We start from the raw sequence: 144179 nt of genomic DNA, 5'->3' as shown, positions 1-144179 counted from the left end.
TATCATAATTAGAAGGGCTAAAGTGTTCCCTCTGGCTGTAGAGATTTCTAATTCATCTTCATATCCCTTGAGCCAAGTCAACAAATATCAACCATAGTATAGTCACATAAATGATATAAACAACTAAGGCTGGAGCCTCAGGTGAGGACCACATAACAGAGCCCTATCTTTTCATGGAAGCATTATGTCATTACCTTCTACCATCAAGTATGGCTGATGAGCAATTTGTTATCCATTTGAGTATTTTTGTAAGAAAACTTTTACTTAGTTATTTTTTTCTTACAGGCTATTGGAATCTTCTTTTTATCCTTACAGACCTGAAACTGCCCCTCAATATTCCTAAGAATAGACTTTATTTTTAATTCTGTTTAGCAGCCTTTTAATCTGAAGACATTTGACTTATTTCTTTGGTCCTCTCTTTAAAATTCCATTTTCATTCAACTTTCCCTCTCAACAATCACATTTATGTTTTCAGTCTGAATTTTTGTGTGTAGGACCTGGGAGATAGTTTCATTTATAGTTCTGATCACCACTATATCATTTGAATGCCAGGCAGTCAGATTTTTAATTTCCAAGAGTGTTTTCTTGTTCTATGAATATTTTTTTGTAAAAGCCACTTCTTGTTTTATTGCTACAAAGCCTTCAACTCTTTGTATACACAGCTGACTGTGCCAACTGCTTATTTTATGGTTAGCATATGACAGCATCAGGCACACCTCCAATCAGAGCAAGAAGGGCTCCAGTCTGGCATGTTCCATCATTTATTAAGTCACACTAGAATTCTAGCTATAGCTAGTCAGATTAGTTCATGTCTTCTAGAGGTGATCCTTCCATTTTATTCTCATGGAGGGATTTCAAGCCCACAGTCATGCCTTAGGTTGCACTGATAAACCTCATGAATGTCACCAAATGATGACACCATTTTTTGGTCTCACTGGGTAGTGTGCCTTGTGCCTTGTAAGTACCCGCAGACTCCATTTGGAGCCTCCTCAAGAAACCCCCAGTAAAATAGCCCTGGATATGGTTTTTTAAACTGATTCTCTGTTTGTTCTGGCTTGTGTTATTTCTGCTTTGTTTCACCTGTCACCACACATGTCTGTTCTTTGTCTTCCAGAATTGCATTAATAACTTTAGTCCACTGTTGGTCTTCACTCCTATTTTCTTGCTGTTGTGTGTTTATTCACTTTTGCACACCTTTATTTTCATTTCATTGTAAGGGTCGGGGGCAGATGAATGCTCTCAGGCCATCATCTTGAACCAAGAGGTATGAAAACCAAGAAAAACATTAAGTGGTATTTCTATAAATAACCTGAATAGTAAAGTCATATCTAGAAGAGAAGTGATATAATTAAGTGGACTATACTGCCTGGAAGAGATATATTTTTATAAATTTGACAAAACATGTGAAGAGTAGGGTTTAGTTAGAATCATAACTATAACAAAGCAAGATAAAGCCATGGGTAACACTGGAACATATAGGAAAGAAAAGCCTATCCAGGACAAGGGTTAAGGAAGGGCCCTCATGACATAGGGCTTAGAGTGCACGTTTTTGATATCATAGATAACAATGAGGCTCTGTATATTCTTGAAAAGGAGGATGACAGGAAGAATGCAATGTTTGGAGAACATTATCATACCAGTTGTATAAGCAATAGTCTGGATCAAAGACAGACTCGAGTAGGGAGATCACATGAGAGTCTGTTGATGTAGTCCAGGAGCAAGGGTCTAAGGAACTAGCAGAAGATGCGGCAGTGGAGACAGAAGGCAAGAGGTGAGCTAGTCCTCTCCTTGCTTGATTCAGCTCCATTTATTATATAATGGAGGGAAGCAATACAATAACAATTACAAAAAAAGAAACAAATCAACAGGATCTAAAACCAAATGTCATTATCTGTGAAATCAGAGGAGGTGACAAAATCCACGACTTTATATTATTTTTCTATTTTTCAACATTTAAAAAAAATGAAGAGAAAGAAATAAAGCATAATGGGAAAGCCTAAGAATTTGAATTTCTAGGTATTGTGCCTGCAATGATGCAGCGTGAATTTTAACTCCAGCCCTAAAATAGGATGTTGTATGTAAAACCAAGGTTGCCTATTATAAGACTTGCAAACTTTTTAAAAGACATGAATCTTATAGGTAAATGAGGCATATCTCAAACTATACTATTACTTAAAAATCTGCACTGTTTTGCCACAATAATTTGTATTAATAGAAAATATCACTAAGAAAAATATATTAAAACAGTTCTGATTGTAAAAATTACTCACTGAATCTTGATTCTTATGGCAATTTAAAAAGTCATGACTTTAGCCATGACTAAGTTTCCTTATTAACTCAACAAATATACTTTAATTAGAAGATGCATTATAATATTATATTTTATATACCTCCAAGGGATCTAAAATTATTTTTTCTAAATCACCAGCATATGATATCTCTAATGGCTAATTCTGTTCTAATATCAAATGGATATGAGACCTTATTGTATTACATACTAGTTTTGAAGACAAAATTTCCTTCTGGAGTCGAAAAATTCAGGCAAAACCAAGATTATTAAAGTTATTTAAATGTAGGAGGAAACTAACTTAACATAAATAGTACTGTATTTTTATGTTTGTTTCCACAATACTATTCAAATCAATTGTGTTTTATGTCTAAGAAATGCAGTATCACCAGAATATAACATTTCACTTCTGTTCATTTTTTTTGTTCATTCTTTATTCATGTGAATAACTACTTAAAATAATTGCCAATAGCTGCCTAATTTTCATGTCCAAGTGTAATGGCTAAGGAAGGCCAAGCAGTTGTTATTGTTTACTACAGTAAGTAAGAGGGAAGAAATGAATGAGTTAGAAAATTAGCATGCATTTTCTCTTTTTACTTAGACAACATAGTATTCTCCTGAGAAGTTACCAAACCAGAATCATATGGAGTATCAATTTTCAAAGCATTTTAATTGAAAGAAGTCAGGATTTTTTCCCTGGTTGATTCAAAATCATCAAGATTTTACAGAGACTCACCATTATAACCAAAATCACCAACTATTATATCCCTGTTAATTCAGTGATAAAGGAGAGTTCTGGCTTAAAAAAAATAATCATGGAACATGATTGCAATTGCCATAGTTGTCTTTAAAACTTCTGAATTGAAGGAATAAAGCAATCAGGGCCACGTCTCTTTAATCAGAGGTTTTTTGTTTTAAAGATTTTTATTTATTTATTTATGTGAGATAGAAAGAGAGAGAGAGAGCATGAGCAGAAATCAGAGGGGGAGGGAGAAGCAGTCTTCCCACTGAGCAGGGAGCCCAACCTAAGGCTTGATCCCAGGATACTGAGATCATGACCTGAGCCAAAGACAGACACTTAACCACTGAGCCACCCAGAAGCCCCATAATCAGAGGTTAACAAATTAAATCTTTCAAAAGAAGAAGAACTTTTGCAGAGAAATTACAGGAAATAAGTACCCAGCATATCTAGATTTTGTATTTTGTGTCCAACAACACATATATATGGATAGCAAAGAAGGCTAGTTGATAACAGCATTTCTTCTACAAAATAAATGTGCTGGGTATTTGTGTGAAGGCATGATTTGAACATTTGTTAACGAACCCTACTGGCAACATATAGACTGATTTGGGGCAGGATCTTGATGGATAACTAAGGCTGCCTTGTGTTCTTTGTGTCAGGTAGCAGGGAAGCAGGACTTCATGTGAGGTGCCAGATCTCAGTTTGTATAGTTATCTTTTGCTTATCACATTCTGTTGTGAAGTGTTCTGCAATTTATTTTGATTTGGCGCCTTTTTGCCATTTCATTTCAATTTTCTACTCCATTATGAAAATGGGTGGTGGGGATCCCTGGGTGGCTCAGCGGTTTAGCACCTGCCTTTGGCCCAGGGCGCGATCCTGGAGACCCGGGATCGAGTCCCACGTTGGGCTCCCTGCATGGAGCCTGCTTCTCCCTCTGCCTGTGTCTCTGCCTCTCTCTCTCTCTCTCTCTCTCTCTCTCTGTGACTATCATAAATAAATAAAATTAAAAAAAAAAAAGAAAATGGGTGGTAAACATATAATGAATTTATATAAGAATCACTAGGCTTATCCTTGCACTGGTGGTGATAAGCCACAACTTTAACAAACACTTGGAATTACTAATCAAGTGGTGGATTATCTCAGTGATATTTAGGTTTTATAGCTGTACACATATATAACTTTTTAATAAAAACTATTATTAATAAGCATTCCTGGAGGAAAAATACATTTATGATTTTAAGTTTGCTGCTTTCTAATTTAAATTCGTTTCTTTAAAAATTAAAATTGGTTTTGTGGCTCAAGTATTTAATAACCCAGTATTTATCCAATGTGATTGGGAAGTTATGCCAGAACCAGCAATCCAGCCATAGTACACAGCATGTGAATCAGCTCTAGTAACTATTCATTCCAAGAACATGCTTTGAAATAAACATGGCACCTACACCAATCTATGTGATTCCACAACAGCTTAAATGATTGTGTTTCTAAATAAAGGGGAATTTTAAAAAGAAAATCTTTAGAAAAATGGCTTAATATAAAATCTGTAGAGCTGATGATGAAGAGGTGTTCCTCAATATTTCTCAAATAAAAGGCAGTGGTATGATTTTGGAGTGAATGCCAAAGGGGCTGTAAAATGGTTTCCAATTGTCACTAATTTTACCCTGGCTCAGTGCAAAGAACTGCTAATCCTGTGGAACTTACAGGAACTTTTAGTATCCTGATTCATAATTTAAAGTAAATAGTAATTCATCTTTGAGGATGAAATGTTGAGACTTAGTGCTACCTGTAATTCTCTTTCTGGTCATTTTCTGATCATGTAATTCTTTTATCAATAGGCAGGTGAGAATAACAGTAACACAAATAGAGTATTATTTTACTTCTTTACGTTTTTTCTTTGATTCAAACTTCAGGAAGTATCTTTGGTTATCTCTATTGTATAATTAAGCATGCCACAGCTTTCACAGAGGTTAGGTGATTTCATGAGGAAGACTGTAGTAGGGCCCAATTTTCATCTCATTACCATATGCAAAAATCCATATATTTCCCATTTATCACAGCAAAAGTTCAAATTTAATTTTTCACGCTGTAAATATTTTTAGAGTATATTATAAATGTCCAATATGATAGCAACATTCAGAATATTAATCTTGATGAACACAAGGCTGTTTTATAAGAGTCCCAGATGCTGCATTTGTAAAGGATGGCATGAGTGATGTTGGAGCCACATAAATGCAGGGATGCAGACTTGGCCAACTCTTAATGCTTTTTCTTTTGTTTCTTCTTTCCATGTCAACTTCCTCCATATTGCCTTTAACATCTGGAACCATGGGATAATTACATTTCATCACTGGATTTTCGTGGCAAAGGAAACAGACAAGGCTTTATACATTTGCAAGTGTCCTCAGAAATAGTACAATGATGATATTTTAAAAGAACTATCTTCCTTGTAATACAAAATTTTTAATAATCTATTAAAGATATACTTTTTCTATCATTGTTTAAAATAGAAAGCTTCACATATATTATTTCTTTCACCAAAATTCAAGTGTAATAATAACATGAAAATTCTAAATCCTTTAGTTTATTTTCAGATAGATGCTTAGAATTGTTTTTCTAATATCTTTAGGCACTCTAGATCACGTGGAAGGGAAAGAGAAAGAGAAAGGAAATTATTCCTGAGTGGATATACCAGACACTATGTTACTTACTTAACACCTAATATTTTACTTCATCCTGAAAACTATCCTTCAGGAAAGATGTTTAATATCCCCATTTTAATGGATGCAGAGCCTCCAGTCTCTGTCAGCTAAGTTACTGGTCCAATTTAGCTGAGAGATGAGATATGATTTGAACAGGACTACCCATGCTTTCTGGTATGATACTGTATTATTGGGTTGTAACAGTTAAGGAACTAAGGCTTTATTTTCTTTTTTTCCATTACACTAGCTTTGAAAATACCTTTTCCTTTGAATATAGTCATTTTCAATACTTGGTAAATGTATAGAGAGGATCTCAGTGACTTTGACAAAATTTAAACTAATACCAGGGTTGATACTTGTCAGATAACAAAACTTTTTTTCCCCACTTAACATTAAATTCATTAATAACAATACCACAAAATTACTTCTGCCTAAAACCTCATAAAACAGGAACTAATCAAAGCAAACACACTTAACAGCTAATGATGATTTTAATTTAGCTGTAAATGCCTCAAAGGCTAGTAATTAGAGAGCAGTTATACGCTTTTTGTTTTGCAAAATAAATTATTGCTGCATGTTTTGCCACAATTTTCTCTGCTTAATTTTGCTAAAATAGTCTTATCTGTGCAAAATTTTAAAATAGATCCTGTGGCTAGATAATTTGGATAACCATATTACAATCAATTTTCTGTTTAAAATAATGTCTTGTGAAGATGTTTTGAACAATAAAACTGGCCACAAATGTGCTATTAAACAACAAAAAGAGCCAAGTAAATAAACTCTATGCAGCTCTTGATTGCATGGTACTACTCACTTTAGATTTAATGAAGGGTTATTTGTTTAGCAATAGGGATGTGAGTCATATATCCCGACAATATTATGGCTCTAAACAATGAAGGTTAACATAAATCACATATTTTCCCCAAACAGACATGATCATTGGTATTTTCTCCTTAGCATTTAGATCAGTAGCTCTGCCACTCCAGAACTAAATTAGAGATCAATGATATTAAGTTACCCTCTCATATTTATACTTGGCTGGTTGGAGGTTTCAACGGGATGGGTGTGGGCAGGGAGTTTGTTCTAGGACATGTGAAGAACACCAAATAGAACATTGCAAATACTGCCAACAACCATTCATGAAGACAGAGTTTTTCTTAGGAAAGAGACTATTTAAAAAGTGAGGTATAGGCGCCATGATTTTGAACCTCAGAATGAGAAAACCAAAACATTCTTAAGTGAGATTGAGAGTAAATAGTTACAAAAGGAAAGGGCTAAATTTGGGATATTTAAGTACAGTAGCTGCTCTTTCTTCCCCACTCATCAATAAAAATTAGTTGTTTTTGTTTGTTTAAGATACAGATAATAGAGGGGATCCCTGGGTGGCTCGGCGGTTTAGCTCCTGCCTTTGGCCCGGGCCGCGATCCTGGAGTCCAGGGATCGAGTCCCACATCGGGCTCCCGGTGCATGGAGCCTGCTTCTCCCTCTGCCTGTGTCTCTGCCTCTCTCTCTCTCTCTCTCTCTCTCTCTCTATGTCTATAATAAATAAATAAATAAATAAATAAATAAATAAATAAATAAATCTTAAAAAAAGATACAAATAATAGATATGCATTTAAAAAGAATAAAATAATATATATTAAATAAGGGGGAAAGGGCCATTTGGAGTCTCCAACCCTGGGATAAAGATAACAAACATTAACTTTCTGATAACTATCTATTTATGTTTGCATCATATACACTAAAAGAAATGGATTTTTACAGAACTAAGAAGGCTACTTCCATTGTTTTCTATGGGAATAGTGTGTCCCTGGAGGTACGCAATATGCAGACACCATAAATGAGTCATAATGAATGTGCTGTTATTGTTATTTTGGGTATTTTGGTGGAGGAGAGATGGAAGGCCTTCTCTTCCATCTCCTCCTCAGGACATCAGGACAAGAAATTGAATCGTATCTATAATATAGGTACTTGGGCATATCTATAACTTGGGGTCCAGTTTTAGAAAAACCAGATTATATCACATAATCATTTCTTCTTCTTGCTTTTCTCACTTTTTAAATAAAGGCTGTTTGATACTCCATATTGTGTATGTATCCCAATTTTTTCAGTGTTCCCTATTGATAGTTCCAAATGTTGGCCAGTATATCCAATGCTGAAATAAAGATCCTTTTATATGTCCTTCCAACTTAGCATATAACTTTCTATGGAATACATCTATACGAGAGAAATTTCTGAATTAAAGTCTAGATTGCATAAATTCTACATTACATTTCTTGTTGCACTATATAAGAATAACCTTTTCCTGACATCAGCACCAGTTATAGATCTTATGGTACTTTATAATTGTTTCTAATCTGATCATTGATGAATTTTGAGCATCAGTTCACATGCTGGTATTTGCTCTTCAGGTCTTTGTCTATTGTTCCGCTTGTTTTTTTTTTTTCTTGCCAATCAGTAAGGATATGATAATAATAATAATAATAATAATATCAAAATTAACCCTTCGCATCTATAGAATATTAATATTTTTGCCCACATCCACATGCCTGTTAATATTTCTGTCATGTCATTTTCTATATTCAGTACATAAATATATATCATTTTTTCCTTTTATAATTTCTGGAGTATGGAGTCTTATCTAGGGAGATCTCTGGTACCCCTTAACTAGTATGTGTGGGGATTTAGATTTTCTGAAAGGAAATTTCTTCTTACTATATTACTTTTTATGTTTAAATTTTCCATCTATTTCATCTATTTGATCAAGTGGGATTTTTCCTGGGTTTCAAGGGTGGTTCAATATTCACAAAACCATCAGTGTGATACATCACATCAATAAGAAAGGATAGGGACTCCTGGGTGGCTCAGTGGTTGAGTGTCTGCCTTTGGCTTAGGTCATGATCCCAGAGTCCTGGGATCGAGTCTTGCATCAGGCTCCCTGCAGGGAGCCTGCTTCTCCCTCTGTCTATGTCTTTACCTTTCTCTGAGTGTGTCTCTCATGAATAAATAAATAAAATCTTCAAAAATGTTTAAAAACTGTATGATCATTTCAATAGATGCAGAAAAAGCATTTGATAAAGTACAATATCCATTTTTGATAGGAACCCTCTCAAAGTAGGTTTAGAGGTAACATACTTCAGCATAATAAGGCCTTGTATGAAAAACTCACACAGCCAATATCATACTCAATGGTGAAAAACTGAGAGCTTTTCCCCTAAGATCAGGGACAAGACAATGTCTACTCTCATCACTCTTATTCAATATGGTACTGGAAGTCCTAGCTACAGCAATTAGACAACATAAAGAAATAAAAGGATATCTAAAATGATAAGAAATAAGTAAAACTCTAGCTATTTGCAGATGACATAATATTTATAGACAATCCTAAGGACTCCACCAAAAACCTACTAGAACTGAGAAATGAATTCAGTCAAGTTGCAGGATACAAAATCAATGCACAGAAATCTGTCGTATTCCTATACACTAGTAATGAAACAGCAGAAAACTAAGTTAAGAAAACCATCTCATTTACAATTGCACCAAAAACAATGAAATATCTAGGACTAAACTTAATAAAAGAAGTGAAAGACCTGTGGTCTGAAAACTATAATAAACACTAATGAAAGAAATAAAAAATATCCTTAAAGAGAGTATAGGCAATAATGTCTCTGGCATTGGCCATAGTAGCATTTTTCTAGATAAGTCTCCTGAGGTAAAGGAAATCAAAGCAAAAATAAACTATTGGGACTACATCAAATTAAAAATTTTCTGCATAAGGAAAGAAACAATCGACAAAACTAAAAGACAATCTATGGAAAGAAGATATTTGCAAATTACATATCTGATAAAGGGTTAGTATCCACATTATAAAACACATCTCCAGCAGACACACGAAAAAATGCTCAACATCATTCATCATTAGGAAATGCAAATCAAAACTACAACGATATATCACTTCACATTTGTCAGAATGGCTAAAATCAAAAGCACAAGGAGCAATGGGTGTTGGCAAATATGTGGAGAAAGGGAACCCTCTGGTACTCTTGGTGGAAATGCAAACTGGTGCAGCCACTGTGGAATACAGTATGGAGATTCGTTGAAAAGTTAGAACTGCCCTATGATGCATCAATCACACTACTGGATATTTACCCCCAAAATACAAAAACACTAATTTGGTGAGATACAGGACCCTTTATGTTTATTGCAGCATTATTTACAATAATCAAACTATGGAAGAAGACCAAGTGTCCATTGATAGATGAAAAGATAAAGAAGTTGTGGCATTTATATACAATCTTGCCATTTGCAATGACAGGGATAGAGCTAGAGAATATAATGCTAAGTAAGTCAGTCAAAGAGATATAAATATCATATGATCTCACTCATATTTGGAATTTAAGAAACAAAACAAATGAGCAAAGAAAATGAGAGAGAGAGAGAGAGACAGAATGAGAGGGAGAGAGAAATCTAGAAACAGATTAACTCTAGAGAACAAATTAATGGTTACCAGAGGAAAGGTGGGCTGGAGGGGATGGAGTAAACAGGGAATGGAGATTAAAGATGATACTTACTATGATGAAAAAAAAAGTGAAGTGAAAATAAATACATACAGTAAAATTAAAAATTTTTAAATCTATTTTGAATCATTTTTATATGTGATGTGAGATGGAATGCATTTACCATTTCTTCATGAAACAAGTTGTGGCAGTTTATCCTTCTTATAAAAAATATTTTATTTATTTGAGAGAGAGAGAAATAGCTAGAGAGAGCACAAACATGAGGTGGCAGTGAGTTGGTACAGAGGGAGAGAAAGAAGCTGAGCAGGGAGCCTAACTCGGGACTCGATCCTGGGACAGTGGGATCATGACGTGAACTGCAGGCAGATAGATACTTAACTGATGGAGCTACCCAGACTCCCCAGTTCATCCTTTTCTTCCAAATGTTTTTAATTTGTGCATTTTTTATGTCAGGGATCTAATTCTGAATTCTGTATTTGCCTAATTATCTGTTCCTATATTAATTCCACATTGACTTGACGGTTATACAGTATGTTCTAATATCTGGTAAACAAGTATCCTCTTAATTTCTTATCTTCATAAACTTATTATTTTTTCTCAGTTACTGTGCACTATAAACTTTAACCATTTTATGCACTTTCAAAGGAGTTTCTTGAATTGGACCTGCATTGAACTTATATATAACTGTGGGAATATGATACTTTTAAGATATTAGATTTTTCCCATTCAAGAACATATGGTTTTTGATTTATTCAGATTCACGTTGTTTTTCATCCAGCATAGTTTTTCCATGTAGGTAGCTATTTTCTTGTGAGGTATATTTCTTAATATTTTAGAGGATTTTTGGTCCCCATTGTAAATAACGTATCATTTTTAATTTTCACTTTTAGGTGTTTATTATTAGAGAAAATAATTTTTCTTTTTTACTAATTTTAACATTTATCTTTATTAATCATGATGATATCCTGATTTCAGAGATATCAAAATATTTAAAAATATGTATTAACAGAAAAGCTGTTAACTTTGAATATTTATCTTGTATTTGTTCCCATTATGAAACTACCTTAAGAATTGCAATATTTTCTAGACAATTTTTTTTATTTCCTAGGTATGCAGAAAGAAATAAAACTTTTTAAACATGCCACTTATTATTATTATTATTATTATTATTTTGGTTATACTGCAGTTCCTAAGTCCTCAAAGGCAATAATAATTAGTATTATCTTAGTAAGAATTCCAGTATATTTGCTAATTTTAATTAAAATGATTTTGGTAAAAAAAAAAAAAAGATTTTGGTGATCACCATTTTAGATATTTGTCTTTGATTTTTGATTGGTGTCTTTATTTTACATAAGTGTTCTCTTTATTTTTTTATTAACGTTTTCATTAGCAGTAGTGGCAAGATTTAATACATGTATTTTTGTGAAATACATCTCTTGATATGTCTTATTTCTTCTCTTTTAATTTATTAATACAGTTGATAATATGGATATGTTTCCTGATCAAACCACCCTTGCACTTTTTAAAATAAACTTTACTTGCTCAGAGTACATTATTCTTATAATACATTGTGAGATTCCATTTGCTAAGTCTTAACTTAGAATTTTTATAGCTTTGTTAATAAATTAGATTGGTATATAGTATCATATTTGTTTTTCCTTTCCAGATCTTTTCTTAACTTTCAAATATGTGCTATTATTATTATTTTAATTGAAGTATAGTTGATATATCTAGGTTTGGTTTTAATGCTGGTTTTAACAACCATAGGGCCTTCCATCTGCAATAATTTGAATAATCTTAGAATCAGTTGTTCTTTAAAAGTTAGATAAAACTCAACTCTGAAACCATCTGTTTTATGGCCTTTTAAAAATGATAACTTTAACCACTTTTCCAACTTCTAGCATGGTAACTAGCCTGCTCAAATTTTCCATTTGTTCTAACATCATTTTTGACACCTTTACAATATGTTGATAGGCAAACATACAATTTCTCTTAAATTTTCATTTTATTCAATGAGATATGTTAGTTGTCTCTAATGGCTCTTTATCTCCTTTCTCATTTCTAGTCTTCTATTTTTGCTATTTTTCCTGTTCTCAAGATTGCAAAGATGTAATGTATTTTATTAGTCTTCTCTTTTCTCTATGAATACAGGTTTTTGAATTATAATCTTCCTGATACACTACTCTCATCTGTTCCATAAGTTTTTTTGTTTTTTCCTTATTTTACTCAGCATTCTCCCCAACAGTTATTAGATAATAAGTAATTGTTGCATTTATTGTTTGATTGGAAAATGTTTAATTTCTATGTATTTAATATATTTCAGTCACCTTTGGTATTCATTTAAAATTTTTAAAATTATATTTTATTATATTATGACAGAGAAATTTTTTTAAACTTCTACTTTACAAAAACATACTAGTTTTCATGATCAAGTACAGATTTTTCTTTTTTATTATATTTTAACATTTATCTTTATTAATCATGATGATATTCTGATTTCAGATATCAAAATATTTTAAAATATTTCTATTTTTAATATTTTATATTTAAAAATCCCTCCATCTATGTGGATTATTATTAAAATTATTTTTCTTTATCTTTTTTTAACTGATTTGATCATAGTTGCTCTTCATTTCCTTTTCACCCCTGAAAACTTGTTTTTAAAGATTTTATTTATTTATTTGAGAGAGATAGCATGCACATGAGCAGATGAACAGGAGGAGGGGCAAAAGGAGAAGCAGACTCTTCTCTGATCAGGGAAGCCCATGGGGCTGGATCACAGGACTCTGGGCTCATGACCTGACCGAAGGCAGCCACTTCACTGACTGAGACACCCAGGTGCCAGCCCTTGAAAACTTTTGAAATGATTTTTTTTAGTAGCTACCACATAGGATGTGTTATAATGAACTTCTTTCCTATTCTTTTAATAACATAGACTTATTTTTTCTTTTATTATCCTTCTCCCCTACTTTCTCCTTCTTTTTATTGAGAAATTTGCCAAGATCTCACCTGGTTTTCTCCCTTATTGCAATTCCTATGTTTTGCTAGGACAATATGCACTTAATAAAACTTATCTTGATCTATGTCTCTTCCATTTCAAAAGTTTTTCTTAAACTTATATATTTCTAGAAAGTCTATTTTTATTAAGTCATATGTAGTCTTTGCTCACAACTTCTTTCCTCTTCTGAGGATTTGCACCCATCTCAAGGTCTGTGACATGTGGCCTCATTTGCTGTTTGATTAAAGTCAATTGTCCTCAAATGGGTAATTTACCAGTCAAAGTTCTTGAATATTTTTAAAAATAGATAGATAATAGGTAGAAAGAGTCAATTACTTGACCTTAAATAAGTACTTGGTAGTATGCCCTCTAAGTTCTTGAATGATTTTAAATAGATCAGAGATAGAGGCATGAATAATGATAGCAACATTAATATCTATCTATCTATCTATCTATCTATCTATCTATCTATCATCTGTATCTTTCTATCAATCAAAATTTACCATTCATCAAAGATCTACCTTTATCTTAATTTATACGTTAAAATTTTTAATTAAAATGTCAAAGTTCAGGGGCACCTTGGTGACTCAGATGGTTGATCATCTGCCTTCAGCTCAGGTCATGATCTCTAGGTCCTGAGATTGAGCTCCATGTTGGGCTCTGAACTGAGTAGGGAGTCTGCTTCTGCCTCTGCCTCTCTTTCCTGCTTGCACTCTTTCCCTCTCTCAAATAAATAAATAAATAAATAAATAAATAAATAAATAAAACTTTAAAAAGTCCGAAGTTTTTAGCTTTAAGAGGTCTTTTCAGTGCTTTTTAAAATCCCCTTGAGTGCTTTTCCTTTGTTTATTTGTACCTATATTCTTGCTCTAGTTCAGTAACTATGACTTCACCTCCAACCACAGCACAGCTCTATCCACAAGAATGTGGTCTAGCTCCATGTTCAGTAAGATAGCCACATAATGGTTTGATATCTCTTCATTTTCTAAAGTCTTGGGTTTTTCACCATCAGACAACATCATATGTAAGACAACATCCCAGGACATACTGTGCTGCCCATGTTTTAATCCACTTTCTTTTTAGTCAACTATCATCAAGTGTTCAAAAAAACACTGAAGGTTCTAGTTCCAACAGGGTTGCCATGCTCTATGAGGGCTAGCTGGGACATTTGAGATGGTATTTGTGGTTTCATCACCATGCCTGGCACAGAAATGTGTGAAGCCAATGTTATCTCTTTCCTAACATTCCTCTGAAAAAAAGATTGATTTTATTAGTAGTTCATAAAATGTTTTAATCTGTGGAATGACTAGTTCAAATTTATTTTTTTTAAAGGTTGCTCAAGTAGAAGTGTGAAGGACAAGACTATGCCTAGGGGACCACTCACTTAAGACAAAAGAGAGAGTGGTAGAGGAGGATGAAGCTGTAGACATAGAGGCCAAAATGTAAGTTACAAGTAAATATTAAGTGTTTTTGAAAATGATTATATAGATAATAAAGAGGTACTGAAGTTCCTTGAGTTTGGAGGAAAATGATCAAAACTATGTTTTAGGAGCATACTGCTAAATTAATATAAGGAAGATACCAAAGAATTGGAACTAAAGAAGTGACGTGTTAAAATTTAACTGTTTAGGTGATAAATGCCTTAAAGCCTGATTTATAGTGATGAAATTGGTAGTGATAATAATGGTGTTTGTTGAACGCTTGCTTTGTGTTACAATCCCAGGCACTGCTCTAAAAATTCATTTAATCTGCAAAACAGTACTGACTACTTTTGGTACTACTATTATCCTCATTTGGCTGAAGTTAAATAACTGAGTTAAATGTCTAAGTTGACAAGTAACAGAGCAGCCAGGCTGGATTCAAATTCAGGGCTAGCTCCAAAACCTGTGCTTAGTAACTCTACACCTGGTAAATCAATGCAAAGAGAATGATTGACTGGGTGACAGTGGTTAAAGACCAGGGACATGTGACCCAGAGATTTGTAGTCTGGAGGAAAGAAGCCCTTAGGATTTTGATTCTTAGAATTATGATACATTCTTCTTCTCCTCTTAGCTTGAGCTTATACTTCTCACAGTATGGACCCTCTAACTTTTCTCTGTACTGTAATAGCACTTCCTGTAAAAGATATATATTTCTTTTAAAAAATTCTGAGTTAGTTCAATTTGGCTGAGTCCTTGCACTTGCTGGGGTTTGTAAGAACTCCCATGCCGGTCATTTTTAGAATTCACTCTCCTCCACTGCATCATGCAAGTCCCAGAAAAATGAAGAAGGAACATTTTTTCTAGTCCACAGTGGGCTTCTTCGGCCAATCTCTGTTGCTTCCAGCCTTCACCATTAATCAGACACTATTTGATGCTTACAGCCAGCATTGGTATTTAAGGCCACCAATGTCCACAAAGCAAAAGCATGTAAGGATAACATGTTTCTATGTGTCCATAGAAGTGTCCATACTATTCCCATACAAGTTTCTTCTGGGTCCCTGAATTTGAAGGAGGCCTACCATTCTTCCACCTGGGGAATCTCCAAGTACCCTGTTCTCTCTTCCAGGGAAACTACTTTTCTTTTCTTTAGTTCTCAGGCCACGGCCTCCCCATCAGCTTCCTTTCTCTGAGCATATGGCTTAGTCTTCATACAGGCCTTGGGCCAAGAATCAAACATAGTCAACAGAGCAGATCTAGCTCACTGTTGTGCTTCATTGGTCAATAGAGTGCCGACCTCCTCATTATTGTAAATTGCCAACGATTACGAGTTTGGACATTTCATATAAAAATCTAGAGCCCATGTTCACAACTAGAAACACAGATAGGTGATTTCGTGATCAACACCCTTGCATGTGGAGTTTGCACAGCCTATACAACCCTCCTTACTGCCCTGACATGAGGAGCAGTTAGTTCTCTTTCTCATTTAACCCCTGAAGATATTCAGTGTATCTTCAGGCCTAAAGGAACTCCAGGTAAGCAAAACTCAGACTGTTAGGATATAAAGCCCCTCTGTAGTCTCTTGAGGAAATGTCCCTTATTCTTTCCTAATAAGACTACAACTAAGAAAATATAAACACATTTATTTTCTCCTTCAGCTTATTCTGTCCTATTAACTTCTTGGTAGAATCCTTCCGTGACAGTCATGTTCTGTTATCTCAACCACTGATGCTTTTACAAAGAGCTAGAGCAATGACCGTGTTACTTACAATGCCCAGCGAGCAAGCACTACATCCCACAGGTCGCAAGAGCTGTCCACCAAGGTGGTTGTGAATTGTCATCAGAAGACTGACGGGACAGGCATGTGCTCGTAGAGGTAAGATGCTAATGTGATTAATTGGATTCAAAGAGAATCATTGTTACTCAGGCAAAGCTGAAATGTCTATATTATTGAGGGGATGTTTTTCATACAGTACTCTTCCTAACAGTTTCTAAATTCATCACACTATTTCCAGTAGATCATGGAAACACACTTGAAATGTGTTTTCAGATAGAGAACTTATATTTCTAATTCAGTAATTGGCAAGAAGCAAAATTATTGAGAGGAATGAAGCAAGGCTAAAAAAGCTATGGTGGGGAGAGCTCTCTGGTATGATGCTCATGTCCTCTGCAAGGGCCATGTGGCCTGGTTCCTAGAGTAGAGTAACTGATACTTTGTTATATGAACCCTGGTTTCTCATGTTCTCCAGCTAATTATATTGAGCTCTTCCTGTTTTTGTCAAGTAGTGCTTAGAAAGTGGAATCTTCTAAATTTCAATATAGATGTTTCAAAAGATAGTAAGTATACCAAACTAGCATTGACTTTATTCAAGAAGTTGAGTTTCTCAACTCATTATGTTACAAAACAGCAACAAATTGAACTAAGACAATTATGCCTGCTATGATTAATGATGTCTACATTGGTTGTTCTGAATTTATGTGAGTATGACAAACTCCTTGCAAATCAAAGAATTTCCTTCACCCTTGCGATAACACAATTATAACTTTAGTATTCATTGATAAAGAAAATATATAAAAATAAGGAACTATTGTGAATTAATTTGCACCTTAAGATTTCTGTAATTTGTAATTACGTGTTACATCATTGGTCAAATAATGTTTGAAAATAAGTCATCAGACACTGTTTGTTGTTGTACATATATACTTCTAGAACGCTTGCAGTAATTTTGTGACATCCTGGAACACCTGAGTGGCTCAGTGGTTGAGTGTCTGCCTTCGGCTCAGGACATGATCTCAGAGTCCTGGGATCAAGTCCCACATCTTCCTCCTCACGGGAAGCCTACTTCTCCCTCTGCCCATGTCTCTGCCTCTCTTTGTGTGTCTCTAATGAATAAATAAATAAAACCTTTAAAAAAATTTTGTGACATCCTCCCCTTCACCAGCAGTCCATAAATCATAAATTGGTAGCCAACAATTTACACAAAGCATATTTTAGGAGTGGAACTGCATAAATGAGTCTTATTAGCCAAATCAGAGTATATATGTCTGTAGGTGTAAACCTATTACACTATACACAACTCTAGGAGAACCCTTCAAGAAGCTAGCCATTACTTGTGAGTTTTGAATAAATAAGGCAAATTGTCAGCAACCTACCAAGGTTCTCTTCTTGACACATTTCCAATCTGAACAGATTGTGAGTAGAGTTGCTTTAAGTCAGCCTGTCACAGGGCTTGCTACTGTAAATCAAAGAGATGCACAGCCTGAGATCACATGTGGGGAAAAATGACGTAGTTTGTAAAGGCATGCTGGCTAAAAATCTATCATATCATCTGTTTTACAGACCTACCACTACCATTGCAATCCATAGGTACTAAAAGCAGGAAACAAACACAAATAAAATGTCACTGTTTCTATTAGTGTCAAAAGGGCATCTATAAAGTCTCTTGTCATATCAAGGATAAGCAGTGGCTGTTTTTTGTTGCTGTTATTTTTTTTTGTTTTTGTCTTTATTTTGTTTTTTTTTTTTTAGATATTCCTGCCAAACAAACTAATTAACACCAAAAATATCTCTGTACGTAATTTACTCTGATTTTTAGCTGAGGTATTTTTTCTCCTTTTTGAAAAAACTGACATAGAGTTGACGTACAGCGTTACATCCGTTTTGGGTGTACAACATAGGGATTCGACAAGTCTATGTTATACTATGCCCACAACAAGTGTAGCTACCATCTGTCACCGTACAGAACTATGATACTACCATTGACTATATTCTCTGTGCTGTATACCATGACTTACTCATTTCATAATTGGAAACCTGTTATCTCCCACTGGCCTTCACCCATTTTGCCCATCCCTCCACCCTCCTCCCCTCTAGCAACCACGAGTTCATTTTCTGTAGTTATGGATCTGTTTCTGCTTTTTTGTTTGCTTGTTCATTTGTTTTGTTATCTGACATATTTTAATTTTAGGATTTCAAAAATAATTTTATTCTCTTTGTTGCATATTTATAACTTTTCCTCTAAGCTTGGAATTATTAGATTGTGGATCTAGACCTGGGGTAGAAATTTTTAGTAACACACAGAAAGTATCTGGGTTTTTAAAAAATTGCTAAGAATACTATTTTGGGGCAGCCCGGGTGGCTCAGCGGTTTAGCGCTGCCTTCAACCCAGGGCCTGATCCTGGAGACCCAGGATTGAGTCCCACGTCAGGCTTCCTGCATGGGGCCTGCTTCTCCCTCTGCCTGTGTCTCTGCCTCTCTCTTTCTCTCTCTCTGTGTCTCTCATGAATAAATAAAATCTTAAAAAAAAAGAATACTACTTTGTTGTGCACAGCTATTTGATTAATTAGATTTTCATTAACAGTAAAAATCAGTAGTTAGGTATAGAGTTCTATGATTTTTCAGTATACACGTGGTGATATAACAACCACCACAAATCTCATTGGAACATAAAATTTCAATGTGCTTTCCTCTTATGGTCAATGCACCCCTAATCCCGGCAACTACTGATCAATTTTCAATTTCTAAGCTTTAACATCTCCAGGGTGTATATAAATGGAATCCTACAGGAAGCAAAATTTCAAGACTGGATTTTTTTCACCTGGCTTATGCATTTAATATCCATTCATGTTCTTGCATGTATCAATAGGTCATTATTTTTCATTACTAAGCAGTATTTCCTTGCATTGATGTACCACAATTTATCCATTCACCCACTGAAGTATGGTTTGGCTGTTTCTATTTCCAGTGAATATGAATAAGATACTATAAATATTCACACACAAGATTTAGTGTGAGGATTAATTTTTATTTCTCTATAGTAATTACCAAGGAATGAGATTGCTACATGCTACAGTAGCATGTTTAACATCCTTTGAAACTGCCAAACTGTTTTGCAGACTGATGACAGCATTTTGCAAACTACCTAGTGAAGAATGATAGTTTTTGCTGTTCTGCATCCTTGCCATCCTGTGGTATCGTCACGTTTTATTTTTCCTTCCCATTTTAGTACGTGTAGAGTGGTATCTCCTTGTGGTTCTGATTTGCTTTTCCATAATTGCTAATGATGGGGAACATCTTTTATGTTTTTATTTTCCCTTCTGAATAATTTCTCTGCTGAAGAGTCTGTTCTGACTTTTGTCCATTTTTAAAGTGGGCTCTTTGCTTCCTTATTGTTGGGTTTTCAGAGCATTTTTAATATATTATGGATATAAGTACTTTGTAAAATATATAATTTTTAAAAATTATTTATTTATTGAGAGAGAGTGAGCAAGAGGAGGGCCAGAGGCAGAGGGAGAGAAGAAGACTCCCTGCTGAGCAAGGAGCCTGATGTTGGGCTAAATCTTAAGACCCCAAGATCATGACCTGAGCCAAAACTGAGAGTCCAGACACATAACCAACTGAGCCCTCCAGATGCCCATCAAATATATAATTTTTGTAAATGATTTCTCCCAGTTGGTGGGAGGGTTGGCTTTTGGTTTTCATAATGGTGCCTTTAGCAAAGAAAAATTATTTTAATTTTAATGAAGTTTAATTTATCCTTTATTTTCTTTTATGGAATTAGGTATTATTTTTATGAATTTTTACCTATCCTGAGTTTCCAAAGATTTTTCTCCCACCTATTCTATGAATTTTGTATATCTTTTACATTTAAGTCAATCACCAGTTGTGATTACATTTTTATAAACACTGTGAAGTATAAGTCTATGTTCATTTTTTTGCATCTGAATATCCAACTGTGACTACACCATTTGTTGAAAAAACTTTCATATCTCCACAGATTTGCCTTTGAAGCTTTGCTAACAAATTAGTTGATCATATTTATATAGATCTATTTTAAAAATTTCTAGTCTATTCTATTGATCTATGTGACTTTTTTTTAATCAACATCATATCCTTGCTTAAGAGAACTTTACAGTAACTCTTAAATTTTGGTTGTCCCATTTTTTTTTCCTGTTTCCATTTGTTTTGAGTATTCTAGGTTTTTTTTTTTTTCTTTTTCAAGTAAGTCATGGAGTCAGCTTGTCTACATCTCTAAAAGTCCTCCCAGAATTTTGATTTGATAACACAGAATTTTCTCCATTTATTTAGATCTGCTTTGACTTTTTTCATCAATGTTTTGAACTATATAAATCCCATACATATTTTTTTTTGGATTTATGTGTAATTCTTCTGTGTGTATTTCAAAGGAGGGACTATTGTAAAAGGTGCTTTTTCAAGGTTAGGTTTACAATTGTTTGTTATTATTTTATAGAAATACAATTGATTTTTACAATTTGACTTTGTACCTTACAACTTTTCTCCCTTAATGTAAACTTAATATAAAGAATATAAATATAAATTCCCTTAGTAGTTCAAAGAGCCTTTCTTTTTGTAGATTTGATAAAGTTATTGCCTAGATAGTCATGTTACTTGCAAATAGCAACAGCTTCATTTTTTCATTTCTAATTTGTATGGCAGTTAATTATTTTCCTTACTTTATTTCATTTGCTAAAACTTCTAGTAAAATGTTAAAGAGGGGTTTTGAAAATGGGCAGTTTTGATGTTTTCCTGATGCTGAGGGGAAAAAATTCAGTTTTTCAAAAGGAAGACTAATGCTACCTATAGATTTTTTTGTAGATTCAGACTGAGAATATCTTCTCATTCAGACTGAGAATGTCTCCTGCCATTCCTATTTTGCTAACAGTTTGTATCATGAACTGATATTGACTTTTGCCTGATATGTTTTTTTACATCTATTGATATGTTCTTGAATTTTCTGTTAGGTTTTAAGCAGATTTATAGAAAATGCAAAGAATCTCTTAAATGCACTTTGCAAACGTCATCATAAAATCTGATGGTTGAAAGCCAAAAGCAATTCAACAAACATATTTCTATGTAGTTAAGATAATAAGGTTCATATGTGTTAGTCCTCTCATTACAAATTTAATAGATATTTGGCATAGACTATCTATGATGGTTCTAATTTTCTCGGCTATTGGCCAGCTCTTGTCCAAAATGTTTTTGTCTTGGTCGGTAAAAGATTTTTAAAAAGTTGTTGGAGAGTCTGATATTTAAACTTCAGGAGGTTACATTTCCTTTTCTGGAGTTCTAGTTCCCATTGGAAGCTCTCACAAAACTAGACCTCATTGTTGTATGGCACCATCAGTTGGAGTTGACTAGCAGCTATCACTATGTTACAGTGGCAAAAAGTTCTCTATTTTACTACAGTATCCAGAATTCCCTGAACTATTTTGCTCATTTATGTTATTTGTCTCACAGCTATAGGTTGTGGAACTGGCAATTATGACCTAGAAAACTGGGTAGATTCCATGTTAATTAGTATCTTTTTAGTGAAAAATGAGTAAATCTACATAGCAAGAGACTATTTTGTGTAATAGAATACCTATTTAAAAAATGAATATATGCTATTGAATTTAGCAACTCTAAATATTTTGGAAGAAAATAGAAGTTGACATAGATAATTGGTGTTATTATGGCCATATGTATCAAAAAACTTAAAAATAGTCATCATTTTGGAACAATTCATTTTATTTCTTGGAATTTACCATAGGGAGATGATTATAGCCATGTATACAATTTTAATAGTGATTAAATTAATGATTGTCATTGGCACTTAGAAAAAAATGGGAAAATGATGAATTCTCAGGCTGGCAAAACACCAATGACATAAGATCTTCCTACAAATTACAGCCATATTCAAATGCCCAGAAAATGACCTTTATAGTATTGCCAAAGTCTTGATATAAAACAAAAAATCAACCTCCTGAGCATGCATATTCCTTGAGTAACACCAAACAACAAGCATGGTGAACACAAAGAAGGTGCAAAAACTCCTTCCCACCAGTCACTCTCTGCCTATGAATCAGGTTGTAATGTCTGCGCTATCTAGAAAACTCAACAATCTGCCCTCTTTTGAATGGGATCTATCTAGGGAACTAGCAAGAACTGAGCCCCTTTCATTTCTACCTGCAAATCTATTCAGAGACCATAAATATGGAAGAAAACATGGTTGAATGCATATTTTCAAAAGAAAAAGCATAATATGCATAATTGGAGATAGGACAGGCCTGGTGAGGAGTGCAGGCCTGTGGTTGTACATGAATTATGCGCACTATTTCTGTAGTGGAGATCTCTATATCCCACCTCTTGAGAATAATGGAAGAACCATAACACCAAAGCCAAAGAATCCAATAAAGTCCAACATACCCAATCTGGATAAATGACAGCTACATACAAGAAATTGAGTAGGGGGTTATAGTCATCAACTTCTATTCTGTGTCCAGTGAAGGCTAATTGGAACAATCCCTAAGTCTTGTCTTTCAGAAAACCTCAGGGCTTCGTTTTTGCCAAAGAAAACTAATTCAAACAGAAAAAGGTAACAGCATGGGGACTATAAAAAATTCTGAACCAGAAAATAACAGAAAAGCATAGCCTTGAATATTCAAAAGAACATAATTTTAGAAGTAATTTGCATGACATTTATGTTCAATAATTTTTTTTTAATTAACTAAACTGTTTAGGCCTTTGGAGGTTGTTTTCAAGTTTTTCATGTTAGAGATCATTTCTAAATGTTGACATTTCAATCTTGGTTTACTCTTTGACCCAAGAATTGAATAAAGAAAAATTCCTTGTTGTTAGATTTTTATGGCCTTTATTTATTTGGTATTAAGTGTTTTTGCTTTCACTGCATTGTGGTCAGACTTGGAGTCTCTAGAATATATATTTTCCTGAGTCATTTAAACTTTATTTATGTACTACTACTGGATTCTTTTTCTAAATAGTATACAATTATTTGAAAATAACATGCCTTTTTTGCTTAAAAGAGACCAAGTGATACTGCATTATTTAATCCTCCATATACACTTTAATGTTTTTACTTAGGTCAGTAGCAATTTGTCACTACAAATATATAAAAATTTCTTCCTTTTATTTAATATTCAATCTTTCTTTTTTTTTAAAGATTTTGTTTATTTATTCATGAGAGACACAGAGAGAGAGGCAGCGACATAGGCAGAAGGAGAAGCAGGCTCCCCGTGTGGAGCCTGATGCAGGACTCGGTCCCAGGACATGGAGATCACAACTTGAGCCAAAGACAGACACTCAACCACTGAGCCACCCAGGTGCTCCCATATTCAATCTTTCCACATCATTTTAATAGTATGTTTCACGAAATTCAATTTCAGCAAATGTATCTGTTGACCACTGAAACACTTGTCTTTAATGCCTTGTGTTTATTGTACTTTCTTATATTCACCTTCATTTACTTTTCTTATTTTATAACATTGATCAATGTTTTGCTCATTTTTCATTTTAGTGACATTACCAGTAATTGTTTTCAATTTCATAACACATTTTTATCTGAAGTCATAGGTAAACATTATGTACATTATTTCTCAAATAAAACAAGACCTGTGCTTGTGCTTTTGTTCTTTGAAACATTTAGGTACTTGCCATATTTCTTCTCTCTTATCCTTTGTTTTCCCGTCGAAAACTCCTACTATATTTGTCTTAGATATATCTTCTTTTCTTATTGTTAGATTTTATCACATAATAGTCATCTCTGTATTTGCCTATGTTTTATGAGGGAATTAATTGCTTTCTGTTTTATCTAATTACAAATGCAATTTCTATCCTGTTTTTTAAAAATTTCTACAATCATGGTTTTTTTTTAGTTCTAAGAGAATACTCTTTCTTTTTAGTGTATTCAGAGCAGCTTAATATATATATATTTTTACTTAACAATTTTTTCTTATCAGGTTATTAAGGTTTAATTTACATATGATTTACCCTTTCAAAGTACATAGTTTGATCAATAATAGTACTACCATCAAGATACTGAATATTTCCATCACACGAAAAATTTCCTTCATATCTATTTGCTGTCAATCTTTTCCCTCACCCCTTATCCTGGACAACCACTGATCTGATTTCTCTCCTCACAAACTGGGGTTCCCCAAATGTCACATAAGTTGAGTCAGCCACTATAAAGACTTTTGTGACAGGCTTCTTTCACCTCATATAATACTTTGAAGAATTATCCATGTTGTTGCATATGTCAGAAGTTTAGGCTATTTATTGCTGAGTGGTATTCCATTATATGGAGATAGTACAATTTTTTTAATCCAGTCACAGGTTATAGGACACCATTTAAATTTTGCCTAGACTTTGACTATTACATATAAGCCTGCTAGTCATGTACTGGTAAACATAGGTGTAAACATAGGTGTTCATTTATCTTGACTAAATTCCTAGGGGAGAATTGCTGGGATCTATAGTAAGTGTATGATTAACTTTATAAGGAACATGGCTATAATATTTTGCATTCTTACCAGGAATGTAACTGATTTCAGGTTGCTCTGCATATTCATTAGCACTTGGATTGTCAGGGTTTTGTTTTGTTTTGTTTTCACTTTTAGCCATTATAGTGGATGGTTAGTAATATGCAATTGTGTTTATAATTCATGTTTTTAAAAAAGATTTTATTTATTTATTTGAGAGAGAGAGCATGAATGAGGAGGCAGAGAGAGATGGAGAAGCAGACCCCCATGAGCAGGGAGCACAATGCAGGGCTTGACCTCAGGACCCTGAGATCATGACCTGAGCCAAAAGCAGTCGCTTAACCAACTGAGCCACCCAGGCAATATTAATGTTTTAACAATAACTAATAAACAATGTTGAGCATCTTTTTATGTGTATGTGGATTCTCCATGAAATTACTTTGGTGATGTGTCCTCACGAAAGTCTAGCATAAAATGAGTCCAATAGTTCAATCCCATTTGTTGAAAACACTATGTTTTTAATATTGAATAGCCATTGCACCTTTGTAAATTTTCTTTGGGCCATGATTTACAGCTTCTTTGTATGCCTTATGATTTTTCATTGAAAAATAGATGTTTAAATATTATAAAGTGGTAACTTTGGAAATCAGGTTCTCTCCATTCCCGGGGTTTGCCATTATTGGCATACTATTGTTTGGTTACTATTCTGAACCATTTTTACAGACTTTTTTCCTGCTGTGTATGGTCACTATATTCATTTTCCCTTTAGCTTGTTTCCAGCTAATGTTTTGACAGAGATTTCATCGAATGCTAGGAGCTACAACATACATACACACACACACACACACACACACACACACACAAAACATGCATACAAAGAAACAATCAAATAAAAACAAAAAAGTCTCCCAGTCTTTGTAGATTGATTTTGAGCTAGAACACTGTTTTAACACTTAGCCCAGACATTTACAATACCAACTCACTCTTTACTTCCTTTTTGTACTAACCCAAGAGATAACCAAGAAGTGAAAGTTTATGGTCTTCCCAGATCCTTTCTGATCATGTATCTTGCCCTGTACAAGTGTCTGGCATACACAGGGAATGAATGCCTTCATTTCCCAAAGAAACTCTTTCCCCAGCTTACCTTTCTCTCTTTGGCTCATCTACTGTATTTTTAAAAATTTAATGTCTTTTTTTTTAATTTTTTATTTATTTATGACAGTCACAGAGAGAGAGAGAGAGAGAGAGAGAGGCAGAGTCACAGGCAGAGGGAGAAGCAGGCTCCATGCAGGAAGCCCGATGTGGGATTCGATCCCAAGTCTCCAGGATCGCACCCTGGGCCAAAGGCAGGCGCCAAACCACTGCACCACCCAGGGATCCCTAAAAATTTAATGTTTACATTTTATTCAAACTCTTTGAAATTTCTGAATCTGTGGTTTGTTGTCTTTCTTAATTTTGAAAATTCCTTAGTTTTTCTCTTCAAATATCTTCTCCTTTTTTTCTGGGATTTCAATTACACCTATGTTAGACCACTTTATATTTTCCCACGGCTGTCCTAGTTTTTCACTCTTTTTTTTTTTTTTTGTATTTTAGTAAAAATAATTTATATTAAAATTATATTATTTCCAAGGAATATGACTCTAGGAGCCCATTAAAGTAGAAACCATGGAGGGGCACCTAGGTGGTTCAGTCAGTGAAGTGTCTGCCTTTGGCTCAAGTCATGATCCCAAAGTCCTGGGATAGAGCCCCACGCTGGACTCCCTACTCAATAGGAAGTCTGCTTCTCCTTCTGCCTCTCCCCTTGCTTGTGCTCTCTCTCTCTCTCTCTCTCCCTCTCTCAAACAAATAAATAAAATCTTTAAAAAAACTGTAAAGTACAAGCCACGGAAGAAGGATCATCATATTAGTCTTAATCTTAGAGAGGAACCACTGCCACCGAATGTACCAATGCAGGAAGAAGTAAAAAATTGCCTCAACCAAGCTTCCCTCTTGACCTCCAATCTCCTGTCAGTATGTGCCAGTGGCTAAATCCAACTTTAGTTATGCAAAAATGTATGCTAATGTTTATGCTCCAGGGATAAGAAGCACCACAGAAAAGTCTAGGCAATGGATGGAGGAGAGAATAGAATTGACATCATTCCTGTCAATCTGAAGATACAAAATAATGTATCATCATAGTTTCATTTGTATTACTTACAGTATGCAGGAGGTTGACATCTTATATGTTTACAGTCATATTTACTTAATTTCCTGAGGCTGTTATCTGCCAAAATTTTCTTTGTAGCCAAAACAATGTTCTATTTTTATAAAAAATATCCATGAATACCTAGAGAAATGTTAATATCTATTTTCACATAAAATGGGTAGACATGGATATAGATATAGATAAAATAAAAGGGACACACACACACACATTTTTCTAAGGTTGCTGTGGCAAATTACCACACACTTGGTGACTAAAGCAACAGAAATTTATTCTCTCATCATTGCCAGTAATTGTTGACATTCCTTGGCTTATGGCTTCATCACAGAGTCTCTGTCTTCATCTTCATGTGGCCTCATGCTCTGTGTGTCCATATTTTCTCCATTCCTACCTTTCTCAAATCTCCTTCTGCTTTTCTCTTGTAAGGACACTGGTCATGGAATTTAGGGTCCCCCTGAATAATCCAGAATAACCTCCCCTCAAGATCTTTAACTTAATTACATCTGCAAAGATGTAAAATACTTTCTGAATAAAGTAACATTAGCAGGGATTTGGTATGAGTATCTTTTGGGAGCCATTTTTCAGCCTTCATGTATTGTATATATACTATAAATAAGCTTACCTTAATAATTATGTTATTCAGTTCTTTTATTCGTACCAATATTTTTATCTACTTGATATATCACAGCATGAGATAGGTATTAAAATAGTGTGTTTTAATATTTTGCTATTTGTCCTTGAATCTCCTGTAATTTCTGTTTTATAAATATGGCCACTAAGTTATTTGGTGGATAAAAATGTATAATAATATCTTCATTATACATTCCACATTTTATTGCTATAAAATGTCCTAAAGATTTTTATACAATGTTCAAATTTCTTATAGTTGATATGGTGACTCCCTGCTTTCTTATTTGAATTTATGTGGTTTATCATTGCCCATCTTTAATTTTCAATTATTTTGAATCCCTTTGTTCTAGATTTGGTTTTTTAATATATAGCATGTAATTTTATATTCTAAGCAATATGAAACATTTTTCAGTAGGCCAGTTTATACCATTTCATTTATTTACATAACAGGTAGATTTAATCATAATTGTAATATTCTATGTTATATTTTAAATAATTTTTTAAAGTATCCGGCACCTCTTACACAACTTCATGTCTTTAAACTCACCTGCCTCTTGCTGTAGCCACTGCTTTACTTGGACACAAGCCCACATACCTCAGTCTATCTCTAACTCTGCACCACTTGCCTATTACTGCAAAAATTTGCCTGAAACTGCAAAGTTTCACTGCTGGTTCCTCCATGGGACCTTGCTGGAAACTTATGTGTAGAAACCTAGAGCCATTTGGCATTTGTTGATTTAAAAATATATATATATTTCTTAACATTCACAACTGTATTTTCAAAAAAAATTTATTTATTTATTTATTTGTTTGTGTGTGTGTTTATTTATTTGAGAGAAGAGACGGAGAGAGTATGAACAGAGAGGGAAGGGTCAAGGGAGGAGGGACAAGCAGACCACCTGCTGAGCAGGGAGTCTGAAGGGGCTTGTCCCAAAGACTCCAGGATCCTGACCTGAGCCAAAGCAGACACTAACCCACTGAGCCACCCAGGTGCCCTTGCCATAATATTGTTAAATTTAGTTATACCCAATAATTTGTCCATTTTACCTGGCGTCTTCCTACCTGTGCAACTACTAAAGGTAAGGAAATTATTAATGTGTACCACCTCTCACCTTCTTTTCCATTTTCCTTCATATTTATTTTTAATGGACTCCTTTCTAGGAAATCAAAATTTAATATGCCTACTTCCTGTTTGGTCACCATAATGTTCCCTTTCGTTTTAGTCTTGCTTCTACATTTAAGTAGATTCATTGGTCACTGTCTAGCCCCTCTCTCTAATGTTCAGTCATCTTCAGTTTGGCTGAAGATTCTCCTCTAGTAGATTCCCCAAAAGGGGATCAAAAAATACATTTATTGTGTATGAATATTCACAGTTGTATACAGCTTTTACATCTGCATTACAAATTTCATGTTGTTTAAAATACTTGGGGGCTCTTTTCTCTGGTGATGGTGTAAATTTTGCTCCAATATATTTCTGTGAAAGTCTTTATATATTTTTTTCCTCAAAAGTGACTTATTCCTTTTGCCTAAGTGCTTAAATAATTCACTTAAAATGTTTGATAGCTGGAAATTTTTCCCCTAAAAAGGTTTTGATTTTGATTTTGTTTTTCAAATTCAAGAACCTTCTCTTTGATTGTAAATTTAAAAAACAGGCTGTACTTCTCTATGTAGTCCAACTATGCTATATTACATCTCCTTTGTTATCTGTTTCTATAATTACCTCTCTAACTCAGATTAAGGTGTTTTTTTTTTTTGAAAAATTTTTAAAATTTTTATTTATTTATGATAGTCACAGAGAGAGAGAGAGAGAGAGAGAGAGAGAGAGAGAGAGAGAGAGGCAGAGACATAGGCAGAGGGAGAAGCAGGCTCCATGCACCGGGAGCCCGACGTGGGATTCGATCCCGGGTCTCCAGGATCGCGCCCTGGGCCAAAGGCAGGCGCTAAACGGCGGCGCCACCCAGGGATCCCAGATTAAGGTTTTATTCATATATATTTTATTTTTCCAGGCTTTCCCATTTTTATTCTCTATGGTCCTAAATCTGTATTTGCAGTGATTTTCCTTTCCTGTGCTGTTGCTATGGTCATCCATGTTTCTTTATGTTTAAGTTTTCCCCACTACATATTTCCTGATCTCTTCCAGCTAGCATTTCATTTCTACCAATTGTTCCACTATTTCTTCCTTGAGCTCTTGTAAATTTTATTTATACTTTAGCTTCATAGAGGCAGTGGACTCACTAAGGGTTTTTGTGTTGTTGTTGTTTTAATTCATTGAAAAATGTTAGGTCACAATTTTTTTCCTTGTGACAATATTTTTTCTGGTATTTTTCTTCTGCTCTCCAGTTTCTCTATTCATTTGAATATGTCCTGTGCTGTTTTATTTTTGATTCCCCATCTCTGAAGGAGAAGAGTTATTTCTGAACCACCTATTTATAGGAGCTTCTGGGGAAAAGGTCTATGGCTGTGTTCCATGCTGGCAGCAATTTTCCTTAAGATGCAGGATTTGGTGCATGAATTCTTTAAACTTTCCCTTTTCCCTATCCAGCAGAGATATGAAGCTGTAGAATTGTCTGCATAACAAAGTCTCTTATCCCCCGTGTCACATAAATTGGCTGCTTCTAGAAAATGTGGCTTAACTGTGTTGGAGTTCCCATACATCTTTGCCTCCCCTCCTTTTCAGTACTGAAATTGATTCAGAGAAGCTTCCTCCTAGGGTCTGCAATTTAGACTCTCTTCATCTGTGGCAAACACACATTGTTCAGCATTTTATAGGCTGGACCAAAATTTATCATTTAAATGTAGACCAGTTTTGATTAATTGATATTGAAGTGGATGCCAACACTATAGAGTAGGGCAGTTCTGCTATTGATCTACCAAGTGCTCCCCATTCTCATTATCCATCAACAAATGAAACAATACAGCAGTGCAGGGCCAATGGAGGCCACACTTCAAATCACTGCAGTGTGAATTGGTTAGATGATGTGAAAATATTTTATTCTGATACAATCTTCAATTTTTCACCATTTTCCCTATTCTGCTGAAACTTTTGAGATGCTAAAAATAGGACAGAATAAAAAGCCAGGTATTTTCAATCCTTTGATGAGTGAATGTCTATGACCATGTCCACTCCCTATCTTGATTCGCTGTTGTAATACAGAAGGAGAGGCAAAAATATCAAATTGACTATTATGAAATCATCAAAAAGGTATGGCATCTCTGGCTATTTATTTATTTTCTCCCATCATGGTTTAGGAAAATTTATGTAAATATTCTATTCTGGTAAAATAAAATATGTTATTCTATTATAGAGAATTGAGTAGATTAATATGTCTTATTCAGGAAGATAGTGATATGGCATTCTTTAAAAAAATGTATAGACAATTGTAAAGTTAAATTTACTTGTTTAATTGAAAAAGGCAAAAGAATAGCAGTTGAATTATAAATGTTCCAATAGGAATAAAATAAATTTTAAATAAGTTGTTAAACAGATGTAATAAGTGAATTTATTTGAACCTGACAAATTTTGATAGTTAAAAGGAGAAATTTACAAATATAATCACATGCTTCTTCATTGCTATTTCAGAAACATAGAAAGAAAGAAAAAATTTAAAAAACAATAGTGTTAGGGTGTTAGGGCTAATGACATAGTGAAGCAGAATTCAATTGTATTTCTCTATATCACAATTTACTCTTAGAAAGTAAAACAAAACTGTATTATTTACAGTAGCATAATATAAATTACGCAAACTATATGGGAATTAACAAAAGATGTGAACTCTAGTGAAAAACATAAAACTTCAGTAAGAAACATGTAGACACATAAGTGGAGAAATATCACATTCATGGATGTAAGGCAAAAATATAAATATACCAAATCTCCGTCAAATTTATTTCAATATTCAATGCCACAGTTTTTTTCTCTTGTGGAACTTGACAACAGAGTTTTTAAATAAAAGTAGAAAAATAATAATATTTTAAAGAAAAAGAAAATCATGTTGAGAAGACTTAGTCTCAAGACATTCTGACATATTGATTATAAATCTTTAATCATTTATGTAATAGAAGCAGGAATAGAAAATAGGGTGCAAAGCATAAGAGAACCAAGAAAATGACACACACATATGGAACTGAGGGACATATATGACTGAGGGACAAGGCAGATCAATGGAGAATGTGAATATTCCAATAAATGGCACCGAGCAATTGAGTACCCTTTTGCAGAATTAAACTGGTTTTTTGTCTCAGACTTTACAAAAAAGTCTATTCCAGGTAGATTAAAGTTTAATTATGGAGAAAAAGTATGAAGCTTTTATTTTATTTTTTTAATTATTTTTATAATAAATTTATTTTTTATTGGTGTTCAATTTATCAACATACAGAATAACACCCAGTGCTCATCCCGTCAAGTGCTCCCCTCAGTGCCCGTCACCCATTCACCCCCACCCCCCGCCCTCCTCCCCTTCCACCACCCCTAGTTCGTTTCCCAGAGTTAGGAGTCTTTATGTTCTGTCTCCCTTTCTGATATTTCCCACACATTTCTTCTTCCTTCCCTTATATTCCCTTTCACTGTTATTTATATTCCCCAAATGGATGAGAACATATAATGTTTGTCCTTCTCCGACTGACTTACTTCACTCAGCATAATACCCTCCAGTTCCATCCACGTTGAAGCAAATGGTGGGTATTTGTCATTTCTAATGGCTGAGTAATATTCCATTGTATACATAAACCACATCTTCTTTATCCATTCATCTTATGAAGCTTTTGGAAGACACTATAGAATTACAGATTCAAGATCTTAAGATAGTAAATGATTTCCTAAACAAGACAGAAATAGTAATAGCAATAATGAAAACATTGATAAATCTATGTATGACAAGTTGTCTTTTAATCAAAGACAGCAAAGGAGGAGTGCAAAAACCAGCAACAGAATACAAGACATTTAAATAAAAGATTAAAATCAATATAATAAAAATCCTTCAAATGAAAAAAAAAAGAACAATTAAAGACGCAGTTTTAAAAAGGAAAATGACCTTCACACAAGTGGATTTCCAAATTGGCAATAAGAATATGAAAACTAAAAAAAAAAAAAAAAAAAAAAAAAAAAAAAAAGAATATGAAAACTAGCTTAGTACTATTGCTCATATAATTGCAAACTAAAATCATGATTAGATAGTGTACACTTACAAACTAAAATTGAAATAGGCTGGCAACACCAAGTGTTGTTGGTAAGAATATGGAACAATCAAGCTCTCCTCCACTACTGTGGCAATGTACACTGGCACAATGTTCTAGAAAATAGTGTGTGCCAGCAAATGAGATTGAAAAATATACATGTGTATAACCCAGAAAATTCACTTCTAGACCTATGTCGAGGGAGGCTTGCACATGTGCTTTGGAACATGTATCCATGAAAGTTCAGAGTATTACTAACAGAAGTGAGCACAGTGAAATAAGTAATAAATTGTGGTATAACCACACATTATCGATCTCACAACATAATTTTGAATAATGAAACAAGACATAAGAACGTCCATATTATTCAGGTACATAATTATATGATAAAATTCTAAAGAAAAGCTAGAAACTGATTATCACAAAAGTTAAGATAGTGGCACCTCTAGATATGGAGGGGTTTGTTTTAAATGTAGCAGCAGTCATTTTGGAGGACTGACTTGAGTGCATTTGCTTGAGTAGGAGCAGTGTACTGTATCTTGTTCATTTTCTTTTATCATGTTACTTTGTCCATGTGTTTTATTTACCCTTTATAGTGTATGTCTATATTTCATGAAAATGACAAGGCAAAATATTCACAATGCCAATTAAAAAGACATGTCATTGAAGTTATACATGAATTTATGGAGCAAAATATAAATGTTACTTGGCTTCTCTGTAATGTCCTTTAGTAAGTGAAGAGCTGTGCCAGCTACCTGGTTGCAAGGCTCCATGCAGAAAAGATTTACTTGTCTCACACATACTCTTTAAATTCAAGCTAATTCCAACCACAATCGCAAGAGACTTGCCAGAGAGATTGATAAAGAGGTTCTAAAGTTTACTTGGGAGCATCAAATTTTAAGTATAGCCAAAATAATTCTGAAAAGGAACAAATACATTTTAGTACTGAAAATGTGACTTCCAATAAAGAACAACTTTTGTTACCTTTAAAATGAAGTCAGAGACACTTCAACTCCTTTACAGCTCACAGAATGTGAGAGAATACTTTCACTTTCTTCAAAAGACCTCTAAAGCAGGAAAATATAAAACTTCCTTTAGCATCCCATTTCAGCTGCTATCGACTTTGAGTTTTGCAAGTTATTTTTGAGGCCTGAACTAAATCCCTTACCCTTAAGCTTCTGTCTTATTTTGTCACCATTCTTTGTGCTCCAAGGCCTCAGTTTCTTAAACACTCTTACCAAGTTCTCATTACTTTTTTTCCCTCCCGATGGGAAAAATAGTAGCTCCCAAACTTTCCCTTGATTTTTGTACCTCTGCTGTTTTCCAAGATTTTCTTTCTTTGGTTGTGTTTCTCTCAAACCTGACTGTGGCAAGGAGGGCTGTAAGAGGGTGGAGGGCAGACAGGTGGCAGAGGATAGACAGCAGTGGTAGGGGAAAATTTGTGTTGAGGAGTGTGTCCTCATGATTACTGGTCCTGCAAATTTCTTTTCTCTATTTATTTTTAAAGATTTTATTCATTTATTTGACAGAGAGCCCTAGAGCACAAGCAGGGTGAGGAGGGGCAGAGGTAGAAGCAGGCTCCCCACTGAGCAGGGAGCCCCACAGGGGGCTTGGGGCTTGATCCGAGGACCCTGAGATCATGACCTGAGCTGAAGGCAGTCACTTTAATTGACTGAGCTACCCAGGCGCCCCAGATCCTGGAATTTTAAACAGCACTATAAATAGGAGGGAGTGTTAAACAATAATCTTATTTTCCAAGTTTACTCAACTCGTCAATGGTGTATTTATATAACATAATGTATGAGCAGCATTATAGGATTGCCTGCTTATTTTTACATACGTTATTTCATTTTATTCTCTCAATAACTCTTTGAATTGATAACTGGTGTTATGATGCTCACTGATGTAGGCACTCAAAGTGTTAACGTGATTTGCCCAAGGTTCACTTGAGCAGAGCAGGACAAGCTCTAAAACCATGTCTTCTTTTACCTGATTTCTTTATTTTTCACACACCCAAATACTCATTTGATATATCAAAATTCCAGCATCACAATATAATTTGGATAACCTCTTGGCATTTATGTGCTGCATTACATTTTTAGGTCAGTAAATGATTTCTCTTATGGAAGAGTGTGCTCCCTACTACCATATTTACTGTACATTGTATTTGTAGTAAATACAATAGTGGCCCCTCACACCCCCCTCCAAAATATCCACATCTTAATTCTTTTGAGCCAGTTAAGGTGTTACCTTATATGGAAGAGAAAATTAAGAGGGTAGATGGAATGATGGCTGCCAAACAACTGCTCTTAAAATAAGATCACTGTGGATTTTCAGGTGGACTAAGGTAATCACAAAGGTTCTTTAAATATGGAAGAAGTGGCAGAAAAGGCTGTGTCAGCATGATGTGGCGTTAGCACAAAACAGCCATTGCTTGCTTTGAAGATGGAAGGGGCCGGAGAAAGGAAAGCAGAAGACCTTAAAATACTGGAAAAGGCAAGAAAATGGATTCTTCCTAAGAAGTTTGTTTCCCAGAACCAAATACACAGTGTCTTCACCAATTCCTCATGATGTTAACACCAGTTCCCCAATTTGTCAACATTAACTGGGTATCCAGTAACTCCCAGAGTTAGCACAGATCCCAAAGATTAAGGGCTCAGTCCCACTTCAGACATCAGCCTCAAAGGGAATGTCCAGGATCCTCACATGTCTGCCTGACTGACTATAAATTTGGGGGTTCCCACAATTCCCTTTCAGGTTTGGTAATTTGCTAGGCCTACTCACAGAATTCAGGAAAGCAGTCAACTTACTATGGCCAGCGGCAGAGATGCATAGGGCACGATATGAGGTAGGGGGATAGGCAAGAACTTCCACTCTTCCAGAACTTTGACGTGTTCACCAATCCAGAAACTCTCCAAGCTCCATCATTTAGCTTTCATTGTATAGGCACGATTGATTAAATCATTGGCCATTAGCAATTGAACTCAATCTCTAGCCCTTCTCTGCTCCCTGGAGAGATCAGGGGTGGGGTGGAGCCAAAAATCCCAACTCTTTCAGGAGGGTTTGGGCTTTCTGGTGACTGGCCTCCCTCGGGAAGCTCTTTAGGAGCCCCTCACCCAAGAGTCATCTCATTAGCATGCCAGAGATATTCATCACTCAAGAGATTCCAAGGTTTTTAAAAGCTCTGTGCCAGAAGCCAAGAGATTTAATATTTTTTAACATATCATCATCCCCTAGACCCTCTAAAAAGGAGCACAGCTCTGGCAATATACTTTGTAGCCCATTGAGACCCATTTGGGACTTCTGATCTCCAGACCAATTTGCATTGTTTTAAGTCACTAAATTTGTGATGATTTGTTAGAGCAGCAGTAAGAGACTAATACACCATTGTATAAACATTTGCAAGAGATTATCACACTCCTGTAGTGAGGCAGAGTTTCACATATTAAAAAGATAGGAAGAGCCTTGATGTTTTTGTTTAGTTTGTTTTTTAGTTGTATTTATAAGAGATTTTCACAGTAAAATTTTTCCTCTTGTATAACTGTTTATATAAAAGCAATGCAAAGTGACAGGATACTGACATTTGAAGGAAAATACACTATTTCCAGATCAGATATCAGCTGTCAACTTGGATAGAGTGTATTGTTTCTGATATTTTACAGCCCAGTTCACAAAAATTTTACATGCTTACAATTCAGTTCTGGTGTGAAAAATTTGTTGAAATATGTTGCATATGGAGTGCACAATAAGAACCTTTATAGACACAGCCTGAATAGATTATATTGGGTCTAAATGGGAATGAATACATGTAAATATGAAATAAAAATGAGAGATTGAAAAAATACTCATTGAAGCGAATAAATTGGTAAATAATTTACATCAATAAGTATTCTCAAACACACAAAATGAGTATTTTGATTGTGTATTTGCAATTGAGAATTCAGTGTACTCTCCGCAAGGGCTGAATTTATATAGTAGCCAGGAAATCAGGAAACAAAATGTTAATTAAGCCCTATTTCTGTTGATTGAATTAGAGCAGTGTAAATTACTATGAGAATGTACAAACTATACGAGAAAAATCCTCTCAATATTAATAAATATGTAGACACCAATTGTCATGTCTGTTAAAACTGATTTTTATTTATTTTTTAAAGATTTTATTTATTTATTCATAAAAGACACAGGGAGAGAGGCAGAGACATAAGCAGAGGGAGAAACAGGCAGGGAGCCTGATACAGGACTCAATCTCGGACCCGGGATCACACCCTAAACCAAAGGCAGAAGCTCAACCACTGAGCCACTCAGATGTTCCTGTTAAAATTTATTTTTAAAGTTCTTTTATATGACTTTCAGAGTGAAAACATATGCAAATGCAAAGTATCAGGTTATTGTTTGGATGAAGGAGACGTAAATGAATTAGTATGCTCTTTTCACTCTAAGGTAAATGGAGATATGGAGAACTTAGGTTCATACAGCAAGGTGTTAAATAGTGATTTTTAAAAAATCACATTAAGAAAAATTAAAGTTCTTAATATGATCTAAACAACCATGGTTTTTGAAGGGGAATAAAATAATGAGGCTTAAATTATATCATTTTTCAAAGCAAACATGACAGTGAACCATCTCTTTTCTTATTAAGCAAAATTTATTATTTTTGTTTAACACTATTATTATTTATATTTATTTAAAACAATTTCTGAATTATTAAAAATATACAATTAACATGTTTTTAAAAATGCTTTAGGATTTATGTGGTTTTGCCTATATTACCTTACTTAATCTTCATGGTTATTATTTAAGATTAAGGGGAATAGTTTTTCTCTGTAATTTTTTTTCAAACTGGGAAATAAATGTTTGAGCTCTGATTTATTCTTCTTAATTTCAAATTCAGACCCTTAGCTCAGTGCTGGGTATATCGAGAATACCCAATAAATGGTTTTCTACCCTATCTTTGCTGTGCAATTTCTGTTTTTTTTTTTTATAATAAATCAAAATAATGTCACCAATTATCTAATTAACAGATTCAAATTATGTTGAAACCTAACTCCAAGCTAGGCAATATTAGTCACGAACAGTTCCATATCTTCTTTGATAAAGGCTTAGTGGGGCCTTAGTATGTGGTTGGCATTTGGTGCCTTATACACATGGCCCCCGTGTCAGTGTGAAGGGGAGCGTGGTTTGGTGAGCAACGTCAACCGGGAAGAGCTGCCTTCTTGTAACTCATCCTCCCAGAAAGGGTGCCATCTTGTATTTATAGAAGATATAAAGGAGTCATATGTGCACTGTTTTAAAACAACAAAAATCTCTTGTTAATTTTTTTTACCTTATTAACCCAAAATCATAGTTACTAGATTTATCTGTTGTCTCTGCTAGAAACATGGGAACTGTATAGTTTCATATCTATGTCATTAAAATTATTTTCTTTCAGACATGCAGATATTTATCATGTTTTCTGAAATACTCCAAAATGATTGCCTCAGAAAGCTCCTTTGTAAATAATTTGGCACAGAGATTACATGTTTTCCCACAACATTATAGGAAAATGAGGCCAAAAGGAGAGTCAAAATGGACAGACACCCCATCATATGGTATCTGCCTTTCTGAGCATCTTAAAAGATAAATAAGCCCATAACCTGGCATTTGGAAGGTCAGATTTACAGAAGTTCACATAACCATATCAGCATCATGGATGGAAAGCTGGAGTTCTTTCTTTTTTTAAAAAAATATTCATTTATTCATGAGAGACAGAGAGACTGAGGCAGAGACACAGGCAGAGGGAGAAGCAGGCTCCATGCAGGGAGCCCGATGTGGTGCTTGATCCTGGCACTCCAGGATCATGCCTTGGGCCAAAGGCAGGCACTAAACCGCTGAGCCACCCGGGGCTCCTCAAAGCTGGAGTTATTTAATTCTAAAGAGGGCTTGGTAACAAATGCTTGTCTCCACATTTGCTTACATGTCTCCAATCTCCCATTCTAGTGTCACCATTTAGGTTCAGGCCATTAGTATCATTGTAACATCCCCTAACTATCCCTATTGACTGATTCATTGATTGAATAAACATTTATATAATTCTTAATATGAACTTCACATTGTTCAAATTGTTTTATAAGTGCTGACTCATTTATTTAATCCTCTGAAAGGTGTGGTGTATACGATTATTATTCTCATTTTAGGATGAAGACACTGAACACAGAAAATAACTTTGCCAAGATACCACAGCTAGTAAAGTATCAGAATCATGCTTCAAACTGGCTGGTCTAACTCGAGTCTATTACTATTAGCCACTACTTGTATCACTTCCAGCCTTCCCTTCCCATCTCATCTCTTTCCCCTTTCCAATCCATTTTCTGTACTAGACCAGGTTAATCTCTATCAGAGATGTTTTGATCATGCATATGCTAAATACACCCTTGTATTTCTGCTTGTACCTGTACAAGTCACCAGAGGCTCAAGATACCGTCTGAGTCTTCCAGAACCTCACAGCTTAGCAGAGGAGACTGACATCTTGATGAATGGTAGCATGCATGTTACACATTTGATATGTCTGAATCCTATTACTCTATTTCCTTAGATTTTTGACTCATGGCATATACACTAAAGAATGGCAAGGGAAATGAAAAATGAGATACAATTTTATTAATCTGGGCAAGCACATCATAACCCCAAAGATGTAGGGATTTTTGTAAACTATGTTGCAGTAAGCAGCTGAGGCCTGAGGCACCTTCAACATAGATTTTGTCCATCACAGTACAAAGCATGCTTGGCAGACATATAACTGGCCCCAAGTGCCCATATCTTCAAAGACTACAGGTCTGCTTTATAGACATGAGGCAGGAAGAATGAGGATAAAGAGTTGACACACATCGTTTTCCAATGTGTCTACTGCTGAGAGGCAGTTGAGTGTCAGACTTTGACCAAGCTGGTCAGCCAGACCCTCTCCTTGGTAAAGGCCTAGAAACACTAGACCTGCCTTATTTATTCTGAATGTGTTAAAAGCAGTGGGGTTTTTTTTTTTTTCCCTTTTGGGTATGGGAGGAGAGAGAATATGGGTTTTCTCCAGCAGCGGAGAGAGACGTACAATCCCAAAGGAGCACTGAGCGCAAAACCACCTGATTCTGACAGGGAAAATCATACACTTTGCCAAAAAAGCAGACTTTTAAGCTAAGACTTAATGTACATTTAATAAATAAGCATAAATGTTTACCAAGAAGACTAGAGAAGAGCAACATATTTAGGCGAATGAAAGGATGGGAACAAAGCTACAAGAGTGGAAAAGAATGTGGAGGGTCCAAGAAAATGTCATGGCCAAAGAGTGCTGTATTTTCAGTGTCACATCCCAGGAGATGAGACCAACTGAGAGGTGGGGGTCAGCACGTGAATGAGTTTGAAAGTGGATTAAGAGGCTGGACTAAATCCTAGAAGTTGTTTCAAAGTATGTACCATGAATTTCTGAAGTTCTGTGGAAGACTTTGAGGTTTTGCAAAAGTTTTATTCAAATACCATTTAAATTGCATTTTTAAAATGTGAGCAAAAATGATATATTCTAAAATTTAACGTCCTTGAGGATTATCAATATACTTACTACAACAAATTATCTCATTATGGAGTATACATTTGACTCTTTCTGTGCAATTTTATAACTTCTGGTGAAAATAATTGATTTGGAAGTTTGCAGAGTTGTCCTAAGCATGTAGACTTAAATAATATTGGGAAATGCTAAGGCATGTTAAAGCTAGTTTTAGAACTTCTGGTAAGATGTGTTTTTATTTTGTACAAGTTTTATATTTATAAATGCAAGCTTTTTATGTTTTGTGAGGCAAAATAATTATGCATTTCTACCTAAAACTAAAAAATGTAACATAATCAAGGAGCTATCTTTTATGTCAAGGAGAAATGACAAGTCAACTTTGCTGTCACCTGATCATTCAACTGGTGTTGGTCCTAGTGACGATACAAAATAAAATCAATTTGTTCTGCTTCTACACAAAATCAATTACAGTAAAAAATACTATGATCCTACTCATTTGGTCCCGGGGTTTATCTTTACTTGCACTAAAATATCCCCCACACTCCCCATGTTTTATGTAGTGAATTTACCAAAAGAGTTTCTAGGATTCTTATAAGTAATAATATCATTCTGTAATGCAATGTAGTGTGCATGAAAATAAAGCTTTAAACTACTGTCAGCAAAATAATATAACAATACTATTTCTAAAAATATGACGTAAGCTTAAATTTGATCATATTCAAATACCTTAATGTATCACATGTGTTGGAAAAGCTATATTATCAGGATGGAGCTTATTAAACTTTCTGTTACTGACATTGCACAAATGTCATATGAGTCAGCTACTAGAAAATGCAATCTGCTAATTCAATCAAGACAAAAACATTTATTGTTCTTGGTTTCCATGATATTTTTATATGGACTTATTATTTTGTGGGATGCTTGACACATTCAACTGTAGAAAAAAAATCCATAATGTGGGACTATACTTGGAATTCTTCAGATCTAGCCTATTGAAGATTAATGATGTTTTCATAGTTTAAGTGTCTTAATTTCCATAAATGAAATGCCATATAATAATATTTTATTATAAAGAAAATATGTTTTAAATATGTAATTGCAATCAAATAATATAGAGCAACTGTTAACCTCCAAAATTTATAAGTGACCAAACTAGTTAGAACTCATGAATCACCAAGTATCTTAGTTAGCTCATGCTACTGTAACAAAATGCCATAGACTGGGGGGCTTAAATGAGAGACATTTATTTCTCACAGTTCTGGAGGCTGGAAAATCCAAGATCAAGGTGTCAGCAGATTCACTTTCAGGATTGCAGATGACCACCTTCTCACTATGTGCTCTGTGGCCTTTCTTCATGCATGCTTATGGAGGGAGACAGAGATCTCTCTCTCATTTCCTGTTCCTATAAGGGGACGGATTCCATCATGAGGGTCTCACACTTATATTCTAAACCTGTATCTCCCAAAGCTCCACCTCCAAATACTGTCACACTAGAGCTTTGACATATGAATTTTGCAAAGACACATTCAGTCCTTAACACCAAAAAGCCACCCAGGGATCCATATGGTCATCTCCAATACAACTCACTGCTCAGTCCATAGGACAGGTGATACAATGAGAAAGCTTAAGAATGGAAAAACTGTTTCCTAAATGTGGCCAAGTGGTTGTTTTACTTTTAATAGGTAATAATAATAATTACAATGTTATCTTTCAACTAGCACTGTCAATGACACATAAACTGTCCATTCCGTTAAGCCATGGTGTTTAAATCATAGATCTTCCAATTATTTGTGGTAATTATGTTAATTTATAGGATTTCTATCACTCTATTATTGGTAGTCTTGAGTTAAAGTGCTGATACTAATATTTCAAAGGAAACCAAAGCTAATCACCTTTTATTTTCTAAAACCAAATACGTAGAGCAGAATATTTAGCTATAACATCCTAACAATAAAATTTTTCTAAAGGGATTTTTAAAAGGCCTTCTAAAAATGCAATCATGACTGAAAAATGATTTTCTAGGATTATGAGTTAAAACTTTAGAAATTGCTACATAGGTGTACTTGGATTAAACAAATAAATGAATGGATGATATATGGTAGGAGCCAGATTTTTCATTGTTGGAGGAGGAATTTACAGAAAGGCAAGAAAGAAATGTAAGAGTGACCATGTCATACTGCATTAGAATCATAGAAATTAGGGTCAAGTTTATTTCAGATGCAAATAGATGGATACAGAAAAAAGGAGAGATATTTGTATATATTTCATAGCTCTGTTCACTAAAAGGGCCTTGAAGCAATCACAGTCCTATAGTGTTGCTCACCCAGTGCCCAGATCTTGATTTCTAATACTCTTTTCATTTTTTAAAAGATTTTATTTATTCATGAAACACAGAGAGAGAGACAGAGACATGGGAGAGGGAGAAGTAAGCTCCTCAAGGGGAGGCCCATGTGGGACTGAATCCCAGCACCCTGGGATCATGCCCTGAGCCAAAGGCAGACGCTCAACCACTGAGCCACTCAGGCATCCCTTAAACTATCTTCAAATAAAGGAACCAGGACTCTCTAGAAAAATGATTCTAGCATTGGGGCAGCAGATATACAAGATGAACCTAGAGCTCTTGATGTGTCAGAAAGTAAGGAAGTTCTAAACAAAACAAAACAGAATAAGATAAGAAACCAAAAACTGGGGCATGTAGAGGGAACACAGGGCCAATCTAAAGTGCCAACAATGGCTAAATTTGACTTTTCAAACAGAAGAGGTTCACCAAGTGCCAGTTAAAGTTATGAGAAAAAGACAGGCATAGGCTGAGGCATAAGCCAGCAGAGTGCTGAACTCCAAAAACAAACAAATCATGTTAAATTTCTTGAGAGGTGAAGACTAACACAGGAAAAGAATAGCTTGTCATCAGATTTCTCCTTTGCAACACTGGAAATTGGAAGATGAGGTTTGAGGAAAGGGAGAGTGTCCTTGAAATATTATGCTTGGCCAAGCATTTATAAGTAAGGAAGGAAGAAGTAAGACTACATTTGGATATTTCAAATTCCTGAGGCATATCACTCATCACAATTATTTTGTTTTGTTCCTCCCCAGGGGAACAGGAAGAGGGCCTGGGGGGAAAATGAAAAATATTACACACATAATTTAAAAAAAAAAAAAACTCAAAAGGTAATAATTGTATCTATAAAAGAAGAGTGGGTAAAAAGTCTCTGTGAAACTTAAAATTAAATTTTGATAATGTGTTTGCAAATTATAAAAGTGTTTGCTAAAACTAAAGTTTAAAATTATCTCAGAGATTCAGTTGAGATAGAACTCCCACCAAAATGCAGAAGTGTGAGCAATTGAAGAATCAACAAAATTAGCTAATCTTCCTTTCAAGTTTTCAGATCAGTTAAATTATTTAAACCTCAAGATTATAAACTGCTATGGAAAAAGACCTATTATCATTCATGACTGCTTATCTTTGTGATTCGGTATCTTTTCTATTTTGTACAACCAAAAGTCTGAAATAACTTGTTTCCATGCTGAATACCAGACTTCACTATCATTCCTAGCTGTCTATTTAATATTATCAAATATATATTAAAATTGCTAATATTCTTTAATAATTTCCCTGGGGGCACCTGGGTGGCTCAGTTGGTTGGGGGTCTGCCTTTGCTTCAGGTCATGATCCCAGGGTCCTGGGATGGAGCTTCACTTTGGGCTCTCTGCTCAGCGGGGAGTCTGTTTCTTCCTCTCCCTGTGCCTGCTGCTACTCTGCTTGTGCGTTCTCTCTCTCTCTCAAATAAATAAATACATACATATATACATACATACATAAAATCTTAAAAAAAGTACCCTGTTTTTGTGTTCTTGCTCATAATATAGTCTATATTCCAAAGTTGAATTTGTAAGCTCTGTACAACTAAAACTGTGCCTTTTTACTCATTTTACATGTAGGTATCTTTCTCTCTCTCTCTCTCTCTCTCTCTCTTTTTTGGTTTTCTATTAAGAAATGTTGGAAAACTGTGGCTATAGACAGACTTTGAGTAGGAAAGTCACATGAACAGAACTATGGTTTAGAAAAAAAAATAATTCTGGTGGCAGTGTGATGAATGGCTGGAAGAGAAGAGAAAATACATGGATATAGTAGAAGACCTGTAATATCCTGTTAAGTATTTTGATTATCAGAGCTACAATTTGTTACACACTTGCTGCATGCCTGGGATTGTGTGGAGTCCTTGAGGCACACTATCTCTCTTCTATCATTCTCACAACCAGCCAGGCAGGTGTTATCACTCTCTTGTTAGTGGCCGGCAGTGGGTAGAGACTTGTTCAATCCAGGCTCTTCATATGCCATGTACATAATTGTTTTCTAGCGACTACATAGTACTGTGTGTGACTTAAAATGAATAGATAATTCTTTCAGATGTGTTATTTACTGCTCTTGAAGCCACCCTAAACTAACACTTAATTCCAGGGAGCAGTGTGTAATTAATGTGTATTTGGGGATAGCTAAAAGAATAAACAAAGATAATCAAATCTCCCCAAAGATGTGTTATTGGTGTTATTTCACAAAATAAATATTTCAAACAATAAATATTAACTAACCCATATGCTTTTCTAACATCCTTTTTGCTTTTTGTTGTTTCTGTTTGAAATTTGAGTCAAATTATGTTGCAAAGCCCACAATTCAGAAGACTGCGGAGGAATCGTCCTTCTCCATATATTCATAGAGTAGTACTTTCTTCTTAGGAAACTGAAACTTCAAACACAGGTTTTGGATTGAAAATTTATCTTAGTTTTTTTTGAAGATAGTAAAGTGAAAAAAAAAAAAAAACCACCCCACACATTTGAATGCAGGAAGCCTTTAAGCATCTCCTCTGCCCTCCCCTCCCCCCATTCTTCCTGTGAAGCATCAGAATAAACATCCCTCGTTTGAACTAAATCACCCACTGTGCGTAGCTGATATCATAAGCACAGACACATATACCTCATAACCAGAGCTCTCACACCTTATCAGAACATTCTCATCTGAAATGTGAGGATGTTGGGACCCACGCTTTTTGAATGTGGTCATATCAATTAGGGGTAAGGAGAAGAAGTTCAGGGTGGGGAGAGGGGGGTGGTTATCCCGGTTTGTTTAGGCTTCACTTAGCTTAGATCTATTAAGGTCTAATTCATTATGTGTGTTACCTGATTGTGAGCAAAGCAGCTGAATGTTGTATTTCTTTGTGATGCTGACATTTCCTTCACACAAGTTAAAATTAAACCTTTTATTAGTTCAGGGAAGGCTGAGGCAGGAAACAATAGAAACTCAGGGAGAGTAATTATTTCTGTTCATTGTGTAGGATGTTTGAGCTTTTGATTAGTTGCACTATACAGTACTTAACAGCTAACCAATCTTACCATGATTAACAATACATGAGAAGTTTTTATCGTAACATTGTGCTGCACCCCTGAAATGTTGGTTTTCTATGTTTCTTGGGGACTTCAATCTTGTTTTAAAAATACCTCTCATTTTCTGGGGTGTTTGAAAACCACCATACTATCAACAGCATAGAGTAGAAAGCAGCAGGCATGGCAAGAGGGGATCACTATAAAATGGATGCAAAAAGCTGTGGGTTGTACACCATTAAGCGTTCTCAGTGTGTTTCTAATGAGCTTATGATGGCCTCACCGAATTACTGTTTCTACTCCAGCCCAGTAAATTACAGTATGCCCAAATTAAATCAGTGGGACTCAATAGAAGCCAGTCTTCATCAGGGCCTACATTTGTAAGAATTAAAAAATCATACTTAATCATATTCAATCATGTCCATTGTCTCCAAAGTATTAGGCTCAATTTCTTCCCCCAAATATTTGTGTCTAGAGTTGCTATATGCCCAAGGAGCAATTTTATTTCTTTCCCTATTTTATACAAGTGCAATTCTTATTCCATGTCTGGTCATTCCAAACCACTTGCAGTGTGAATGCTAAAGATGAATTCCAATTCAATAATCACTATTAAGTAGTAAGATTATCATGATCACATCTGTATACATTAGTTACTAAATATGTGTGGCTTTCTCTTTGATTTCAAAGTGTTCTAAAAGCTGGGATTTGGTAAATTATATACTATTAGTTAGCAATAACTTCTGTCATTTGGGCTAAAAATGTTTTTTAAAAGCCTTGAGGAGAGACTGCAACATGTGTCATCTGCTGTGTGAATGAATGGCAATGTTGTATAGATAAAATAAGCCATGCTGCATAGATCAGCTTTCTAGAATAAAAAATAAAATGCTACCAAGATTTGAACTGGGAGAAATAAAATTTACAGAAAATAGGATAATCATTGCTTTTTTATCATTTCATGTAACCATTATGTCAGGTAATTTATACTTACAATGCTGCTTGTCTAAGGGTTAAGAAACATTGCATGAGCCCTTGAGAGGTATGTGTATTTTGCTGTTGTTGGGTAGAATATTCTGTATATACCTGTCGGGTCCATTTGGTTTATAGTGTTGCTCAAATTCACTTGTTCCTTCTCGATTCTCTATTTGAATGATGTATTCATGGTTGAGGGTGAAGTATTGAAGTCCCCAACCATTGTATTATTGTTTATTGGCTCCGTTAGTTTTTGCTTTCAATTTAAGTGTTCCAATATTGGGCACATAAATATTTACAATTGTTATGTCTTCGTGATATATTCATTTCAAGCTATACCATCAAGCTACAGTCATCAAAACAGGATGATATTGTCATTTTAAAAAAGAGAGAAATAGACTGATGGAGTAGAATTGAGAGCCCAGAAATAAACCCAAGCATAAATGTTCAACTAATATTTGACAAGGGAGCCAAGAATACTCGATGGAGAAGAAACAATCTTTTCAGTAAATGGTGCTGGGATAATTGGAGATTCTGATGTAAAAGAAGTGAAACTGAATCCAGATTTTTCATCACTCACAAAAACTTACTCAAATGGATTAAAGGCTTGAATATGAGACCTGAAACCATGAAAAGAAAACATAGGAATAAAGTTCCTTGACATGGGTCTTGGTAATACATTTTTAGATGCCATAACTACAGTACAAGCAACAAAATAAAAAATAAATGAGTGGGACTACATCAAACTAAAAAACTCCTGCATAGCAAAAGAAATTTCCACAAAGTGATAAGACAACCAATGGGATAGTAAAAATTTTGCAAAACATATATATGATAAGGGGTTAATATCCAAAATACATACAGAACTCATACACCTCAATAGCAAAAAATAAACAACCCAATTGAAAAATGGGCAAAGGACTTTCAACCGACATTTCTCAAAAAAAAAAAAAAAAAAAAAAAAAAAAGTACAAAGGCCAACAGGTACATGAAAATAATGCTCAACATCACTAGTCATCAGGGAAACGTAATTTTTTTTTCTTTCCAAAGCATTTTTACCGACATTGTCATATATTTTATTTTTATTTACATTATCAATCAGAACATATAGTTCTTATTTCTACATAAACACTTGACTTTCTAATAAAAAATAATATCTTTTTACATTACTTCCTTAAGTTTTTTTTTAAATTTTTTTTATTGAAGTTCAATTTGCCAACATATAGCATAACACCCAGTGCTCATCCTGCCAAGTGCAAGGGAAACATAAATTAAAACCACAGGCAGCCCGAGTGGCTCAGCGGTGTAGTGCCATCTTCAGCCCAGAGCATGATCCTGGAGACCCTGGATCGAGTCCCATGTCGGGCTTCCTGCTTGGAGCCTGCTTCTCCCTCTACCTGTGTCTCTGCCTTTCTCTCTCTGTCTCATGAATAAATAAACAAAATCTTTAAAAAAAAAACCCACAATAAGACATCACTTCATCCCTGTTAGAATGGCCATCAACAAAAAGACAAGAGATAACAAATGCTGGTATGGATATGGAGAAAAGGGAACCCTTACATGCTGTTAGTGTACAAGGAATATAAACTGGTGCAGTCCCTGTGGAAAACAGTATGAGGGTTCTTGAAGAAAATAAATATAGAACTACCCTACAATCAGCAATTCCATTTTTGGGAATATTATCCAAAGGCAATGAAAAAAATTAACTGTAAAAAATGTCTGCACCTCCATGTTCACAGCAACATTATTCATAATAGCTAAGACATGGAAACAACCTACATGTCCACTGATGGATGAATGGGTGAAGTTATGGTGTATATATATATAAATATAAATATTTATACACACAGTGGAATACTGTTCAGCTACAAAAAATGAGGAAAAATTGCCATTTGCAACAACATGAATAGAACTTGAAGACGTCATGCTAAGTGAGATGAGTCAGTCAGAAAAGACAAATACTGTATGATTTCCATTTTATGTGGAATCTAGAAACAAAACAAAAATCCCAAAGTCATGGAAAAAGAGCTCAAACTTGTGGTTACTAGAGGCAGAGGATGGGAGAGGGGAAATGGGAGGAGAGTGATCAAAAGGTACACATTTCCAGTTACAGAAATAAGAACTAGAGGGGCGCCTGGGTGGCTCAGTCATTTAAGCTTCTGCCTCTGACTCAGGTCATAATCCTGGGGTCCCGGGATCAAGCCCAGAGCAGGGCTCCCTTTCAGCAGAGAGTCTTTTGCTTCTCCCTCTCCCCCTGCTCCTCCTTCTGTTCGTGCTCTCCCTCTCTCTCTCCCCCCCTTCAAATAAATAAATAAAATTTTTAAAAAGAAAGACTAGGGATATAATGTAAACCATGATGACTAGAGGTAACAGGGCTGTTTGATATAAAGGAATATTGTTAAGAAAGTAAATCCTAAAAGCGCTCATCACAAGGAGAAAATGTTTTTCCTTTTTCTTTTTATTTTTATTGTATCTACACGAGAGGATGAATGTTAGCCAAACGTATTGTGGTAATCATTTCACAACATATGTAAATCAAACCATCATGCTGTATGCCTTCAACTTATACAGTGATGTATGTCAATTGTTTCTCAATAAAACAAAAGCAAAAAAAAAAAAAAAACCACAGAGGTTTTCCCATTGCATTACAGATAAAAGGCTAAGCCAGAATTAATACCCAGGGGGGAAAAATCACAAACATTAAACAATTCATTTTCACTGTCTTTCTTTTATAATTCTCATTGGTTTGGGTTACACAGGGAGAAAAAAAATGCCCCAAAGAGTATTTAAAAGGAATTGACTCCCAGTTTCCATTCTCTACAACCAGACAGCAGAATCCCCATTAATGTATTAATTGGTTATCAAATTACTGGTGGAGGGTCAAATTAGGCTATTTAATTTATAGTAGGAAATAAAATTCCTCTCTCCTTTCCCACAGAATCCAGCCATCATCCTGCCCAGTCTCTCCCCATCTGGCTCAAACCACTCTCTGCTTTTCACAGAGAGCAGCTTAACAGCTTAACAACAGGACTTTATACAGTTATAAATAAATAATCCAGGTTCTCATTCCTAAAATGGAACGCAGAGCACAGAGCTGGTTTAGAAGTTGGCATCGTGCGTCCTGCGTATGTGAAGCATCAGCACTGATTAGCACGGACAGGAGATCGGAAAACCATGAAGCACTTTTGAAACCTTGATAGGAAGTGACTCTCTCTGGATGCAGATTTATTGATACTGACAACATTGTTTTTTTCTCAATTTTTTAAAAAAGTGAAAGTACCTTCACATGGAAAAATACAGAAACCAAATGAATAATGAAAAAACAACAGCTCAGTAGAACTAAATGTCCCAGCGCCTGAAAGAACATGTGTGTGTGGTTGCAGGGTGGGGAGAGAGAAAAAGGAAGAGAAAAAAAAAAAAAAAAAGAAGAGGGGAGTAGGGAGGAAGGAAGGAAAGGTTAAATACAAAATGCTTTCAGCAGAGCTTTAAAAAAATAAATATCCTATACAATTTTCAAGTGTTTGCAGAATCCTGGTCCTTGGTCTCATCTATTTCTTTAAAATGTAGGCCTATGCTATTGAGCAATATTAGCCTGAAACCTGGGATCTTGAGAAACACCATTTCACAGTGACTTTATATATTCATACTGGCTAAGGAAACAGATTGATGTAAAAGTGAATCCCCTCCAAAAAAGAAAGATAGATAGTAAAAAAAGAAAAGAAAAAAATAGCCTAAAACACATAGCTATCTCCTCAAATGTCAGTCTCTTGAATTGTTTTTGTTTTTGTTGTTGTTAAGAAAAATGAGAGAGCTTTTACCAAGTCTTCCCAAATTTATTTGTGGTTAAGTAAAAAATTGAGTCACTGAATGGCTGAATTACAAGAAAATCCCAGGACTGTAATTCAATCTTCCTCAATATCATCAAACACTCTCTTTACTGACACCACAGGGGAGAGAACTCGAAATCACACTCAACATTGGAAGTGATGATATTTAGTACAGGGCAGGGAGGCTGTCCTGTCTCATTCCAAGGCTCTGTTGCCAGAGAAAGATTCTCACCTTTGGGTGCAAGATGGTAAGGGGTCTCACAAGCCTGAGAGTGTGCTCTTTCTGGACTCTACTTCAGACTCCTTAAATAGGCTTTCTGTGCCAGATAAGGTTTTCTTTCATTCTTTATGACTGCTTTGTCTCAGTAAACACACTCAGAACAAGCAGACCCTCAAATACATCCTTCCCTAGGGATAAAACTCCCAAGTTAACCCCATCCTAATCAATGCAGTACACAGCATAGACCATTTAAGGAGCTAAACACAGTCTTGGAATCACCATGTTTAATGCGACATCTGAAACCAATCAGGGGAGGGTGGAGGGCCATTCAGTTACTGCAGAAAGGATGACATTGCTGGTTGGAGTCTTTGACCCAAGAATGGCCATGGCCATCTGCATAGTACAAACCTTAAGGACAAATAAACAGATAAAAAATATATGGACATGAAAAACAATAGAAGTATGCCATTTCCTACTCTTCTCCCCCAGCATATGGGAAATTTCCTTTGAAATTTCTTATGGGTGCAGATTGAGTTCCCAGAGCATGGTGGGTACACAATCACTATTGATGGTCATTTCCATGGCTTATCATGGAATGTGAGGTTGCCATGGGAGGGAATATACCATTTAAAAAAGCTTCAAGTGATCAGAAGTAGTATTCTTCAGGATGTCAGCAAAATATTGAAATGGTGAGAGAATAGCATTATAGAAGACAAGCAGTATTTTCTAAAAAATGAAATCTCAATGCAATGAAAATGGCTTAGCAGGTGCTGCCAAAGCAACACATTAAGAAGTGATATGAGATGTTTGAAGGTATAACGCTTGTTAAATTTTTTATATCTCTTATAAAATTTGAGGGAGTTATTGGTCTTGAAGGGGTCCCTGGGCAAGGAGAGAGAATGTAGTTTAATTCAGTGTCCAGAATATCTGGGAAACTGCTTTCCATTCTTGAAAGAATAAACAAGCTGGTTGACATATAAGCCAGGGGACTCTGGTGGCCTGCTCTCCTCATTCATAGCATCTTGACCAGATCCTGAGCTCACTGCCAAGGCCAATATTGTTCTTGTTAGAACCTGAAGATTCTAAGATTCTAAGAACCAGCTCTTGGGTTCTGCAATACTTGATTCTGTTTAACCTCTTTGATACAAATAGAAAGCATTCACAGGCTTGCTGGGGACAGCAGCTTGGAGGACACAGAGAGACTTTGGCACAGATGGATGGATAACATCATAATGATAGGGCTAAGCCTAGCTTTTACAAAATGGGAAACTGAAAGATCCCATGATGCCTGTCCACCTCATCCTTCAACCTCCTACAACCTACATAAAATAGGCTGGGATCAAGCTAAGCATTGAGGGATATAAAGAAAATTACTTTGTTCTCTGAGTTCTGTTCCCTCATCTACAAAACCTGAAAAAAAAATACCTGCCTCATATGGATATTCAAAGAATTAATAAAATAAAGGCATGAAAATATCCTAGTGTTATGCTTGCACATGGAGAGGTGGCCAGCTTTCACTCACCTCTCTCACCTCAAAACAGAGCCCTTATTTAGAAAGAGAAAGAACAAAGCTTGCTATCTATTCAGAGCAAGTCTCTGGTACTTCTCAGAAAATGAATTTGGTGAGTGTGATTTTTTTTAAACTTACTGGATAACAATACAAATTTATAAAAGATAAGAAAAGCTCTGCACCACCAGGGGCAATTTAATACTCAATTTCAAAGACAACGTGAGTTTGGAACTTTGAAGACGAGAAACTGGTGATACATAATTTAATCTAGTTCTCAAGTGCTTACATTTTAATTTGAATTGTTTAAACACCACTCATGAGACTACAGGGACTTTAAACCATATCACAAATCACAGAATGAAGCACTTTATTTTTCAGGCAAGTTTATTAAAGGTAGGCAGTTGAATGACAAGGAACTAGAGTAATCATGAAAACATTTTTTCGTGATGAAGATGGATGGTGGTTCGCTTGCCTAAATAATACAGTTAGATAGGCAGTTTATATTTTTTAGGAAGATATCATATCTGGCATGTTCCTCCCTCTTCAGATAAACCAGTTTCTGATTTAGAGAGAGCTTTGAAAGTTATCTTATGGTGTGTTTGGAGGTTAAAAACAGAAGTTTAGATTTATCATAAGAAATGTCTAAGATAACTGTTTAGTAAAATAATTTATTAAAGGAGAAAACAAACATGTAATCATCAATTTGGTCTCCAGGTAGAAGTATCTCAGAGAGAAGCTAATTTGATTAATTCAAATTAAGTGTGAAGCCATTTATGTAAAAAGACACAGATACATGTGACAAAACACTTAAATTTTACATGCACATAGATATATAAATGCTAAGGAAATAGAGATTATGAAAGAAATATATCAGAGCCTGATAGCTTTGGAAGACACTGGCACTTGGTGTTGGGAAGGGAGGAGGACTATAGGGAAATAATGGCTGGACTCCATTGCGATGAGGTAAGGGTTTATATCTGAAAGCCAGGAATCAGTAAGGTTGCTTTTCCTGACTTCTAGGTATAAAATAAACAAACCAAAAAAATTTCAAATATCCTAACAAAGAAGTTAAGAAGCCTTCAGTTTATAAGTCAAAATTATATACAAAGCTGGAAAAAGCAGAGTCAGTATTGTACTATGAACCTACCTTACCTATTTAGTAAGAATGAGATTGTTTATATTGCAAAATATAAATAGTCTAATAAGCTAACAGTTTTTGATGAAGAAGAGTATCGGTAGAGTAGAATTTGCAAAATAGTGATGGATTTGTAACAAAGTTTGTTTTTCTAATCTGTAGTAATATAAGAACAATATAGGCAGTCTAGTGAGTTCTTCATAAATTTATTTCCTTAAAGGGCTGTTCTTCTATTTTCATTATAAAAGCTTTTTATAAAATGGATGGTGATAGAAGATGATCTATTTTTCCCCCTAATTGTCTTGCTTGATGAAATAGAAATTGAGCAAACTTTTATTAGTACTTTTATTAGCTGTCTGTGAACTAAGAATTGTTCCTGGTAGATTGATGTTTTATCATTATGCGAAGTCTCTCTTCAACTCTGGCAACGACACTACCCTAACCATCCACCCTGCTTGCATAGGATAGCTATATTAGTTTAGTGTTAGCTTACTATGTCTTTTCCCATTCTTTTCCTTTCAACCTTCCTGTATTCTTAATTTTAAGGTGTCTCTCTAGTAACAGCATATATTTGGATTTTTCTAAATCACTATGGCAGTACCTCTTTTCATTGGAATATTAATTATATTTACATTGGGTATTTTACTGAAATATTTGTGTTGAAATCTACATCATCCTGCTTGGTTTCTACTTTTCTATCTTCTTTGGTTCTCTTTTTTTCCTCTTCTGTGCTTCTTATAGAAAAATATCAAGAATTTTTGTTCCAATGTTCTCCTGTATTAGATATTGGTTATACTTTTTGTTTTTCCCACTTAAACTGTTACCATAGAGATCAGAACTTTCATCCTTGACTTATTAAAGATTAATATAAATTAGTACTTTTACGACATCCCAGATAATGAAAGATCTATTTTAAATCCATTTACCCTTTTGTGCTATTGTTTTCATGTAATTTATTTTACCTGTATGCCTTGGTTTGGCATCTCTTCCCCTCCCCCACACAGATCCTAGGACAAGAATCAGCATTCAGCGCTTATTCAGAAATTGATCCCAGAAGGAAAGTGATCAACTGGGGAAGGGAGAAAACTCAACCAAATATATCTTAATGATCAGGTCACAGTTCGGAAGCCTAATGTGTTCAGGGCTATACTACTACTTCAACCACTTATTACATTCTCAATTTCAATTAGTGTATTTTTCAGTACCAAAATGTGTATTTGATTTTTTTTTTATTAATCCGATTTCCTGACAAAATTCAGATGACAAGATGAAGAATTTTACCAGAACACTATAGCTTATTAAACCGTTATACTCCAGCCTATTTCTATTCCTGGTATTGGGACTATGTGTTGATCTGTTTTTGGTGTTCGTTCTTTCCTTTTTAATTTCATTTACGTGGTCCTGACATTGTGCGGCACTCTGGATTATGCTATCTTCCTCCACAGAAGATTTGCTTTTCTTCTGAGAATCAGAATAAATTCTGATCTCCTTCCCTCGGTCAAGGTTTTTGATCTATGTCAGAGCTGCTGTAGATCTCTGCTTGGATTCCTGAGGCATAGCCTTTCACAAGGATTGACTGGAATCCTGGGGTACTTTCTGTCCTAATGGGCCTTGAATCTCAAATTTTCTTTCCTCCTCCTCTGATTACTGAAACCATTGAAAACTCTGCTTAAATGTCAAACCGAAGGTTTCTGCCTGTCTTTTCGGTACTCACTTGATGTAGTTTAGGAATCAGAAAGTGCCAGGAGGCAGGGCTCTCTTTAAAGCATTTCTCTTTTCACCAAAAGCTTGGCCCCTTAAAACCTTGTTGCATAAAATTGTTTTCTTACTCATAAAAAAGCTATTTCCTTTTTTGCGTTTATCCAGTTTTTATTTATTTGTTTTTGATGGGATCATTGGTTTAAAGTGAGCTATTCTCTCACAGCCAGAAGCCAAGATTATTGTGTTAAGGTGGAAATTCTAATTTATTGTATGGTCTTAGTGAATAACCCTAGCAATAAATGTTGAGAGTCTCTGGAGATTTTTGTTTCCCCATAATTAGTAATGCCCTAAGTGCAGATGCCATATTTTTTATGAAGGTGGAAATAATAAGGATGAAAAGATGTATAGGCCTCGGCAACTTATGAGTGTAAAATCCACTCTTTTTTACCTCCCCCCCAAATTACTACAGTGCCCCAGGTGGTGATCTCTTTTAATGAATTAATTAATAACTTAATTATTTCAATGAAAGCTAAAGTTTTAAAACATATATTAATTTTTTGTTCCTCTGTGCTCAGAGCTGTTCTAAGCAGTAAGAGCTATAAATGTGGAAGGTGACAGTGAACAAAAAATAGATATATGATAAATAGTCCCTATTAACAGTGCTTTTATAGCTAAGTTGGTCAGAAAAGACTAACAAGTATAAGAAATCAGTGAACAAATAAATGGGAATTATATCACATTGATAATAAGTGAAAAGGAATAATAATGTAAAAAAGATTCACAGGGACACTATCTAATGAGGTGTTAGAGCCATTATTTGGTAAAGTTATTTGCAACCAAAATTTCTACTAAGATTAGTTAGTCTCATATATTTTATGATATCCTCAGAGGAAAATAGCGAATGTATGCAACATGTTTATTCTTATAATCCATCATAATTACCATTATAAGTCCTAGAATGAGAAACTGTACATGCATGTCCACACATAGAATATTCTAGTTAATGAAAAAGCTCTAGTAACAAATTCTCTTTTTAAGAGGTTACCATTCTCAAGCAAAGAACAGATTAGGAGCACTTACTAACAGTATTATTTAATTTTTATGCAAATACAATGTGAAGTGAGTTTATTCCTGATACTTTTCACAAAGAAACTGGACAATTTCTTGTGGTGATATTCTCTTTTGTTGTTTTGGCCAAAGATATCACAGGACTCAATTATCTTAAGTCATTTTTAAGATTACACACTTTCATTTTCATCTTTATTTATGATTTTTACTCCAAAAAAAACCACAATAATAATAATACATCAATGATATGCTTTTTAAAAAAAATCACAGTAAGAACATGAGATTTAAATAGTAGATACTTTGTAAAAAGTACCAGGTATTTCTATGATATAGCCATCATTTTAATATAAAAATCTCAGTTTATCCTGAAGCATAACTAGGTAGAAAAGCATTATAAATATCAGTTATACATGAAGGCATTGACAGCATTATGCTAAGAGCTATAGCAAAAAAAGTGAAATGGAATCTATTCATATGTGAATATATGTATATATAAACATACACCTATTACATAAAATACCACCGTGCTTTAAGAACCATAATAAAATGAATGGAGTACTGCTTTAAAGTCTAGTTAATGCAAGTAACAACCAGTTATAAGACCTAATGGAGAAAAATAAAACTTTAATAGTAGCAACATAATAGCTAACGTACTTAAGACGAACTTACTAGTAATGGACCATCTATAAGAAGAAAACCTTAAAATACTGAAAGACACAAAAGAAGATTTTCATTTAAACAAGTGGAAAGTTCTGCCATATTTTTGAAAAGAAAAAACCAACAACATAATGAAGTCGAATCTCCCAGTATCAATCTTATCAATTGGTTGGCCAAATATACACAAAAATTCTAGAAAAAAAAAACATAATAAATTGGACTGCTTTGTAATTTATTAAACCACATTATAAAGCTAACTATATGAAAACAGAGTGGTATGTGCCTATAACTAGATAAAACAGAATAGAAAATCCATCTAAGTCCATTAGTCATTTTTTTCATCTGATTAAGAAAGCACTTTAAGTTAAGTAATAAAAAATATGAGTTACTAAGTAAATTAAACTGAGTCAATAGTAAGTCATTCTGAAAAAAAAGTACATAAATTTGGATTCTTGCCTCACACAATAAATTCCAGGTGGATCAAAGAATTATAAATTAAAAATTAAGCATAAATTATTATTAGTGGGAAAAAACTCAAGCACACAGAATTATGTTATAATCTCAGAATGGTGAAGGCCTCTTAACCATTACACACAATTCTAGAAGGCTTGTAATAACATATTGGTAAATGTAACTAAATGAGATATAGTATTCCTGGCTGAAGAAAAAGCAAACAAAATCATAAGAAAATTGACAAATGGGGAAAAAATTTGCAACTTACATTACAAATTATAAGTTTTCCTAATGTGGAAACATTTCTACCAATTAATAAAATATTCTAAAACAGTTAAAAATTTGCAAAGCACATGAAAAATCAGATTACAGAAAATGAAATATAAATATTTGACTCCTAAACATGAAAAGACACTCAATCTCATTTATAGTTAGGAAAATACAAAATTATAATTTTGCACGATATGGTTTTCACTTATACATATCGGCAAATATTAAACAGTTTGATAACACAGAGGCACTTGCATACTTCTTACTAGAAGTATAAATTGGTACAACTATATGGAAGGCAATTTAGCACTAGTTAGGACAAGTTTCAAAAATGAGGCTTATCCTTTGCCCTTATTCATATTCTGCTATTGGGAATTTATTCTACATATGTATCCACACATGTTTAAAATAACGATGCTTAATTACTCATTGAATTACCTTTTGATATTGCAAAAATACTGAAATAAACTTGTTTTTGTCACTAAAGGAGTGGTTAAGATTATTGTCACATTTTTTTAATTCTTTAAAAAAAAAGATTTTATTTATTCATGAGAGACAGAGAGAGAGGGGCAGAGACACAGGCAGAGAGAAAAGTAGGCTCCATGCAGGGAGCCCAATGTGGACTCGATCCCCAGACTTCAGGATCACACTCGGGGCCAAAGGCAGGCACTAAACTGCTGAGCCACCCAAGCATCCCATCTAAGATACATTTTTAAAAGAATAAAGAAGATGAGAGTTCTGTTATCGGAAAACTACCTGTTTGGTGCTGAATTATGATCCTTCAAAATTCATATGTTGAAGTTCTAAACTCCAGTACCTCAGAATGTGACTGTATTAGGAGATAAGGCCTTTAAACGGGTTATTAAAGTAAAATGAAGTCATATGGGGGCCCTAATCCAATAAGGCTGCTATCCTTATAAGAAGAAAATAGGGCATAGACAAACCACACAGACCTAGGGGAAACCATGTGAGGATACGGTGAGAAGAGAAGCCCCTGCAAACCAAGAGAGGATTCAGAAGAAATCAAATCTGCCAACATTCTGATCTTAGACTTCTTCCTTCTAAAACTGTTGTTTACATGTCTGTTGCTTAAACTACGCTGCTTGTGGTGTTTTATTATGGCAACATGAGCAGACTAATACCATGTTGACTAATACACTACCATTTGTGTAAAAACAATCTATATGTATGTATACATGTATTTACTTGTATAGAAAATATCTTGAAGGGTAGACAAGCTGGTTTCAGTGTCTTCTGTGAGAAAACTAACTGTGCTGTCAATGAAAAGGTGTGGGAGAGATTTCTGGAAAGAGGAAAGGAACCCAAAGAAAAGTTTGAGTAGTAACACCTCTCCATTTAATTAGCATGTTACTTGGAGGAAAATCATTTAGCCATACAGTGCCTCCATGAGACATCTGTATAATAGGGTGTGATATGACCACTAACTGATCTCCTAGCTCTACAAATGAGCACATAATTAATGTTATATCATTTGAGAAGTTTTTACCCAAATTAGGAAAAAGTGATGACTGAGGAAAAATAAATATGTGAACAGTTAGTATCTAACCAAAGGATTAGTAGTAGTATGTATCATGAAAGACTGAAGTTCAGAAGAAACTGAGGATGAAAACATGGGTTAGTTCCAACTTGAGCAAGGAAAAATACTGAGAAATAATCCCATTGATTATGGGCAGATGGTATAAAGTTAGCAAAAGAGAGAAAGGAAATAGGAATCCCCTATTTTATTTCTGTCCTCCCTGTCAAAAAGAATGATCTTCAGCCTGCAAAGAGTGGAAAATATATTGGGTACGGGGAAATTGAAACTGAAAGATAAGTGAACAGATTGTAAGAGAGTATCCAGCTTCTCAAAATGAATCCACTTTTCTGGACCCAGATGAACTGTTCCAAGGTACTGAGAGAACTTGTCGGAGAGAGCCCTTGGCTACCATCAATAATCATTAAGGAGATAGTAGAGAAGAATAAATGTTATCCTGGTTTTAAAAAGTTTCAGAATGTGCCTTCAACAAACCACGTAAGTGTCTTCTTTCTCCTCTTATTCTTTATTTCTAAAACTTTTTATGTGGTTATAGAATGAAGGCAAGTCTCTGGAGCAAATGGTTAATTATTTCAGATACAAGCTTGTAGAAAGGAAATTCATAATCCCTAGAAACCAGACTAGGTACACACAAAGAATAAATAAATCATGGCGGACCGACTGCTTTTTTTGTCCTTGCAAATTATTTTTCTCATATCTCTATCATGGCCCATGTGATGTTGTGAAGTATTTGCTTACATACGTGTGTCCCTAAATATACTGTGAGTTCTTCAGGATATGGATGATGTTCTATTTTAGGTTCTGAGCTTTTAACATCCTAGTAATTTTTTTGGAGGCTTAGGAGCAATATCAGCTGTAAGCAGAGTACTTGTGGGTTTCATCAAGGCATTTGACAAAATTTCTAACATCTGTGATGTGTGGTCACAGTGAAGAAAATCTCTACAAATAATATTCATTGCCTGTTGAATTGCATTATGCAAGGATTGCTGGTGAATGGATATTAACTAGGGGGAGGTCTCTATTTACTCACTTTGAACCCTTATCTTCAGTTCAGCTTTGTTTGGAATCAAAGAAGTCATAGATACACTCAGAAAATTTATGAATCATATATACGTTATTGAGTATGGTACTGTGCCAGGCTTGTATCAAGGATAAAACAGTGGGGAGGGGCAGGGAGTGCTTAGTCCTTGCCATTGGAGAACTTGTAGCATGAGAGAAGGAACAGATAAATATATTTAAGTACAAGATTGGCAGAGGAAACTGCAAAGTTTTTCTATAGAATGAGTTTAATGTTGGCAATCTGGCTGAAGGTGGTGCCTACAAGGCTTGTCTGGAAGCTGTATTTGCACAGTAAGGATTGATTTTACTTAACTATATATTTACTTGAGGATGTTTTGGGTGAGGACTATTCTGGAAGATTATGAAAATGTGGGTTGAGGATGAAGCTTCTAGACAGTTCTATGACAGAGAAAGTACAGAGAGCTATGGGGTTACATAGTAGTAGAATCTCACTCAATCCATATCCGAGAGGCATATGACTTAATTTAGTGGAAACATTGTTCTGCCTGCATCATGAAAATAAGTAAGAGGAATTAGTGGAGAAAAAGACAAATGTTGCAGATAGAAAGAGTAATACCCACCAAGTTATAGAGACAGGATCACTACATCTTAGAATATCTAGAAATGTGGTATGATTAGAATGCAGACTGAAATTGAGGGAGTATAACATGATGAGCCAGGATTAATAGCCTTGTTTGCAAAGCTACAGTCTGTATTTATCCTTAGAATGATGGAAGCAAATGTAGGTTTTTAACCCTAGAGTATAACATACTCACTGTGTTTTCAGAAAGGTTCTTTGGGCTGAAAAACAGATTGGAGATGCTGCAAATGGAATCAGGGAGCCCACTTAAAAAGATGTTACAGGAGCAGGAGGTATTGGTGGCTTTCCTGGGGAAGTGGAGGAGTAGAGGAATCATGACCTTACCAGACATGGTAGCATTGATGGAAATGTGGAATCTATTGCCTGGGTTGCATGGAGTCAAGAGGAAGAGTCATATTAAATTGCAATGTTTCCAGCTTGGGCCTCTATGACATTCACTAAGTCAGGACACAGGATGAAAAGTATGCTTGGAATTTAAAGGGTAGATGAAGATTTGTTGTGGTAAATGGTGAGCAGAAGAGACACTACAATAAAGATACTGATGTGTTCTCTCTTTACCTTGGGAAAATACAATAAATAAAAACTTATTGGTACTGAAAAAAAAATACTGATGTGTTTATTGCAGCATTATTTTCAATGGCCAAGATATGGAAGTAACCTTAGTACCCATCTATTGATGAATAGATTAAAAATATGATACACACATACACACACAATGGACTATTACTTAGCCTTAAAAAAGAATGAGATCTTGCCATTTGTGACAACAAAGATGGACCTGGAGTGTATTATACTAAATGAAGTAAGTCAGACAGAGAAAGACAAATACTATGTGGTTTCACTCATATGTGGAATTTAAGAAACAAAACAAATGAAAACAAAGAAAAAAGAGACAAACAATAAAACAGACTCTTGAAGACAGAACAAACTGGTGGTTGCCAGAGGAGAGGTAGAGGAGGGGATGAAAGAAACAGATGAAGAAGATTAAGAGGACACTTATGTCGAGCACCAAGAAATGTATAAAATTGTTGCATTACTATATTGTACACCTGAAACTAATATAACACTAGATGTTAACTATACTTGAATAAAAAAAGATAATTATATGATAATCAACAGCATATAGATCAGATTATTATTATTATTATTATTTATTATTATTATTATTATTATTATTAATTTGTCCTCCTTGGCTTTAAGAACTTAATGAATGCTGTGGTGTAAAACAAACATATGCAGAGCAATGTTTATGACCTCCCCTAAAGCCCTTCTTTGGATTCTAGATTAAGAACCTTTGTTAGGGATCCCTGGGTGGTTTAGCAGTTTAGTGCCTGGCTTCAGCCCAGGGCGTGATCCTGGAGTCCCCGGATCGAGTCCCACATCAGGCTCCCTGCATGGAGCCTGCTTCTCCCTCTGCCTGTGTCCCTGCCTCTCTCTCTCTCTCTCTCTCTCTCTCTGTCTCATGAATAAACAAAATCTTTAAAAAAAAAAAAGAACACTTGTTAAAGGAATGAATAGGATCCCCTAGAAGGTATGTATATGTTGAAATGGAACAAGTATTATCATGGGACCCTGAGGAATAATCGGCAGAGAATAATAAACTTACAAGATGACTAAGGAAGAGAAGTCAGAGAGTAAAGAGTAAAATCAGGAATGTGTGTCATGGAAACCAACTGAAAATATTTTAAGTATGAGGAACTTGCTAGCTGTTGTAAAAGATAGATTTGCCAATACATAGAACAAATGTGGGTATATAAATATTTCAAGCAATGAAGAGTGATACAACAAATCCAATAAGAAGAAATGTAAGTATTATTAAATAGAAAATCTTAGACTTGGGTCCAAAATGCCAGCTGAAAGATGATAGAAAAGCAACATTTTTATTTAACTGAAATTCATGAAAAGCTTTAGGACTGGTACTATCAATAGAATAATCATTGTTTACAGTAATGTAGGTAGATTGGGAAGAATAAGTAATTGTCCCATTCTTAATACTAAGTAGCATTAAATAGTTTAAGATCTTCCTTTGTAAAACCTAGATCAGTTAGAAATATTGGTGTCTTTAAAACTATGATTCATCAATTCAGGTAAGAATCCTAGTAATTACTTGTGCCTAGAAATGGCTGCTCCTGAAATCAGCATGTTCGTCAACATTGTGGAAGGAGTTTAAGCAGAAGTTAGATGATCAACGTCTGCAATATTAAGGAGACTAATCAGACAGTAATTAGAGGTTGGGGCTGGATGACCTTTAAGTTTTATTCTAATTCTACTATTTTAAGATTTGAAGATTTCTACTAAGCTTTTAAAATATAAGCCTAAGTAAATCTAAAGAAAACTATGTGTTCTCCCAGTCATTTTATTACTATATACATTATATCATTATAATACATTTTATCATTGTAGACTCTAGGTTTAGTCTTTTCTGGACTGTAGTGATTTTATATCCCCAACAAACTTTACATAAGAAGTTATGTTGTGAGCCTTCAAGTTTTAAATTTTCTTTAAAGGTTAATCATTTGGATGTTATAAAATAAAAAAGTAATTGCTAAAGCCGTTGTTCATTATGCAAAAAAAAAAAAATAAGTAGTGAGTATATCAGGTTGTCCCCAGAACATACAGGTCACAGAGAGGTGCTTATAATTAAAGTAATATTTAAAAACAAACAAACAACTGTCCACTTCCAGAATTATATGATACCAGTGATTTTCATCAAACTCTTAATACTTTAACTTGATTGTTGCTTTGAAAAACTTAATGAAAATGGAGACACAATTTTCTAATAAAGAAAAAGGAAAGTTTCTATAAAAGCTGAGGCAAACAATTTATTGAACGGTAATAATGCCAAGAACTTTTTTTCCCTTCTTTTCAGACAGTATTATAACACCACTGAGAAAAGTGGTTGGAAAATAAAAATAAATAAGCGTTTAATCAAAAGACAGAATTTGTACAAGGCTATCTGTATTTTATGTGTGATGTTATTCATACATATTTGTAGAAAGCATGTTCCCATCCTGTCTCTTCCCCCCAGTTGCTGGAGAAAGAAAGGCTGTACCTGCATTGGAACTTGCCTCAGAATGTCTACCCACAAGATCCTATTCCAGCCAGCTTCTAGTGCCTTATGATTTTGCCAAGAAATAAGGGAAAAAAGATTCCTAAGATGGCTCTTTCAGTGCAGCAAAGAGAAGGAGAGGCTGTATGTTTTCTATGGCCCTATGTAATTCAGATCCAAGATGACTCATACCTCTTAAGTGAGAATAAGCTTAAAAAATTAGCCCATTTTCCTCTCCTTCAGGCTTAGTGTCCCCATCAGCCAAACCAAGCAAAGAGTTCACTTTGAAAGAAATGTCGCAGCAGACAGCAAAGCTTGACAACAAAGGACTCGTTTGTGAAGAGATTATCACCAAGGCAGCTTGTGGTTATGATTTTGGGCAAAATAGATTCATAGGAGTCATAGTTCTTTTAAACACATTTTTGTACTTGGACATATGAAAATTGGTATCAGTCTCATGCCAAAGAAAGTATATGCAGAAGATCTTCAAATAAACTCATCGATGTGCAAGTAATTAAATATAAATATCATAAACTGTAATTAATATCATTATCACTAAAAAATGATGTTTTATATATACAAAGGCATGTGTTACATGAAGCATGCAGACAGTGGTCTATAATACCATTCTAACTAAAAGGAATAGGTTCTGCAGATCAATGGGTAATCCCAAGACTGGGCATAAAACACCTTTTGATTTCAGAAAGTAAAGAAGTGCTTAAAAAATGATAAGGGTATATGACAAAGACATGAGTCAGGTAGAAGAGGCTCCCACTGCCCAAATACAGGAAAATTTGAGCACCAAAATAATCAAGAACAGTAAAGAATGCTAAACCATTGGAAAAAAGAAGAAACTATTAGTTCATACCAGTAACAAAAAGATTATTGATGAGTAGATAATAGATGAATAAATTAATGATAGATCAGATAGATGATAGATAGGTAGATAGATAGTAGATAGCAGACAAATAATGGTAAGAGAGTCAAAAAACTAAATGTAGAAGGAGAAAACTTAAAAAATCATGATTTTGTATCCATCATAGTAAAAATTGGATCAAGCAGGATGATCAATGTCAGAGGAAATTTATATGAAAAGCGGGATATTTACATAGTCATAAGGAATCTCCCCACAGATTGTTGATTGATAATAATATGGTGCAGGGATTGGACAACATATTGGCTGAATGATCAAAATTAACATCACCACTGAGAGGCAGATGGACATTGTGTGCCTCCAGATGTGATAACGCTGAGACAGGCACAACATCACTTACACATCATTCTAGCCATGATCCTAAGAAAACATTGACAAAATCAAAATAAGAAATGGTTTATTTAAAAATAAAACAAGTTTATTTTTCAAAAATGTTAATGTTGAAGGAAAAAAGAGACACAGTGGAAATATTCCAGATTAAAGGAAACTGAAGAAACATAACTGATCCTAAAGAGGACTGTGTAAGAAGGGAACAACATATTATTAAGCATACTTTTGGGTCAACTGGCAAAATTGGAATACAAACAGTAGATTATACAGAGGTATCCTATCAAATTCATCCTTCTACTGTGGTTAGGTAACAGAATCTCTGTGTTCTTAGGAAATATCCATTGAAGTCTTTAAAAGTAAGGTATAAACAGCTTATTTTCAATTAATTCAGAAAATAAAACACACATGATGAAGCAAAAGGGGTAAGTTAATAATATTTTGGGTACATGTTGAATCTGAGTAAAAGGTACTTTGGGAGTTCTTTATACTGTTGATATTTTTGCATTTTTGTACTGCACTTATTTTTTACAAATTTTCTAGAAGTATAAATTTATTTTTAAATTAAAGGTTATTTTTTTTAAAGTTCATGCTAGATCTTTGAAGATAAAGTTGGTACAATATGTAGTCCTGTCATCCTGGAATCCAAATCCTAATTGGGGTGGAGGATCCAACGCATGTATGAAAAACTAATCCTGAGGATCGTACATGACAAAGAATTTCCATAAAATACTTTTCTTTTTGCCTTTTTGAGTGCAAACTCCTTTTGATGCTGTAAGCTTTCAAAATAAAATCGATATCATCACTTTGATGGTATTTTAGTGTCTTTCCATTAAATGGTTTTAGAGTTAATTTGATTGACCCTGATGTTAAAGTACACTAAAAAAAAAAAATATCAAACTCAAAGAAATGCCTCACTTCGATGATAGTCTCAGGTATTCACAATGTAGTGTTGTATTTTTTTAGAATTGAGAGCATAAATGTGGAAAATCCCAAAACTATTCCTCACCAAAGCTAAATGTGGAAAGTGGAGGATGGGAACCAGCAGACATCAGCCCATGTATTGATTAGGTTGCAAAGACCAAATTTTAACTTACTCAGCAGCCATACTTTATTTTGAAGACTTTCATGTTATTATGGTGGTCATGCACATGTGCATGACCACCATAATGAATTCAGGGGCATAAATGATGTGTGATAACAAAATACAAACATCCACCAACACAGAATTGTGAAAGACGAGTGACTTCAAAGCAGTCAGTAGTCCTATGGAACAACACTGAAAAAAAGAAAAGATATGCAGCAAACTCCTCTGCATGGAGTCTTTTACCACCTAGCTCTTTTTTTTCTCCACTACTACTGGGGTCACCATTCAGGATGACTTCCACATCAGGACAACCCACCTGATAATACAGCCTTTGGGTCCCTTGATGTTTTCATGCCTCATGGTTAATTCCACAGGCCAGCTCTATAATCACTCTCAAACTACTTTCAACTTCTGTGCCCCTTTCTTCTTCCCAAATGCTGCTGGAGAGAAATACACAACTCTGCTGCCTGGTTTCATTTCAATTTGTAACTACAGAGCTCAAGTGAGTCCTGAGTACTTGTCTGCAGTCAAGTACTCTCCCATCTGCCAGATGCCTCTTTCTTGATACCTTCTCTCTCTTTGTATGCTCATCATCCTTTCTCCCATACTTACTTCTTTTTTTAACTGAGAAAATGTAGGTTATTAGAAGAGATCTGAGTAATATCAAATTGGCCATTGTTTCTGTATCTGCCTTCCTTCAAGGGGTATGGTGGTCCTCCCTTCTCTAATGTAACCCCTCCACTTACACACAGGACCCTAATCTACACAAGGACTCTGTTCATGCCATTATCCCTCTCTCCCCTTTGGCAATAAATTTATTGTCTCCACCACCAGTTAATCATCCCCATCCTGCATCTGTCTTTCATCTCCATTCACTTCTGCATAAGTCATTTTCTATTTAATCACTTTCAGCCCTAGAATTCCATATTTATATTTGACAGAAAACATCTGACACTCTCTTTGTATTTCTAATAGACATGTCTCATGTCAAAATAGGTATTTTGATCTTAACCCTCTCCCAATTGCTTCCTCTTCTCCCCATTATTTTATCTCCCAGTAAAGGGTACCATCGTTTCATGCCATTGCAAAGTATAAAAGCCTAGAAGCCTGGATTGTTTCTTTACTGCCCCCAATCTAGCCAGTCTGGCCACTTTTAACTAATTTCTACAGTTACTACCATAATCTAAGCGACTGTCATGTCTTGATGGATATACTTAAGGATGATCACAACTATCATCACCAAAACCATGTTGATGCCTATTTCAGGCAATAGATTAATTTTGAATGATAGAAATATAGTAGGGTAGGAAAAATTCACCCACTTTGTAGTAAGTAGTGGCGATCTTAAGTTATAAACATGGTTCCTTACCTTAGGACTTACAAAGTAATCACAAAAATATTAATATTCACTGGTAGTTTCTACTATTCATCATACATAATTGACACTGTGCTTAAAGCTTAAAATAAATTATCACATTTGTTCTTTACAATCCTCTTTTAAAGTAGGGAGTTTGATCCCCAATTTAAAGCTAATGAATAAAGGCTCATAAAGAATAACTATAGCTAAGGATCCCCTAGCTGGTAAACACTACAACAAGCCATGTTCATGCTTATCATCACATCAGAGAACCTCTTGATCTCACACTTTCACCTTTTAGCACAGAAAGTTTCATAGCAATATAAGAGACTAATAGAAATGCAGCATAACTTGTAGAGACTTTGAGGGGAGAGAGAGAGAGTCTAGCCTGAAGCTCAGAGCATCAATATCTGGTCAGTGAGAAGACTTCGTGGAGGAAGTGTTAGAGCTCAGCTTTGAAAGAAATAACAGCATGACAAAGAACTAGGCCCCAAAATGGAACTCAAATACACACTTATGATAGTGTGAGCAAACCGGCAGCTCATGTAGTAGCAAGGTTAGATCAAGAAAGGTGATGAAGCAAAATCTTCCTGACCTTGAAGACAAGTGCAAGAGTTTATACATTATTCTGCAAGCAATATATTGACCAATTTTTCTGTAGTGAACAACCTTGAACTCTCAGGGCCTTGCAAAAGCAAATCTTGACTTTCATGCTCACACGGCTACTGGTTAGCTGTGTTTCTCTTACTTTGACTGAGGTTGACTGAGTCTGGCTGGACTCCAGGCTTCCATTTCAGGATCTGGTGTGCTCCACCTGCCATCTTTCTCAGGCTCACTCTGAAGGCACAGGTACCAGGATAACGCATTTCTCATGATGGATCACAGGCTCACATGCCCTCAAGGTATGTGTGATGCCTCCTAGGCATTGGTTCCAAACTGGCCAGCACACTCTCACTTCTGTACTATTCCATTGCTAAAACAAGTCATATGGCCAAGCCCATAGCGAGAGGCACTGAAGAATCCGAGGGCAAACTGGGAGGAATAATGAAGAGGGAACAGTAATCCACAGACAATACAGAGTACTTAAGGTATTTGAGAAGATCATCAGAAAATGCAATCATGACAGGATAGGAGGGAGCCAGAAGGAGAGATAGAATCCAAGAAATCAGATAGGAAATTACTGTAACAACTATGAAGGAGATAAGGTCCTTGACTAATGCAACTTCAGTAGAAAAAGAGAGATATTAGAAGGGGAAGATACAGTACAGTGGCAAGGAAAAGCTGGCACGACTTGGTGACACCCTAGATATTGGGAAAGGAGAAGTGAACTCAGCATGACTCCAAGGATCTGTTGACAGAAAGTTTAAGAAGGGGAAATAAAGTGCTGAATATTGAGGAAAGATGATGAATTTGGTTTCTTGTTTTATAATGAGTTCTGGTGCCATCTTAAACTAACCCCCCATCCCAAATAAAACAATTAACTTAGGAAATGGGAAAAGTTTCTCTACTCCCACCTCAGGGCAAAAACCCAGGCTGTCTTGACATGCTTTGCAGTTGGCCCATGGCAGGAAGTTACTGTGTTTATATCAACTTAACCTCTAGAGATTGTGGATATGAAATAAGTTGTACACGGTAAATACTACTGTGTGCTTCCCCACACAGGGCTCTCTGGGCTCACACTTCCCCACCAAGGCCCCCACCACACTGCATTTAATGGTCAATCTTCAGTTGTCTCTCAACTACACCATTTCTTTATTCACTTTGCCTATCTGGTGCCTCCAAAGGAGGCTGCTGGGGCTTCAGGGTTACATTTTCCAGCTTATGCCATAGAGGAAGGTGGGGAAGAAGGGAGATCTAATAGGCCCTGAGTGAACTAGCTCATTTGCCTCATTCAATAGTAATAACTATAATTTATTGCTAAGAATGTAAAACTCTGAGTTGATTTTTATTAATTTATTTTTTAATTATTTGACCTACAAATATAGCAAAGTGGCTGGGCTTGCTAAATATTCTGAAAATTGAAAATCAAATATTTAATATTTAAATTGGAAAAAAAAGTCAGCTCTAGATAACAGCACTGTAAAGAATGAAAACAATTTTCAAAGACAGTGAAAGGAACCTGCCTCTATGGCTACCGATCACCAGGAGAAAGGAAGAGAGACGGTAAAAAGAATGGCAAAGCAACAAGAAAGCTGGGTTTATTTTTAGTGTATCTTTTCTGCAGAAGGAAATGAGGACATTTTTTATAACAAAGGCCATTTTATAAGAGATTGGATTGTGTCCTTTCTAAAGTTATAGAATCACTTGAGAAAAATAGTGTTGGAAGTCACTAAGAAAGTGTAATAGTGAAGATTTTTTTGAAATAAAGTGCGAAAAAAGTAAAGATACATATATTAAAGTTTCTTTGAAGAATTCTCTGAGGAGAAACAATTTAAGTCACTATTACAGATAACATTAATGCCTATGTATCCTGATCCTAGAATATCATCTTAAAACGCTATCTTAAAACCTGAGTGCAAGCATACAGATGTATACATTTTTAAATATATCAGAATATTTTTTGGAATATACTTAGTTTGCATGTTTAAGCTAGTCAATAGCAAAACTGTTTACTGTAATTCACATTTGTTTTTCTTAAATTAGTAATTAATTTTTAATATCCTCCAAGGTATTTTTGCTAATGAACATTTTATAATTTTTTCCTCTTATTTTGCATTCTACTTTTAACTGACAGAGGAGAAAAACAATGTGACATATGGATCAAAAGCAGAAAATAAGTAAGGTTCTTTCCTTATTTATGTTTTCTTTATCATCCTGAGTCTATGCTCTAAGTTATCATTATCAGAAATGTGTGTAAAATGCCTTCATAAGAAACCATTGAATTACTAATTTATTGCCATTTTAGCTAAAAGAGGTGAGTAATAAACCTGGCTCCTTTTTCAATGAATGTGAAACTAAATAGATGGAATTTCCTGCTTAGGTAAAGGTTTGTGGGATACATAGAAATGAACAATTGAAGTGTTGTAAATTTTGTCTCTGAAACACTGAAATCTGAAGACATTCCATTTTCTTATCTTGATCCATGCTTAATAGCACTTGGCTTTCTGCCAGATGACCATGGCATTATTTACATCACTGAAACTTTGGCATGTCTGTGTGGGACTTACAACTTTTTCCCAGACTCTTATTTTTCCAATTTGCTGCTACTTGGTGACCGGGTGCTTTTTTCAACTTATAACAGCTTGGATGTGTGTCCAAGGATGGCAAAATTAAGGATAAAAACCATGCAGAATTCTGATCCCACTGCCATACCTACACGACTTAGGATATTCCATCAGCAATTAATAAAATGTTACTTATTACGTTTTTCTTTTCATGTTATATAAATATATTTAATTTTTTCAAGGATAAATAAATAACTCAAGCAACCTCAGGTATAGAGCAAATGTGTAAAACATTCAGGGTACTATACTCATGCTTTTTGTAAAGTTTAGGTTCATTGGTTTAAACCAATCTCTCTGGATTTTCTAGGACAAAGTCCCAGTATTCATCTAATCTTAATAATGCTTTTCTTCATGATTGATTAAGAATTATTAAGTCTTCAGTGACCATGGTACACTTCTTTCTTTGCTTTTAAAGCAATCCATCACTTCTTTTAAAAACTAGCCAGAATGGATTATTCCTTTTAAAGAAAAACCTACATTATGGAGTAAGACCTTCTTTTGGAAAGCACAGTGGTATATATGCAAGTCTAAGGACAGTGTCAGACCAACCCAAATACAAATCCTGATTCTACCTACGACTTGTGTGATCTTCAAAAATAAGTTCATCTGCCTGAATTTCAGTTTCTTTATTTGTCAAATTGGGATAATAGCTCACTTGAAAGTTTATTACTAGACTTAATGACATTTGTGAAGTACCTTCCATACTGTGCGCTCCCAACTATGCATTTTCTCTTCTTTATTATTCTTATTTAAAAAATCACTCCCAATAACGAGGTTGCCCTTCTGCACATGTGGCACTATGTCTTTCTCACATGATTCTCGTGGAAATCCTCAACTTAAGTCTGTATAAATGAATAACAAACTTGGTTTTTAATTGGACCACATTGAGTTTTATGCCTGGGAAATTTATTTTAAAATAAACTGTATAACATTTCTATAAAAACATAAAAATTTTAAATCACTCTTGGCAATAAAAATACTTTATCCCTCAAGCTGGTGCAAAACACTGGTTGAAACAGATCATCTTTCTTCAAGTCTTCCTAGAGTGAAAATAGTAGACAAACATTTGTGACATGGGAAAATTTCTCAAACATTGTATTTCAGTTTCCTTATCTATAAAATATTTTTAAAAATCCTTATCTGTAAAAAATAAAAATAGTACCTTATCTCATAAGGTTGTATGAAGATTAAATATGATAAAGAACAAAAACTGCTGGCACATTCAAAGTTAACTTTTTTTGTTGCTGTTACCATCATCATCTTCATCACTGTCTGATTGGTTAGAATCCAGGCTCTAGGAAAGTTTATCAACACTCTGAACTTCCCTTCTCTTATCTCCAAATAGAAGGAATAATTGAATCACAGGCTTATACAGCACTTAACACAATACTGGGCAAACAATAAGCACTGCAGGGGCGCCAGGTTGGCTCAGTTGTTTAAGCATCTGACTCAGCTTTTACTCAGGTCATGATCTCAGGGTTGTGAGATAGAGCCCTGCATCAGGCTCCACACTGGGCATGGAGTCTGCTTAAGATTCTCTCTCTCCTGTTGCCCTTCCTTCCCGACTTGTGTCCTTTCTCTCTGTCTTTCAAAACAAAACAAAAAAAATAGAATAAGCACTCAAAAATATTATTTATATTATTGTAAATATTCCAGACACATCCCCTACATGAAATATGTTATAGAACAGAATTTTATGTTGATTTGGGCTTGTATCGCTTTATGTTCCCTTAAACTGTTCCTCACCAGTTCTTCCTTGAAAGAGACTGCTCCTATATTATGTTATATCTGATTAGGAGACGTTCCCATTCACCCATGTTGGTTCCCAACCTCCAGTTTCAAGTGCTTGAATCCATAACTGCAGTATCCCTTCTACATTCCCACCCCCAGCTCACACTCAGCCACTCACACCCAACCCTGCGACAGTATTACTTTCTGGCAGATTCTCAAGGCACTGTTTTCATTGTAAAGTGCTTGCACATGTCTTTTCATTCACTTATTCTTAGGGATTTCCTAGGCTACTCAATGTACCATTTTTTCTTCAGTAAATTTTAGTAGTTTATGTCTCTCAAGGAATTTGTCCACTTAATCTGTTATTTGAATTTATTGGTACAGAATTTTTTATATTTTAGTAGGTCTAAAAACTGTAGCATTGAAATTTTTCTCATTCCTGATGTTTATAATTTGTGTCTTGTCTCTTTTTTTTCTCCTTGATCAGTTTAACTAGAAGTTTGTCAATTTTGGAAATATTTTCAAGTAACCAGTTTTGGATATCTTTGGTTTTCTGTGATGTTTTTCTGTTTTTATTCCATTAACTGTGACTATGATTCTTATTATTTCTTTTTTCTACTTATTAGGTTTAATTTACTTTTCTTCTAGATGCTTAAGGTGGAAGGAATCTTAAATCAATGTTTTGAGACCTTTTACTTCTATAATATGAAGGCATTTAGTATGATAAATCTTGCCAATAATATTCCTTTAAATATATCCTCTGTTTTTATTTTCATTCAATTCAGAATATTTTTCATATATATTTTGATTTTTGCCTTCAATGAATGTGAAGTATGTTATTGTGCTATCTTGTTTCCATATATTTGGGAAATTTCCAGAGATATTTCTGCTATCATTCTGAATTATCTATTTCTCCTGTGAATTTATATATTTCTCCTTATATTTCTATTCACTGTTGCTTCTACATTTTTAATCTCCATTATTCAGTACATAAAATGACACACTTTTCTTTATGATACAAACTTCTTGATCCTTGGTACACCTGGGTAGCTCAGTGGTTGAGCATCTGCCTTCAGCTCAGATCATGATCTTGGGATCCTGGGATCAAGTTCTGCAATGAGCTTCCCGCAGGGAGCCTGCTTCTCCTTCTGCCTGTCTGTCTGTCTGTCTGTCTCTCTCTCTGTCTCTCATGAATAAAATAAATAAAAGCTTTAAAACAAAAACAAAAACAAAAAAAAACTTCTATATCCTTGCTAATATCCTTTGCTGTGTTATCCACTTTGATGAATATACTCACTCCAGTATTCTTTTGATTAATTTTAGTATCTCATATCTCTACCATGCTTTTCCTTTTTAACCTATTTGTATCTTTATTATTAAAGTGTTTCTTGTAGGGAGCATAATAGTAAGTCTTACTTTTTAATCTAATGACTCTGTCTTTTAGTAGGACAATTTAAACTATTTGCATTAATGTGGTGGGTATGGATAATTTATCATTTTGATCTTTGTTTTCTATTTTTCCCATCCATTCTTTGTTGCCCATTTCTTCTTTTTTTGTGCTTTCTTTTGGGATTAATATGTAATTAATAACATATACTACATATTATATATTATGGAATATATAATAATACATAAAGATATAACTATAACATATAGATTTAGTAACATATAAGAATCCTTATATTTTACATGTTAATACATATTCATATGTAATATCCCAGTCAGCCACATGATCATCTACAATATTAAACAACCAGTACACTTACAATGATTCTATAACCATACAACTATTCTGGTTTTCACTTTCAGCATAGTACTCAATAAATTGTATGGGTTATTCAAGACTTTATTATAAAATAGACTTTGCTTGGATAACTTTGCCCAAATGCAGGCTAATGTAAGTGCTCTGACCACATTCAAGGTAGACAAGGCAAAGCTATAATGTTTGGTGGGTGAGGTGTATTAAACATATTTTTGACTTTCAATTTTTTCAATATATGATGATTTTTTTTTTGTTTTGTTTTTTTGTGATGTAACCCCATGATGAGTAAAGGAAGATCTGTAGATATCATTTAACCAAATATCTGGGAAGTATGGCATGGCAAACTTGACATATAAAATTAGCCATCACAGACTCTATTTTAACTCTTTTGTTGGCTAATTAGTAACAAGTCTTACTTTTTTATTTTAGTGATTGCCTTAGGATTCACAATAAGCCTCTTCAACTTTTTGACCATCTCCTTTCAAGTTAATATTATGTCATTTTACTTATAGTACTAGACCTTTAATACTTTCAGGATGCTTGGGTGGTTTGGTTGGTTAGGCATCTGATTCTTGATTTTGGCTCAGACCATGATCTCAGAGTCATAAGATGAAGCCCTATGTTGGGCTCTGTGCTCGGTGAGAAGTCTGCTTAAAATTCTCTCTCTTCCTCTTCCTCCCCTTGCTTGCTCTTGTGCTCTCTCTCTCTCTCTGTAAAACAAATAAAGGTTTAAAATAGTATACTTCTATGACTCTTCTGATATCTGTGCTGTTATTGTCATACATTTTACCTTTATATATGTTGTTGCACACATATATTATTATTACATGTTAGTCAACTTTTAATGAATTTTAATTGATAAGAAAATAATCTTGGGCAGTTACCATTTTTAATGCTCTTCATTCCTTTGTGTTGATCCATATTGCCATCTGACATTTGCTTATGTCCATAACGGGACTTCCTCCAACATTTCTACAGCTCTGGTCTTCCAGTGATAAGTTCTTTCAGGCTTTTATGGCTGCAAAAGGCATTACTTTACCTTCATTTTTGAAAGGTATTTTTTGCTGGGTATAGAATCTTAGGTTGATAGTTTGGGGTTTTTTTCTTTTCTTTTTCTTTTAATACTTTATTTTTTTCCTTTTTTTAAAATGTATTTTTTTATTGGAGTTCAATTTGCCAACATATAGCATAACACCCAGTGCTCATCCCATCAAGTGCCCCCCTCAGTTCCCGTCACCCAGTCACCCCATTCCCCCACCCACTTCGCTTTCCACTATCACTTGTTCTGTTTCCCAGAGTTAGGTGTCTCTCATGTTCTGTCACCATCACTGATATTTCCCACTCATTTTCTCTCCTTTCCCCTTTATTCCCTTTCACTATTTTTTATATTCCCCAAATGAATGAGACCATATAATGTTTGTCCTTCAACTGACTTACTTCACTCAGTATAATACTCTCCAGTTCCACCAACGTTGAAACGAATGGTGAGCATTTGTCATTTCTAATGGCTGAGTAATATTCCATTGTATATATAGATCACATATTCTTTATCCATTCATCTTTTGATGGACACCGAGGCTCCTTCCACAGTTTGGATATTGTGGACATTGCTGCTATAAACATTGGGGTACAGATGTCCTGACATTTCACTGCATCTGTATCTTTGGGGTAAATACCCAGTAATGCAATTGGGCAGTTCTATTTTTAACTCTTTGAGGAACCTCCACACAGTTTTTCAGAGTGGCTGCACCAGTTCACATTCCCATCAACAGTGCAAGAGGGTTCCCCTTTCTCCACATCCTCTCCAACATTTGTTATTTCCTGTCTTGTTAATGTTCACCATTCTCACTGTTGTGAGGTGGTATCTCATTGTGGTTTTGATTTGTATTTCCCTGATGTCAAGTGATGTGGAGCATTTTCTCATGTGCTTGTTGGCCATGTGTATGTCTTATTCGTGAAATTTGTGTTCATTTCTTGTGCCCATTTCATGATTGGATTGTTTATTTCTTTGCTGTTGAGTTTAATAAGTTATTTATAGATCTTGGATACTAGTCCTTTATCTGATATGTCATTTGCAATTATCTTCTCCCATTCTGTGGCTTGCCTTTTAGTTTTTTTGACTGTTTCTTTTGCTCAGCAGAAGATTTTATCTTGATTAAGTCCCAATAGTTCATTTTTGCTTTTGTTTTCCTTGCCTTTATAGATGTATCCTGCAAGAAGTTGCTGTGGCCAAGTTCAAAAACGGTGTTGCCTGTGTTCTCCTCTAGGATTTTGATGGGTTCTTGTCTCACATTTAGATCTTTCATCCATTTTGAGTTTATCTTGGTATGGTGTAAGAAAATGGTACTGTTTCTTTCTTCTACATGAGGCTGTCCAGTTTCCCCAACACCATTTGTTGAAGAGACTGTCCTTTTTCCAGTGGATAGGCTTTCCTACTTTGTCAAATATTAGTTGACCATAGAGTTGGGGGGCCATTTCTGGATTCTCTATTCTGTTCCATTGATCTATGTGTCTGTTTTTGTGCCAATACCACACTGTCTTGATGATCACAGCTTTGTAGTACAACCTGAAATCTGGCATTGTGATGCCCCCAGCTCTGGTTTTCTTTTTCAACATTCCCCTGGCTATTCGGGGTCTTTTCTGTTTCCACACAAATCTCAAGATTATTTGTTTCAACTCTCTGAAGAAAGTCCATGGTATTTTGATAGGGATTGCTGTAAATGTGTAAATTGCCTGGGTAGCATAGACATTTTCACAATATTAACTCTTCCAATCCATGAGCATGGAATATTTTTCCATCTCTTTGTGTCTTCCTCAATTTCTTTCAGAAGTGTTCTATAGTTTTTAGGGTATAGATCCTTTACTGCTTTTGTTAGGTTTATTCCTAGGTATCTTATGCTTTTGGGTGCAATTGTAAATGAGACTGACTCCTTAATTTCTCTTTCTTCAGTCTCATTGTTAGTGTATAGAAATGCCACTGATTTCTGGGCATTGATTTTGTATCCTGCCACACTGCCAAATTGCTGTATGAGTTCTAGCAATCTTGGGGTGGAGTCTCATGGGTTTTCTATGTACAGTATCATGTCATCTGCAAAGAGGGAGAGTTTGACTTCTTCTTTGCCAATTTGAATGCCTTTTATTTCTTTTTGTTGTCTGATTGCTGAGGCTAGGACTTCTAGTACTATGTGGAATAGCAGTGGGAGAGTGGACATCTCTGTCTTGTTCCTGATCTTAGGGGAAAAGCTCCCAGTGTTTCCCCATTGAGAATGATATTTGCTGTGAGCTTTTCATAGATGGCTTTTAAGATGCTGAGGAATGTTCCCTCTATCACTACACTCTGAAGAGTTTTGGTCAGGAATGGATGCTGTATTTTGTCAAATGCTTTCTCTGTATCTATTGAGAGCATCATATGGTCTTGTTTTTTGTCTTGCTGATATGATCTAACACATTGATTGTTCTATGAGTGTTGAACCACCCTTGCATCCAGGCGATAAATCCCACTTGGTCATGGTGAATAATTTTCTTAATGTACTGTTGGATCCTATTGGCTAGTATCTTGTTGAGAATTTTTGCATCTGTGTTCATCAGGGATATTGGCCTATAATTTTCCATTTTGGTGGGATCTTTGTCTGGTTTTGGAATTAAGGTGATGCTGGCCCCATAAAATGAGTTTGGAAGTATTCCATCCCTTTCTATTTTTTGGAACAGCTTTGGTAGGATAGGTATTGTTTCTTCTTTAAACGTTTGATAGAATTCCCCTGGGAAGCCATCTGTCCCTGGACTTTTGTGTCTTGGGAAGGTTTTTGATGACTGCTTCAATTTCCTCCCTGGTTATTGGCCTGTTCAGGTTTTCTATTTCTTCTTGTTCCAGTGTTGGTAGTTTGTGGTTTTCCAGAAATGCATCCATTTTTTCTAAATTGCCTAATTTATTGGTGTATAACTGCTCATGTTTTAAAAATCATTTGTATTTCCTTGGTATTGGTTGTGATCTCTCCTTTTTCATTTGTGATTTTATCAATTTGAGTCTTTTCTCTTTTGTTTTTAATAAGGCTGGCTAATGGTTTATCTATCTTATTAATTCTTTCAAAGAACCAACTTCTGGTTTTGTTGATCTATTCCACAGTTCTTCTGGTTTCTATTTCATTGAGTTCTGCTCAAATCTTTCTTAACTCTCTTCTGCTTGGTGTAGGTTTTATTTGCTGTTCTTTCTCCAGTTCCTTTATGTGCAAGGTTAGCTTGTGTATTTGAGTTTTTTCAATTTTTTGAGAGATGCTTGCATTACAGCAAGCATGTAATTTCCCTCTCAGGACTGTTTTTGCTGCATCCCAAAGATTTTTAATGGTTATATCTTCATTCTCATTAGTTTCCATGAAACTTTTTAATTCTTCTCTAATTTCTTGGTTGACCCTTTCATCTTTTAGCAGGATGCTTTTTAACCTCCACGTGTTTGAATTTCTTCCAAATTTCTTCTGTGATTTAGTTCTAGTTTCAAAGCATTATGGTCTGAAAATATGCAGGGGACAATCCCAAGTTTTGGTATCAGTTAAGACCTGATTTATGACCCAGTATGTGGTCTATTCTGGAGAAAGTTCCATGTGCACTTGAGAAGAATGTGTATTCAGTTGCATTTGGATGTAAAGTTCTGTAAATATCTGTGAAATCCATCTGGTCTGTGTATCATTTAAAGCTCTTGTTTCTTTGGAGATGGTGTGTTTTGAAGATCTGTCATTTACAGAGAGTGCTGTGTTGAAGTCTCCCAGTATTAGTGTATTATTATCTAAGTATGTCTTTACTTTGGTTATTAATTGATTGATATACTTGGCAGCTCCCACATTAGGGACATAAATATTCATGATGGTTAGGTCTTCTTGTTGGATAGATCCTTTAACTATGATGTAGTGTCCCACTTCATCTCTTACTACAGTCTTTGGGATAAACTTTATCTGATATGAGGATTGCTACCCCTGCTTTCTTTGAGGACCATTCGAATGGTAAATGGTTTTCCAACCTTTTATTTTCAGGCTATAGGTGTCCTTAGATCTAAAATGAGTCTCTTGTAGACACCAAATAGATGGGTCTTGCTTTTTTATCCAGTCTGAAACCCTGTATCTCTTGATGGGATCATTAAGCCCATTCACATTCAGAGTTACTATTGAAAGATATGAATTGTGTCATTATAATACCTATTCGGTCCCTGTTTTTGTGGATTGTTTCTTTGGGCATCCTCTTCCTTTTAGAGTCCCCCTTAATATTTCTTGCAGAGCTGGTTAGGTGGTCACATATTCCTTCAGTTTCTGCCTATCTTGGAAGCTCTTTATCTCTCCTTCTATTCTGAATGAGAGCCTTGCTGGATAAAGTATTCTTGGCTGCACGTTCTTCTCATTTAGGACCCATTTAGATCTCTGTGGAGAGATCTGCTTTTAATCTCGTATTTCTCCCCATATAGGTTAGGGATCTCTTGTCTCTTGCTGCTTTAAGGATTTTCTCTTTATCTTTGGAATTTGCAAGTTTCACTATTAAATGTCGAGGCGTTGAGTCACTATTAAATGTCGAGGCGTTGAGCGGTTTTTACTGATTTTAGGAGGGGATCTCTCTATCTCCTGGATCTAAATGCCTGTTTCCCTCCCCAAGTAAGGGAAGTTCTCAGCTGTGGTTTGTTCAAATATGCTTTCTGGTCCTCTGTCCCTCTCGGCGTCCTCTGGAACCCCAATTAAACATAGGTTTTTCCTTCTGAGGCTGTCATTTATTTTCCTTAATCTTTCCTCATGGTCTTTCATTTTTCTCTTTTTTCCTCAGCTTCCTTCCTTGCCACCAACTTGTCTTCTATGTCACTCACTTGTTCTTCTACCTCATTAACCCTTGTCATTAGGACCTCCAGTTTGGATTGCATCTCATTTAATTGATTTTTAATTTTGGCCTGATTAGATCTAAATTCTGCAGTTATGAAGTGTCTTGAATCCTTTGTGCTTTTTTCCAGAGCCACCAGTATCTTTATAATTGTGCTTCTGAATTGGCTTTCTGACATCGAATTGTAATCCAAATTCTGTAACTCTGTGGGAGAGAGTACTGTTTCTGATTCTTTCTTTTGTGGTGATTTCTTCTCTCTAGTCATTTTGCTCAGTGCAGAGTGGGTAAAAACGTGTTGAACTGGAAAAAGGAAGAAAAAAAGAAAAAACAACAACAAAAACAAGGAGGGGTACCCTCTAGTTCTATATACTGTAAATCCCTCGACTTCCCCTAGAGCTTTCTGGCGCTGCTCAGCCAAGAACTTGCTCTTCCTCCGTCCTTCCAGCTGGTCTTCTGGGGGAGGGGCCAGCTGTCCTGATTCTCAGGTGTGTGCACCAGGGGGATGCCCTGCCCCCTGCCAGGTGCCAGGCTCAGTGGGAGCTGTTTATCCTGTGAGACCCCGGCTCCCTGGACGCCTGCTCTGTCCCAAGCACAGGGTGACACCAGGAGGAACAACCTCATTGGCAGCAGCCAGCCTTCCAGCCCTGGAGTCAGCTCCTGCAGTAACTACCACAGTCTCCCAGTCCACACTGGCTTGGATGCTCCGGGGATGGGGGAGTGCTGATTTGCACAGCTTGGGGGACTCGGCGGCAGGAGCATCCTCTGTGTCCTGTGTCCTCCTGTCCTCTGCCTGTCCCTGGGGGAGCACAGGATCCTGGGCTGTGTCGCCCGGTGCCCTGGGATCCGGGCCCTGCGCTGCTGGAATTGCGCTCCCCAGCAGTGACTCCCGAAGGCAGCAGGGTGCAGCCCCTTCCACCCGGAGCCCCTGCCTGACCCACCACTTCTCCCTGAGGCCCCGAAGGGCGGGCTCCGGCCCTTTACCAAGCTTGGCCTGTGGTGTGCAGCCCACTCTCCCCCAGGCGCCCCTCCTCTATTAGTGACTCCAGGAGACTGGAGGCTCCACTGCCCTGCCTGGGGTTCTCCCCAAGTTCCCTGCCAAGCAACTTTCCCTCTGGGAAGAATCTGGTGCGGATTGTTAAAGTTCCAGCTTCTCTGGGGCTGGGCTCTCCCGTCCCAGAGGCATTCGCCGGGGGCCTTAGCCCGGCTCCTCGTGGGGCCCCTCCCCCACTGGATTCTTTTTTTTTTTTTCCACCTTCCTACGTTAGAAGTACAAACTCTTCTTTCTGTAGCATTCCAGCTGTTCTCTCTTTAAATCTCAGGTTGAATTAGTAAGTTTTCAGGATGATTTGGAAGTTATCTAGGTGAGTTGGTGGGGCCAGGTGACTTGGGGACCCTACTCCTCAGCCACCTTGCCCCGCTCCTCTTCTAATACTTTAATATTGTTTCTTTGGTATCTTAACTTTCATTGTGTCTGACAAATCCCTCTAATTCTTACCTTTATCCTCTATATGGAATGCAGCTTTTTTCTCTGCCTGCTTATAAGATTTTATCTTTATCATTACTTTTGAGAATTCTTCCTCTGATGTACCTTGGTGGAATTTTCTTCATTTTCCTGTGCTTATGGGTTTATTAGTCTTTTTCAAGGGTGAGTTATAGTTCATCAAATTTGGAAAGTTCTAACTATTATTTCTTCAAAATTCCTTGCTCCCCCTTGCCTGTGGGGGCTCCAGTTGCACATACATGAGGATGCTTATAGGTATCCCACAGATCACTGATGCTCTGCTCTTCTTAATTAACTTTTCTCTCTGTGCTTCATTTTGGAAATCTTTTTCTACATCTTCAAGACCGTTTTTTTTTTTTTATTCTGCATTATCTAATCAGACCTTAACACTAAATAGTGTATTTACATCTCACACATTGTAGTTTCCATCTCTGAAAGTTTAATATCTAGCTTTATAACAATCTTCCATGTTTCTAATTAATTATTATAATAACTTTTAATGTCTTTGTCTGCTAATTCTCACACCTATGTCAATCTTCAATCAGTTTCAGTTGACTGCCTGGTGAATTTTACCTTGTTGGACACTGAATATTTTTGTATACCTGTAAGTGTTCTTGAGCTTTGTTTTGGGACACTGTTAAGTTATTTGGAAAGCATTTGATCTTATCAGACCTTAATATTACAATTTGTTGGGTGGGAATAAACAGTCTCAGTTTGGGATAAACTGAGGAAACCCATCAGTGAGGAAAGATCATCCTGAGTGTTCTTCTAAATACCCTGTAAATAGAGTTTTCCACTTTGGCTGGAAAATCATGTCTCAATTTTTAAAATTTGTGTTTACTTGTTTTTCTTTATATTTTATTTCATACTTTTGAAAATAAAACCTACTTGAGTAAGGCAAAACTATCAACATAGTTGGATTAGGGTCCCTAGGAGATGATCATCTGTTTAGATATTCTGTATTACAGAATGGGAATGGATAAGAACCTTTGCTAGAAAAGCCAGATCAGAGCAGTACATTTTAATGCAGTAAATTGTGAATCTTCAGCATGAGTTCTTATGTCAGCATTTTGTGCATCATTTTGATCATCTGAAGGTAATTCACTAAAACATTCCTTAGAAAAAGATCATATGAAAAATATTCCCTAATGTCTTGGATGTAAAATTCATAGATCATATTTTCTTAATCATCATAAGGTAGTGTGTTAAAAATCCATGACAATTTTATTTCCCTAAGTCACTTCATGTATTTTTTCCTGATGCTCAATAATTTTACCAACCAATGTTTTGGTGATACTCATTATATTAGCTACTTTCTCTTTAGCAGCTTCAAGCAACAAACATTTATTATCTCACAGTTTTTATGAGCCAATAATCCAAGTTTGATGGAGTGCCTCTGACTCCGGAGCATTAACAAGGCTGTAACCTAGGTGTTGTTGGGCTGTGGTCATTCTAGTAATTGACTATGAAGAATCTGCTTCCCAGGCACTCACACAGCTATGAATCTCAGAAGATCCAAAATTCAGTTCATTTCCTTGGCAGGTCTCAGTTACTCACAGATTCTTGACTGAAGACATTGATTCCTGGCTGAAATAGACCCCTACATAGGACTATGTATAACATGGCAGCTTGCTACCCCCTCAGAAAGTTTGGGAGTAGAGAGGGAAGGAGACAGAGACAGAGAGAGACAGAGAGGGCACGATGGAAGTTCTATTATTTTTATAACCTAATCTTGGAGGGCTGTAATATACTCATTGGGAGTGACTCCCTGGATCCAGCCCACACTTGGAGGGTGAACACACTAGCATGTGAATACTAGGAAATGGGGATCATTGGGAGACATTTTAGAGGCTACTTATTGCAGCCATTGTGTTGATTTTTCTAGGAACTATAGTAAGCTCTTTCAGTAATTAGTTTCAAGACATCTTTTACTTAAAAATTTCTTTTCTTTTTTTTTAAGATTTTATTTATTTATTCATGAGAGACACACACAGAGAGAGGGAGAGAGAGAGAGAGAGAAGCAGAGAGAGAAGCAGGCTCCATGCAGGGAGCCCAACACGGTACTTGATCCCGGGTCTCTAGGATCATGCCCTGGGCTGAAGTCAGCGCTAAACCACTGAGCCATCTGGGCTGACCAAGAAATTTCTTATTACAATTTTTAGAATGTAAAGATTTTTTTTCTGTTCAGTTGCTTTTCTTTTTTCTTTTTTTCCTGTGATGGGAATATATACTCTCACATAAAGAAAATTGAAAATCATAAACAGAAATTGAAAAATAACTGCTCATTAGTGAATAAGTAAAGTCCATTTTCACATTTGTTGTTCTAACTTCAAAAAGAGAGATTTAGTTATAACACAGGTGGGATAAGATTGATTTTATTTATTGGCCTTTACACAGTATATGGGGATGGTCACTTCAAAAGAGGGTCAGCTGGCGTGTGTGGGTGATGAGATTTCTGAGCAAGTATTGCATGAAATACTTTACTTTTAAAGTGACAATGAAATTTTCTGAGCCAAAGGCAACCATTACATATTCTTCAGTCATATACTAATAATGGATGATGAAGATGAAGATGTTTGTGACAAATAATAATGGCAAAAAAGAAGTTAAATGTCTATTTTCCCCATGATTTTCAAAGCTATCTTAAACGTATGAACAGCCTGAATGTTCAATAATTTTAAGTTAAGGAAAATTTAGCGAGAATATTTAGACACTTATTTTTTTATTTTTTATTTTTTTTTTTTTAGTCTTTTTTTTCAATTTTCACTTATTTATGATAGAGAGAGAGAGAGAGGCAGAGACACAGGCAGAGGGACAAGCAGGCTCCATGCACCGGGATGCCCGATGTGGGATTCGATCCCGGGTCTCCAGGATCCCGCCCTGGGCCAAAGGCAGGCGCCAAACCGCTGCGCCACCCAGGGATCCCATATTTAGACATTTAAATAAAATAGCTTGAAATGTTGTGAATATTCTTTTTCTATTTATTTTATTACCAGACCAATTTAATGTTGGAAGGTAAAAATTCATTTTCTGTCTTTTCTTTATGGCAATGCAGATTCATATCTAAAACCCATTGAATGACACTAAAGAACAACTGTAATAAAGTTATATAAACCTGATTATCTTTCATCCAGAAAATATAGCTCCTAGTACTCCCAACTTTGTGTTAGTAATAGCAATTAATGAGGTAGAAAGTCAAGCTGATTCTAGAATCTTCTGCCTAAGGAGTGGTTATCCTAAGCACTGGATCTCAAGGCACAAATGATCTACTTAAGAAATTCTAATTTTCTTAACAAAGTAATAACTTTCTTGGTCATGCATGAAGCCATATTAAAGATGAAATATAAGGGTACCAAACTAAATTATATTCATCATATTTTTAAATGAAAGCCTACATATGTATTTTTCCTTATCCTTTTATTTGTTTAATTGCATATTAAGAGAATGCTTATAATTAAAGCTGAGCTTAAAGGGGAAAAAAGGATAAGAGGTACGTGTATTTTCCTTTCAATTGAATCATTTTGGATAGTAAGTAATGGATACAAGTGTGTTCCATACAAAATATATACTCATTTCCGAGTCTCCGTGTGGCTATATTTCCCATTTTTAAAATCTTTTCTCTTCTTTTTTTTCCTCTGTTAGAATGTATTCAAAGTGCTTCTGACTGACTAGACCAAAAGAAATGCTCATGTAAAATGAGAGCCTCACATCCCCCCACCCTCAACTCTACTCCTGCCCTTTTAACGAACAAACACCTACTTGGATTTTATGCCCTAAGTTTTCAGATTCTCCCTCCTGACATAAATGTCAGCCTTAGTTCATTACATTTACTTAGAAAATAACAAGTGTTTGATTCATATTTGTTTCTGGAGAACACCTAATCATTAGGTTTGTGGCTTTAGAGCTCTAATAAATATACTAATTGCACCAGATATTTTTGGTAGACATTTTATAAACATTTTTGCAGTTATGCAATGTTAAACAAGTTGTTCATTTTGTCTGGTATTTGGTAACATGCATTTATAGACAGTTGCTAACTCACACTCTATTTTGTGGTATAGAATTTAATTTCTTTTTGACATGACAGCAAATCCTATCTGGCTTTTTGTTTAATATTCATGGCTTTCTACATTGGTTTTTAATTTTTTAACTGGGAATTTGTTCACACATAACAAAATTATATTCTATAAGTTCACAAATTTCTTCCTGTACTTATTGCAAGGTTCTAATAAAAATATAACTCTTAGTTGCAACTTAAATAATTTCAAAATTTTTTCTATCTTTTGTTAAAAATAGCAGTTAATTTCTTAGGTTATTGAATAAAAAAGTTACCATAATAAGTGTACAGCATAAATGTAAACTTTTATATCCATCATCTCCCAGAAGACACTCTGTAATGGAGACTACATAGATATAGTTCCTTCATACGAGAACCATAAAGCTGAATCTGTACTTAGGATGTTATTCTTTCCTGATGAGTGTTTGAAGCAATAAAGAGGGATATTTGGTTCTTGATAACTGAAAAAAAAAAAAAGCTGGCTGGTTTTTCTAAATTTAGTTTGCTACTGCACTACTATGGTGTATGTGTAATACAATAATGTAGTAGTTTATGCATACTTCATGCACAAGGATATTTTATGTTTTAAATCCAGTGATTTATGACAAATTCACCTTTGATATTTATAGCCAACTCGGTGCTTTATGCTTGGCTAGTTACCCGATATCTTTTTCCCCCTAGTGCTTTATGAACTGTAGTAATTGTTAAAGTTACACTAAAATCATTCTAGTTTCAGCAAAATCATAAAGGAAATCTGACACATTTAATAACTACCAAATATTTTAACAAAAAAAAAACTTACCAAAGATCTGTTACTTCACTAATGCATCTGTTAAGGTATTTTTTTTTAAAGATTTTATTTATTTATTTATTTATTTATTTATTTATTTATTTGAGACACAGAGAGAGAGGTAGAGACATAGGCAGAGGGAGAAGCAGGCTCCTTCCAGAAAGCCTGATGCAGAACTCGATCCCAGAACCCCAGGATCATGCCCTGATTGAAGACAGGCCCTCAACCACTGAGCCACCCAGGTGCCCATGTTAAGATATTTTTTAATGAAATCTGGCAGTTTGTAAATATGTACACTCTTTAAAATTTACAGAGCAAAAGTAGAAGAAAATACGCCAGATGATATCATGAACCTGGAGCAGGATACAAGAGCCACACTGAAAGGAGTGGGACAGACTATCCAAACAATGAAGAGAGAACAGCAAAAATGAAACTCAATGCTTCACCAACAATTCCTTAAAAACAAACTAAAAAACTTTATTGGGAAAGCTGAGTTACAACTAAAAGTGTACAAAGGGATTTAAAATAAATTGGAGTTTGAAAAAAATTATAATCTATTTGAAGACATAAGTATAGTACAGGACACGACTAGAAGAAATGTACACAGTAAATAAACAAATGAAAGATAATACCAACAAATGAAAATAGGAGCTTTATGTAAAAAAAAAATAACTGAATTTGCAAATGGTAAAATGGTCTGGTAAAACTTACTGGAGGAGATACATTTTTTACCTAGACATTGAGACATGCGTTGGAAATGTATTGATAAGGAGAAAGTTTGGAATTTTATGGGCAAGAAGACATAATAAATATAATGTAGTTGGCATGGGGATTATTAATCTACATTTAGGATATTAAACATGTATTTATACATCACAATCATTCTGTGCTTTAGCATTTTAAGCTTTTCCTAAGGGATATGAGTATAATTAATAAAAAACAAGATCTACATGGCCTACCATGATGGAGCCTATGGTTTAGTGAAAGAAAAAGACCAATGAACAAATGTGTTAGTTTTCTCTAGCTGCTCTAACAGATTACAGATTAATTTAGCAGCTTAAAACAACCTGAATCTTACAATATGTGGAGGTCAAAAATCCAAAATGGTCTTTATGGGGCTAAAATCAACATGTCTACAAAACTATTTCTTTTGTAGACTCCTAGGAGAAGTCATTCTTTGCCTTTTTCAGCTTCTATGGTGTGCCTACATTCCTGACTCAGAACCCCTTCTTCCTTCTGCAAGGCCAGCAGGGTAGTATCTTCATCTCTCTCTCACTCTGTCTCTCTCTTTCCTTGTCCCCCATTTGCATTGTCAAATCTCTTTCTCAGACACTTTTGTGATTACATGGAACACACCTGATTAATGGAAGATAGCCTTCCCATCTTAAGATCCATAACTTACTTCTACAAAATCCCTTTTGACATGTAAATTAATACATTCACAGATTTTGGTAATTAGGACATGGTTATCTTGGAGGTAGGGCATTATTTACCTACCACAACCAACAGTTATAATAAACTGTGGTAGGCATGAGCACAGAGGGAGTGCAAGTGCAATGGGAATTCATGGGATGACCACCTATGTATTAAGAACAATGAATAAAATATATGGAAGTTATACATTATTTATAACAACCAGAGTGGACTTCTTGAGCAATTCAATAACATAAAGAAATAAAAATGAAGCAAACTATTATAAGAGTTAAGTATAGGATACACTAGAATTTTGTTAGTGTCCATTGGAGTAGTTCAGATATGAGACAAGGTTAGCTTGCATGAGGACATTCAAAATGGAAATTTAGAAGATGAGATCAGGTCTACTGGTGTTGTCTATGTGAATGATGAGGGAACTCTACACAGTGGGTGTGAAGAGTTGGTGGTGAGATTATTCCACTAGGGAGGGTGTAAAGTAGCCTATTGGACGTATGGCACTATAATCAGAGTGAGAAACTGACCCAGGCTAGGTAAAATTGAGAGTCAGCTACATTCAATTGGTAATGAAAGCATAAGCCTGGAAGAGTTCTCCAAAGGAATGCAAGTAGTAAAAAAAGCAATGAGAGCCAAGGCCTTCCTTGAAATTTTGAGGATATCAGAGTTAACCTAGAGGAAAAAGAAAATCGAAAAATAGGCAGTTCTTAAGAAACCCGAACTTTCTCTAGAATATAAAAATATTTATATTTATATAAAAAATCCTGGTTCAAGAATTGAACGTGTCTATGTTTAGCAAAAGATTTATAACATCATTAATGTTGGCCACACTTTAAAATGTTCAATCAAATGCAGAACTTTGTTGTAATTGCAATTTTACTCTCTGCTCAACTCTTTAAAAAGAAGTAAAATGTGTTAGAAAGAGTTTCAGGGATCCCGGGGTATCTCAGCGGTTCAGTGCCTGCCTTTGGCCCAGGGCGTGATCCTGGATCCCCGGATCCAGTCCCATGTGCGGCTCCCGGCATGGAGCCTGCTTCTCCCTCTGCCTGTGTCTCTGCCCCTCTCTCTGTGTCTATCATGAATAAATAAATAAATAAAGTCTTTTTTTAAAAAAGTTTCATGTTGTTTGAGGAAATAATATCTGTATTAAGATAATAAGCAACAAAATCATTTCCTTCTATAATGATAGACAACCTGTAAGGTAAAATAATAGTCCAACTTAGATAGAATTTCTTATTGACATCTTAATTCAAGGATACTATATGATTACTACTCCTATACTCTTAAAACAGAGACAAAAACTGAATAAGAACTTAATATTCCTTAGTTCCTTTTGAAGGAAAAAATTCCTTCAAAACATGATGGAGCCTTTTTAAATTAAGTGTATGGTTATCTACATACCTTTCTGGCTGTATTTGTGGAAATTAGATTACACTTTTGACAAAAGCCAAATTGAAATGAAAGTGTGCCCTTTTAAGGTTTTGAACAGTGTTTTAGACTCAAAAAAAAAAAAAAGCTTGGGAATATCTCAGGTAGAATTAATATTTTGATCCAAGAAAGAAGTGTGTGTGTGTGTGTTTGTGTGTGTATAGGTAAGGCAAACAAACAACGTTTTCTGTGTGTGAATTATACGTAAAATAAAAGACAGGTATAGTGCAACATATAATTATATAAATAATACACAATCCCTGCCCTCTTGTCTATTATTATTTTATTGACATGAATATGTGAAATAATTTCAAGTAAGACAGTATATTTTAGAGTACAAAACTATGATTCTAATAAGCTCTGAATCTATCACTAAACACTGTATTGACCTCTGGATCACAGAACTACTATCCATTAGATACACACTACACTACACTCCAGGCACTATCAAGCAATTTAACTTCATTATTTCATTTTATGTTCACAGCAGCTTTGTGAGGTCATTACTTATCTGGTTATAGGTATCAAACTTTTAGAGTACTTACTGTAGAAATATGGTTGTCAGCCTCTATCTGACCCATTCCAACCTCACCCAAGCTTCTCTGTCTGCCCAGACTTTCTGAGCACCCAGTGAGAACTCAAATTCCTATTCCTGCTAGTCTGCACCATCACTATTAAGATCACTGGCCTGTTTCTGGGACTGAATTCAGGTCTTGCCCATTGGAATTCTTCATTAGTTCATCTCACAACTTCAAAATCTATTACCTTGACTCACTCTTCAAAATAAAAAATGGTATAACCCTTACCATATCCCCACATTTAAGTCATCCTCAGTTTTCTTAGTTCTGAGAGACTGGTTGGACTCCAAATTTGGCCCATAATTCTCCCTCTCAGATTCTGTTTATGACTCTCTTGTTCCTGCTGCACCTGCCATAGCCCTTTCCAACTCCCCACTTGCCTCCTTTCTGTCTATCAACAACAACAGGTCAAAAGGCCGTTTGTCAGTTTTGCCAGTCTTCCGAGGTACAGAGTTTGAAAATATCCAAATATCCTCTGCTCAGTTGCACAAGTGCCAGGCAATAGCAAACAGTCAGAAAGTCTGGGTTCAATCTTTGGCCCTGCTATGTAGGTGTGTGATCAAGAGTACATTCTTTAGCTTCTCAGAGTTTTGGTTTATTCAGTCCTAAAGTGGGGATGATAGACTTTCTAAAGAAATAAAGCCTAAATGAGAAGATGTGTAGATGACTTAGCTCAAAGGTAGATGATTAAAAAAAAAAAAAAAAAAGCATTCCTTCTTATTATATCACTAGGCTGAACTTCCCTCCCTTGCCTTTGCATTTCCTCTTCGGTTCTTCATTCCAATACTTTGAATATCCAGAGCTTCTTGATCCACTTGTCCTTTATTCATTATTTGCCCAAGAATGAACAACTTTTGCTCAATGAAGTCCAGGGAAGAAATAAGCCTCACATTCTAGTTCATTGACTGTGACTTGTCACTTGCTGGCTCATTTCTCAGCTGTTGGGCACTGTCCTCATTCTCCCTAGCCTCTCATCTATCGGATGGATCCTTTGGCCAACCTGGCCCACTTCCCATAGTCCCTTTAAATCTATTCAGCATTCCGGCAGCAGTATCCGATATACTCTTCTAGATTGTGACTTCTCTGGATCTCCATTATTATTTTGACTTTATTTCCAACTGAGGTCCCTCTTTTGCTACTGTTGCTGCAGCCTCACATGGTCCAGCACTCCAGAATGAAGCTACATTCCTTTGTGTTAAAGCTGGGTCTCCTCCAGCTTATGCTTGGCTTGCAGTGCCCAGCAGTGAACTCTTAACTCTATGCCGGGAGCTAGTGTTGACGGTGACAGGACACACACAAAAACAAGGGTGGAAATCCACAGAGACAGATTGTTTAGCTGTTGCATTAATGAAAACAAATCATCCAGTTTGGCAAAATGCCATCCTTTAAACTGAGGGAACATGTTTTCTACTCTAATGTATTTGAATTCATTATTTTTTCCAAGTATATGTTATGGGTTTTAAGACATTTTTAGGGGGAAACACATAGATAACTTTGTTTTTTACCTTAAGCCAGTGTGTTCTACTAAATAACCATGTGCTGAATTTGCAACCAGAGAGAAGTTCTGAGAAATTCAAGTACAAGCTGACTGCTGAAGAACACAAATGCATGAAATGGAAGGGATGTACTTCAAAACAATGTTAACACAATTTCAGTGTTATTTAACATGAGTTGAGGTTTCCAATGTTGCTGTTGCTGTTGTCTTACATTAGCTGAGATTATTCTGGACTCGTTAGCAATGCTTGCCATGACCTTCTTAATAAAAGCCATGGAAGCAAATTTATCATTAAATTTCATAAATTTATCATTACAAAGAACAAATCTATTAAAAATCAAAAACTGGTACTGGTAGCAGTAATTCTTCTGAATGATTGTCCCACCTTAATAAATTCATCCTTCAGATTTGATGTACTTTCAAATAAACATGTTATTTCTTTTAAGTTAATCTCTAGGAAGTTAAGAAGCTATATTTAAAATAAGACCTAAGATATCCATATGCCACAGTACGGAACTTTAATCCTAACACGTATGCTTTTAAGAAATTGGAATCATGCCATGAAAATCTCCTAGTAAGTTACATACTAGCACAAATCACACTTCACCAAAATTATTTCTCCTGAGTGATAGTATCCATAGGGAATGATTATTTTTCTTTCTACCACCATATTGTTTATCTCTCAACTTTTAGTATCTACTTAGAATCCAATGCTTTTGATTTAATCATTTTACATTCTCTAGAAGAATTTACTTTTGTGCAATTCTTGAGCACTTGGTCATGCTAGCCAAATATAACTTATCATTAAAAGACCATAATTAATCAGTATCTGTGTAAATATATTTTTAAAAACACATTTTAAAAATTTCACAACTTAAGGTATAGAAAAGTAGAATCGGTCTCCTTAAATGGCTAGTATAAGAGGGTTAAGAACTCTAGAAATTGTTCTGTGCCTCAGGTAAAAAGCAAATCAAACCTAAAGGAAGTTATTTTCATCCCAATGCAAGGATGTTAACAAAGTAAATCTTTCAGTCTTCTAGAACATAGCCAAATTGGAAGCTAATTTACTGCTGGTTGATGTCAGAAGCAATCTAACTTGTCCACCACAGAAACCACACAAAGAATATTATTCATAAGTGAACTACCTTGATAAGAAGCCTTCCTCAGAGCATAATTAGGAAATACGATGTCCCAAACCAGAGCTAAAGTTTTAATAATAAAAGACTGTATATTCTCTTTATAACTTTCATGACATAAAAGTAAAATATAACACAAGAGGTCAGATGATTCCAAACTGATGTCACCTCAAAGCAGTGAAAAATAGCAAATTCTTTTTGTACATTGGAAAAAATTGACAATGTTTTCCAAATACAGTTTAGAGAGTCCCAAATGGCATCCCATTTGTGATCCACTTATTCAATCAGTAATTACACAGAACATTACCAAATAATTTTTTTCCAGAATATTGATAGATATTTGCAGTTATGGTTTGGCAAAGATCTCCAAATAAAGATAATATTCACTGTGTCCTGAATTTCAGTCTGGCTCTCACAAAAGCTATAGTAATGCTTTCTGAATTTTGGAAGGTGCTATCATTCTGGTACTCATTTCTCAATAACAGGAATCAAATATCTGTATTTAGTATGCCTACAGCTTAATCAGAGCATTTTTTTGTTCTTAAATCCAAAATATTTTCCTAATTCTTTTTTAGACTTTATTTATTTATTTGAGAGAGAGAAAGATAGAGATAGCGAGAGAGATCATGAGCACAGGGAGAGAGAGAAAAGCAGACTGCCTGCTGAGCAGGGAGCCCAAAGTGGAGCTTACTCCACATGGATCTTTTTACATGGATTTGCTCATTTTATAATCACTGAAGGAATTCTGATGTTAATTCTGATCCTTAGATCTTCCTAGATATTCAGAAAGTATTGAGTTTTTACTTAATTTTTATGTTATGACAATAGTTATCATGCTGACTTTTAAACTGTTTGTATCAACTATTTTTCTCACTAAGAATCCATTTGGAATTTTAATATTTCACAATATGAATTAGTTATATAACCTAATTCAAAAGATACAGCCTGATGTAAGGAAAATGTTTCTTAAACGTAATTTTACAATTCAGACAACTGGATTGAAATCCTGGGTCTTTAACCTTCTTGGGGTGTAATCTTGGGCAATTGATGGGGGGGGGGACATAATTTGTTTAAAGCACTCTTTAGTATTCTTAGAATCCCTTACTCACTCTAGATTAAATTCAAACTTTTAAAAAAGTAGTGCTGAGGAACTGACTACTCCAGGTAACTCCCAGACCTGGACTCATTCATGACACCATATCTACCTTTATATATTTTTCTTTGTATACTGTTTCTCTGGGGAACAAATAAAAGGATTGGATGGACAGCTAGATTTCTAGCATTAAAAAAAGATGTTTATCACAATACAACTCTCTTGAACACAGATTTCATTTGAACAGCCCTAAATATCTGCTGCATTTTTTAAAATTTTTATTTATTTATGATAGAGAGAGAGAGAGAGAGAGGCAGAGACACAGGCAGAGGGAGAAGCAGGCTCCATGTACCGGGAGCCCGACGTGGGACTCGATCCCGGGTCTCCAGGATTGCGCCCTGGGCCAAAGGCAGGCGCCAAACCGCTGCGCCACCCAGGGATCCCCATCTGCTGCATATTGAACATGAATTGGGACTAACCCCAAGAAGCAAGACTAAAAGAAATCCCTTCAAATTTTCACTTGATACACCAGAAATCTGGCCCATCCAGAGGTAGCTAGAAAATCACTGAATAGGGCAACCTGGCATGTAGCCATGAAGCATGGAATGACTCTCTTTGATGTGCGGATTTTGCCAGAACTCTGAGCCTGACAGTTGAGTTGTTCATTGGACAATAGTTATTGATGGTCATCAAAGGATCATCAGTACTTATTCACATAAGAAGGCACATTCTGCGCTGCTTTTTAAACTCACATCCGGGATCCCTGGGTGGCGCAGCGGTTTGGCGCCTGCCTTTGGCCCAGGGCGCGATCCTGGAGACCAGGGATCGAATCCCACGTTGGGCTCCCGGAGCATGGAGCCTGCTTCTCCCTCTGCCTATGTTTCTGCCTGTCTCTCTCTCTCTCTGTGTGACTATCATAGATAAATTTTTAAAAAAAATTAAACTCACACCCATAGATCACAGTCAGAACAATCCTCAGAAAATAAGTTCATGATACAGTTAAACCACAAATTATTAGGCAAAAAAAATGAAGTGTCAACATGATTTACTCATTTTATAATTACTTAGAGAATTACCTGGGTTATTCTGTTCTGATATGAATAAATAAATTTACTTTGGAGATTTCCAACCTAGGAAGTCCTGACAAGAGTTGATATTTGAGAGTCAACTATATAGGTAGGAAATAAGCAAAAATTCTCCTGTGAATGGCACAATCCCAGAGATTGCATGAGAGTGTCAGTCTGGTTTCCACTTTCAGGAAAAGGACTAAGAATGTATGTCAGTTACTTGAGGTAAAACAATTTACTCCTAAAATTCATTGCTTAAAAAGGCCATTTTATCATGACCGTGGATTTTGTGGGTAAGGAATTCAAACAAGATACAGTGAAGATGGCTTACTTGTTTGTACTTCATGATGTGAGGGGACCCACCTTGGAAGCCCAATTCTAGGGGGTAACTAGATGTCTGAGTGTGAGAATATCCTGTGGTGTCTTCATTCACATATCATATGATACTGGTTTCAGCCATGAACTTAGGTAAGGCTGTCAACTGGAACACCTTCTTGTGGCTATTTGGTCTGGATGCTCTCATAGCATGTTGATGTTGAGGTATTCAGACTCCTTACTTGGCAGCCCAACATCTCAAAAACGAGTATCCCAGAGAACAATGGGGAAGCTGTGCAGCTCTTTCCGACAGCTTCAAGAGTCATGCACCATCACTTTCACTGAATTCTGTTGTCACAGTCTGTCACAAGTATACCCAGATTTAAGGGTATACTTAGGAATATAGGAATATAAACATTGTCCCTCTGTGGCAAGAGTGTCAGAAAACCTGTTTATTGAAACCACCACAGACCCAAACAGGGGCCCAAGGCTGGGATAATATCAGGGATTTCAGGGCAGATCTTAACCACCATAAGCAAAAGCAAAGCAGAAAATAAAAAAGAAGTCTATGCTTTGTAAAAGACAATGTCAAAGAATAAGACAAGCCATAAACTGGGAGAAAATATTGGCAAAAACATATAAAGAAATATTAATATATCTATATAAAGAAATATTTTCCAAAATATATGAAGAACTCCTAAAATGTAATAAGAAAACAAACAACTTGATTAAAAATGAGCTAAAGACTTGAACAAACACCTCACAAAAGAAGATATACAGTGGCAAATAATCACATAAAAAGATGCTATATATCATATGTCATCAGAAAAATGCAAATTAAAACAATCATGAGATACTATTATATACTTTTAGAATGGCCAAATCTAGAGCACTGACAACACCAAATGCTGACAAGGATGTGGAGCAACAGAAACATTTGTTCATTGCTGATGGAAATGTAAAACGGTAGTGTCACTTTAGAAGACAGTTTGACAGATTCTTACAAAGCAAAACATATCCTTACCATATGATCTAGCAATTATGTTCCTTGGTATTTACTCAGAGAAGATGAAAATTTACATCCACACAAAAACCCACACACGGATGTTTATAGCTTCACAAACACCAAACTTGGAGGCAACCAAGATGTCCTTCAGTAGATGAATGAAAAAACAAAATATAGTACATCCAGACAATGGAATATTATTCAACACTAAAAAGAAATGGACTATCAAGCTGTGAAAAGACATGGAAGAAATTTAAATGCATAACAATAGCGAAAGAAGTCAACCTGAAATGGCTACACACTGTAAGGTTTTAGCTATATAATATTCTGCAAAAGACAAAATTATGAACACAGTAAAAAGGAGAGTGGTTGCCAGGGATTGTGAGGGAGGGAAGGATGAATAGGTGGAGTGCAAAGATTTTTAGGGTAGTGCAACTACTCTGTATGATACTATACTAGCAGATACATGTCGTTATACATTTGTCCAAACCCATAGGATGTACAACACCAAGAGGGACCCCTATGTTAACTACGGACTTTGGGAGATCTTGATATGCCTGTGTAGCTTTATCAATTGTAAGCAATGTCTGATAAAGAGAAAGAGAAATCCAATTTACATATTTAATCAACAAATATTGATAAGATACATACCATGTTTCTGACAAATGTGAGACACAGAATCAACAAGGTCCCTGTTCTCAGGAATCTCACATTTTAATGAGACATACATAAATACAAATTCAGATATATAAGATGATTAAAATTTATGATTCATGAGAAAAACATAACCTGGTTGGATACTTACATTTTCAGAATTATACTATATAGATAAATAATTTCCACTTGTAGGCAAGTCAGGAGTAAGAACACTAGAATACGCTGAAATCTAAAACAGACAAAACAGACCAGATGAGTGAAACAATGGTTTTCAAGATGCTGGGTATCAGTTAACAAAAGGCAGAGATGTTTGAGAGACATGAAATAAAACAATGTGAGCCCTAAGATTATATCTTGATTGTATCTGCATACTAGCTTTTTAGCTTTTTTTTTTTTTTTTTTTTTTTTTTGAGTAGGCTCCACACCCAGGGGCTTGAACCATAACCCTGAAATCAAGAACTGAGCCAAGAACAAGTCAGACACTTAACCTGCTGAGCCACCCAGGCACTCTAATCTGCTTACTATCTTGAAGGATCTTCTAGGCTGCAGTATAGGTGGAGGGAACAGAGATAAAGCCCCAGCAGACTGAGTTGGGGGGCACAGAGCTAAATAAGACTCCAGGGCAATTAATGTAAATAGACTTCACATGATGGAGTACTAGAGAGTAGATATCTGCACTGAGCATTCACACAAGGCTAAAAATACTGTCTGTATCAACCATCAAGACTGGAGAAAATCTCATTTTTCATAAAGCATTTTTCATTTTCTCTATTTCTATAGAGAATTCACAAAACCCTTGTGTCTTAGTGAAAAATAACTAGCCCCACCCAAAGTGTTGCTTGGGCCCTGCCTAACAAATCCTAAAATCAATAGCAAAAACTATCAATCTATTTCCAATAATTTGCTTTCATCCCAGAACAATGCTTAATATCTATTTATAGGGATACAATATCTAGTGCCCAAAAAGATAAAATTCATAAATTCTGTTACTTGATCAAAGATTATAAGGCATGCAAAGAAATAAGAAAATGCCAACCCACAATTGAAAGAAAAAAATTCAGTTGATCAAAACTGATTCAGAACTGGCATAGATGTTATAATTAGCAGGCAAGTACGCTAAAACAATTATTATTATTGCATTCGATCTGTTCAAAAGTTAAGTAGAAACATAGGAGATTTTTTAAAGGTGCACATTATATTTTCAGATGTGAAAGCAATGTTGTGTAAGATTAAAATACATTGGATAGGATTAAGGCCCAAGTGGGCATGGAAGAATAAGAGATTATTAAACTTGAAGACATAGTCTAGGATATTTCAGAATGAAACACAGGCAGAAAAGAGAATTAAAAGAAATGAAAGAGCATCAGCAATCTATCAAACATGTTCAGGTATAATATTTGTGTAAATGGTGCCCTTAAATGAAAAGATAGAGAAAAAATTGGAAAAATAATGGTCAAAAATTTTCCAAATTTGATGAAAATTATTACTCACTGATCCAAGAAACATAAAAGGCTTCAAGCACAAAAAATTAAAGAATATTACCATGATGCATCATAAGAAAAATGCTCAAAAGCAGTAACTAAATCTTAAAAGCAGAGAAAAAAAGATGCAACATATAAAGGAACAAATAAATTACAACAGATTTCTCTTGGAAACAATAAAAGCAAGAAGACAGTGGAACAAAATTTTCAAGATACTAGAAGAAAATAAACTTATAAATGTAGAATTCTATAAGCACCAAAAATGTCTTCCAAAGAAAGAAAGCAAAATAAAGACTTTATCATCTATACAAAAACTGAAAGAATTTATCATCAGCAGAGTGCACTATAAGAAAAAATTAAGGAAGTTTTTCAGGCACAGGAAAAATGATAACAGATGGAAAATAGATCTACACAATGGAATGAAGAGCATCAGAGCATCATGCCAAATACATGAGTACATGTGTAAGATTTTTTCCTATTCCTTAGTATTTCTAAAAGATACACTTTTCAAAAAAAAAGTGTGGAGTCTATAACATTTGTATAAGTAAAGCAAATTGACTGACAATAGTGTAGAAGAGAGGAAGGAGAGAAATGGAAATGTACTGTATTAATGTTTAATATGTGAGATGGGCATGATTACACTTTGAAAGGAGACCACTGAAATAAATACTCTCCTCCTTAAAGCAATTACCAATTTTTTAAAAATTTTAGCTAGTAAGCCAACAAAAAGGATAAAATAGAATCATAAAACATATTCTATTTATCAAAAAGAAGTGGAAAAAAGAAGAAAAGGAGAATGTCTCCACTTAGGCTTAAAAAATTTAGAATGATAGTTGAACATATATGTATCATATGATCCAACCATTCTTCTCCTAGATATTTATCCAAGACAAAGAAAGCTTATGGTCATACAAAACTACTAAAAATGATTATAGCAGCTTAATTTGCAACAGCCAAAACTTGGAAACCACCTAAGTTGTCCATCCTCAAGATGATAGGTAAGCCAGTTGCAGCATATCCATACAAGAGAAAACTGCTCAAGATAGAAAGTAATGTATATGGGGCATCTGGGTGGCTCAGTAAATATTAGACTTTTAAAAAAGATTTTTATTTATTTATGAAAGACACAGAGAGAGGCAGAGACATGGGCAGAAGGAGAAGCAGGCTCCTAGCAAGGAGCCCCATGTGGGACTCGATCCCCAAACCCCAGGATCATGCCCTGAGCCAAAGGCAAACGCTCAACCACTGAGCCACCCAGGACCCAAGAATCAGACTCTTGAGTTTGGCTTAGGTCATGAACTCAGGGTGATAAGATTGAGCTCCACCTCCAGCTCTGGACTGGCTGTGGAGCCTGCATAAAATGAATTTCCTTCTCCCTCTGCCCCTCACACCACCTCATATTCTCTCCCTTAAAAAAAAAAAAAGTAATTTGGTAGGGATTGCATTGAATGTGTAAATTGCCCTGGGTAGTATAGATATTTTCACAATATTAATTCTTCCAATCCATGAGCATGGAATATTTTTCCTTCTCTTTGTGTCTTCCTCAATTTCTTTCAGAAGTGTTCTGTAGTTTTTAGGGTATAGATCCTTTACCTCTTGGGTGAGGTTTATTCCTAGGTATCTTATGGTTTGGGGTGCAATTGTAAATGGGATTGACTCCTGAATTTCGCTTACTTCAGTCTCATTGTTAGTGTATAGAAATGCCACTGATTTCTGGGTGTTGATTTTGTATCCTGCCACATTTCTGCAGTGTTGTATGAGTTCTAGCAATCTTGGGGTGGAGTTTTTTGGGTCTTCTATGTACAGTATTATTTCATCTGTGAAGAGGGAAAGTTTAACTTCTTCTTTGCCAATTTGAATGCCTTTTATTTCTTTTTGTTGTCTGATTGCTGAGGCTAGGACTTCTAGTACTATGTTGAATAGCAGTGGTGAGAGTAGACATCCCTGTCATGTTCTTGATCTTAGGGGAAAGGTTCCCAATGCTTCCCCATTGAGAATGATATTTGCTGTGGGCTTTTCGTAGATGGCTTTTAAGATGTCGAGGAATGTTCCCTCTATCCCTACACTCTGAAGAGTTTTGATAAGGAATGGAAGCTGTATTTTGTCAAATGCTTTCTCTGTATCTATTGAGAGGATCATATGGTTCTTGTTTTTTCTCTTGTTGATATGGTCTATCAAGTTGTTTTACAAGTGTTGAACCAGCCTTGCATCCCAGGGATAACTCCCACTTGGTCATGGTGAAGAATCTTCTTAATGTACTGTTGGATCCTATTGGCTAGTATCTTGTTGAGAATTTTTGCATCTGTGTTCATCAGGGATATTGGCCTATAATTCTCTTTTTTGGTGGGGTCTTTGTCTGGTTTTGGAATCAAGGTTATGCTGGCCTCATAAAATGAGTTTGGAAGTATTCCATCCCTTTCTATCCTTCGGAAGAGCTTTAGTAGAATAAGTATCAGTTCTTCTTTAAACATTTGATAGAATTCCCCTGGGAAGCCATCTGTCCCCGGACTTTTGTGTCTTGGGAGGTTTTTGATGACTGCTTCAATTTCCTCCCTGGTTATCGGCCTGTTCAGGTTTTCTATTTCTTCCTGTTCCAGTTTTGGTAATTTGTGGTTTTCCAGAAATGCATCCATTTCTTCTAGATTGCCTAAATTATTGGTGTATACCTGCTCATAATACGTTCTTGAAATCGTTTGTATTTCCTTGGTATTGGTTGTGATTTCTCCTCTTTCATTCTTGATTTTATTAATTCGAGTCTTTTCTTTTTTAATAAGGCTGGCTAGGGGCTTATCTGTTATGAATTCTTTCAAACAACCAACTTCTGGTTTTGTTGATCTGTTCTACAGTTCTTCTGTTCTCTATTTCATTGAGTCCTGCTCGAATCTCTATTATCACCCTTCTTCTGCCTGGTGTAGGTTTTACTTGCTGTTCTTTATCCAACTCCTTTAGGTGTGAGTTTAGCTTGTGTATTTGAGTTTGGAACAAATAATCTTAAGATTTGTGTGGAACCAAAAAAGACCCCGAATAGCCAGGGGAATATTGAAAAACCAATGCTGGGGGCATCACAATGCCAGATTTCAAGCTGTACTACAAAGCTGTGGTCATCAAGACAGTGTGGTACTGGCACAAAAACAGACACATAGATCAATGGAACAGAATAGAGAATCCAGAAATGGCCCCCCAACTCTATGGTCAACTAATATTTGACAAAGCAGGAAAGACTATCCACTGGAAAAAGGACGGTCTCTTCAACAAATGGTGTTGGGGAAACTGGACAGCCTCATGTAGAAGAAAGAAACAGGACCACTTTCTTACACCATACCAAGATAAACTCAAAATGGATGAAAGATCTAAATGTGAGACAAGATTCCATCAAAATCCTAGAGAAGAACACAGGCAACACCCTTTTTGAACTTGGCCACAGCAACTTTTTGCAGGATACATCTATAAAGCCAAAGAAAACAAAAGCAAAAATGAACTATTGGGACTTAATCAAGATAAAAAGCTTCTGCTGAGCAAAAGAAACAGTCAACAAAACTAAAAGGCAACCCACAGAATAGGAGAAGATAATTGCAAATGACATATCAGATAAAGGGCTAATATCCAAGATCTATAAAGAACTTATTAAACTCAACACCCAAGAAACAAAGAATCCAGTCATGAAATGGGCACAAGAAATGAACAGAAATTTCACCAAAGAAGACATAGACATGGCCAACAAGCACATGAAAAAATGCTCCTCATCACTTGACATCAGGGAAATACAAATCAAAACCACAATGAGATACCATCTTACACCAGTGAGAATGTTGAACATTAACAAGACAGGAAACAACAAATGTTGGAGAGGATGTGGAGAAAGGGGAACCCTCTTGCATTGTTGGTGGGAATGTGAACTGGTGCAGCCACTCTGGAAAACTGTGTGGAGGTTTCTCAAATTGTTAAAAATAGAGTTACTCTATGATCCAGGAATTCCACTACTGGATATTTAGCCCAAAGATACAGATGCAGTGAAATGTCAGGACAACTGTACACCAGTGTTTATAGCATCAACATCCACAATAGTCAAACTGTGGAGGGAGCCATGATGTCCTTCAACAGATGAATGGATAAAGAAGATGTGGTCTATATATACAATGGTATATTACTCAGCTATTAGAAAGGACGAATACCCACCATTTGCTTTGACATGGATGGAGCTGGAGGGTATTATGCTGAGTGAAGTAAGTCCATTGGAGAAGGACAATCATCATATGGTTTCACTCATACGGGGAATATAAGAAGCAACAAAAGGAATTATAAGGGAAAGGAGGGAAAATGAGTGGGAAAAATTAAAGAAGGTGACAAAACATGAGAGACTTCTAACTCTGGGAAATGAACAAAGGGTAGTGGAAGGGGAGTTGGGCAGAGTGATGAGGTAACTGAGTGATAGGCACTAAGGAGGACACTTGATGAGATGAGTCCTGGGTGTTACACTATATGTTGGCAAATCGAACTTCAATAAAAAATTAAATTAAATTAAAAAATAAAAAAGATAATGACATGCAGCAACATGAATGAATCTCAGAACAAGCTGAACAAAAAGAATTATACATGCTGTATGCTTCTATTTATATAATGATCAAATATTCAATCAAAACTATAGTGACAGAAAGCAGAGCAGTAATTGCCAGAAGGAGGTAGATAGAGATGCCTTGGGAAGGGATTATAAGGTGGCATTGGAAACTTTTGGTGGTGGTGGACACATTTATCTCCTTGATTCTGTTGATAGTTTCTTAGGTGTGTGCATAGGTCAAGAGCTACCAAATTATACAATTTAAATATGTACAGTTTAATGCATGTCAAAAATAATCCTACATAGAGAGTAATTTAAAATGATGGGAGGTTGTCAAGACAGAAAATATGATAAATGCAAAAAAGGCATAAGACTGAACTTTCAGATACCCAATATTTAAATATCATATAAAAAAGGACAAGCTTACAAGCATTGCCTTGAAGAAGCCATGGGAGAGTGAAGAAGAAAAGAAACAAGTAAAGAGTTTTTCAAGAAAGAGGAAATGGTCAGAAGTGTCAAATTCAGCTAAGAAGTCAGCACAATAAGAATTTGTTATTCCACTGGATTTGGACAAATGGAGAACTTTTGAAGGCTTTGTAAGATTTGCGTTGTTGCAACCACATGGGTGGAAGTCATGCTGGAATGGAATGAGGACTAAGTTGAATGTGAGAAAACTTGTGACAGCTAAATAAACAAGTTTTTCAGGAAGATAGCTGTGAGGGTCAACAAGAGTAGCTGGAGAAGGAAATGGGAGGGTGTGTGCTGTGTTGTGTGTGTGTTAAGATGAGAGTACTTTTCTGTATGTTAAAATGTTGAATCAAGGTTCTATTAGAGAAAGAAAAGAGGGAAGTAGATAGGTAGAGTATCAATTCCTCCAAAAATGCATGGAAGAAGAGCTGATGCATAGTGTGATGGACGGCTCATATAGTAGGACTTCTATTTGCTCAGAGTAGTTCTCTCTCTGAATGGTTCCTGGCATATTTTCAGATTTCAAAACTATTTGTAGATAAATGAATTAAAATTGCAGAGAAAATATTTTTTAATTACTCCTACTCCATTTACCCAATCACCAAAAAGTTATATACAATCTTTTTATTACACCTGACCTCTCACATTAAACTTTGCCAATGTGCTATTATACCACAATTATTTTTTTCAATCTAGGATATTTTATGTTAATAAAGCCTTCAAAGATGTTGAGGGGCATGCCAGATTTATTTTGTACTTATTAGTAATCTTGACTATGAAGTTGCTGGGAGGATGGTAATAGGATTTGGATCCAAAGTAACATGTTTTGTAGAGACCAATAGAATTACATTTATAGTACAAAGCTTCCCAGGTCATTCTCCATTAAATCAGATATTTGGTCCTATTCCAGTCTTGATGAAGAAGGTGAAACAAGAATGATAAATTGTGAGACTATGGTTGGTTTTCTTTTGTTTTTGTTTGTCTGTTTTAGGTTTGTTAATTTGGGGGAGGCTGTCATCAAAAAACTCATTCAGACTTCTATTTGCAATAATTATTCAAATTATTTCAACAACCTTTCCATTGCGCTAATAACTTTAGGGAAATGACTATGTCAAATTTCATCTCAAAGAATAAACATTTCTTTGAGATAATAAATCAGGGATTAAATTTAGGCACAAAAATAATTTGGTAAGTGCTTTCACCAGAGTTAAAAAGTACTCCAAAGAGACAGAAATCACCAAGTCTAGATTACATTGAGGGGGTGCTTTTAAGAGATGCTTTAGAAAATGATTTGCACTTAATTTCTGTTTGTGTACTACTCTGAATTAGAATTTTTGGTCTCAGCTATGAACAATTTGTATTTATAAGAAAAAAAATATCTTCTTAGATAGAAAGGTATTGATTTTATTTTAACCATAAGGTAACCTTGTGTCCCTGGAAAAGAATCACTTCCCACCTCAGATCTCTCTGGAACCCGACAATGAAGTGATAACTACTCCACATCAGCACTGAGAGGATTTCAAACAAAATGTAAAGTGCTCAGCATTTGACATACAGTGAGTGCTCAGTAGCCATGCTCAGTCTTCACAGCCATGCTTCAGTCTTCATGCCTAGCCATGATGAAGAAACAAAAAATATTAAAGTCAAGTGTTAGTTATTGAGTTGGATAATGCAGTCATAAAGGGAAGCTAATGAAAATGTAGTCCTTAAGTGATCCATCAACCATTTATAATCCCCAGGGGCTGGGCATTTTTCTCCAGCGCTGAAACACAGAGACTTTTAACTTTAAAGGAAAGTTTAGTTTATCTGAAAGAGTGTTTCCAACTTTGGGAAGTCATCCATTTGGGTAACTTGGATTCACTTTGTACAATAATTTTGATATCTGTCATTTGTCCACCGGTTTGTTATTTTTGTAACTGCTAAGGACTTTTAGATATGATCTGGGAAATACATAGTTTGAATATGATATGATCCATTAATTGTGTATAAGTCTCATTTTCAAAAGCTCTCAGTGATTTTTTCCCCTTCTCTTTAGGCCCTATTCATGTAGTGGCAATTGCTACTGGCCAAAAATATAGGAGACCCAGTTGTAATAAAAAGGTCTTTATGATGAGCTGTGCACACTAGGCTGCACAAATATTGTGAGATTCCTTCTTACCATGAAAACTTTGAGAACATTGTCCTAAGCAAACAGAGCACAGTCCTCTTTAAATTTTTATTTTTGGCACAGAACCTTCTAAACTAGGCTGATTTAGATTTTTTTAGTTTATAAATCTTCCCTGACTTTTCTAAACAACACAAGCTCAGTGTGTGCCATTAGTGGCTTGTATCTTTTTCTTTCAAAATTTTCATAAATTTACTACCAAAATAAGTTCATAAATTGTGTTCATCTTTAGATGAATACATTCTATGATTCTTAGGAAAATAAAAATTTAGCACTTGGAACTTGAAATCTGAAGAATGTAGGGAAAATGTTAACTAACCCACCTGGGAAAAAGTACTTGAAATGAAAAACATCTGAATTTGCTAGAAGGTTGTTGTTTGTAATAAAAATGATTTTAGATTTAAAATGATAATTGCTTTCTAAAAAATCATAACAGAAAAAGCTAGAGGCATCAACTTTCTTAAAGACTTCAAACACTTTTTAATGAAAGCATGCTCTGAGCCTTGCTCCAAGCTAGGAGAAAATATAGTAGTTTTATGTGAGTTGAGAAATGAACATTAAATTGAACAAGTTTAAGTAGTCAAATTATTTCTGATTAATCAACGTTTTTATATTTAAGAAAGCATTTCTGCCCCTAAATAAATAGCCTCATATAAATTGTACAAAACCTCAAAAATGTAAAATTAAAAACTACTTTGTTGATGTTTTCTATCTAGAGATGAGAAGATAATTATATCTGCAACATTTCACTAATACAGAGTTCTTTTTCCCCAAGATAAACATAGATGCCATGCTGTTGTCTGTCAAAGACCATTGGGATGAATAACCACTTACATAAAGGGATATCAAGATTTTGAGAGAATTGTGGGGGTCTTCCATATCATAAAAAATAAATAAGTTAAAATCTTTTCTTAGAAGCATAAGAATTAAAAATGTGTATATGTGTATATATTTTTATATATATAGTTGACTTGAAAAACATGGTTTTGAACTGCATGAGTCCATTCATACATGGGCTTTTTCTTACCCATAAATACAACAGATTACTGTAAATGTATTTTCTCTTCCTTATGACTTTCTTAATAGCATTTTCTTTCCTCTAGCTTACCTTATTGTTAGAATACAATATACATTACATATATAAAAATATATGTTAATCGACTGTCAATATTACCAGTAAGGCTTATGATCAATAATGGGCTATTAGTAATTAAGTTTTTTGGGAGTCAAAGGTTATACGGGGATTTTTGACTATGCAGTTGCTGATGCCACTAACCTCTGAATTATTCAAGAGTTAGTTGTATAATGTGTGTGTGTGTGTGTGCGTGTGTGTGTGTATATATATATATATATATATATACATATTTTTCTGTAAGCAAAATGCCCTATAGTAGAGTTAAAAATCTGTTAAATGGCTCATAGCAGTCCCATTTATCCTTTGACTAACTGGAGTAAGAAGTGGCAAGCTCTTTTGCCTTCTAAGTTGACTGCCTGAAGTGGTCTTTCTGAGTGTAAAGGAGAATAAATAAGTTCCATATCTTTGCCTAATATAAATTTGCCCAAGTCTGGAAAATATGACTCTGTAATATGTGACATATAAACAAGATAATAAATCATGTATTTTAGATATAAGCCAAATTTAATAATCATGAACTCTGATCTTCTAATTTTATAGATAAGAAAACTAAGATGCCAAAGTTGTTAGTGGTTTGCTATAGTTATACCAGCAATTAATAAAAGAGGTCAGAGTTCAAACACTTAATTTAATATTCTTTTTCTCCATGCTTTATTATTACTATTTTTTGGTTAATCTGTGAGGATTTATAGTTCCAAAGAGCATCAGTTAAGTAGGATTCCCTCACCCCTAATAAAAGTTGCCACAAGTCATCACTAAAATTTTCCAAGAAAAAGTAGAAACAATAACACAGAAAATCAGAATTTCACAAGACATAATGCCAGAATCTAGGAAGAACTGGCTTTAGTTATAATATATGCAAAACTAGATTGAGAAAGAAAAACCTTCAATTGACATTTATGATATATCTTAAATACTAAAAAATGATAATGCTTCATACATTCTCATACCTTTGTTTCCTTAATAAGGGATTCTACTAATTAGAAAACTAAGTATCCAGACCTTTTTGTTCTTAAGTACAGAATGTAAAACTAGCATAGTACTTGTCCCTCACCCTTTTTCTGCCTTCTCCACATCTAAACCCCCAATTAACTGACATCTTTAAAGACACTACCAATTGTATAATATTGAATAGAAAACATAGAGAAGACAACGTTATGATCAATATTCTGTAAGAAGTTATCTTCACTGGCAAAACACTGTGAAAATAAAAAATAAAATACAATAACATAACCTAGCATAGACTAGACTGACATTAGTATTGGATGAGTATGATAGCTTTTCATGTTCCAAATGAGGTAGGCTTAGAAAGAAACATTGACCTATTAGAACTAACTTGCATTGGATGAATTCTTACCCCAAAATGGGCATTACTCATACATGTCAATTTGGCATCTAGTTGTAAATCTACAATCAAACAAGTGACAGAGGATGGATCAAGTGCAATGCAATTACAAGTTAACTTCATTTGGGTATAAGCAGAAAAGAAAAAGTGATGTGACATTTATAAATAAATTTTGTAAAACAAAAGACAGGGAATAGGATGCAGAAGGCTTATAGAAAAACTATACCTTTGAAAGTGATCTGCTACACAATCCAGAAATAAATATCACAAAAAGTTTAGGATCCAATATAGATGATAAAAAATCATAAACTGAAGAAATATGAGCACACAGACAGAAAAAGAGGACAGGATAGATTGAAAGGGAGATGGAAGACATGAAAAAGGATGGGACAATGGAAGATAACAAAATTGATACATGCTGGAAGATATAAACAACATAACAGATGGTGTAGAAAATTGAATCTGTATAATAGAAGGCAAATTTTATTTCTCCCAGATTTTAAAGAAAAAAATTAAGTTATATTTGGTAACTATCATATCATGCTACAAATAAAATCTCCATAAAAACATAAAAGGAAAATTTGTGCCACTCAAAATTTCCAAGAATGGCATTGTAAAACTAAAAATTAATAACTAACCATAAGACAAATCTAACTATATGGAAAACAAACCCAATCAGCTTGGGGAAGCCTAACAAAATACATGAGTCTTAACATTTGAGAAAGAAAATCAAAATTGTAACAAAGAAAATGATTATAATTAGAACTACAAATCAAACTTAGGAAATCCATCCAAAGCTTTACTTAGAGGAAAATTCATAGTCTTGAATGAATCTCATTATTAACAACTTATATGTCAGACAAAGGACAATTAAATTCATCAGGGGAAAATTAAGGGAAATAAATCAGAGAAACACATACTATTGAAAAGTCTAATATTTCTTTTATTCTAATATCTGTCTAAATATTTCCCAAATGTAATATTACTTTTTAAATGGTTGGGGACACTGTAATATCAGAAATTAAAATATCTGAGAAACTAACCCTATCACTATAAAAAAAATCCTTTACCTTCCAAATGAGAATTAACCACCATAATATAGCCTATTTGAGGCTCTAATCTCTCACTAGTAAGGGTTACATCCATCACATTGACTGTACAATTTGTGGCCATTTGTGATCTCACAGAATCCCTAAATCATACCTCACTGGCATGAAATTTCCTAAGAATCTACAAGCTTGTCTGCTGATGGGAGTATACTACTTGGCTAAAATAATTTCTTTTCGCCCACCAAACACATGATTAGCTCTTTCACACAAAAATATAGCAGTTTGTTTTCAAGTACTAAACCAAGGCATGTTTTGTTTTATCACAAGTCAAGGGGTACTCGAAAGCATTATAGAAAAATTCAAACCTTTCCTTTTATGAGCTTCAATTTTTTTGGAGCTTAAATAACTGGTGTTAAATGCCAATTAACCCATGCTTTAATTGAGTCATGATCTTTTTTGTTTGTTTTGCAAATGACATATCTGATAAAGGTTTAGTATCCCAAATACATAAAGAACTTATACAACTCAACACCCGAATAACAAATAGTCCAATGAAAAATTGGGCAGAATATATGAATAGAGATTTCTCCAAGAAGAAATGCAGATGGCCAACAGACACATTAAAAGATATTCAAAATCACTCATCAGGGAAATGCAAATCAAAACTACAATGAGATATCACTTTATATCTGTCAAAACAGCTAAAATCAAAAACACAAAAAGCAAGTGTTAGAGAAGATGTGAAGAAATAGGAACCCTCTTGCATTGTTAATGGGAATGCAAATTGGTGCAGCCACTCTGGAAAACAGTATGGAAGATCCTCGAAAAGTTAAAGATGGAACTGTACCATGTTCCAGTAATTGCACTACTTAGTGTTTACCCAAAAATACGAAATATATATAGTATATATATACTATATATACTATATATATATATATCTCATTCAGCCATAAAAAAGAATGAAATCTTGCCATTTGCAAAGACATGGATGGCTCTAGAGAGTATGATGTTAAGTGAAATAAACCAGAGAAAGACAGATGCCATTGATTTCACTCATATGTGGAATTAAGAAACAAAACAAACCAATCAAGGGAATAAAGGGAGAGAAACAAATCAAGAAACAGACTCTTAACTATACAGAACAAACTTCTGGTTACCAGAGGGGAGTGGGGTGGGGTAGGATGAGTGAAATAGGGATGGGAATTAAAGAGTACACTTATCATACTGAGTGCTCAGTAATGTATATAATTGTTAAATCATTATTTGTATACCTGAAATGAATATAACGCTGTATGTTAGATATACTGAAATTAGAGTAAAGCTTAATTTAAAAAACAGTATGATAGTAAATTTGAAAAAAAAAAAAAAGACACCTTCCTTTTAAAAAAAGGAAGAAAAAGAAAGGTCAATTGTGGATGGATTTTCATCCACCAAAGGACAACACACATTTTCTTAAGAGTGGTTAGGCTATTCTAGTTCCTAATAATCCTATAGGCTCTTCCCATGAGGTTTTGGAATATATTATGCAAATTAAAGTTAATCTCCAAATTGGCACAATTCTTTACACACGCTTATGTCTAACATATGTTAGAAAAATTGTCTAAATAAAGTTGATGAAAATGTGGGCATTTTACCAGCTAAAGGCAATGCTGATAGGTCTTAATTTACCTGGATATTATCCATATGTTTTGTAAATGTCATGTTCTTCTCAATACAAAAATTACATTGATTTCAAATTGTATAAGATTCTATAATAGGTTGACATTCTTTTTCTCTGGGACACACAAGATATAATAAGAAAATAACATTTTTCATCATCATCAAATCATCATTTTTCTTTTATTACTGGAAAAAAAGACACATATCACATTCCCTTTTCTCCATCACACCAATCAGAAAATCAAAACAAATAATAATTTGAAAACAATACAACTAATAGGATAGAGATCGCACAATGGGATAAAATAACGTGAAAGTTCACTATCGGGCAGCCCTGGTGGCTCAGTGGTTTAGCGCCGCCTTCAGCCCAGGGTGTGATCCTGGAGTTCCAGGATCCAGTCCCACATCAGGCTCCCTGAATGGAGCCTGCTTCTCCCTCTGCCTGTGTCTCTGCCTCTCTCTCTGTGTGTGTGTGTGTCTCTCATGAGTAAATAAAAATAAATAAAATCTTAAAAAAAAGAAAGTTGCACTATCATTATTTTAATGAATATATTATTATTTATTCTTTACCAATCAAGGAAACCCCATGCCTTTGAAAATACTCTTTCATTGAGATCTTAGTTAAGCTTGTTTGAAAATATATTTTGAATTTAAAATACATTTATTTAAAGTAATATGGCAAAAAAGTACTAGGAAAATCAGTTTAAATCGAAAAGGAAAGGTGAGATGTTATTATAATATCGGTTTAAAAAAGTGTGGTAGACATTTATATGATCATCTGTATAGTATTCTTACTATTATTTTCATGATTTATCTTCCTCTCTCCATGATGCTGCCACACATATCCCCAACTACATTTCTACATTTCTACCATTTTCTTACATGAAAGTACTACCCTAAGCAAAGCTGTTCTGTTGATAGTTGACCACCAATAAGATGGAATCATTTGAACATCCCAAGCCTTTGACTCACAATTAGTCTATAATTGGGCACAAGATATAAATTGAACAACATTTTCTACTAATTGGTTTGCTTTTTGAACCATAGACATCATCAAGTCTTTCTCAATATGATTCTCTCTCTGTCTCTCTCTCTCTCCTGCTCATATACTGAAGATACCATGTGTGGACACAGAGAAAAGATGGCCATCTTCAAGCCAGGAAGAAAGGTCTCAGCAGAAATCAACTCCAGTGGCAACTTGATCTTGAATTTGCAGCCTCCAGACTCTGAAAAAATAAATTTCTGTTGTTTCAGCACCCAATCTATGGTATTTTGTTATGGCAACTGGAGTAGACTAATGCAGTACTTTTTTTTTTACTTCAAGAAAGATCCCCAAATTGTGTAAACTTAAAGTCCTACAAAACTTGGATCTGGTCTTGAAAGTGAAGGGATTCAGAACAAGTGTCCCTAAAAATGTGCCACTTTGGTTTGTGGACTGTTTTAAGCTGAATGCAATCAAGATCCAGCAGAGAGGCAGAGATATAGGCAGAGGGAGAAGCAGGCTCCCTGCAGGGACCCCAGTGCAGGACTCGATCCCAGGACCCAGGATCACACCCTGAACCAAAGCAGATACTCAACCACTGAGCCAACCAGGCACCCTTCCTCATGTCAATTTAATTATTAGACCAACCAGAATAACTTTTTAAGAGTAAAGGAAAAATTTCCTCCCCAATAAGAGAAAAATTAAAAATAAGGAGAAAGCAGGGTGACAGGTGGGACATTGAGAAAATAATTCTAGTTTCTTTCCCCACCATCATCACTGAGACTGAAGCAGATTCACTATTTTTCCTCAGAAAATTATCAACATCAAATTTAATTCTAGGGAGCTTCAATCTTGGAGAATAAAGAGATTGGAATATTAGCTGAAGTTTTTGTTTCTATTTAACACAATAATCTTCAACAGAGAGGCTAGAGCTCAATAAATAATAAATAACATAATAATAAAATGGTTATATTAATAGTGTTGCATGAGCTCATTGTTTGTGATTGCAGTTCTCATTTTAGTCCCACAATAAACAGAGCTTGCATAGACAGGAATTCATATGATTAAACGTCCTACTTGCAAACATGAATATATTATGAAGTGTTAATGTGATACATTAATAAGTTATGTCATGTGGCATAGATTTTCTATGGGAATATGGAGAACATTTTCAGTGTCTTTTTTTTTTTTAATTCAAAACAATTGATTTTGACAAAGTCTGGGGGGGCAGTTAGAAGTTTTAGAGAAAATTGTTTCATACTACAGAGAGCCCAAGATAAAAGGCAGTCATTCTGGACTTCTGAAATACATCTGCATTTTTGGATCTCAAGCTGTGGTATTTAATCTATTTGCAGAATTCATTTATTCAGAAATCCCTAGTGACTCTTATCAGTTATCACATGTCAAACTAAACCCTTTTCCCTTTCTGCATGAAGAAAGCAGGTCACTGAAGACATAAAGTTCCTGTTCAGGAGATGGAAAGTTCTTATCCAGAGAAATTTTCCATTTTTATTATGTTATACATCATTACAGATAGCTACAACCTCAAATGATTTCCCAGTACATTATGTGGCTTATGGTAAAAAATGGAGCCTTCAAAGAATCCTAGTAGTCCTGGAATTAATCAAGAAACACTAGATCCTCTTGGGGGGCCTGGGTGGCTCAGTCAGTTAAGCAACTGATTTTGGCAAAGGTCATGTTCTCAGAGTCCTGGGATAAAGCATGCATCAAGCTCTGCACTCAGCAGGGTATCTGCTTCTCCCTCCGCCCTTCCCCAGTATGAGTGGGGCTCAAACTCTCTCTTTCTTTCAAATAAATAAACAAAATCTTGAAAAAAATAAACACAAAATCCTCTTAGTGTGTTATATGTCACAGGATCAGGACTCAATAAATATAATCAAATGACATCCTACATTTTCTAGGACTTCACAATATACTAGAGAACATCAAGACAAAAACGAATATTGTTATCCATTACATTGTGGTAATATAGACTTACACATTCCATGATAATAGATGGTAGCTACACTTGTGATGAGCATAGCATAACATATAGAATTGTCAAGTCCCTATGCTGTACACCTGAAAACAGCATAATATTGTGTATTGACTATACTTGAGTGACAAAAATAGGGCAAATATAATAGGAAAATGGATTTAGGGAAGAATTTGGATGAGCTGTTCCAAAGGTTATATAAAAGTTTGCTAAAAGGTTATATAAAAGTTTGCTATATGGGAATGAAGAATCAGGGAAGAGGACCCCACCACCTACAAAGATCTGAAGGTAAGAAGTACAGTAGTTTTAATCACTGAGCAAATATTTAATAAGAATCAATTATAGGGGAACCTGGGTGGTGCAGCTGGTTCAGCCTCAGACTCCAAGTCTGATCACGCTCAAGTCATGATCTCAGCGTCGTGAAATCGCGTCCTGTGTAAGGTTCCTTGCCCAAGGAAGTGTCTGCTTAAGACTGTTTCTGCTCCTCCCCTCTGCACTCTCTCTCTCTACAATAAATAAATAAATCTTTCTTTAAAAAAAAAAAAGAAGAAGCAATTAAACATCTGACATTACACAGAGACCTGAGAACACAAAGGGGAACACAACATAATCCTTCCGGTCATAATTTGATTGTCACTAAGGTACCATGTACCTTCCAATCTGCTACAATGATGATAGGTGCATTTTGACACATCAGATAATTTAGAATGTTTTGTTAAAATCCAAGAAGTAATATTTTTAATGTTTTTCTTACTAGATCTTATTCCAGAGTACAAGAGAATATGAACAAAAGGCACATTTTTCTCTTTTATGTCTTAAGATCTTCTTTCTCTATCAAAACAATTTTATTCCAAATCAGAATGACTGATGTCTGATTTTTCTTTAAGGTTGATAAACCAGGGCAGGCTCATGGGGCTCGGTTTTCGGAGCTAATGTAATTTTGTTTCCAATAACAACGTAGTTATTTCTCTTTGAAGAGCAAAGTTTTCATGCTAGAAGTAGTGATGTGGAGATTAAGGTGATATTGCACATGTCACAACAGACCCCAGTGAGAATACATTTTGGAAGAGAAAAAAGTAAAGGTGACAGTCAACTCAGGTATGCCAAATTGCCAGAGGCACTGAAACCACAGCAAAAATCGCTAGTGCTTTCTTTTCCTGATTTCATACACATTTTTTACATGAAGCAGATTGTGACTATTGTCAGCCGTCATAGAGTTGTTTTACTTAATACATCATTTTATAAGACACCATGTCATACAGGGTAGACATTTGTACGTTAGGTTTTCTCTGAGAGTTGTGTGAAAACCTTACACTCGTGTCTAAACAGGTAAAAATATATGATAGGATTCTTTCCATGTTTTAAGTAGGGGAAAGTGATTTTACACAGACCAAGATATTGTATGCTAGTTACTAATTTTGTTTAACTAAAAAAAATGGGATGCAAAAAAGAGAGTTGGTTTATTTAGTTTACCAGGGTTTGTCTTGCAAAAACAACTTACTCCTCTCTACTGTGTCATCCTAATCATATGATATTCACATTTCATGATATTGGAGTTTCATCCTATATATATATATATATTCATATTGCATAATATTGGAGTTTTATCCTATATATATATAATATTCACAATGCATGATATTGGGGTTAATGTATTTAACACTTTTCACTGTTTCATGGACATAATTGCTTGGGAGAACATAAAACTGACTCTATTATTTTTCTCTGTGATGAAGACTTGAGAAGTAACTTAGAGCTGGCAGCTGACATCATTGAAACCCAGCAGCCAGCCAACTCCACCAGGGTGATCGCTGCTTTCTCTTGACATTTTCCGTGTAGATGCCATTCCACTAGCAGGAGCTGTGCTGCCCATATGCTTTGAACTGAGGGGCTGTCAACATTCAAATGGTAAATAACAGCAAATTTGAGTGTTTGGAAGCTGGAAAATTCAGGTTGTGAAAGGCAGGCATTGACATCTGTTGAGCCAAACTGTTGGCCATGATGGAGAACACAGACCTGCAGTGAGTAAGGGCTCTGTGGGGCGGGCTAAATGATGGCTCAGAAATTTTCACACTACTTCTATACACCCAGGGAGAGAGAACAGGCAGCTGTTGGGATTACATTTTGACAACTCCGTCAACCAGAGAGTTTCAAGCACTGGCCATGCAATTGGGCCAAGTCACAGTTTTCACTGTTCCAGTTTCCAGTTGTATAGGAGTCAAGTGGATCATACTACTCTGTCAGAAAGCATTCTGGAGTAATCAGAATATAGATTATGTACACAAACATGACACAGTCTTAACATATGTGAGCCGATAACCATATGTGTGGTCCACACATTCACATGCTTTCCCTTAATTCTTTAATTTAATTCATGAGTCCAATGAGAATTATACATACCTATGTAGACAAGTGAATATTATAGATAATTACATAGACTTCGTAAGCTATTGTAAACTTCTAGAAAACTGGTTGTTTAGTGTATTTGTAGAATTCTGTCAATGGCAGACACTGTTATTATATTTTTTTTTGCCACAGTTTTACTTATTTTGTACAGCTTCTGTCTGTTTTTCTTTTCCAATTTGTTCTCAGGATTACACCAATCAAAATCTGTCTCAATTTTACTGCCCATATGAATTCGGTTTTACAACTAATGAGTCTTGTGGGGTCAAAGTCCACATTTTTTTAGAATCTTAATATGTTTCTGAATAAATAGTAAAATAAATCCTGTCTTATTGTTCCAAACATTGGTTTACTGGGACCAAATAATCAGCTCTCCTTTCCATATATTATCATGCTCAAAGCAGCCTTGCAGTTTCTCCCCAGATAATTTCACATAGCATAGCTTATGAGTGTACAATGCATTAGACGTAATAATATGATCTCTTGTATAAGGAACACCAAGGATGATTAATTTAATACAAAATTAGAATCCAGACAAATCTAGAATGGCTCTTTCACAGTAGGTGGGGAAAGACCCTTGAATTAGGCAGTCTAATCTGTATCCACCATCTCACTATAATCTCACTTCTCTCTCATTTCCCATGTTACCCATTCTCTTTTCTTTAATATTCAAAATGCTCTGCTTTACCCAAAGAAAAAGAGAAAAATCTCTGTCGCCTTTAGTTTCAAATTCATTCTTAAGAGTCTGTGATCATAAGTTCTAAAATGTATGGTAATGGCCATCTTCTATAAAATAGTTCTGTATCTTTACAGTTCAGCATCTCTCTTGCCATTTAAAATTCTTGTAACTCAATTGAAGTAAATCGCAGGAAGTTGATATGTATCACTTTACCTCATTACACCTTTTAAGAAGAGAAAGTGAAAATAATTGCACAAAGACTATGCTGTTCATTGATTTCATAGGATCTCTAATCCATTTTTGTAACAATCGCCTCCCTCACATTTCAGTGCATGTTTTGTATGCCACTGGAGCAGTGAGAAGATTACATTTAGAATTCGGCAAACTTTAGACAATAAAAAAGCGGTAGGATTGGTTCCCAGTTGTTTTTCAGTTTCTTCCAATTTATCACAAAAAGGAATTTCAATCTCTTCAGTCTTATGAAAAGGTCTCTGCCAGATATGTTTGTTTGATATATAACTAGCAATCTGTAAAAAGTTCAGAATATAGAGCAGTTTGCAAAGAATAAACTTGGAAAACTGAAATACAGTGTGCATCGTGTTTAAAAGTATTAACAAAAAACCAGCTTTGACCGATAAATAAGTGGTTTCTTTTGGATGTTTTGTACTTGTGATTCCCATGGGTCTGTCTGGGCACCTGACAATCTCACCAGCCTTTCTCAGCAGTAGCCGGTGATCTCGTTTTGCTTCCAGGGGTACAGTAATGTAACTGGCTCCCCTCAGACTGGGCCTGTTCTCAGAGACACAGAGTGACAGCCTAAACCACGTCTGCTGTGTCACCCAGTAGTTTAGGACAAAGTGCTCTAGAGGCTAAGCCTGAGCAAGTCAGTGTCATCTGCTTTGTCTCTGTAGACGCAAGACCCAGCAGGATCCGTAAGCGAGGTTTGGAAAAATATTTTGAACATCCCCTCTCCAAAGTTAAAAGTCACACTAGATTGTGTGTGTGTGTGTTGTTGTTTTTTTTTTTAAGATTCTTATTTATTCATTCATGAGAGACACAGAGAGAGAGAGAGGCAGAGACACTGGCAGAGGGAGAAGCAGGCTCCATGCGGGAAGCCCTAAGTGGGGCTCGATCCCGGGACTCTTGGTTCACGCCCTCCGAGGAAGGCAGGCGCTTAACCACTGAGCCATCCAGGGATCCCTAGATTGTGTATTTTTTTAAATCAAGGTTTAGCATCAGCGTGGAACATGGAGAACAGCATGCACGCCAGAGTGTCTGCCCAATAACAAATCACAGTTCTCGCCCTCATTTGGTTCTGAAAGCTTAGAACCAAGTTACTTAACCTTGCATGACTTAGTTTTGTCATCTGTAAAATGAGACTAGTAAAAGCACCTACCTCATAGGACTATTGTAAAGATTACGTGGCTTGCATATGCCAAGCCCTCTGTCAGTGCCTACCACGTTCCAACTACTCACATGGTAGCTATTACTACAACAAGCAATGATTATGCCATTTGTTCTATAGTATATGGAATCATACTTCTCATGAGTTCTTTGAGGGTGAAACCTTGTGTATGAGAAGCAGAGCAAGCAATGCTACCAGCTTATCTAACTCTGCCTTCATTGGGATGGCAGTTACTCAGCATGCCATCCCCTACTAAATGATTTCCAATCAATCACACATTATTGCACATCACTTTGCATCAGTCAGTAAGGACAATTCTCATTTTGAGAAGAAGCTAAGGGGTGAAGTCAATTACAGTTGCTTCATAGTTTCTGATTGCATATTCTCTATAAATATTGTAGGTATATAAGTCATACTGTCACATAAAACTATAAGTAATTAGAATTAAAGTTGTTACATCCTAGAAGAATGATGTAGAAACAATTACTTAACAACACTAAAAATAGATGGTTTTGTGCATACAAATTTACAGTTTAAGACAAAGTCAAAAAGCACTGGACTTTAGATGAATAAAAATAAAAGAGACTACATTGAAGAAATAGCTAAAATAATCATCACAGCATCCAGAAAATGTGTTGTGTTTGGTTTTTGTTGTTGTTGTTTTCATAGACTTTATTTGTTAGAGCAATTTTAGATTTGCAGATGGTACAGAGTTCCTTTAAAAAAAAGACTTATTTATTTATTTGAGCAAGAGAAAGCATGGTGGGGGAGGGGTAGAGAGAGAGTGAGAGAGAAAATATGAAGCAGACTGAGTGCAGGCCCCAACATGGGACTTGATCTCATGACCCTGAGATCATGACCTGCACCAAAATCAAGAGTCAGACACTCAAGAGACTGAGCCACCCAGACACTCCTAGAGACTTCTTATTCACCTCCCTTCCTGCCCTTCTGCACACTGTATCCACCATTATTAAAATCTTGCCTTAGTATGGTAAGATTGCTGAATTAATATTGATACTTTTTGTGATATATTAGAGTTCACTCTTTGTTTTGTACAGTTGTATGGGTTTTGACAAATGCATCATGTCACTTGTCTATTATTAGAATACCACACAGAACAATTTTAATGCCCTGAAAATCCCCTGAATTTCACCTATGCATCCCTCTCTTCCTCCCCTATAACTTCTATCAATCACTGATCTTTTTACTCTTTCCATAATTTTGCCTTTTCCAGAATATTATTTTGTTAAAATCATACAGTATATAACTTTTTCAATCTGCTTCTCTCACTTAGTAATGTGCATTTAAGATTTATTTGTGTCTTTTCATGGTTTGATAGTTCTTTCCTTTTAGCACTATGTAGTGTGACATTGTATGGATGTACCATGGTTCATTTAACCATCATGGTAGCTTCCACATTTTGGTAGTAATGAATAAACCTGCTTAAACATAATATATTTTCAATGCAGTTGAGTAAATGCTTAGGAGTATGATTGCTAAGTTGTATGTTAAGACTACCAACAAGCTATCTTGCAAAGTGGCTGTATCACTTGAATTCAAGTTCTTGTTGCTCTACATTTTTGCCAGCATTTTGTTTTGTAAGTGCTTTGGATTTTGATAATTCCGATAGATGTGTAGTGATAGCTCATTCTTTTAATTTACAATTCCCTGATGAAAACTGACATTGAGTACTTTTTCATATGTTTACTTGTTACCCATATATTTTTGGTGGTTTCTGTCCAGAAATATTGCCCATTTTAAAAATAGGATTTGTTTTGTGTTTTAGTGTTGAATTTTAAGAGTACTTTGTATATTTTGGATACAAGTCCTTTATCAGATACGTGTTTTTAAAATATCTTCTCCTAGTCTGTGTCTTGCCCATTCTTTTAAAAACATCTTTTGCAAAATAGAATTTTTAATTTTAATTCTTCACATTGGAGAAATAGTGGAAGTAATAATTATAGCATCAAAAAGGTGAAGTATCAATTACTTTTAATAAGTTTATAGAGAATTATTTCTGAGTTCCTATGAAGGTAACAGCATGAAAGTTGTCAGTGACAAGGGTCCAGGAAAATTATGTGAAAACTTGATGAATAATTCTAGAAATAAAAAAAAAAATTCTAGAAATACTTTCAGGAGCACTAAAAACGATGAAAGGATTTCAACAAGAGAATTTAAAGTGTGCTTTGGAAAATATGCATAAACTTTCAAAAAAAAAGTTCAAAACGTAATACGTATGTACATATCAATGTCAACCAAGGGCTTCACTGGGATTTAAAGATGATACGTGATTTGGGATTACAATCTACCCTCTAAAGCCAAATGACAGATTAGTCTCATCTTACATACTGAGTCCAGAGGATTGGTGGTAGCTGTGTGGAAAGCAGTCATTGATGGAGCAATGCTGTGTCTGCTGTGGAATACCCAGTGTTCAATGCCTAACCCTCAACTGTATCCATGAAAGGAACATCTCCTATATAAGACCAATTTTTTACTAGATGTGATAGAAGTGAGGCAATGCACCATAAACTGAATGGCAATTCCTTTCTTCTCTACTTCATTTTCTGCATTATGAACCACATGAAAAGACAGGCTTAGTGGTAGCTCTTGCTTTGGTGGAGGCAGGGGGCCCGGTCCTTAGCAGATCCAAGCAGGAATCTATACAAGACTCAAGGCTAGGCTAGATGATATTCCCTTTCCTAATGAACCAGTAGCAAAAAAAAAAAAAAAAAATTTAAATACTTTCCCAAATATTATAGATGTTGAAGTCATGTCTCTACTTCTTAGCTGTTCCTCTAGGCCTCAGATAAGAGTTTTCAAAACAGAAGATAAAAGGACAAAAGCTAAATAAAAGCTATGCAGGATGGCTGAATGGCTGAGAAAGAACATTCTTTCCCAGTAAAATCAGAATAAAGAAGCTTGTAAGGTATCAAATGGTGACAAGTGTAGATAACTTCATGCCAAATACTTGATGAAAAGAAGGAAAATAATTATCGTCCAGCATGTAAGTCCTTCAATTCTAAGCCAGAATCTCAGTCAAACTGATTAAGAAGGGCTGGCTATAGTTTTTTTTTTTTAATCTATGACTCATAATTAGTAATATTTTAAATTTGACAATTGTCTTTTCCCAGTGTTCAAGTACAAAATCTGAGACTTTGCGTATTTGTGAAGATGCACTTGTTTAACTGATTACAACATCATCCGAATATTGATCTGAAACCAAAGCAACAATCCTGTTGCTTAAGAGTGATGACAGCTTTCTTGCCAGATCAACAATAAAATGGCAGAACTGGTTAATTGTGCTCCTCCCTGCATTTCAACTTGAGCAAGTATCTAAATTTAGCAAATAAGCTGAATACAGGAATCTCCGAGCTTGTCAAAATATGATGGCAATTAAATTGACATCTCTTCTGCACCTCATTTTTAAAGGAATATATTTTTCAAGGCCTTGACAGTCAAAAACTATTTAGATTATTTATGACATTTCCAATGAGTTAGTAACATTTTTATTGCATTACATTTTGCATAATATAATTTGTCACTATTTCTTTATTAAGCTTGTTTTATATTCATAGTTGTCCCACAACACTATATTTTCCTCTTTGTCAGCCCACAACTTCATTATGAAGGATGAGGTTTTATCATTTCCCAGTGATGCAAATGTCTACAGTGAATAAGTGTCATTATGCAGGAACAGGAATTTAGTTTTCCTCCATTAACCAGGCAGGCTAATGACTCAACAAGTTTATAGCTTGCCACAAAATTTGATAGCTCAATGTGAGTTAGAGCAAATGAGAGTGACATGGATGTGAAGATTAGACAGTTGTACTTTTTTGGTGAGGGATGGATTTTCTAAATTTTCCTACACTGAGGCCCAGATTTCCATTGACTTAAGGAGAAGGGTTCCATTGAATTAAGGAGTAGGGTTCCATTGAATCAATGCATAGGGACCTCTCTTGACTTGTCTCCTGAGATAGGGTAACTTTGGTTCTCTGCTGCTAGCAGTTCCACAAGTCACATGTTATCTCTTCATTTGACTATGTCAAATGGTGGGCATCTACTCTTACCTCCACATCAAAACCTCATCAATACTTCAACTCCTACAGAAGAAGGACATTGAATTCTGGAGAGTGCCAAGGGATGTCTCCATACGGAACTATCCACATATCTTATTTCTAAGTCCAGGGAACCCAAGAGAAGGTTAGACAGAAAAAGTGCTTGGCCTAAACAGGCAATACCTCTTGAATACAGAGCATAAGATGACCTTTCAGGGTCAGCCAGGCCCTTACAGATCTTCAGTCTCTCCCCACTACTAAAATGTATTTATGGCTTCAGATGAAAGAGAGGGATTAAGGAGAAGGCGGTTAGGATCCACGTACCCTAGCCTCTCTCATATCCTTAACACAGTATGAATTGATTATTCAATAACTTTACTGACATAAAGCTGAGGTATTAGATGATTTGTGAAAAAAAAGTAAGACCATCCTGAATGTCAGCGTGTGGGAAAAACGTCACTGCATGGAATATTGATCTCAAAAGACTATCCAAAAAAGACTAATAGGAAGAGAGCCCTTGATTCCGAGAGATAAAGCTTTATTCTAAAAGCCTCACAGTGGAATGAGGCCCACAAAAGAGGATAATTAATAAGTATCTAAAATTCAAAGCATTCTTTATTCCCCTCACAACCATATCATGAACAGAAAAGACAAAAAATAAGTTCACTTTGTTATAGATGAACTCAAATCAAAAAGATTTAAAAGTCTACCCAGTGTAAGCTGGTTAATTTATGCCATGTGAATTTTACCTGAATTAGGAGTAAACAAACAAATAAATAGACTGCTGATCTATGGATGTACTACTTTTTTCCCCCTTTTCTTTCCTTTTTCTTAGCCAGCTGATGGACATTTGGGTTATTTATTATTTCCGGTTTTTATAAAAAATGTTGCTCTGAACATCGGAGTACATTCTCTTTAGGTGAATAATCACGAATAGAATTGCTAGGTCACTAGGGTAAGTGTGGTGTGTGCTCAACTTTATCAGAAACTTTCAAAATGCTTGTCATGGTGACTATACCATTTTACACTTCACCAACAATGTATACAAATTTCTCCTGATCATTGCCATCATTTGGTGTTGTCAGGTTTTGGGTTTTGAATTGTTTTCGGTCTTTTGTTTGTTTCTTTGTGTTTATATGTTTTAATCTTTTGCCATTCTAAAAGATGCATAGAGGTATCTCATTGTGGTTTTAATTTGCATTTCTGTAGTGGCTAATAATGTTGAATATCCTTTTATGTGCTTCTTTGGCTGTCTTTTATAGGAAAGTGAGTTTCAAATTTTTTTCCTTAAGTATTTATTGCTGCTCATCAGATTGATTGACTTATTATTAAGCATCAGGAATATTTTTAAATTTTATTTTATTTTAATTCCAATATAGTTAACATACAGTGTTATTTATATTCATTTCAAGGAATATGTTTTGAAAATTTTTTTCCTTGTGCATGGTTTGTCTTTTCATTGTCTTAATGTCTTAATGGTATCTTTGAAGTGCAAAATTCTTTAATTTTGATGAAATCCAATTTACTAATTATTTTCTTTCACAATTTTTGCTTAATATGTCCTATTTAAGAAATCTTTACTGAATGGCAAATAGATCATTAAGATGTTCTTCTACACTTGCTTTTAAAAGTTTTACAGTTTCAGTTCTGAAATTTGAGCTAATTTTTGTATGTGAATTTTGGTAATAACTGAACTAATTTTTTTCCTTTGCAAATGGCTATTCAAGCATTTCACAAATTTGTTAAAAAGTTTATCCTTCTACATGGAATTGCTATTGCACAATTGTCAAAAATCAGTTGTCTACATGTGTATGGGTTTGTTTATGGTCTCTATTCTATTCCATCCATCTATTTGTCTAACATGATAATAATAGCATGTTACATTGATTACTAAATCTTTATTATAATGAGTAGTTTAACCTTACAAACTTATCCTTTTTTTTTTCTTTTAGTAGTATCTACACCCAACATGGGAATCAAACTCACAACTGTAAGATCAAGAGTCACATGCTCTAGCAACCAAGCCAGCTAGGCACCCCAAATTTATCCCTTTTCAAAGTTGTTTTAGCAATTTTAGGTTCTTTGCTTTCCCATGTTAATTTTAGAATCAGTTGATCAATTTTCTCAAAAAATGTCTTCCAGATTTTAATTGGAATTGTATTAAATGTACAGACAAAGCAGGAGAATATTGACATCTTAAGGATACCGAATCTTCCAATCCATGTTAAGGCATATATCTCCATTTATTAACGTCATCTTTTTTTAATGTCATTTTTAATAACTTTTAGTTTTCACTTTCACATATATATTGTTAACTACTTCCATAAACGTTTCATATTTTGATACTATTTTAAATTTGATGCAGTTGTAAATTTGATACAACTGTAAATTTTAGTTTCAATTTCTAAATGTTTATTGCTAATATATAGAAATACAACTTATGTTAGTACATTAATCTTATATCCTGAAATCTTATCATACACATTTACTAGTTCTAGTATTTTTGTGCTAGATTCTTGAAATATGTCTATAGATCCATTGCCTGCAAATAAAGTCAGTTTAACTTTATCCCTTAAAATCCCTATGCCTTCAGTAAAAAAAAAAATATATATATATATATATACTTTAGTATTATTGATTGCATTAGCTAGGACATTCCCCTAAAATGTTATAGTGAAAGTGAACATTCTCTGCTTTTTCTTGATCTTGTAGTAAAGTGTTGAGTGTCAGATGTAGAGGTTTTTTTTTTTAATGTCCTTTATAGGGCTGAAAAATTTTCCACCTATTACTGGATCAATAAGTTTTTATTATGAATGGATGCTGAATTTGGACAAATGCTTCTTTTGCATATAGTGAGGTGATCACATATTTCTTTTTTTAACGTGGTGAATTATGCCAATTGTGAATGTAAAACTAACTCTAATTTCCTAGGGTAACCACTTGGCCATGATATATACTAAATTTGATTTCTAAAATTTGTTAAGGACTCTTATGTATACTTTAATGAAAAATATTGATCTATAATTTTTTATTAGTAGACTTTGGTTTTAGAAGTTTTAAATTTGCAGAAAAATTGAGCAGATAGTACAGAGCATTTCCATATACCTCAGCTCCCCCACACATACACAGTTACCCTGTTATTAGCATCTTTTAATTAGTATGACATATTTATTACAATTAATAATCCAATAATGATATATTATTATTAACTAAAGTCCATAGTTTATTAAGATTTCATTAATTTTTACCTAATTTACCTTTTCCTTCCAGGATCCCATTAAGAATGTCATTAATTGTTATGTCTCTTTAGGCTCCTTTTGGCTGTGACAGTTTCTTAGACTCTTCTTGTTTTAGATAATTTGATAGTTTTGAAGAGATTGGTCAGGTATATTGTAGGATGCTGTCTGTTGGTATTTGCCTGAGGTTTGATTGGACAAGGGTTATAGGTGTTTGGGAGGATGATCATGGAGATATAGCGCCATTTTTGTCATCTTATAAGGATATGTTCTCTCAAAATGGTTTATAAATACTGATACTGACTGTGATTGCCTGACTAAAGTAGAGTTCTCAGGTTTCTCTACTATAAAGTTATTCTTTTTCTTTGCCCCCTTTTCAGACTCTACTCTTCGAAAGGAAACCATTATCTCCCCTTATTTAGGGAGACATATCTACATAATTTATTTGGAATTCTTATGAATGAGAGATTTGTTGCTTTTCCCCCACTTATTAATTTCTTCAGCCATGTGCGTATGCCAGTATGGCCTCATGGTATTTATACTTTGAATTATACTCCAATACTACTTTATTAATTTAGTAACTGAAACTACTTTAGCTTTAGCCACTAAGGAGGGATCCTTCAGTGGGCCATTCCTTTGACATATCCCATTTATATAAATACGCTTTTTAAGCATTTACTTAGCTACTTTTCAGTAGTACAAGGTGTTTCAGACTCAGGCTGCATATTTCCTGCTTCAGTCCTAGAATTAATCACTTCTCTATGAAGCCTGGTTCATTTTATTAAAGAATGATATTTAAAACTAAGATCGAGGTGCAACATAGGCTTGTTGCTAAAGTTAATGACAACAAATTCAGCAATGTACATGACTTGGATAAATTCTCTCAAAGATACAAATTATCAAAGATATAGATAACTTGAATAACTCTACCTATTAAAGAAATTGAATTCCTCATTAACTAAACCTTTCAGGAAGAAACCTTTAGTTTTGAATGGCTGCCATATATTTACTGAAGAAATAATACCAACTCAGGAGTGCCTGGGTGGCTCAGTCCATTAAGTGTCAGACTCTTGGTTTTAGTTCGGATCATGATCTCAGCATACCGAGATGGAGTCCTGCGCCAGGCTCTGTGCTCTGCATGGAGTCTGCTTAAGATTTTTCCCACCTCCCTTTTCTTTCCCCTGTGCTCCTTCCCCAATTCCCGCACACAGGCACTCTCGCTCTTAAATAAATAAATAAATAAATAAATAAATAAATAAATAAATTCATTTTTTTTTTAAATAAAGGTTACTAATACCATAGAAAATCTTCCAGATTTTAGGAGATGAGAGAACACTTCCCAACTCATTTTATGAGGCCAGCATTAAAACTGTTTACAGTATTTCCTTTTTAATACTTCTAGTATCTGTAGACCTGTGTAATGTCCTTTCTTTTGTCCCTGATATTGTTAACTTATGCCTTCTTTCTTTTTTGATGATCAACATGGCTAGATTTTTATTTATTTTTTTTTTTTGGCTAGATTTTTATTAATGATACAGTCCCCTCCCCATTGGTTTTCTCTGTTGTGTAGTGAAGAATTAATCTTACGCAGAAACAGGTATGGTGTTTGTTCTTAGCTACTGGAATCTATAGTTCCCAAGAATATCCTGCCTAGTAGGAATGTCTGTTTGTCTTGGGACATTACCTACCAAAGAGTCTAACAGCGTGATTTACAATGGGGCTTTGGGCCATGTGGTATCTGTCTACCCTCTAAAGAAACTGGAAACTATAAATATTATCCCAAATTTCTACAAAGGCCTCTACCAAAGGAAAGCTACATGGGCAGTAGGTAATTGAGCCACAATGAACACTCTGGATGCTTAGGCTCAGGCAAGCTCCTCTGGTTGGCAGTACTCTCTGCATATTGCTTTACATTGATGCTGAGATGGCATAACCATAACATGTCCATGATTCTACAAGGAGAGAAAAGCATGAAAACTCCACATTTCTCTTAGTTGATTTTAATGTATATCTAAGGGTAAGGAACTTGAGCCCCATGTGTGGCATAGTTCTCTTAAAAAAGTAAAAAAAAAAAATTTAATTAAAAAAATTTTCTAATCCACCTTGAAATTTTTTCTGTAATCCATGGATTTTATATTAGCTTATTGCTTAATTTGCAAATATTTGAAGATTTCCTAATATCCATCTGTTGATTTCTTACCTAATTTTCTCATGGTTAAACCATTATTTCTATAATTTCAATCCTCTTAAATTTATTATGACTTACTTTATTGTCCAGAATTTGGTCTTTCCCAATGAATGGATTGATTCTGTGATCATTATAAAAAGTCCGACATTTTTATTTTAAGTTCTATTTTGTCTGATATTGCTATAGCTACCCCAGCTCCCTTAAGGTTGTAGCTTGCATGGTATATCTTTCAACATCCTCTTACTTCAGTTTACTTTATTTGAATCCGAAGTGTGCCTCCTACAGAGAGTATGTAGTTGGATATTGTTTCTTATCCAGTTTTATCCAGTATGACAATCTCTGCCTTTTGGTTGAATTGTTTAATCCATTCACATTTCATATTAATATTGATATTGTTGGATTTACATTTCTCGTTTTATTTTTTGTACATATCTTATGTCTGTTTTATTTCTCTAGTCTTTGTTTACTGCATTAACTGAATAGTATCTGTTGTAACATTTTAACTTTTTTTTATTTTTTTATTTTATTTTTTTTACATTTTAACTTTTTAATCATTATTTCACTATATTTTTAAAATTATTTACTTAGTGGTTGCTATAAGAATTAGCATGTACATCTGAATTTAGCATAATGTGCCTCAGATTTCTATTAACTAAATTCCAGTATTACTTACAAATGTGACACCATTATAACTCCACCCTTTTCCTCCCTTTTGTGATATTATTGTTACATATATCTCCTATAATTTTATGTTACAAACCCAAATATACATTGTTATAATTATCACCTTATATAATTTTGTGTGTATTTCAAAAGTTAGAAACAACAAATACAATATTTTTTTACTTGAAACCTCATTAGCCTTCAAATCTTTCTCTTCTCTCATTGTATGCTTTCACTGATGGCAACATCACCATCAGCAGGATGATGTCAGGTATCACCTCTGAGTTTTCCTTTTTCTTCATTTCCCATAATACATCAGTCAGCAAGTCCAGGTGATGTTGTCACTGCTACTTCAAACTTAGTCTTCACTAAGCAATTGCTTCAGCCTTATGCTCATCACCACCAGTTCCTCCTCCACATTGCCAAATCAGTTATTGTCCTAGAGCAGGAATCTTATTAAATTAGTCTCTTACTTGTAAACCTAAACATTTTAGCAGGATATATATATACACATAATATATATATATTATGTATCTTATATATTGTTATTATATATTTATATATATAGTCCACCTGTCTGTAGTCATCCCCTGCTTCTGACCACTCCAGCCTTTTGCCCTGGTCATCATCTTTCCTTGCTCCGCATAACTAAAACATGATGTAATCTGTCAAGAATCATAGCCTACACACATGCTATTCTCTTTCTGCCTGCAATAATCTGACCCCAGTCCTTGGCTGGTGGGTTCTTCCTCATGTGTCTTTTTTCTTTGGATAGCTTCGTTTATGATTGATTGACTCAAACATTCTTTCTATCCTTTGTATTTTAATAATCACTTGTAAATGTATCCATTACAACATTTACTATTTTGAATTACAATTGTATATTTGTAAATTTCTCTTCTCTCCCAACCCCATCTTATGCTCTGAACATGCTCAGGCCCAAGACACTATATTACTCATCCTGGAATGTCAAGAACTTGGTGTTCAATAGAGATTTGCTGAAATGGCTACATTATCTAGTTCATTTAAAGACAATATAAACATTAGGTTACTCTGTCATGGTGAGACACTGAGGATATTTGTACTTCTTTGAAAAGGATTATATCCTGCTAGATATTTATTAAAATTCTTCCCTGAAAATGCCTCCTAGGTCTTATGTTTTTATGTCTATATTCTATCTCTCTGCTAAGTTAATTACTGATTTACCTAAGATTACAATAGCTTCAATCTGCAACTTTGAATAAAATGGCATTAGAAAAAGTAACACATAGGTTTAGTTTTCTATAATCATGTGTAATGATTTCATAATTGGCCTATGCTAATAGAAACTAGATTGAGACCGGTTGCTAGCACTATTTGCAACAAAAGAAATAAGGTTCTCAACCAGGATATACGATGCTAAATTTTACAAAATCAAGAAAAAGCATTTACTAGCCACGAATTGGAGTGCAGAAAGTTCTACATATTAACATAAGCAAAATGAGGTTTCTGGCCTTAGGCATCAAATTCAATCATTTCATCTCTCCAAGTAGCTCTTTCTCTATTTTAATATCCCCACAGGCACACACTCACAAGGATAGAAATGATGGAAGTGATTTTGAATTTTAAATCCAAATCAAAGTCTAAATGGAGTACAGAATACAATATTTAGCATACCAGGCTTAGCATCCTAGCTCTTAAGTCTCAGAAAATGAAAGATCTGTTTAAAAATTATGATAGAATAATGTTTGCTTATTGAAGCTCCCAATATAATCTGGTCATTGAATTTTAGGCAACAGACTTAACTGTAGAAATTGATCAATATATATTAAAACTACGTTTTTATTTCAAATACTGTAATTAGTACAAAATTGTAGCTTAGCCCTCTGTACAAGTTAACTGATTAAATATTATATAAAGAGAATTTGCATAAGTTTTAGCAAAAAAGTAAATAAATGAAGGCATGAACATAACTAACGAATGTATGTTATATAAAACAAAAGATATAAAAATTATGCTCAAGCAGGAGGAGCATTTAGCTAAATATTTATAGTATCTTATGACATTAGATTATATGTATGTCCATTTATATCAGAAACTGGAACAGAAATTGAAAGGCTCATCCCTTATATCAAATTGGGTGATGACTCGCAATGTCATGAAATTAACTCACTTTAAATATCACCAGCAGGTTAGTCTTATTAACTGTAGCTGTTAAAAAGTTACTTCACTCCTGAAAAAAATTTGGTGATTTCCTACCACCTAGGGATAATGCTAGTATTTAAAGCCATTCAGACTTTTCAGTGGCTAGAACGTTGCACCCCATCCATCTTCCATTGCTTCATCTTCAGGGATTTTGTGTATGAGGATAATTAATAAACTGTGTAAAGTAAGAGCAAGAAATTCTAAACTCCACAAGCAAGAAAATGACATCAATTTCCACATAGAGGATAAAAGCCAAAGGAGGAATACAGAATCAATATCTTGATCAATATCTATCACAGTATCTTTCTGGTTAGGGGCTGAGGACACATCATGAAATTATGTTCCAGGATCCAAGCAATAACATTTCTGCCATTACTCAGGTTTCTCCTCCAAAAGCCAAAACCCTTCCCAGGCCCTGCCCACATTCCCATATTTAGGTGCCAGGATCTGAAAGTTTTCCATGTAGGTATATTTTGGAAGCAATCCCAAGAAGAAAGAAAGAATTACCAAGGGAGTCGGGTTTGGAGGAAGGGAAACACAATAAAAGGATGCATTATCCTGTTGGATATTGCTGAGGGCCACTGGTGTTCAGTTCCACCATGACCTTGTCATGGCCTTGTGAAATACATCACCAAAGTTTCCTCTGGGGGATCAGAAACCCAGCAGGGTAGACCTTCTGAGATTAGATACCCAAACTTTTGAGTTATCCATGCTTCAGAGTCCAGAAGGATCTCATAAGTGCCCTGGATCTTGTGTCAGAGGATTCCCAGATGGGGAAGGGCCAACAAGAATGTCTGTGTAAAGCTGGTCAGCATCTGTGCAAAAATTGGCTGCCATGGCAGTAACTGAAGTAAGAGGTGGAACCAAAAGACCAATGCCCAGGCTAGAGTGAGCACATTAGGTAACCATTACCTATTACTAAGGATGTACAAGCTGAGGTGTTGCTGACAGAAACATCAACGACTTCAGTCTACATTTGGGTATGTGGTCCTCTTCATAATAGCTAAGAAAATGTGCACTTGCCCTATTAGTTGTGCTGGACAAATTACTAATATGACCAAATGCATTAATAATTATAAATTTTGACATTCAGAGTTGGGCCTAAACTACCTCGTAATAGGATCTGAATTCATGTTTATATTGGGAAACTGTAATAAAAGGGGAGGCATTGGGCACATTCCACTGACGTATTTGCATCCTCTCAAAATGCTTATGCTGAAGCTTAATTCCCTGTGTGATAGTATGAAGAGGTGGGGCCTTTGGTAATTAATTAGGTCAAGAGGGTAGAGCCCTCATGGATGGATTAGTGTCCTTATAAGAAGAGATCAGGGAGCTAACACTTTCTCAACCCTTTGACAATACAGCAAGAAAGCACCTATCTACAGATCAGGAAGGGGGCTCTCCCCAGATGCCAGATTTGCTAGCGCCTTGGTTTCTGTCCAGCTTCCATACTTCAAGAAATAGTTTGTCGTTGAAACCATCTGCTCCGTGGTATCTTGTTATAACCCAAACTAAGATACCCACCTCCATTATTATATGATTGTGAAGACGTGACCTCATTTTTAAATAGAGAAAAATACCAGGGCATCCGGATGGCTCCGTAGTTTCAGTGGCCAACTTTTGGTTTTGGCTCAAGTCATGATCACAGGGCTAAGATCAAGCTTGGAGTCAGGCTTGGCCCACTCAGTGGGGAGTCTGCTTGTGATTTCTCTCTCCTTCTCCCTCTGCCCCTCCCCCCACCCATCTCTCTCTCTCTCTCTCTCTCTCTCTCTCAAGCCAATCAATCAATCTTTTTAAAAAACTTCTACTATCTAAAAATTGTGGGGGGGCAATGACATCTGGCACTTTTCCCCAGGATTTAATAAAACAGCACCAAAAATAGTCCCTATAGCTCAATAAGTGACATTTGGTAATAGTATGATTGATTGTAAATAGTTGCATTATAATAAAGATTTAGAGAAAATAATTTGAACAAAATATACAATTCTTTTTTATATATATTATGTAAGAAACATCATCTTAGTCAAAGAAATCTAGGAAGACTTTGGATTTGAATGTCTTTGAGGGAGAAACTGAGAACCAAATGCATGGATGTGATTACATGCAAATATTAAATGTAGTTATCTACATGTATCTATCAGTATTCATTTCTTCATTTACTTATTCATTCAACCAATGTTCATATTTACCACATTCTGGACACTGTAGGTGTCAATAGGTGGCAAACACAGAGCAGATTCTGACCTCTTGGGGCTTATAGTTCAATGGGGAGGGAGACAGATGTTCAACAAATAATCACACCAATAAATATGTAATTTGTTATGAAAAGCAATATGAAGGAAGGTGTAGTGCACCATTCAGTATTATACAGGATATAGAGGGAGAACCTCTCTGAGTAAGTGACATGTCAGCTGAGCCTGTACCAAGGACTTCCCATTTTTTTATGGGAAATTATACTTCTTCATTTTTGCCAAAGCTAAGCACATTAATTTGTTGTTTTATTTTGCATTGCCTTGCTTCATAGCATAATAGAGAATTTTCCTTTTATTGACTAGTTTCTTCTAATTGCTGTGAGATTATTCCTCCTTTGTCCATTTCTTTCTCATAGTTTTGCTCTTTCCCCTATTATATACTATAGTTTTTTTCTTTTTAATATGTAAGTAGTCCTTATGTATTCTTTGTATTTTGTATGTAAGTTGAAAATATTTTTTTTTACTTTTTCTGTCACTTCACTTCTAAGATTGTGTATGACAGTTTTTTGCCATGCAGAAAATTTTAATGTATATGCAATTGACTGTATCCATATTTTATTTATGGTTTTCCATTTGTGTTTTTGTTATCAAAGACCTTTATTCTCCTAAGGTTATAAAACTTTTCTCCCAGTTACTTTCAATATGTTTATAATTTGAGGTATTTATATTTATTTTTTTTCTATTTAGACTTTAATATAGTATTCAACAAGGTTCCCATTTTGTTGTTTCCATATGGATAATCACTTTTTACACCCTCACTTATGAAATTATCTATTCTTTGCTCAATAATTTGAATATTATCTCTATCATCTGTATTCAGATGCATTGTCCTAGTTATTCCTTCATTAATTCACATTATTTTCATTCTATAGCTCTACAATATGTTTTTCTATGTGATGTGAAAAAAACTCCCTCTTTTAATTTCCTTTTTCAATTTCTTGGCTATTTTCACACTTTTTTTATATAAATAAATTTTAGTATCAGCTCCTTGAAATCCATAAAAATCATTTTGTGATAGTGAATGAGATTGCAGTTTAACTTTGGAAATACTGATATATTTTGCAATAGTAAACATTCTTATCTGAGAATATGCTATGTTGTTGGAAATCTTTTGTCAAATTTTCTTTGTATGTCTAGAATTCTCAGACACTTATCATATTTAATGATTATTTTTGTCTATTCCAAGAAAAATGTGAATTACAGTTTGTCACTTCTGACTTTTATTTTGAAGTGAGTCACAGAAATATTTATTTAGCCCTTTCCAAGAGATAAATTTGACATGATTGAAAGAATGGAGCCGTGAAATACTTAAAACTTCGTGTGCAAAACCTCTATGCAATCTTACCAGTTTGCTATTTGTTTTTGCTATTTAAGAATAAAGACAGAGTGTGACTTTCAATATGGTTGTGTGAAAAGCTTGGTGATAATTATTTAACTGGTGAAAATTATGAAGAAAAAGACCTTTAAATTCTGGAATTTGTCTTAAGGGCATACAGCAAATCGGAAATAATGATAATCTGTGGCATTTAAACCACAACCTGTTACCATCTCTCCTCCCCTGTTGGCCACTGAAATGCAGACTTACTCTGAGGAGAAAACACCTTACTATGCATCTCTCACTGCCAGCTAGCTACAGCTCAAGTCCGGCTCCCTCATCTTCCACAGTTCCATGTTACAGAAGCTCTATTTCAAGTTCACATGACAGAGAGGACTAATCTCCCTTCAGCACCTGGCACGGCACCCTCTTGTCCAGTGGATCCTCTACTCCAAGCACGGAGGCTGAAAATACTTCCTCTTAGTTTACTGAGTGTTTATTTTTAAACATATTATTGAGGTAAAATTCACATAAGAAAACTCATCATTTAACAATTTTAAAATGTGCAATTTAGTGATTTCCAGTACATTCACAATATTGTGCAATTATCACATCTGCCTGATTTTTACTTGATTTTTGCATTTTGTATCACTACAGAAAGAAACTCCATACCTATTCCACAGTCTCTCCTTCCTCTAGCCCCTAAAAACCACTGGTCTGTGTTCTGTCCTTATGAATTTGCCTATTGTGAGCATTTCATATAACTAGAATCATATAGTAGGTGAACTTCTGTGTCTGGCTTTTTCACTTAGCACAATGTATTCAAGATTTGTCCATATTGTAAGTATCCATGAATCCTTCGTTACTGGTTATGGCTAAATAATATTTCATTATATGAATATACAATATTTACTTATCTTCTCATCAGTTGATGGATGTTTGGACTACCTCCACTTTTCAGCTATTACAAATAATGTTGCAATGAGCCTTCTTCATGTACATGGGTTTTTTTATTGAATTATTATTTTCAATTCTCTTAAAAATATCCCTTGGAGTAGAGGTGCTGGGCCATATGGTCATTCTATGTTTAACTTTCAGAGGAACTGCCAAGCTGTTTCCCCATTTCTCAATTACTTTGTGACTATTTGTTAAATTAAGAATTATTTCCTAATCTCGTTACAAATGTCTATCCCACATACCACTTGCTTCTCTGCAGCTGCTTGTTTTCTGTGTGTCTTGCCATTCGTCAGATTTCATCATCTGTCTGTAGAATAGTTTCTATGTTGTCCAAATAAGTTGAAGTCCATATGTCCTTTCTTATATCACTCGGATCAATCCTTACTCAGCTTTACTGCTTTTTATTGTGTCCACAACTAACTACAAAGGCCCATTAAACAGAAAGCTAGCAACTACAGAACTGTAAATGTGTTTGCCTTAAATAAACTAGGCTATAGGTCCTATGTGAGTGTTGGTTTCTTAACAACTACATTAGGAATCCCAAAGAGCATGTGCTACACATATTTATTTTAATCATGTGTGATGTTCACCCACTTAAAGATCTCTATTAATTGTGGTAAAATTTATGACTGACAGTTCACTCAGCTACAAGTAGCTAGGAAAAACCAGCTAAGATAACTCACAGCCAATAAATAAAATGTACAATAAATAAAACCAACATGCAATCCCTTCCCAATGCCACAATGACTATGTTATTGACCAAATAAAACCTGAATTAATTACAGAGAGATCAGTTCATTTTCTACCAACTGGCACAATTGAGCTTTTTTATTCAAAACACTGCATTCATTGTGAGAAAAAATGGAAACAGTAAGCCTAATCAGCATTTCCCCCTTCTTGTTTCATTTTATGAAGCTCTTGACTACTTATTGAGTTAATATATAACTATTTCATTTGTCTTGGTCTGAAAGCTTTAATGGTGATTTGATACTAACATAAGAAATGTACTAAGTGTTAGGATAAGAAGTCAATAAATGTGATCTTCTCTCATGATTTTAATAAGTAAGATAGCCCACAGGGAGTAATGTCAAAGGCATACGTGGTGGACTGAATGGCCCTGCATACTATAAAGAAGCCAATTCAATCCAAGTGTGATTGAGATAGGCTTTATCTAAATACCAGAATTACCAGTTGAGTCACTCACTTTAGTTCAACTGTCAAACTTGGCAGAGGCAGGGTGCTGCCATTCTTGAGGCTCAGTATATTCTCTCCTGGAAGAGACTCTCTACTATAAAGCAGGAACTGGGAGAGGGAGACTAGAATTAATGACAGCCAGTACAGATCTTCTGTAGCCCAGAGCTGGGTTATGTGGGATCTATGGACATTAACAGGCTGCAAATCTACCAGGCATGTGACACACAACTCTGGGGGAATGGGCACTCTTTCTCAGCTGTCCTGCCTGACTCCCCCTACAGAGCAGGAGCTGAAGGTGGAAAAATCCTAAGATATTTCCTAGAACATCTGCAGAGCCCTTCCCGGGATGGAAGCTCTGTGGCACAGAACTAGAGGCACAGCCCCTACTGAATGCTGGGCTTCTCACTGTTCACACAGACTTCCATCAGTTTCGATGAATAATGCCTCCTAATTTGTTGTAAACTCCTGGATCAATCTCTGGAAACAATGAATGTCTGTGCCAATTTTGCCTTGTTTAACAGCTATCTCTCTGGGGAGGTTGGGGGAGTTTTCAATGAATTCCTCATACCCCCTTTCTAGAAGTCCTGACTGCCAGATTTTAAACCCAGTGTGGCAGCCCTCTAACTTTCAAACCCTGGACAGATCGTTCTGACTCAGTTTCCTCATCTATAAGATAGGAATAATAATAGTTCCTGTCTTATCAAGTTGTTGTGAGGATTAAATAATCTTATTTTTGTAATGCATTTATAACATTGTCCAGCACGAAGTTTGTGCTCCTTTGAAATTGGGGATTCTTCTATCCTCATATGTAGGTTCAGACATTCAGCACAACTTATGTATACATACACACATCTTGTTACTTGCCACTGTGAAAATCTAGGATAAAAGTTATTCCAGTAAGAACCAGGGAGACATCCACCTTCATTTCCCTTTGATGGGATGACCTACCCACTATAAAAAATATTGCCCAGTGAATAGCAAGTGCTAACCATCAGCATTATTACCCCTTTGCCCTCACGGAGGAAGAAGTAAATGGGATACAGAAAATGTTCTCTTCAATGTCCCACCTTTTCGGGAGAGTATGATTGAGTGCACATTCTATGGAAAATATAAAGGAGCTGGACTAATCTCTTCCCAACCAAAGGCAGTTCTCACCTTTGATACACTTTTATTTCATGCTAATGTGCAAACTTTCCTTCAGGAGAATAGCAACAGAGAATTCCAACAGATTCACTGACACACTTGTTCCTTCCTTGTGCCAATCTTAAACTTTATACTTATATTTAAACTTGCATTCTTTTCTATGCTTTAATATGCCTTTGACAAGCCTGGAAGGTGGAAACCAGGCTACCTCTACTGAATCATTTAAACCTAGTGGGCTGGGGGAAACCTATTATAAAGAAAGTAAATCAACAGATTTGAAGAAAAGATTTAGTGTATGGGCCAAACAACTGTGATGATAAACAGTTTAAAAAAGCAGAAATAGGTTTTGGTTAAAAAAATTACAGAAATAGCTTGAAAGCAAAAATATGATGCTTATTTAAAGAATATTCCCAGCATAAATGTGCTACTGTGGTTTTAAAACAACTCCCTAGATTTTCGGTTTTGGTACAATTGCAGAATAACGCTTATTTATAATACTTTGGTGTCTATTTGATAATCTTTTCTTTACAGAAGTGTTTTAAGATGTAGAATTTCTTTATAAATCTAGCATACAATTCAACATTCTAGATCTTTTCTAGATCCCTCTCTCTGTTTTCCTAGTGTCATAAACCAACTTTACTGAAGAGTGCTTTTCTCTTTTTTTCCTAAGATTTTATTTATTCATGAGAGAGAGAGAGAGAGAGAGAGAGAGAGAGAGAGAGTCAGAGACACAGGCAGAGGGAGAAGCAGGCTCCATGCAAGGAGCCCGATATGGGACTTGATCCCAGGACTCCAGGATCACACCCTGAGTGGAAGGCAGATGCTCAACCGTTGAGCCACCCAGGCACCCTGAGTGCTTTTATTTCTTGCATTTCTTTAAGAGTGCATATCTCCTGGCATTTTCCTTTTTTTTTTTTTTTCAGCTGTGATAAGGGGTAGGACAATAGCAGTACAGAAAAGTATACTAGTGGCATAATAAAGTTCGAGTTGATTCTGCTACTGAGGATTCCAGATATCTGCGAGAAAAACAAATTGGTAGATGTAAGAAGCATTCAGAAAAGGAAATCCTAGTGCTGCTCAGGTGCTTCCACATTTTAATTGTGCAATTGAAGCTTGACATCTGAAGACTGTGCCTCAGTCTTCTTGTCTGCAAAATCAGAGAGGAGGAAATGTCAGGACCCAAATCTGGCTAGACATCAGAATTGTTGGGGGGCTATCTTAAAACTATAGTCCCAGGAAACACCCAGGAAATGCTGAGTCCAGCGAGACAGGTTCTGGAGATCTGTCTTTATAGACTAATTCTTGGGAGGCCAAACTTATGGACATAAATTATGGAAATGTACAGTCAGATAAAATATAAGCTTCCTTCACACAGAACCACAGTTCCCTAAGAAGCAAAAATGGCAAACAACAAAGTATTTCCTTTCACTTTTCTGCCTTTGTCTTTATGATATACATTTTCTGCTAGTAATTCCTCCAAGATCTTTTAGAAATCTTTTTTAAAATCCCAGGGTAGGGCTGAGCCACAAGGCAGTTGGAGGTAGAAGGCATTTCTAGACCTAAAATGGCTTTAGAGAGCTGATAGCATGAATTCATGGATCTTCACTCTTGGTGTAGACCATTAAGTGACTTGGCTCCTCTCTGCCTGTTTGTGACTCTCTAGGCTTCCACCTAGCTGATTCCTTCCCCAGGTCCGGTAGGAATGTCAGAAAGAGGAAACCCAATTGATCCTCCTTAGCTATTCATTCCAGGCTACACCATAGACTCCCTGCCCTTGAGTTGGGTACACGCTGCTGGTAATCAATTGCTGCTCTCTCATAAATAATGACCAGGGACTGTGGGTCAGGAAGTTTACCTGGCAGACTCTTCTCATTTATGGTTAATCATCCAATTATGTCTTCTTTTTAATAGGTTAGTATTATTCATATCATACAGATAATCTTAAAGCTCTGTTATTGTATGTATTATTTATCATCTATAACCAAATTTTCTTAGAACTTATGAGATGCTAACCAAATATTACACTGCATAATAGCCTAGACACTTTCAGGGAATCCAGGAGATAAAGATTAACTTGTGCTATCTTAGGTCCAATTTAAATTTTATGACTCCATGTGTAATGAGGGTGTAAATTGCCCTCAGCCTCAGATATGCTGCCATTAAGAGGGTGTGGTGTCCCATTCACATATCTGATAAGCATAAGTTGACTTCCCTTTGCTCCACAGAGCTAAGGAGAAAGGGACCAATTCATAAATTTACAACAAGAGACATGATAAAAGTTACTGCACTACTGTCATGCCTACCAGCTGTTCACAGCTAAATCAGAACAATCAGCCTGTTTCTAGTCTCTGTTTTAAGTACACTTAGAAGATCACAAACATTGTTCTTTTCCCTTAGAATTGGCATTCCACTTTGTGACTATTTCTCAAAATCACAGGCTATTCTCCACTCCAGAATTAAAACTAAATTGGATATTTTTAATTCTTTCCACTGCTAACACATTTCTGGGTACCATTTGCTATCAAGACGTTACACAAGCTGTTCCCAGTTTAATGACTATTTGTGCCAGACCATAAATTTCAAGGTCAGCTCAAAGTCATGCAGCACTTTGCCAGAGGATGTGGGAATCTGTGAGTGAACTTCCTTGGCTGTTCTCTCCAAGTGATATTACCACATCTCCTGACGGGATTCTGTATGAGAGCTAGCTCAAGAGATGCTTACACAGATGTGCCAGTGACAAGTGCTTGGCCTCAGAGAGATCATATTACTTGCTACAATTTCACATGATTCCCTTAATTTGTATAAATAACATATTAATCTAAAGTTGAGATACTTAGGAAAATATTCAGAGACAAAAATCTGTGATCTGAAAATGTATCAGGGCCTTTTTGAGCTGTGTCTGTAGATACAAAGCAACTGAAACCAGTCCTGGAGGATCTGTCACTGGTCACTTTCAAGATCAATACAATTCACTGAATGATCGATTTTGCTGGAGTGATCAGTATCGATCACGATGACACGCTAAATTAACATATCAGCAATTTAGTTCCCAACTGTATGCACACACCACTGTCATCAACCAGCTGCTGCCAGCATAGAAATCAGGTATTTCAGAAGACACATTCACTATTTCAGGCCACACAGGCATCATTTAGCTAAATGAGATGGTTGTGTTACTTTCTCTCCCAGAAGAAACTCGTGCGCTGAGGTAATCTGAAGGCTACTATGAATTGGGAATAAAGTCAGATGACCCATTATGTGGTAGGAGTGGATATACATCCATGAGAAATGAAGAAAAAAGATATCCTTGGAAAAAAGAGAAAAAGAATATCAAGGTCCTTAACTCAGTAATTAAAATGCCTTGTAGGGACGCATGCATTGCTCAGTGGTTGAGCATCTGCCTTTAGCTCAGGTTGTGATCCTGGGGTCCTAGAATCCAGTCCCACCTTTGGACTCCCTGTGGGGAGCCTGACTCTTCCTTTGCCTCTGTCTCTGCCTCTCTCTCTCTCTGTGTCTCTCATGAATAAATAAATAAAAATGTTTTTTAAAAGGCATTGTAATAGTCGACAGTTTGACCTTTGTTTCATCTTGAAACCTCACATACACACACACTCCTTTCCTGTTTGGCTTCCTGCCTGTGGGAGGCCAGAGGTCAGAGGAAGGGATATAGTCAACTTCTCTCTTTCCTCACTGAGCATATCTATCTTGTTTTCCGTCTCTCCTCCAGTCCTTCACCCATCAGGGATGATGGAGCACAGGGAGGGAGATGAGACAGTGTCACAGGTTAGTTCTAACTTGAAAGTTACAGGCTGCTCTGCCTGTTGATAGTCTGGATAATTTATCCAGTTCTTCAGAGTCCCCCAGTGCCCAGGGATAGGGACCTCTTACCTGTAATTCTCTGGAAACAAAATTATTCACTGTCTCTCCCATCTCCTCCCTAAGTTATCCTCACTCCCCAAGCACCCTGTGATAGGTACTCCCTAGCTTTTCTGATGAGGTTTGTTTCCCCTCCAGCAGCCCTCTTTGCCCCCAGGCGCATACTCACTTTGCCCCAACAGACTCTAGGAGTGCAAGAGTACATGTAGCCAGTTCCTCTTGGCTCTCTCATGAGTTGATGCCCTAGCTGATTCTTGCCCTTCAAATTTCTCAGGCCAGTGATCTGACTGCAGCTAAACAATCCTGATAATCTCAGTTTTACAGAGTATTATAATTTGAACTAAAAACTCTCTTTGGTGACAAAATATGAAGCTACCAGCTACCCAAGCTAACTTTATATCTCTTTTCCTAAAACATAGAAAGTCACAAACTCATTGTACCATTTGCAGAGTCAATAAGGGCCTTCTTATCTAACTGTACCCATTTCTGCTTGTTTATCACCTATGGCTCCAACTGGAGAGTCCCATTGAGGCTCCGGCATCTGCCATTGTCTTGGTGAATGAATGCCAATTTGAAAAGCCTGGGGTAAAAATGTGAACTGCATTTTACTTTACAAATAGCTCCTCCCCTCTGCTAGGATGTGGGTTTTGCAGGGTCAGGGATTTCTGTGGGTTTTGTTCACTGAATAATTCCTCTAACATAGAAGATATCCTTCAATGAGTAGTTTTTTACCTGTATTGAACTCACGTGTGGTACAACATGGACAGAAGGAATTGGCTGGAGCATATTGTTGCTTTTGGGGAGATGAAGAATAGTTAAGGATTGGGAGAAGAGGCTCGATCCTCTCCTAGGTGACTTTGAACATTATGCATAAAAATGTGTTAGAGCAAACTCTCAAATTTGAGGGAGGAGGATTCTATTGTAGTCAGACATTGAGTGTCTTTGAAATAAACAACTCCGAAGGGATATCTCCCTGTGTTGTAAAATATAACCATTGTTTTCTCAAAAATATGCATATTATTTAACATTTACTCAAATAATCACAGATTCTCAAATATTGTCTTTTGGCTTTTATACCTTTGTATAAGGTTTAGAGCTATCCCACTGGTACCAGAATTTTCTTGACTCTGTGTGTGTGTGTGTGTGTGTGTGTGTGTGTGTGTTTTCTTTGTCAGTTGATTTCTGGAAAGAGTTTGACAATTTTGCCTGCCAAGTTTTTCTTTGCAAAAGTTTAATCCCATGCAATTCCTGTGAATGAAATTGCTGATATTGGCCAGTGTTACCATATTTTCCATATAATGTTGTTAAAATTCTACTACTTGCTATTTTACTTGTTAGTTTATCCCAGGAAAAGCAGATTTTATTTCTATTTAGTTTCAAAAATATCTTCACAACTTTTTTGAAGAAGTTTAAAGTGCTTTGGCATATATTTTTGGTTATGTTGTAAATCAAGTCTCACGTTTGGATTTAATTTTAAGAATATATGACAGTTACAGTATAAATATAGTGATTTATTTTTGCTTCAGACTTTTTAGTTCAGCAGCTCCTAAATAGGAACACACATTCTAATTAGTTTTCAAATTTCAATTAGAATGCTCTAATAACTCTTAGCTTCCTGACATTTCACTTGGCATAAGGAATAAATGTAGTAAAATTCCTATGTAGAAGGCTACCAAGAGCAAAGTATTAAAGGCATTGAATTAACTAATACAACTAAATGTAAATTCATATTCTTTGAGGCTCTAATTATTCGTTAATTAGGTGCCAATTGAGTGCTAAAGCATATTTATTTTGAGGTTGAATAACAAAGATAGGTCCATTGCCATATATACTTGTTTGTCAAGAGCTGTGCCCTCCATAATTGATCATTGATTAAATGTGAATACATTCTTCTAGAATCAGATTTGCATATTTACCCTACCACAAAAAGGCTGTCATTCTAAGTGATCTTGTGTATGTCTTCTCTTAAGTAACCAGCATCCCATTGGTTATGAAACAGAACACAGCCCCAAAGCATTGCAATGAGAAAAAGATAAAGATGTAACCACATTTTCCTGTTTCATTCTGCTTTCATATGTACAAATTTATAGATTTACAGATTTGTACTTTCTTTTACATTTTGTATTGGAAATTTAAAAAAAAAACATTTTCAAAAAAACTGTACTATACTGTGTACAATGTTACAAATTACTCATTTAAAATCCTTCTTTTTCTTTAAAACTGGGATGTATAAAGGGAAAATTAAAAATATATCAGGCACATGCGATTTCCAAGATTTTGTAGCCAGAACAATCTGTACCTTTTGAAAGAAACCTTGAAATTTTAGTCTGACGGAGGAAAAACAATTTAGCTATGAAACATGTACTCTTCTTGCTTTCAAGATACCAATGTTCATGTTCATGTGGATTGAAGAGTGTGTAGACCAAACTCTTCCCAGCTTAAAGAACACAGTAAAAAATGGTGCTTCCTAAGGGAATACAGCATTTCTGATACAGAACATTTTCCAAGTTGCTGGAAGAAATGTCAACATCATAAAGACTGTGAGGTTGATACTGGAACAGACCCAATAGTGCCACAGATGCCTTATTTAGTAGGTGGAAAATCATGGAGTTGCACACACTACAGTGAACTTCTAGAGAAAGGCTACTATTTTCTACATGACTTTAAAACAGTGAGTATATATAGAATGCAATACTGAGCCTTGGAAAATAAGAAGCAGTGTAGAATCTAGACAATAGATTCTTATTTTCCAATTATTTTTTTTCTTTGAAAATTAAACAACCTTCCTTCACTCCAAACTTTTCTTTCTACCCTTCTAATATAGATAGGGAAAAAAATAAGCAAACCCCACACACACACACACACACACACACACAGCACAGCACAGCAACACATGTCTTTGATTTGCCTGTTGGATATTTATTTTACCAATGTTTTTTGTAATGTTTATAGTATACTTCTCACTCAACTCCACACCCACACTCAGATGTAAAATTATATTTAAATGTAAAGCCTTTTACTTCAGGAAAAACTATTCTAATGTATGCCAAATG

General features: G+C 35.3%; 1 long non-coding RNA gene across 1 annotated transcript; it reads left to right on the top strand.

The window, feature by feature from the left end:
- The first annotated feature begins 59264 nt into the window (after nt 1–59264).
- On the top strand, nt 59265–111859 carry LOC111093171. Its single transcript, XR_005380850.1, has 2 exons — nt 59265–59690; nt 111714–111859. It is a non-coding gene; the product is annotated as an uncharacterized LOC111093171 (long non-coding RNA).
- Nucleotides 111860–144179: the final 32320 nt, after the last annotated feature.

The sequence above is a fragment of the Canis lupus genome, chromosome 29 (assembly GCF_011100685.1).
Source record: "Canis lupus familiaris isolate Mischka breed German Shepherd chromosome 29, alternate assembly UU_Cfam_GSD_1.0, whole genome shotgun sequence".
Taxonomy (NCBI): domain Eukaryota; kingdom Metazoa; phylum Chordata; class Mammalia; order Carnivora; family Canidae; genus Canis; species Canis lupus.
This window is presented reverse-complemented; position numbering and strand designations above follow the sequence as displayed.